Source organism: Indicator indicator, chromosome 1 (assembly GCF_027791375.1).
Source record: "Indicator indicator isolate 239-I01 chromosome 1, UM_Iind_1.1, whole genome shotgun sequence".
Taxonomy (NCBI): domain Eukaryota; kingdom Metazoa; phylum Chordata; class Aves; order Piciformes; family Indicatoridae; genus Indicator; species Indicator indicator.
In genome coordinates this window covers 69,462,019-69,595,069 of record NC_072010.1, presented here as the reverse complement: position 1 = coordinate 69,595,069, position 133,051 = coordinate 69,462,019, and the positions used below count along the sequence as shown (strand labels likewise).

At 41.1% G+C, this 133,051-nt stretch overlaps 3 protein-coding genes across 3 annotated transcripts; all 3 read left to right on the top strand.

Moving 5' to 3' along the window:
* Nucleotides 1-8,158: 8,158 nt before the first annotated feature.
* Nucleotides 8,159-24,299, top strand: LOC128966923 (interleukin-1 receptor type 1-like). The gene is given in 11 exon segments (XM_054380883.1): nt 8,159-8,206; nt 10,800-10,869; nt 13,879-14,122; nt 14,433-14,619; nt 15,416-15,578; nt 17,558-17,623; nt 18,205-18,325; nt 20,577-20,725; nt 21,023-21,166; nt 23,125-23,286; nt 23,731-24,299. Coding segments are annotated over 11 exon segments (1,743 nt in total). The 3' UTR covers nt 24,120-24,299.
* A 33,298-nt stretch (nt 24,300-57,597) lies between these two features.
* IL1RL1 (interleukin 1 receptor like 1) lies at nt 57,598-81,599 on the top strand. The gene is made up of 10 exons (XM_054387857.1): nt 57,598-57,661; nt 60,192-60,393; nt 60,676-60,844; nt 60,930-61,092; nt 62,797-62,865; nt 65,121-65,253; nt 65,339-65,496; nt 73,104-73,247; nt 76,854-77,012; nt 81,253-81,599. Exons 1-10 carry the CDS (start codon nt 57,598-57,600, stop codon nt 81,597-81,599), a joined length of 1,608 nt encoding a protein of 535 aa, XP_054243832.1.
* A 21,851-nt stretch (nt 81,600-103,450) lies between these two features.
* IL18R1 (interleukin 18 receptor 1) lies at nt 103,451-119,480 on the top strand. The gene is made up of 10 exons (XM_054387295.1): nt 103,451-103,496; nt 104,497-104,737; nt 109,007-109,184; nt 110,865-111,018; nt 111,518-111,580; nt 113,913-114,069; nt 114,246-114,379; nt 115,677-115,838; nt 117,284-117,442; nt 119,080-119,480. The coding sequence occupies exons 1-10, from the start codon at nt 103,451-103,453 to the stop codon at nt 119,478-119,480; spliced, it is 1,695 nt and encodes a 564-aa protein (XP_054243270.1).
* Nucleotides 119,481-133,051: the final 13,571 nt, after the last annotated feature.

Below are 133,051 nucleotides of genomic sequence, written 5' to 3'. Positions count from 1 at the left end.
TGAGTGTTCAAGCCTGGCACTTGGTGTGGAGGGTGAAGGAGACACCTGTGTCAGGTGTGACCAGGTGAATTGTCTCTTAAATTTGGTAGCTGAGCTGAAGGATGAAGTGGCTGAGCTGAAAGCAGAAGTAGCAAGGCTCAGGACCATACGAGAATGTGAAAGAGAGTTGGATATGTGGGAACAGGCTTTGAAACCCTCTTCAGTTGAGGGGAGCAGTGGAGGGTGGATACGGGTCCCTGTCAGGGGAAGCAAAGGGAATGCACCCCGACCCTCTTCCCCTCCCCCGCTGCCCTTGAGCAATAACTATGAGACTCTGCAGGCTGAGGGCAATGTGGACGAGAGTATTGTAGAGGAACCGAACAAGGAGATACCAAAGACGAAGCAGCCCCCCCAAACCTTAAGGACCAGTGCTACAAAGAAAAAGAGAAAGGCTATAGTTATTGGAGACTCTCTCTTGAGGGGAACAGAGGGACCCATATGCCGTCCTGACCCATCCCATAGGGAGGTGTGCTGCCTACCTGGGGCCTGGGTGAAGGACATCACCCAGAGGTTACCTAAACTAATCCAGCCCTCTGACTATTACCCATTGCTGGTAATTCAGGGTGGAAGTGAAGAAATTGAAAAGAGCAGCACCAGGAAGATTAAAAAGGAATTTAAGGCCCTTGGGAAATCGATTGACGGGGCAGGAGCTCAAGTGGTGTTCTGCTCAGTTCCCTCAGCAGCTGTGGTGTACACTGAGAGGAACAGGAAAACCCACACCATCAACAGTTGGCTTAGGAGATGGTGCCAGCAGCGGAATTTTGGCTTATTTGATCACGGGGCAACTCTTACTGCACCTGACCTGCTGGACCAAGATGGGTTGAATTTATCTAGAAAGGGTAAGAGGGTGCTGGCACTGGGGTTGGCAGGACTCATTGGGAGGGCTTTAAACTAGGTCTGAAGGGGGTGGGTGTGGAAACCAGTCTCCCTGGAAAGGAGGGAGGACCACACAAACTGGTGAAATCAACAGCCCAGCTGAAGTGCATGTACACCAATGCACGCAGTATGGGCAACAAACAAGAGGAACTGGAACTCTTGGTTCACCAGGAAGACTATGATGTGGTTGCCATCACAGAAACGTGGTGGGACGATTCTCACAATTGGAGTACTGCACTGGGGGGTTATAAGCTCTTTAGGAGAGACAGGCAAGGGAGAAGAGGAGGAGGGGTGGCCCTGTATATTAGGGAATCTTTTGATGCCTCAGAACTCGAGGTTGCAGATGAAAGGATTGAATGCTTATGGGTTAAAATCAGAGGGAGGCCACACAAAACTGACATCTTGGTTGGAGTCTGTTATAGACCACCCAACCAGGATGAGGAGGCCGATGAGATATTCTATAAGCAGCTGGAAGCTGTCTCAAGATCATCAGACCTTGTCCTTGTGGGGGACTTTAACCTACCAGACATCTGCTGGGAACTTAATTCAGCAGAGAGGAGACAGTCCAGAAGGTTCCTAGAGTGCATGGATGACAACTTCCTGATGCAGCTCTTAGGTGAACCTACCAGGGGCAAGGCTCTGCTTGATCTGCTGTTCTCAAATAGAGAAGGGCTGGTGGGAGATGTGATGGTTGGAGGCTGTCTAGGGTGCAGCGACCATGAGATAGTGGAGTTTTCAATATGCAGGGAAATAGGGAGGAGCAGTAACAGAACCCTCACTTTGGACTTTCGGAGGGCAAACTTCAGGTTGTTCAGGCAACTTATTCAGAAAGTTCCCTGGGTAACAGCCCTTAAGAAGAAAGGGGTCCAGGATGGTTGGACCTACTTCAAACAGGAGCTCTTAAAGGCACAGGAACTGGCAGTTCCCACATGCCGTAAGACGAGCCGGTGGGGAAGACGACCGGCCTGGATGAGCAAGCAGCTCCTGAAGGATTTAAGGGAAAAAAAGAAGGTTTATCGCCTTTGGAAAGGGGGGGAGGCAACTAGTGATATGTGTAAGGATGTTGTTAGATCATGTAGAAGAAAAATTAGAGAGGCAAAAGCACAGTTAGAAATTAAACTGGCCGCTTCTGTGAAAGACAACAAAAAGCATTTTTATAAATATATTAATGCTAAAAAGAGGGGCAAGAGGAGCCTCCACTCTTTATTGGACGTGGAGGGTAACATTGTACCTAAGGATGAGGAGAAGGCTGAGATTCTAAATACCTTCTTTGCCTCCATTTTCAACAGTAAGGCAGGAGGACTTCAGGATAACTGGCCTCCTGAGCTGGTTGATGGGGTCAAGGAGCAGTGTTGTACTCCTGAAATCCATGTGGAATTAGTTCGAGACTTGTTGAGTCACTTGGATATTCACAAGTCCATGGGACCTGATGGTATTCATCCTAGGGTGCTGAAAGAGCTGGCAGATGAGCTGGCCAAGCCTCTCTCCATCATTTTCCACCAGTCCTGGCTCACTGGAGAGGTCCCAGAAGACTGGAAACTGGCCAATGTGACGCCCATCCACAAGAAGGGACGAACAGAAGAACCTGGGAACTACAGGCCTGTCAGCCTGACCTCAGTGCCAGGGAAAATCATGGAGCAGATTGTCTTGGGGGCAATCACTGCATACCTGAAGGATAGCCAAGGAATCAGGCCCAGCCAACATGGATTTAGGAAGGGCAGGTCCTGCCTCACCAACCTGATCTCCTTCTATGATCAGGTGACCCGCCTGGTGGACGTGGGAAAGGCTGTGGATGTAGTCTACCTGGACTTCAGCAAGGCCTTTGACACTGTCCCCCACAGCAAACTCTTGGCCAAACTGGCAGCTTGTGGCTTGGACAGCAGCACTCTGCGCTGGGTTAGGAACTGGCTGGAGGGCCGAGCCCAGAGAGTGGTGGTGAATGGTGCCACATCCAGCTGGCAGCCTGTCACTAGTGGTGTCCTCCAGGGATCAGTGTTGGGCCCCATCCTGTTCAATATCTTTATTGATGATCTGGATGAGGGGATTGAGTCCATCATCAGTAAATTTGCAGATGACACCAAGCTGGGAGCAGGTGTTGATCTGTTAGAAGGTAGAAGGGCTCTGCAGAGGGACCTTGACAGGCTGGACAGATGGGCAGAGTCCAACATGATGGCATTCAACAAGTCCAAGTGCCAGGTGCTGCACTTCGGCCACAACAACCCCATGCAGAGCTACAGGCTGGGGTCAGAGTGGCTGGAGAGCAGCCAGGTGGAAAGGGACCTGGGGGTACTGGTTGACAGCCGCCTGAACATGAGCCAGCAGTGTGCCCAGGTGGCCAAGAGAGCCAATGGCATCCTGGCCTGCATCAGGCATAGTTTGGCCAGCAGGAGCAGGGAGGTCATTGTACCCCTGTACACAGCACTGGTTAGGCCACACCTTGAGTACTGTGTCCAGTTCTGGGCCCCTCAGTTTAGGAAAGATGTTGAATTGCTGGAGCATGTCCAGAGAAGGGCAACGAGGCTGGTGAGAGGCCTTGAGCACAAGCCCTATGAGGAGAGGCTGAGGGAGCTGGGACTGTTTAGCCTGGAGAAGAGGAGGCTCAGGGGAGACCTCATTGCTGTCTACAACTACCTGAAGGGAGGTTGTAGCCAGGAGGGGGTTGGTCTCTTCTCCCAGGCAACCAGCAGCAGAACAAGAGGACACAGTCTCAAGCTGCGCCAGGGGAGGTTTAGGCTGGAGGTGAGGAGAAAGTTCTTCACAGAGAGAGTGGTTGGCCATTGGAATGTGCTGCCCAGGGAGGTGGTGGAGTCACCATCCCTGGAGGTGTTCAAGAGGGGATTGGACGTGGCACTTGGTGCCATGGTTTAGATAGGCATGAGGTGTAGGGTGACAGGTTGGACTCGATGATCCTTGAGGTCTCTTCCAACCTTCTTGATTCTTGAGATGAATATAGGTGAAAAGGGAAAAGTTGTCAGTATTATAAATTGGGGAATATGGGTGATCACTACCGAAGGGTGCAGAAAACCCATTTTGTGGTAATGGAAAGTGACAGTCTCAATTCATTCCAGGCAAATTCCATCCTATCCCTACACAAGTGGACACTCAATCTGATTTCCTTCTAATTCAAAAAGGATTGAATTATTGTTGCAGGTATGTTTCTCCCTTCATTGGTTTTAAAACATTTATCAAATAAATAAATGATACTGGTGGGGCCATCCAATGGAAGAAGGGACTTCACAGAGATAGCAGTTTGGATGGGACTTTGAGCCTTTGATCTAGTGGAAGATGTCCCTGTCCACAGCATGGAAGTTGGAACTATATGGTCTTTAAGGTCCCTTCCAAGCTAAACTATGCTATGATTCTATGACACTTTATCCAGCAAATACAACAGTTTGGAAAAATGCAATATATCAAATGCTACACCCAAGTCCAGTCTTCGTTTGGACAGAAGTGGCATTCCTTCAACACCTCATCAGTTGCAGGAAAATAAGCCATGACCTGATCATTGTTCTGCTACAATCCATTTTGAAAGATGGCACTGTGGAGGTGAGTCAGAGCCCTCCCTGTGCTAATTACAACACATCTTTCTAGCTCGGAGCTTTTTGAGATACCACCCCCCCCACCCCAAAAAAAAAAAAAAAAAAAAAGAAAAAAGAAAAAAAGTAAACTCCTCTGCACACGTGATCAGGTGGATGTTTGGAAAACTCTTTGCTTAGCATCATCTTCACTGCTGGAGCTGGTGGTTCTCGGTCTGCTTTGAAGTGTTCCTGGCAACTACATCAAATATTCGTGCAGACTGTTGTCAATGTCTGCTTTCCTCAGACAACCCACTTCTCTGCTCTTCCCTGCAATTTCTGTCTTGTGACTGCCATGTTCTGTATATTTCTGTCTCATGAAATCCAGCCATTTCTATTATTTTTTTGAGCTTTACCATAATGTTTTTTTTCTGAATTATGATTCATATCAAACACCGAAGAGTTGAATGATTCTTATTTTACCTGTTCATTTTGACAATGTCTTTTATACCAGAAACATATTTACAAGAAACATTTTTTTCATCAATTGTGGTATTATAATGAATATATGAAGAAAAAAAAAAACCAAACTGTATACAGCAGAACATCCAGCAATGTATGTCTTAGAATTCTTCAAAAATGCTTTTTTAATATGAGTGCCTCTAGATAAATATTGCAAAGCAGATTAGGGAGCACCTTTATGATAACCAGATTTAACTCATGGATGTTTATTGGTGGTGCAACATAACTATACAGAAACTAGAAATCTTGCACAAAAATTATTTGACCCAAGGGACAGAACAAGAAACATTTCCAAAATGAGATATAGACATAATTGCCGATCAAAGAGAGACTGGATGACTGCATAAATCCTGCTGAGCCAGGCATGAATTCATTCTCTGTGTTCCTCCCAACAGCATAACATCTGGAGCTGTTACAACACGCTTTCAACCTGCACTACATACCCTGCATCGAAGGAGGACAACATGTGGAGGTATCAAGGGATGTAATCTCCCGTCTTTGCTTACCTGTGGCTACAACATAGGCAGGATGGTTTAACATGTTTCTGTTTGATAAATACAGTGCCAGAGAATGGAATGTATTTTGAGTACTGTAGAGGAATAGAGTATGAAAGTACTAGCAGAAGTAAATGACAAATCTAGGTGGAAGGAGTGGGACTTTTGGATTATTCTCCAAAGTTTTTGCAGAATATTTGTAATTTGCTTACCAAATATATTTATGATGTATTAAAAAAAACCTGCCTTGATAATTCTAAAAGATCCATATTACTGTCTGCTTTGAGAAGAACTTAAGAGCTCTCCCCCCTACTTTGTATCCATTTTAGGTGTTAGTCAACAAAACCGTGCAGCTTGTATTCATCATGATACATTTTAAGAGCTCCTGCTTTGAAGAACTCGACTCCAGCTGTGGCATCCTAGTGAAACAAAGAACTAAGAAACACCGGAATAAAGGGAACATACTGTTCCCAGAACAGCCACAAGCTAAATACCATCTAAACGATGTCAGGGATGCTTAGCAGCTGTTAGGCTTAGCTGTTGTAGGCAAAAACTTACGGGCTAAAGGGGACTAAACTTGTATGTTTAAGTTTCAGATCCAAATAGCTCAGTGACCTGTGGTAGTCCAGGGAATTTAGACCAAGCTATCAGAGTAGCCTGTTGAAGAAGCAAATAAAACGAGCGACATCCCTGAGCTGCTCCTGTCAGCGGTTTACAGTTGCACATGCTCCAAAACAGAAACCCCCGACCAACCAAACACACTCCCCCCCCAACAAAACAACAGAAACTCCACAAACAAACCCACAAAACAAGCAAACAAATCCACGCCCTCATTACGCCCCCCCTCCTCCCCTCCTCCCCCCACCCCAAAAAAAAAAAAAAAAAAAATCGCCAGTCACTCCAAATCATGCAATGTTTACTTGGAGGATTTCCGCTGTGCTGGGATGGCGGCTCCGGCAGCAGGGCCAGGCGGGGACTGCAGCGAGGCAGTCGCCTCGCCTGCCTTTTGCAGCAGCAAGTGGCTCTTGCCCAAACTCCGTATTGTTCACAGCTCGATTTAATCAGCACCGCCTGCCTGCGCCGGGGCGGGGAGGGAAGGTAAAGCAGCTCCGGCGGGCCCAGCCTTGACTCGGGTCTACTTCATTGCTGTGAGGGGCATCTAAGTTTGCGAGCGGTGGCCTGGGAAGAGCGGGCGCGAAGCCTGCTAGCCAGGAGCTGCCTCGCCGGCAGTGCCCTCCTCGCCCCACGGCCGGGCAGCAGTAGCACAGCAGGTACGTTCCGCCTGGCATTCCCGTGGACACTGGCCTGTCTGAGGGAAAGTCGCCTGTCCATGAAAGGGACAGTAGGGCTCAGCCCGCAGCGATGGGTCGGTAGTGCCGGCCGGGCAGGGAGGGGCCGCGCCTGCCCGTGATAGGCGCCGCTGGCCGACGGTGTCACAGCGAGTAAAGGGCGGTGGGGAACAGTCAGGTGTAGCGGGGCGAGCGATGTCAGCCAGTATAGAATAAGCTGGTGGGGGGAATCCGAAGAGATGCACCCTTGGTTGAACAGGAGCACATGGGAGATGGCTCAGCCCGAGGTGTTTGTTCCTGAGGAGGCTGAGGGCTAGGGACGGTTTAGGAGCGGGAATGAGATCTGGTAAGCATTTTAATCTGCGAGCCGAGCGTGCGGCTCGGTTTCTGAGAGAAAGCGTCAGATTTCACTTCTGAAAGTTAAGTCGTGCCGCCTGGGTCTGGTGGGTCCTCGAGGAGCACACAGCAAGCCCCAGCCTGCCGAAGGGCTCGTCAGAGCGCCCGGACCGGCGACTCGAACCCGGTCTCTGCGCTGCTAAGGAGATACAGCCCCTTCCTTTCTGGTTAATAATGCGAGGAAAACCTAAGAACTTACGTGAAGAATATTGACGGGTGATTTCCTGCCATACCTGGTGAGGGATGTCAGAAAAATAGCTATCGAGAGTCGCAGCGCTGTGACAACATGGTAACACGGGGGAAATACTCCCTGCCCCCGCTTTCAGCAGCAGTTTAGGGATGCCTCAGTATCGAAGGAATTCAAGCATTTGTTGTAATCTTTTTTCCTAGATCTGAAGTGAGACACTTCTATTGAAGAGCCATGGTGTGCCTTGCAGTTAATAGAAGCGTTTCAGGTAATATGATAATATATTGATATGATTTTAAATGTTTGTGGTCTAATGTAAAAAGGAATGGTGAGATGCTCTGACTTTTTGTCAGTTCTGTCAATTCTGGGAACGGGACCATTGCATGTTTTAATCTGTGTTTTTGAATAAGTCATTCAGAGAAAAAAATGCCACAAGCCTGCACAAATTAGTGAAAGCCATGATTCTTCAAAGTTCTTATGAGACATTTTTTATTTTTTGATTGAGTAGATCAACTTTGAAAGGACTAGAGAGCAGAGGAGAAAGTGGATGTGCCAATTTAATGTCAGATTTTAGTGAGAATTATGCTTTACTGTATGCTGTCATGGATGGTATAGTTGTAATTTAGGTGTATGCCACTGAAGTCCTTTCAGACGTTTGGTTTTTTGTTTGTTTGTTTGTTTGTTTGTTTTTTAATCTGAAATTGATACAAATATTTCCTTTCAGAGTGAAATATGGAGTGTTTTCCTCTCTGGAAAATTCAGGTGAAGATAACTCCAGCTGAATTCTGGCCTGAGTTGTAAGGCTCCATAGGCTGATTGCAGGCTCAAGACGTGGACAAAATGACTGCGAAAAGAGAGAAATTTAGCTGTTTGTGATGGTGGAATGTGGTAGGAAAAACATTGCACCTGACAACATTATTTTTATTTGCATCAGGACTTATGCAGGCACAGAGCAGGGATTGGTTTTACTGCTGGGTATACCTTCCACAGAAATGGAAGCTTCTTCATCATAGTGAAAAGTCAGAGACAAGAAGAAATATCCTCAGAGCAGTTCATGTGTAAGGTGTTACACACAGCTGCATATATCTGCAGGCCTTCCCTGTTGGCAAAAGATCCAGCTATAGATTTAAATAGAACATTGAATTTACAGAGAAGTAGGTTTCTGTTAAGACTTTCCTTCAGAATGTATCAAAATGCTACTACTGCATCTACTGAATCTGCTCCTGAGAGAGTATGTGTGACACAGAACTAGAAGCAGCACTGTAATAGAACAGGCTGTATGAAAAAACAGCAATTCAGAAAAGCCAGAAAGAATACACCTGGTTCTGAATGGAGTTTATTCAGTCCCATTTTATCTTTAAATGATTCCCATTATAATATTTTCATTTTCTTCAAAGTTAAAACCTAGAAATTTTAAGAGTTGCTGTCTGTCATAATTAGTGAAGAAAGCTGGAGCTTTTGTAGAAACACATAAACACCTTGTGTACTTCATATGCTTAGCATTCTTGCAGGGACTTGTTCCTTCTTAACAGCTAGACAAGAGATGGCCTGCCTGGTCATTTGAGCAGGAATTTGCATTGAAGGAGGAGGAGACAGAAGAGGAAGAAGGAGGAAAGCAGGCAGTGCAAGAAGCAGCGTGGATGACTCAATATATGTCACACTTCTGAGTCAGTTTGGTGAAGTAAGACCCAGCAACCGGAAGTGCCATCTTTGACTACTGTAGAAACTGGTGATCAGCTAAAGATTCTTCACAATAGGATGGGATACTCCTGCTTGTTCTTTAGTTTAAATAATTCCTTTTGTCCTTCCACAGTGCTGTAAAAACTGTGGTAGGTTGAACAGAAAGAAAGAAGTAAGGGAGCAGAAGTTTAAGAATAACTTGCTAGAGGCATGCAACAGATGATAGATCCTTCTCCAAACACGTTAGGGATAAGAAACATACCACAGAGTACTGACAGTCAATAGATCTTTCAGGTATAAAACCCCCTGTGAGATGGGCTGTGGGAAGATACAAACATAGCAAGAGAAAAAAAAAGTTTATTTTTGCATTTGTGGTCATCCTAAAAGAGCATGGATTTCAGTGCCAGTATCCTTTCTTATGATTGACCTTCTGTGGAAGGCTCTGTCTCAAATTGACAAGTCAGTAAAAGAGGCAGTTAAAGAACAAAATGATCCACAACTGGCTGATATGTTTTCTTTTGTTGTAATTGTCTCATTTGGGACCAAAAGACCAGAAAGTGATGAATGTTTCTTTTATCCTCCCTAGGAGATCAAAAGAAAGCCTAGAAGTAGAGACCAGTGAGCCTGGTATCTGCAGCAGGCAGCTGCATAGAAACTGCTTTTAAAAAATGGAGCAGCGAAAGATAAATTATGCAGGAAAAGAGCCAACAGTGACTTTTGTAAAGAGAAGTCATAGCTCTCAGATACTGGAAGTGTGCTAGAATTGCACATGTGTGTGCGAGCACCCTGGATACAGGAGACACAGTTGGATTCAATCTGCCTTAATTTCCAAAAGGCATTCAGCAGAGGCTGTTGATGAAGCCAATCTGCCATAATGTGTTTATTCTCACACGCGTAAGTAAATAGATAAAAGGTAAATGCTCAGTTTCTCAGGTGGAGGAAGATAGCTACTGGAGTCCCACACTGTTGTCTGCTTGGTGTGTGTGTGTGTGTATATATGTATCTGGACAGAGGGAAACAACAGTACAAAGCTATCCAGGCTAGAACACAGAGATGTTAATTGCAAAGAGTGGCAGAAGGATGTTGTGATAGTGAATGGCTGAATTACAATAAGAGTGGAAGAAATTTATGGTAGATAAATGTGAAGAAAAATTAAAATGAAAATGGTGTGTACTTGGTAGCTGACTGGGTTTACCTGAATTTTAACAATCAATGATGAGATCCTGGGATTTTACTGCATAGGTCTGGGGGAAATATCAGGTCAGTAGCACTCAAAGAACAAATAGATTATCAGAAATTAATAGGAAATTATTAACATGAAAAAAGAAATGTTTTAGTTTATAAATCTGTAGAGCACCTATATTTTGATAATTATATGTAAGTTCTGTTCTCCCCTCCCCACCTTATAAAGGCTGTAGGATAACTGGAGATAGTCAGAAATACAAAATCAAATTCCATCTAGGAGATGGTTAGAGTCACTAAGACTGTAGCTTGTGAAAGCAGGAACTGGGGAGGAGTGTGCTAGAGGTGTAAAAAATCCCTGGTGCTTGACAAACCAAATAGGAAATGTTCACTTGTTTTTTTTTTTTTTTTTTTCTTTTGGTATAATAATTAGGAACTGTCAGGTTAATCGAGCAGTTTACAGGCTCAGAACAAGCTAAAGACAATCCCTGTATTGCCTGTGTTCTGTATTAGCTGTGTAATTCCTATATTAACCAGTAACAAATGCAAATGATGACTTTAAATTATGGACACTTATACTGGAAACCACTAACAGAAGGTTTTGTTTTCACTTCTGCAGGGAAACACGACATCAAAAATGTTGGTTTTGTGTAATATCACAACAGCACTTCTGTTTTTAATTATTGTAGGTAAGTTCATTGGTGGCTATGAAAGGTCTTGTTTTGACACATTTTTTCACACAAGTAATACTAATTTTCTGTGACAGTGGTTATGAAAGTCAAATTTCTGTGCTTGCCAATGAATTCTTTTAAACAGTCCTAAAAGCAGGAACCTGTAAGACATACATTTGAACATGAGGAAAAATTTCTTTAGTGGAAGGATTGTCAAGCACTGGCAAAGGCTGCCCAAGGAAGTGGTTGAATCATAGAGGTTATTAAAAGAAGTGTAGCTGTGGTGCATAGGGTCATAGTTTAAGACAGGCTGGAAGAATTGGGGCTGTTTAGCCTGGAGAAGAGAAGGCTCTGAGGAGACCTTAGAGATATATCTCACTATCTGAGAGGGAGTAACAGGAAGGCTGGAGAAGGACTGTTTAGAAGGGCTTATAGTGATAGGATGAGGGGCAATGGTTTTAAACTAAAGCAGGGTAGATTAAGGTTGGACATAAAGAAGAAGCTCTTTACAATGAGAGTGGTAAAATACTGGAAGAGGTTGCTCAGGGATGTGATTGAGGCCCTGTTCCTGGAGACATTCAAGGTCAGACTAGATGTGTCCCTGAGCAGCCTGATCTCATTGGAGGTGTCTGTGCTCATTGCAGGGGATTTGGACAAAATGACCTTTGAGGGTCCCTTCCAACCCAATGCAATCTGTGAATCTGTGGTTTTGCAGTGGATTTGGTAGTGTTAGGTTAATGGTTGGGCTTCATTATCTTACAGGTCTTTTCCAGCCTAAACAATTCTATGAGTCTATATTTTATGTACTAACTTACCACAGAAGCATTTAGTTTGGAAGGCGACTCTTAAGATCATCTAATCTAGTCTCTATGACCTCAGTTGCTACTGCTTGTTTTTGCCTTTCAGCTGTCAACCAGCAATCCAGTTCATGTTTAAAACTTTTCATATGGCTCATATGAGTTGCTGTCATAATCTTGTCTTTCCACCTGGAATCTTGCAGCAGTGCCATGCTGTTAAAAGAAAAATTTAATGAATCTTCATTCATTGAATTTCTAGTAAGATCAAAAAATAATGAATTTGCTTGCATTTCTAGCAACCTTTTTGATTGGAAGTCATTTGGGTTTGGTTTGATTTAAGTTTTTGTGCCTGTGGACAAGCTGCAGGGTTCACCAATCCATTGCATGGTCTGGGTTTTGGCTAAGTAAATAATCATACAAAGAGATAATTATTTGACTGCCCATCTGCCTAGTAACAATTTTATTGTCTATTTAGTTATGTGTGTACCTTATAATGGAGGGCCTTGGGGGAGGGGATTTTAGAGAAAATGAGACGAGAAGTGTGTGGGGAAAACACCAAACAAACCAACCAAACAAAAGAAACCAAACCAACCAAACAAAACCCTTCAAAACCAAAACCCACACCAAAAAAAACCCAAAACCTGAAGGGAAAAGACACTATTTCAGAATATTAGCATTTAGTGGCAGAAAAAGGCTTATCAGTTCCTGTGATCATAGCATTTCATAACCATCAAAGATGTTATGGGGCAATCAGTACAAGTAGATAAGCAATTTAATGTTTTGATAAGTAATTTGTAAAAGGTGAAGCGGTGAGAACTGAATGATGCAAAATTATCCCTTGCTGGTTAAGGGATGCTCACTATGAAGAGGAGCAATAAATAAAATCAAATGGTTGTGGAAGAGCATGGAAAGGTAGTACACCTGTAGCAGAAACATGTCCATTGTGTGTGATGTTAGCATGAGGTTAGTTAATAGCCACTTGGGGAAAGTGCTACTTGGACATCTCTGAATGCTCTCTGGAAGCATTAGCCCTGTTACCAGCGGTGGTCAGAAAAGCAGAATCTTGGGAAAACAGTAAAGCAGAAAATGGAAAACTTCATTATATTACTCTGTGTCCTTTTGGTGAGTGTGCATCAATTGAACTCTGCAATTCTGGTCATTGCATCTCAGACTGTATCAGAAGAGGTAGAGAGATGAGTGACAGTGTTGCCTGATATAGGATGTCTTCCATATAAGAAGTTATTAAACGAATGAGGACTCTGAGGTAAAGGAAGGAGACAAGAGGCAAGATGCAATGGAGATCTATAAAATTGTGATTGCCATAGGCTAGGCAGATGAGGGAAGGTTTAGTTTGGTGTTTCTTGTAACAAGAAATACATGATACCCAAAGAAATGATAAAATCCTGTGAATGGTTTTTCATGCAGAACTTGAAAGAAAGGGACCAAAAGCAAAGTATTACTCTCTGTTATGCCCTACTCTCTTTTCTTACACATTTGCCACTGGTTGTTAACAGAGACAAAGTTTTAGGCTAGACAGACACATGACTCTGCAGCTGTTCTTATGTTCTAAGGAAATAGTAATCTGACCATAATACCCAGAGTTGGTGCCTTTTTGTCAAACTGAAGGAAAAAAAAAAGAAAAAAAAACCCATGGTGTTGCTATTTTCCTGTATGAATCTCCCTGGCTCAGGAGTAAAGAAAATGAGCTCATTGGTAAGTGCTTGTAATGATTCCTTTCTAAATGCTCATGAAATGATGGATGAATTGAAATTTCTGTGGCAAATTTAGTATTTGTGCAACAGCAACTTTCATTCAGTGTCCTCTTAGGATATTTGAGTACTGAAGGCATAGCCTGTCTTGAAGATTTGCTCTACCTACTCTTAAGTAAAGTTAGTGAATAGACATTAAATACAAAATTCGTCTGTGTTTGTGTACATGTGCATGAACCAGACTGGAGAAATACAAGTACTTTGGTGATTCTCTTCTGAACTAAAAAAGTGCAAATGACTGTCTGATGCAAGTGAAGAGATTCTACTGAATATAGTTTGCATTCAAAAAAACTCTTTTAGTGGCATGACTGCATCTGTATATCTCTAAGTAGTACTTTAGTAGATGACTTGAGAATGGAGGTGAAAATTCCAATGACTTTGTAAATGTAATCAAGAAATGAGCTTGGTATATCTTTTTACAGAGTTTGAGTTTTTCTTTAATGTTTATCTCTTTCGTTTAGAGAAATGTGAAGCTTATGATGTGATGTTGAGGCAAAGTCTTGTGCCTGATGGGCAGCCTCTGGCTATTAGATGTTCAGTGGAGAAGAACTTGAAAAACGGAGACTACAACATAACATGGTATAAAGTTGGTAACCAGACAGCTGTGCCTAGAGACAAACTTTCTAGAATTCATCAGCAGAAGAATTTAATTTGGTTTCTTCCTGCAATGTTAGAAGATTCTGGAGATTATGAATGTGTCATAAGGTGAAAGTTAAAAAAAGTTACATTGCTACAGAAATTAATTGCAAAGGGGAAAACCTTTATAAAGCAAGTAGACTTGGGGGGAGGTGAGGGGGGCAGTAAGAGAAATAAATGGAAGAGTGTGTTCACAAAACTAAGTTGAAATTGGGGAAAGTAAGTCTAGTTTTGTGGGGGGTTTTTTGTTGGTTTTTTTTTTCTAGTAGGCAAAAGAAAGCATTAGAGAAACTAAGCTTCTTCAAAAAAGAATGCAATATATTTTTCAGTTGGAAAATATGCCAAATAGGTTAATTTGATTATGTTATATTAATTGCAGGAATTTGACAACCTTCAGGAAAATGTGTACAAAAGTAACAGTCTTTGAGAGGATTGATGGTTTATGCTTAAATGAAAAATTTGCTGTAGAGGAAGTGATATTCACATCATCATCTGCAAAGGTTGTGTGTCCACATTTGGATTATTTCAGGAATGAGAAGCATATTCAGCCTGTTCAGTGGTATAAGGTGAGAATCCTGTGCTTTGTACTGTTGTAACTCCATTACTTAAAGTAATCACTGATGTTTGTGAACTGTAGTAGGAAAATGATTTGTTATAAATGAGAGAAAAATGCTTTTAAAACAAATTGGAATATGATTAAAACTTATCTTTTAAAAGTGCATACAGATGTTTTGATTAGTGGCATAGAAATTCATCTTCGAGGTAGGAGAGATGTTGATGCATGTATCCACCAGGTGGCATCTCCTTACCTGCTAGTGACATGCTGCTGTGTATTTTTTTCTGTGCAAAAACACTTAGTGTGTCATTTTTAAGAGATGACGTACCTATGGTGTGGTTTATTATTTAATTAATAAACACCACGTTGTGTTGCTCACACTTCCTTGAAGGCTCTTTCCTTTACAATAATGTAGTGTCTTCTACAGCATTCCTGCCTCATGGCCATGCAGTCCATATGGTACCAAGAGTATTAAAGTACTTAACATTAATTATTGAGTGATTATCCATAAATGAATGTTTTTATGAATCTTGACACTTGCATTTCAATTTCTTATTGAAAATTTCTACTTCAGTTTCTAATATTGAAAGTTGTTTTCTATAGGAAGTATATTGGAGTATCTTTGAATTAAAAGCCAAAGTAATGTATATTTTGCTCTTTATCCCACTACCCTCTCGATTCCTCAGCCTCTGCAAAATATCTGTTCTTATGCTGTATAATCCATTGAAAATTCAGATTGCATTAAAGAGAGACAAATTCTGGAGAGAGAGTGGTATGAATTAACAGAGTTCTCTGCACGTGTTTAGGAGTGCCAGCTGCTGGAAGGGAAGAGGTTTGCCTTCTCAGACAGTGACCTTATAATTTTCAATGTGACTGTACATGATCGAGGAAACTATACATGCGAAACAACATACACCTACAATGGAAAACAATACAACATTTCACGAGATGTCACTCTGACCGTAGAAGGTAAGCAGGTAATTTTACTGTGTTTGTGTTCATAACAACTCCAAATTTCTGTCCAAAGGCAAAAGCTAAAAGACCCAATTTGAGGATATACATGCTTAGGCCTCTTGCCTTTTACCTAAATATATAAGGAAAAGAAATACTGACTGAGAGTTTACATATTTTTTTCTCTGTTTTTGCCACTGTGTCAAAGATTCCTTCCCCTGGTCAAAGTTGCAGAATGTCAAAGTCTTGCTGCCAGACCATCTGCCCGGGTCCCTAAACAGGTGGCCTGTAAGGCTCGATAGGCACAATTACTTTCTGCTGTAGCTGCATCCTCTGTACTGCCTCTCTTGCTTCCCTCTCTTTTACATTGTCCTCTTGATGTAACAACAGTGATCTAAACAAGTCCAAGTTATTGCAGTATCTTGACTCTGTGTCCAATATGATTCCTTCAGACTTTTCTCTCTTATATTTTTGGTTTTAACCTCCTTAGTACAAGAACTGCTGATCTCTGTTATTCTATGTCTAGCTCAGTGGAACCTGGTTTATGTTGGGGGGCTACTAGTCCAACCAAAAAAAAAGAGAAGACCTAGCTGTAAAACTTGAACCCCTTTGTTAGCACAGCATTATGAGATTGATACTGGATCACTGAAAAAGCTGTGCTGTATTGAGTTATGAAATTGCCAATAATGCTTTTATGTTCCAGGTGATAAAAGACGTTTTCAGCTTTACTAATAGATTACATTACCATTTAATGGTCTTCTTTTGTGCTTGCCTGTTTTGCCTGTGTATGTATATATATCTCATGATTATGTATCATACTGATTAGATGTCATATGTATATGACATGGATAAGCAAAATATGAGGACCGTAAGGTCAGATCAGATTAAAGGCCATTCTGTCTCAAAATCTGTCCCTAGAACTTCCCTCGGTGTAAATTCAGCTCCTGCTACTCAGTAGAAGCAAAATCCATCACTCCTTTGCTGTAAATGACTGAAGGCAGCTTAGTTGTTTTAAAAGACTATAGCTGAGTAGGCTTGCACTAAAGTGGGGTCCCAACAGTAGCGCAGACCTAGTTTCTAGAAGAGGAAAGGAAGGATGTATATGAGACAATCCTATGTGCTCAGGTTAAGGGGCTCCAATGAGATGCATTATGACTTATTTCTGTTAACATGTGCTCTTGGAGAAACTTCCTTAAACTTTGATTTTGTGATAGGAAGTGTTCTAAAATGTCCTACAGCTACCTCAGACAGCTGGAAATGGTATGTGTGCTGGAAATGGTTTGTGTGTTTAGTGATGGATGTCCAAGTTGGGATTCATTTAGCTGTACTGAGATATTTCTAGTCTAAACATCTAAATCTCCCTCTATTCACTTTTTATAGTCTGTAGGAAGAAATACGCTTTCCTGCGTGTCGTATATCTAGCTATAATGTAAACATGTGAAAGGTGCCACTGGTGGTGTACTTCCTTATGGATAGTGCTGTGGGAAGAATTGTAGGGCCTTTACCTAGAGTACAGAAATTATATTTCCCCTTTATAATAGTAAGTCTGAAAAGTACTCTGAAAGTATAGTGGTGCCAGTTTGTATGTGTGGGCTTCTGGGTGACGGGTTATCCAGATTGGAGAGGAGTAATACTGTAGATATTTACCCATGTCCTTCTCAGCACCTGTGCATGCATGCAATATTAAAAGATTTATTTTTTTTTTATGCCATGGGACAGCCAGGCCACAGCAAGTATGTGGAAATTTGTGGTGCTAAATTTTGGAACAGGTGAGGAGAAGAATAGTTTAGTTTTAAATCAGAATTAATGACTGTCTGAGATATGTCACTTTCAGTATTGAGTGGTATCTTTTATAAAATCACTGATCACTTTGCCCACAGTTTGGTTGGTTGGTTGGTTACAGTTTGGGATGTTTAGGTTGTACTTGGGTTACAGGGCATAGAACAGGCTGCATCTGCCCTGTGTTTTCTGAAAAGCACTTTCTTTCTTTTGATTAGTGAGCCCACCAAAAAAACCACCAGAAATATCTTATCCAAGAAACAACTCCATTGAAGTGGAACTTGGTGAGTGGTTTTCTTCATAAAAACATGATTTTGTATCCCAGTGAAAATTTATACTTGCAGAGTGCCATATTTTGTTGGTTGTTCTGTTTTGTGTTTTTTACAAAAACTAGTTGAGTGACCAGCTCAATTTCTTTATGTTTATCTCAAGGAGTGTTGGGGAATGAGAGAGGGGAAGAAACAAGACATGTTGCTTACAAAGTCCTAGGGAAATTTCTATGGTGTGAAAAAAATTGTAGGGAACCCAAGTGATTCTCTGTCACATATGTTGCTTTCCATTCTGAAAAGAGATTTCCACTCTGAAAGAGATTCTAAGAATAGATCCATCTTTGAATCTGCAGGGAAAGTGATGCTCCATTGAGAAGAGTCTTCCATCCTACCAGTCTCTTTGTGAACCTGCAGATCACTGTGTACATAGACCCTTTGTTACAACAGCTTTTCTGAAAGGTTGTGGGACCATCCTTATCTGGTCTGTGTAGGAGTCTGTGAAGAGAATATATATAAACTAATATATTATATTATATATAATGTATAAACTAATTATATTATGGAAATTAACTTTTCACTTTAACACAATTTTATAGGCTCACAGGTTACAGTGGATTGCAATACAACAGGTGCTGATGGGTACGATGTGTTTTGGACAGGCAACAATGAGCATATTGATGTATTTTATGTGAGCAGAATTTTTGCAAGTCCTTATGCGTAAGTATGCTTTCAGATTAGAAAATGCCATTTTGGCAACCAAAGTGAAACTTTGATATTAAAATATTTAGCAACATATTTTTCACTTGATTAAATAGCTTTCCTTTTAAAAACTGTTGACACTTGCCTCCTATTTGCTTTCTGCTTTGAAGTAGAAACTTTGAACATAGTAGGCATGTGGACTTCACATGTGATTGTGCTTTTTTTGGTCATTGTGAAAAAAATCTATCTTAATTTCCAAGCTTGGGAAAAAAGCATTTTGTAGACTTACAACCTCATAATTTTGATTCAGGTTCTCTTGAGCATGAGCAGGCTTTGGCCTGGTAGAAACCTCTTTCAGTTGCATCAAACATGTCCAGGTACATGATCTTCAAACTGTCTCTTTCTTCTGCATTCTCTTTTTCCTTCAAATCTGCCTCTCTGAAAGGTTGTAGGAGGTCAGACATGTAAGAGGTCAGCTTTTATTTTGCATTTTAAGTGGTACTTAGAATATGTTTTCAGGAAAGAGTAGTGCTTAGCTAAGTAGAGTAGTTAGTTCATTTTGCACTGAGATCTGCTGTTAAAAAGGCAGAGGCATCCCTCCGTTTGCTGGTGGTTAAAATGTGTAGTTCACACATCAGTCACACATCACAATACACATGACTGAGTGTGCAACATGAAGACCATTTTTGTGCTCTTGTGCTAGGTGTGTGGGATGGTCTGTGTCTCTTTATGGTGCAGCCTGACACTTCAGCTGTTGTAAGTCTGTTCTGATCCCTTAGGTGAAACAGCAGTTGAGATGCCATTCCTTGAAGTGGAATCACACTGTGAGTTATAGAATCAAAGAATCGTAGAATTGTTTGGGTTGGAAAAGACCTCTAAGATCAAGTCCAACCGTCAACCTAACACCACCATTAAAACACATCCCAAAGTGCCATGTCCTCATGTTTCTTGAACACCTCCAGGAATGGTGACTCCATCATTTCCTTGGGCAACCTATTCCAGTGCCTGACCATTCCATAAAGAAATTTTTCCTGATATCCAATCTAAACCTCTACTGGCATAATTTCAGGCCATTTCCTCTTATTCTATTGCCTGATACTAGGGACTCACACCTCACTACAACCTCCTTTGAGGTAGTTGTGGAGAGTACTATGAGGTGTCCCTTCAGCTTTCAAGACTAAACAATCCCAGTTCCTTCAGCTGCTCCTCATAGGACTTGTTCTCTAGACCCTTCACCAGCCTTGTTGCCATTCTCTGGATGCACTGTAGGAATTCAGTGTCCTTCCTGTTGTGAGGGGTTCAAAACTGAACAGTATTTGAGGTGTGGCCTCATCAGGTACAGGTGTGCAATCACTTCCCTACTCCTGTTGGCCACAGTATTCCTGATACAGGCCAGGATGCTCTTGGCCTTCTTGGCAATCTGAGCATGCTGCTGGCTCATGTTCTTTTGCCTGTCAACCAGCACCCCCAGGTTCTTTTCTGATGGGCAGCTTCCCAGTCACTGTGCCCCAAGCCTGTAGTGCTGCATGGGGATTTTTTGGCCCAAGTGAAGCACCTGGCACTTGGTTTTGCTAAACCTCATACAATTGACCTTAGCCTGTCCAGACTCCTTTGCAGAGCAGATCAATACTCCCACCCAATATAGTGTAATCTGTGAACTTACTGAGGGTGTAGTCAATCCCCCTGTCCAGATCACTGATAAAAGTATTAAAGAAAACTCACCCCAATACTGATCCCTGGGGAACGTCACCAGTGACTGGCCACCAACTGGATTTAACTCCAGTTGATCTCTGCTGCAGATTATCACATGTGATGTCCTCTCTGTCCCAGACCTATTTACTGCAAGATGACACCCTTGTGCCAGGGCCTCTTTCTGTGTAATATCACACTGTGGAGTTTCTGTCTGTATGTCTGTCTCTCCCTCTTCCCACCTACTCTTAGAAGGGCTGGAAAGCCTGTAACGGGGGTTTGCTTAGATTTGTAAGGTGTATTTTTGTTCTTAAGCCTATACAAAAAGTTATGACTGCAGCTGTGTCTCCCCAAAGGAGTGAGATAATGGCATGATGTTTTCCATGTCTAATCTAAGTATCAGTAAGAGACCTGAACGTTGTTTAGTTTTCTTTCATATAAATCATTTGCTCATCTGTTCTGAAGAGTGGTTCACATTTGCAGATAAAAACAACCATTGCTATGCTGCAGCTGTAGGTGATGAAGCCATTCCAGGGAGGGCTGTGGTTTTTATGGCTCTATTTGTTGTCTTTTTGGACAGGGAGGAAAGTTCTTACGATGGACGCCCTATGTATTCTGTGAAGCTAATAATTTCAGAAGTGAATAGTGAAGATTTTGAACAACCGTTTGTCTGTCAAGCTTCAAATGCCTTTGGACAGGTTGCATCTTATATTATACTAAAACATAGAGGTAAGAAATGCTGTTGTTTTTCAGGCCTGTGTTTGATCTGACTTCCCCAGAAGGGATTTTGATAGCAAATGCTCATATATCATGTTGATAGAAGACAGATGGATTATATTTAGCACTGTGTATGCAGGTACCTGTTCATAGGAAAGGAGTCACTGTAGTAGTGCATTTATAATTGTAAGAAAATGGGTAGGTGGAAGTGAAAGTTACAATGCTCTAAATTTGTGTTGCATATTTGTGAAAGATCAGATGTGGATAAACTCAACACAAAGAACTCACTCTTCTTATATTTTTGTGCAGTTCCTGATATACAAAGATGGCTGACTGGAGGTCTTGTCTCTTTGTTAATGTTAACGTTTATTACTTTAATAATCTACAAAATTTTCAAGATTGACTTGGTGCTTTGGTACCGTGATTCTGTATGTGCCTTTGCAAGTGAGGAAGGTATGTGAGCGTGACCAGGTACGTTAGTGTAACTAGCTTATTGATTTTGGTTTTTTTATTTCAGTTGCCATTATTTCTAAGCGATAATGTGATTACTCAGTAGAATATGTGTGGAATTTCCTTGAGGAATTTTCAGATATATACAAAGACTTCTGCAGGGGATGGATTTTTTTCATACATACTGGTAAAATAGTTGAGGTAATAAACATTGCATGATACTGAAGGCAGCCATGGTGAGATAGGTCAGAAAGAACAACAGGTTATCCAAAAATTATCATCTTGCTTCTTGGTTTTCTGTAGTGTGTGTCTTTGCATGTAGATTTATGGTCACTTTGATGATGATCAATAGGTGTCAGCAGAGCTACATCCTGTAAACTGTTTAAAGATGTGTGTAACTGTGAGAGCTGAAATCCCTGTCCCACACCAACAATAACCAGGCTAGCTCAGTCTGGACGCAAATGAAAGCTGTATTTACAAGCAAATCTAAAATCTATGATAAAATGCAATGAATATGTACAAATATACACTATTCACAACATTTACAAATGTGTACAATCAACATAAAAGCACAACCAAGGCCTCTGTGCTTCCCCCAAGTGGCCTCCCCCCAACCAGAAGGAATTTCCGCCACCCCCCAGCAGAAGGTAGAGAGTCAAGAAGCAGAGAGGCTGTTAGACTTAGCTTGTCAAGGTCAGTGTGTTATCTTCAGCCAGAAAAGAAGAAGAAACTGGCAGACAGAAAACCGAGCGAGCAAACCGAGTCCCAGACTGCCCAAACTCCCCAACCTTGTTTTGAGTAGTAGTTCTTAAACGTTTCTCTCTCCAATGGAAGTGTTTAGAATAATCATTATTTCGCTTTCTTACACCCAATAGTGACTTATTTACATTCTTTCACTTTCTGTGCTTGAATTTTATGAAGAAAAATTAAAAAGACAGTCTTAAAACCATCACAATGTGCTTTAAATATTTATATTGATGATCAGATTCTCATTTTCTTGGAGATTAATTTAGTTGTTTTTCTTCTTTTGTTCTTCAACTTTTCTCTTTTACCCCACACTTTCCTTCTAAATCCTGTTATGATGTTTGCATGCCAGAGAGAAAAAACACTAATAGCTTTCTATTCTGTGATTCTTCTTATGCGTTTTGATTGCTGTGGTGTAGACAAATACATTGGACAGGTGTGAGAAAACTCAATTAAGTGCAACATTGTAGGTATTTTGCTTGGCAGTGCTCAGAATTACACTGCCTGAAGTTCCCCATAGCTTGAAAGTAAATAATTTACATGCATTGAGGTACTTAATGTTTACTTATGGCTGTTCTAAATGTTTTCACAGGAAACTAATTTTAACTTCTGCTTAAAAGTTCAGTTTTCCCAGAGCGCATCAATAGAGTTCTAACAACAACAACAAAAACCAACCCCCCCCAACCAAGTGAAGAAACCCCAACCAAACAACAACAAAAAAGTAATCAAAAAACCTGTTTTTTAGCTTGAGTCAAATCTGATCTTGGCTTGACTACTTCATTTGTGTTTATTATACAGTTTTATCTCTCAAAACCACAGCTGCCTTCTGCTCTTTCCTTCTACTTGCCTTTTCCCACAAAATGATTACAAGAAAGAACTGCCATTTGTCACCCTCCTTTGTGGTTAATCAGAAGTGGAGTTCAGTTTGTTTCAGGACAGGTGGTGGAGAGAGCACTGTGAGAGGACACTTTGTTAATGTCCTGGCAACTCTAGGGATGGGGGCTCCTTCCTGCAGTTCCCAGGAGCTGCATCCAGCTTTGTTTGTTCTCTATGGCTGATACATTTCTTTTGATTTGTAGAGAATTTTTGTATTTTGATATTGTTCTGTCAAGTGAATCAACTTCCCTTTATTATTTTTAAACAATCCAAACTTAAACCTTGCAATAAAGGCACGTCACTGATTTTTAGTTTAATACAGACGTTTGTGTTTGTTTTAGATGGGAAAGTCTATGATGCCTATGTCCTATACACAAAAAGCAGTGGAGACAGAAGCTTCTATCGTCTGGAAACCTTTGTTCATAGAATACTCCCTGATGTTTTAGAACAACAGTGTGGGTATAATCTCTTTATATTAGGAAGGAATGACTTACCAGGAGAAGGTATGTTTTAAATAATAGAGTTAATAGGTTGTCTTTTGACACATTTTTCTTGGGTTAGAAGATAATATAATACAATTTGTTTATTTTAATGGATATTTTTTCCAGTTGCCCAATAGACAATTAAAAATCCCCCCTGCCCACCGACAGAACAGAAAATTCTGTTCTGACATTATGAGGGTATGCATTTTCTTTTTAGTGATAAATAAATGAGGATTCAACAGCATTAATAATACTGTTGAGGTTTTTTTTTAATTATATTTGCTCTTGGGGACTGAAGAAAACTTTTATCTGTAGTTTTGTGCAATGGATCCTGAATAACAGTATGGAGATCTTAAACCTACCAGTCCTCTGAGCTAGCCACTGCTCCATATATATGCAATTTTGAAGTTTTATAATTTCTATTCAGACTCTGATTTTTTTTTTGTTGTTCTTCATTACTTGCAGCTGCAGTCAATGTTGCTGATGAAACCCTTAAGAAAAGCAGAAGACTGATGATTATTTTGGGGTCAGAAACCTCTTGTTGCCTCTTAGAAGACACCTCTGAACAGCAACTAGCTATGTATAATGCTCTCATCTGTGATGGGCTTCAAGTGATTCTTATAGAAATGGATGAAATACAAGACTACACAAGTCTGCCAGAATCTATCAGATACATTAAGCAAAAACATGGAGCTCTCCAGTGGAAAGGAGACTTCTCAGAGAAATCTTGTTCAGCAAATACAAGATTCTGGAAAAGCGTGCGCTATCGAATGCCATCTAGGAAAAAAGTATCTTTTTCTGAAGTGTATCTGTTGCCCCTAACTTTGAACAATTCTGCAGCAAAGGGAAGTTGAGGCACTTAACAAAATAACACTGAGGAGGTAATTCTGAAATATGTGGGTTTCACACATATTCTTCGTATTACAAGGAGTGTAATTTATATTAAAGGAGTGAAAACTACACATCCCTTCCCCATGCTACACACTAAAAGAAAAACTCAGTGCAACTTTATTTCTCTTCTGGGTTTTGAATAGTAATGCAGTTTGTTGTGTTAGTCTCACACAGATATGAGAAGTAAATGTGGCTGATGGTGGTAGACTATGTTTATGTGGACCACAACCATTTAATAATATCAATGATGAAGCTTCTTAAAGGGGTTGGGGAAATACATGATGTAGCAGGTGTATTTAAAACTCCTCACAACACTAAATGTGTTTCAGCTGAACAGTTGGTACTGAAAGTGGTCATTGAATGGACACATGGAGTGGGATCCATAGCTTTTGATACACTTGTTGAATAATTTTGTTATATCTGGTCTATGGGGTGTTTCTAAACTGATTTCAGATAACTTGCAAACTGGAAGCTTTCAGCTTTGTAAACTGTGCTGCTACTTTGGAAGAGAGAGGTTCTCATTCTGTGTCTCAGCTGTGCTAACTATAAGCATGGAAGTTCACTGAGAATTTATCAAGTAACTGTGCTTGGACTGGATATCCTGAAGAGAGCAGGAAATGGCCAATTCTGAAACATGGCCCAGTGCTAGTGGCAAGAAAGAGTATCTTGTCTACTTGTGAACAAGAAAATTGGAGGCTCAACCTGCCTTAGGGTAGTTTGGTATTTCTGGAGCCAAGTTCATTGTTCTGTGTGTATCACCATGAGAAAATTAGATGCTGCTTCCTTTTCAAGGTGGTCTGAAGTGGTAAGAGTTTTCATGTTTCAGCCTTGAAGGGCACCATCTGAATGCAAATGTGAATTCTGCATGCTTTTTTGTTTTGGTTTGGGTTTTTTTGTTTTGTTCTTACATTATGTTAATTAATAGAATTGCATCTACTGCTGAACTCCTTTCAGCTGGTTCTCAGAAGTGTGCATGTTGCAGAATATACTCTTCCTTGGGCTGTATTGATGGGAGAGAAAGCAACGTCCAGGAATTGAATACGTTTAAAGTAAAAGCTTTTTGGTAGCGCTTCATGGTACATTTTTCTTTCAGAAAAACTAGCAAATACTCCTTATGAGCAAGGTCTCATTATCCTGGCTGTGGGGCTCACAGCTGTGTAGTTTTCCATAGCCTTGTTGACTATAGACTTATAAGATGTCACCGTGAAAACTCAGAACAGGATAGGTCCATGGGATGAGCTACTGTTGTTCTAGCAGGTGTGGAATCAGTCTTCTTTGGAAATGCGTAACATTTGGACTGGAACCTTTTTGAAAAATAAATTTAGGATCTTAGAGAGTTTAGGTAATCACTCTTTTCAGATTTTTACATTGTGTTCAGACTTAGAAAATCTTTGAAGGAAGGAAAGGTTTGCTACAATATTCAAGACACATTTCCCTGCTAAATGAGATTCCCAAAGACTCTTATGAGTGAAGACAGGTGATTTTGAGCCAGCATTTCTCTACATGATGCTTTAAGCAACCATACTTACTATAATTATGCAGGCATTCTAGTATTCCTGTGTGAAAATGAGCGTGGGAGAAAGCTTTCATTTGTTGTGGTTAATTGTTAGTTAACCACTTAAATGTAGCATGACACAAAGTGGCTTATCCTTTTATCATGGGGCTTTGTTTTGAAACTGAATTTTGTCTCTGTGTTTATCCCTTTGAAAACTTTTTTTTTTTTGGGTGAATCACATGGGAAAAAAAATGCTATCTTTTATGGTACAATGGAATAAATCCCATAGAGACAGGTTTGCTGATTGCTCTTTATTAAAAACAAACTCTACAAGTGATTAGTTGGCTAGATATCTGCTTCTAGAAACTTGGTATTTTTGGAATGTAAGGGCAAATGTAATACAGTCTGTGAAAAAGTATTTGTTCATAGTAGACATATTTCAATGTGTTGTCTATCTGTGCTACAGAGAAAGCAGTCTGAATGGTAAGTCATGTAAGATGCATTGAAAGCATTCTCTGCACCATTTTTTACTTTCAACCATACAAATTCTTCTGTTGGCTTGTTCGTGTCAATTTGCTTGGCAGTACAGATTGCCCTTTCCTTTATTGCCCTGTGATTAACTTGTTTCAAGTCTTCTAGTTTCATGATGTCTGTCCATCCGTACTGTGAGGCTAGTTTTTTTTCTGGGAGACTTTTCTTCTTTCATAATTTTCCTGCTATATCTCACATTCTTACTTTTATGACAGCTAGTGCCAAGATATGGCCAGTTTCTTATCTTAATGTACACATTTGTGACTGTATTAATTCATGGATAGAGGCTTATGTGATGGGGAGGAGGAGCAAGTCCTCTGAACTCAAACCCAGAACAAGTTGCTACAACCTGGTGCAACCTCTGTCATGTCCCCAGATTGGCCCTGACAGACTTTTTTTTTTCGTCTTAATTTACCTCTGAATTTCATCGTAAAATGTGAAAGAGCACAAATATAGTTTTAAATTTCTGGGTTACCTAAGAGTCTTGAGATTCTCCTAGAGGCAGAAGCCCATTCTGCCTTTTGTTCAGAGGTTATAGGAGTTTAACTGCTATACCTCCTTCCATAGTTGTAGTTAGTTTGAAGATGAAGCAGGCAGAATACAACTAATGTTTGTAAAATCTGAGCTAAGGAGAAACTTTTTTTCCCCAGAAACACTTAAGGATGTGTTCCACTGTAGAGCTTCAGAATACAAGTAAAAAACAGTGGTAACCAGAACTTGGTGCATTTGTTGAGACAAATTGAACTTTAGTCACTAAAAGTGAGATAGAAAGTAGTACAAACCACTTGTTCCCTTGGCCCACTCTAAAATTGCCTCCCATGTTGAAACTGGTTGAATGAAGGAATCTGATGTCTGCTGGGCATTGGAGACAGTTAAAAACTACAGTGCATGTGTGACTTCTTCTGAGAGAGCACCTGGGTCACTGTGGCATTCTAGCTGGAGCTAAAGCTCTGATTGACAGTGATGGTGACAATCACAAGTTGGTATTTTACCCTGAAGAAAGATAGAAGGGTCACCAAATCATTAAGGTGGATTTTCTGCTCCTGAGAGGTTGATTTTTGAATTGGTGCTCCAGCTCAGGTGACTTAGGTGTGTAAATTCTTTTTCTGGTTCGTTTTTGCCCCCAGACACTCATTTTGTCTTGCCCTTCATGTTTTTTGAGCACAGCAGTAGCAGAAAGGAAATTTTGAACAGTCTCAGTAGATCTTTTTTTATTATTGTGTTTGTATTTTTTTTTTAATAAGCAGTTCCTTGATGGACTTTATTTCTGCTGGCAATTACTAAAATCCCTGTTCTCTTTCCCTTATCTCAGCAGCAATGTGAGAGTGCTTCCTTTTCATGCGTTGCCCATGGTAGCACACTCCAGTGCTACCTCCTCTTTCCTCCATTCTCTAATGACGATTTTGATCTTTAGTACTTTCTTCCTCAGTTTAAATACTGTGAATATAAACAAATTCTCTAAAAGATGGGAAGGGCCACATTTAAGTCCTTAAATGATTTTTTTCCTCTCTTTGGTCACATTGTTTCAATACCCCTGGTTGTGTTGGGTTGGAAATTCCCCCACAACATTAACTTTGCCAGACCAGCTCAGTGGAAGCAAATGAGAGCTGTATTTACAAGCAAAACTACAATGAAATGCAATGAATATATACAAATATACAGTATTTACAATATTTACAAGTATTTGAAATTAACAAACAGCACTAGGACCCCCCCACCCCGGTCAAAAACCAGGGGAACTGCAACAGCTTCTGTCTCCCTGCCTCCCCCTTACCCCTCTGTCACAAGGGAAGAGAGGGAGAAGCAGAGAAGTTAATACCAGACAGTACAATGCAGCCATGGTCAAGCAGAAGCCAGCAGAAGCACACAGTATCTCCCAGCCTGAAGTGAGAAGAGAGAGAAATTGTTTTGGGAACCAAATCTTATGGTAGATACCTCTCCAATGAAATTGTTTAGAATAATCATTATTTTCCTTTTTACACCCAATAGTGATTTGTTTACATTTTTAATACTTTCTGCTCAAGATCAGTGAAAAATTTTAAAGGCATAGTCTAAAACTACCACATTAAAGGCATAGTCTAAAACTACCACAATGCTGCTCTTTGTTTTTCTATTTTTCAAATATCATAGATTCATAGAATGCTTTGGGTTGGAAGGGACCTTTAAGGGTCACTTAGTCCAACATCCCTGAGTGAGCTGGGGCATCTTCAGCTAAATGAAGTTGCTCAGAGCCTCATCCAACCTGACCCTGCCTGTTTTGAGGGGCGAGGCATCCACCATGTCTCTAAGCAATCTGTTCCAGTGTTTCACCACCCTCAAAAAAATCTTTCCTTTTATCTACTCTAAATTTACCCTCCTTTAGTTTAAAACCATTACCACTTTTCCTATCACAACAGGTCCTGCTAAAAAGACTGTTTCTATCTTTCCTATAAGCCACCTTTAAGTACTGACAGGCCACAATCAGGTCTTCTCGGAGCTTTCTCTTCTCTAGGTTTAACAACTCCAACTGCCTCAATCTTTGTTCATAGGAGAGCTCTTCCATCACTCTGATCAGTTTTGTGGCCCTCCTCTGGAGCCACTCCAGTAGGTTTGTGTCCTTGTGCTGAGGGCTGCAGAGCTGGTTATGTCTCATCAGGGTAGAATAGAGCAGCTTAACCATTTCTTCTGTGCCCTGAAAGCATATGGCTTGAACAGTTAGATTTGGAAATTACCTCTTACCCTACCTCACACTCAGACTGTAATCAGCTCGGTCTGTACTTTCTAGGTGGGATGTGACGCAGCCATATCATTTCAAATAGATCATATTAGGGCTGGAACAATCCTCACTGTCTGTACAGAGTGGGGGATGAGGTGATAGAAAGCAGCCCTGCGGAAAAGGACTTGGGAGTGCTGATGGATGAGAAGCTGGACATGAGCAGGCAGTGTACACTTGCAGTCCAGAAGGCAAATCACATCCTGGGCTGCATCCAAGGATGAGCTGCCAGCAGATCAAGAGAGGTGATTCTGTCACTTTACTCTGGTGAGACCTCACCTGGAGTACTGTGTCCAGCTCTGGAGCCCTCAATACAGGAAGGACATGGACCTGATAGAGTGGGTCCAGAAGACGGCCACAAAAATGATCAGGGGGTTGGAGCACCTCTGCTACGAGGACAGGCTGAGGGAACGGGGATTGTTCAGCCTGGAGAAGAGGAGGCTTTGGGAAGACAATAGCAGCCTTCCAGTACCTGAAGGGTGCCTACAAGAAGGATGAAGAGAGAATGTTTACAAAGGCCTGTGGTGATAGGACAAGGGGCAATGGCATCAAACTAGAGAAGAGCAGATTTAGATTGGATGTTAGGAACAGGTTCTTTACCATGACAGTGGTGGAACATTGGAACAGGTTGCCCAGGGAGGTGGTTGGGGCTCCCTCCCTGGAGATATTCAAGGTGAGGCTTGACCAGGCTTGGGCAACCAGATGTAGATGAGAATGCCCCTGCTTACTGTAGAGGGAGTTGGGCTAGATGATCTTTGGAGGTCCTTTCTAATCCAGACTATTCTGTGATTCTATGATAAGAGGAGTGGCAGGACAAATGCATATTTGTAGGAATAAAAATCTACAGACAGGTAGAGAAGGCTATAAATTCTCTCATTTCTGAAATGGTGAGTAAGCATGGTATTTGAAAGCTACAAAAAATAGTATTTGTCTGTCCCTTTAAAACAAAAAATTGGCAGTTAACTCCCCTACTTATTCCCTACAGGAACAAACAGTGAAAAAGCTAAAGAGCTGTCTTGACAGGGACTCTCACAGTGGGAAATAACTAGTGTGCCATATGTCCTCCTACCATCTGTGTATGCTCTCTTCTGGGTTGTGGCATCTGGTTCTGCTTGATATCTGGCTCAGATTCCTGTATTTTTAGAGTAAATGGGGCTTGATCCTCCTCAGAGACCAAAGTGAATAGATCACATGCTGAATTCTGAAAGAAAAGCCAAGTTTCTTATAAAATTATGTCTCCTCAGCCTAGATCTGAATGGCTCAGTACACATACTTAAATGAGCCAAAGATGTGCCAGCACTGTCTGCTGCCACTTTTAAAAAAACTGGTAACTTTGGAGTGTTTGACATTTTGGGGGGGCTGGACTGTAATCTTGGTTGGATACCTAAGTTAGAGATGAACTGGCTTGTTACTGAGGAAAGGATTACATCCAAGAGAGCAAAGAACTGAGGATGGCAAAAGATCAGGGGCTCCCAGGGTGAAGGTTGAGTGAGGGAGTAGTAACATCTGCCCTGAGAAGTAGTTGTGAAGAGGCTGCATCAGTGAGCTGCATAGGCATTGCACTGTGCAATGCCTCCACCTAGTGATGTCTAAGACTAAAGTTGTCCCCTTTTACAAAAAGCCATTCTGTATACATATAAGATCATCACAAAAGTTCTGTTGCTAATAATGCCAAGCCACAACGCTAAAAAAAAAAACCCACCATACACCAAGAGGGAGTTAAAAAAAGATATTCTGACAATTGCTGCTCTGAATTATACTGTAATTATTATTTTTAGTGTTTTCCTCATCGTTTGTAGAAACTAGCAGGGAATTCAGTAGAAAAAGAGATTTTTAGCCTTTGACTCTGTACATCTGTTAATTCAGTGCTTCAGAATTGCCACCCTGGCAAACAGGGAGGAGTTGTCCTCTGAGCTGTGTTTCTTTATCAGCCTCCAGCATATGTTGGTTATATCTGACTGCTTTATGTTGAGCAACACTTCCCATTGATTATTCCAAGAAAAAGACTATGAATGGAGACCACTTCACTCTTAGAAATTTTGCAGACAACACCAAGCTGGGTGGAAGTGTTGATCTGCTTGAGGGTAGGAAGGCTCTGAAGAGGGATCTAGACTACCTAGTGTATGGGCCAAGACCGACTGTATGAATTTCAATGATGCCAAATGCTGGGTTCTGGACTTTGGCCACAGCAAACTTGGCAGTGCTACAGGCTTGGGGAGAAGTGGCTGGACAGCTGCTTAGCAGGGAGGGACCTGAGTGTTGATTGCTAGCTGTCTGAACATCAGCCATCAGTGTGCCCAAGTGGCCAAGAGCTCCAGTGGCATCCTGGCCTGTATTAGGAACAGTGTGGCCAGAGAAGTGGTGTTTTTTTTTTTTTTTTTTTTTTTTTTTTTTTTTTTTTTACCCCTATACTCAGCTCTTGTGAGGCTGCATCTCAACTATTGTGTTTAGTTCTGTGCCCCTCACTACATTGAGGTACTACAGTGCATCCAAAGAAAAGCAACAAAGCTGGTAAAGGGTCTGGAGAATGAGTCTTAGGAGGAGCAGTTGAGGGAACTGGAGCTGTTTAGTCTTCAGAAGTGGAGGCTGCTTTCTACATCCTGAAAGAAGATTGTAGAGAGGTGGGGGGTGGTTTGTTCAACCAAGTAACAAGTGACAGAACAAGAGGAAAGAAATGGCTTCAAGTTGCACAAAGGGAAGTTAAGATTGGATATTAGGAAGAATTTCTTTACTGAAGGTTATCAGACATTAGAACAGCTTACCTTGGGAAGTGTCAGAGTCCCCATCCCTGGAAATATTTGAGAGTCATATAGATGTAGTGCTTAGGGATATGGTTTAGTTGAGGACTTGTCAGGCTAATGATTGGATGTGATGGAAAAGACTTTTAGAATCAATCTGTGATCTGAGATTTGCATTCCAGCAGATCCAGGTATGCATGATGGCTGGAGAACCATTACCAGCCCTGTGCTCCTCAGGCAGTTAAGAGTCTCACAGCTCACTTGACATGGTGAAGTATGGAGAATTTTGTGCCTAATTGTTCCTAACTCACTGATCTGGAAACAGATGGATCCAATAGTCACATGGTGAGGAAACCTTGGACTCTGTGCTGATGAAGAGTTTGTAGGAGCCCAATCTCCAGGTGGACAGTAGGCAAGACAACTAGTCCTGGAGTCTTTGAAGAAGAACTGCCTTAGAGCTGCCATCAGAGAGGAGCAGTCAGGTGTGTGAAAACCATCCAAAACTGTCACAACTTTCCTGGGAGCAGGAAGCATTTGCCAGTACTCCTCATCTCTGATAATCTGGGAGCCCAATTGTACAGGCTACCTGAAACGATCAGTCCCCAGTTATTTCCTTGGATGGTGTGCCCAGGCCCCAGAGACCTTGAACACCCTGTTTTACATTGCTGGAAATGTTTTCCTTTCTCTTCTCTACACCCCCACCTCCACCCCCCCCACCCCCCCCACCCCATTTAATCTACAGCCACATGGTTTGTCAGTTAAAGAGAGTTTGTAAAAAGAGAAGTGATTGGATGGTTTCAAAGCCTATCTAGAACCTTTGCCAAAATCTGTGAGCAAAATTTTGTAATTTGATTACTGCCTGTCTTAAAATAACAATTTTATTAGTATTAATAATGCTAATATTATTTATGCTAATATTAGTAATAAAAGCAGCCGAGTATTAAATCTACCCTGGCTCAGGCAAAAGGATTCTGAATTCTGGAGCTAACAGACTTTGCAGACAATGATTAAAGCAATTAGCACATCATGCCTAGGGCAGAGTGGTTTGTAGCATTATCAATTCAAGAAAGTTTCAGTAGTAATTGGACTTTGAAGTGAGCACTCAGATGACAATTCTGAAGTTGTTATAGTAGTGTACTATTAGGATACATGAGGATTATCTGATGAATAAATGGTCTAAGAGCAGCCCCTGTCATGCTTTTATGTGGGCTCTCAAATGTACAGTGCAATCAAAGCTGAAATTTTCTACTCCGTCTGTGGTCAGGCTATGAGCAGCCACTGGTATCCTGGGCAAAACTGGGAGACAGGGAGGAGAGTGGCTCAGTGGGTTTGAGTGGGGCTCCAGGAATCCACAAGTCAGGCCATGCACTTGTTTCTCTGCTCTCTTTCTCTCTTCCTTGAGAGAGCAATCAAAAAAGGCTGCCTCCTCTTCACCTCATAGCCAGTGGCAAAGGTCTGCTTCTCACAAAACCCAAGAAACTCACTTATAGTTCTGCACTTGTGAGTTACAACAGGTCCAAGCCAGAACTGGGATAGAGGGCTTGAAAAGGGACTCACATTTCTCTCAAGGATGTGAATAATGCAAGGTACTGGTCGTTTTCATTTATGGAGTAGAGTCTTGGTGGATAGTATGAGATGGTCTTTGATGGGAAATAAAATGAGAATTCTTGTCCATATCATAATGGAGGTTAAATCAAAGTGCATATTTTGTCAAATAAAACAATTAAACACCCCCCACCCCCCCCCAAACTGTGTTTCATCTTCATTGGCAGGTAAATACCATCTCAAGTAAAAGGCTAACTGGGAAAAAACCCCAAACCTGTAGTGCTTTAAAAGTGTTTAGCTAATTTGACCTAGAACTGGCAACATTAAGAAGTCTTTGTGGCCTGGCCTGGGGGAGAACAAAAGAGGAGGTGAAGAGGAATAAAGCCATCAGCACTCTACCTAATTACTGATTAAGATCACCTGCAGTATTTTGAGCTATTTGTGGAACATGTGAAGCAGCAAAGTGCTGCTTTTATCTTTTTATGTTCCTCTCTCTAACCACAAATGTACTTACTAAGTACATTACTAAGGGTATATTTCACTGCTCTTGGCTTTTCTCTTTCAAGATAACTCCAATTAGCCTGATTGATCTTCTTTTGATTTCACAAGCAAGGCCACCTCCTGGATCATTATGTTCCTCTCACAGGACAGGGTGTTGTGGAAATGCCCTTGCCTGCAAATTATTTTTTTTGCCTCTAAAAGCTCCTGGTTTGTAGTCAGCAAAGCATTTCCAAGCACTGAGTGTAGAGCACTTTTGAAGGGGAGTTGTGGAAGCTTTTAAATTTCACCTGTATTTCATAAACCAATTGCAGGATGTATACACCTGCAGGTGATCTTATGTACTCGGGGAGGAAAGCAAGGCTTTTGACATGCAGTGAAGTTTAGTTACATATGCTGTGAGCCTGCATGTTACTCCAGCTAGGAGTTTGCAAAGGTTGGAAGGAGACATGCTGACTGCAGTAGCTCCAGCTGACCAAATCCTAGGGCTGAGTGCTGTCTCAAAGCCAAAGGACCAAGTTTACTTATGAGGGCTGCTGGGAAAGAAAAGAGAAACAATAAATACTTGAGCAGGAGTAATGTTCTGCAGAGTCAGGCCAGCAGCTGACTGAGCCAGGAGTCCTGTCTTCAACATCAGTGAAAGGAGCAGATGAAAATCCAGCTGATATCTCAACAGGTGCCCCAAGCCTCTGGACTGGCTCTCCAGTTGCTGAGGCAGCCAGGTAGGTCGCTACTACTTTCTCATCACACTGCCATCCTCAGTGCACTCCAGCTTCTGGCAGGATGCTCTGTTGTCATGGGAAAAAACTGACATTCTGATGGGTCAGGAGAGCATCTAAGCTGAAACTACCCTTGCTGTGATGGTGCACCTGCATGGACAGCCTGCCAAGGCAGCTGGTTCCAGCTGCACTTCTTGTTGCTCTCAGCTCAACCCAGCTTGGCTCCTGTGCCATGGCCATATCACTTCTATATTATGACCATGCTGTAGGCTGCTGCACTGTACATGCAGTGTCTAAGGTCTGATTTTGGGCCTGTCGTCTTTAGCACTTCCCCATAACCTCTCCCCAGGCCACAGAATGGAGCTAACAGCAGGCAGGCCCATAAAAAGAGCCCTTACTGGAAACCAGAAACGTTCCCATGTGAAGTCTCTTGCCTTGCATGATCTGGCTTTACAAAGCTGTGGCACTGGTTGTAGCGATGCCTTGTGCTGGCAAGCTAAAGGGCTTTCTCCCCACGAGCTGTTAGCTAAGACTAGCTGGTTTTTTCAGTGTCACAAGTTTCAGACTACAATGGTAGTTGAACAAAACCAAGTGAGATCTTGAGATGCTCTGAACTCTCAGTGTGCTTTAGTCTCCTCTCTGACTGTTTCCCTACAAATGTCAACAGGGGCTGTGCATGCTTGCAGCTGCTGGATCGTGGCTAGTGTTGAGTACATGGATTTTGTTTCAAGCATTAAAGATCATAGAATGGTTTGGGTTGGAAAAGACTTTAAAGATTATCTAGTCCTAACCCCACTGCCATGGGCAGGGAGTCCTTCCACTAGATCAGCTTGCTCAAAGCCCCATCCAACCTGGTTCTGAACACTTCCAAGAAGGAGGCATCCACAGCCTCTTTATGCAACTTAGATGCTGTCGTGCCTCACCACCTTCATTACATCTAATCTAAATGTGAACAACCTTTATTACATCTAACCTAAATCTACCTTCTTTCAGTTTAAGGCCATTACCTGTTGTCCTATCACTACTTGCCCTTATAAAAAGTCCCTCTACGTCTTTTCTGTCAACCCATTCTGGGTAGTGATACGCTGCTATAAGTGAAATTTCTCTGCTCCAGGCTGAGCAATGCCAACTCTTTCAGCCTTTCTTCACAGGAGAGGTGTTCCAGCCCTCTGGTCATCTTTGTGGCCCTCTTGCTCCCACAGACCAATGCCATTCTTAATGTCGGAGGCACCAGAGCTGAATGTAGTACTCCAAGTGGGGTCTCATGAGAGCGAAGGGGAAGAATCACCTCCCTGAGTGCTAGCCACACTTCTTTTAATGCAGCCCGAGATACCTTGGTGTTATGAACTGCAAATACAACTTGATGAGTCATGTTGAGCTTCTCATCAACCAGCAACTCCAAGTCCTTCTTAGGACTAGTCTCAATCTATTCTCTACTCAGCCTATATTTGTGCTTGGGATTATCCTGACCCATGTGCAAGACTTTCTTGCCTTTTTGAACTTCATGAGATTTGAAATATGAGCTCCACTGAAACCCTGGGATCAGAATAACATTCTGGTGTCTGACCCAGATAATTTTTTAATTATTTTGCTTCCTTTCCTCTTCTGCAGCAACAAACAAAAACCCACGTGAAGCCTGCTGGGTTTTGTATAGCTTGTTTAGCCTGTGTGGTTCGAGTATTTCATTAGCATTTTGGCACTGCTTGTAGCAACAGGTCTCAGATGAAGTTGTGTATTTACAGTGAGATGCTTTTATCATGCTTACTCAGAAAATATATTTAAATTCTGGCAGGCTTTCTCTCTTGATAGTGAAAAAGAGGTTTATGTGTTTGCTGTGAAGTCTGTTGCTGCTGGTGGGAATGAAAGTCCCTGGAGTGAAGTATCAGAACCCAAACACTCTTCTGTAAGCTTTGAAAGCCACACAGGGCAGTTTATTTCCATTCAGATATAATAATGCTGAATTGGTCTGTTGTTACTGCAGAACACAATCTCATCCTCTTCCAGAAAAACAAGAGAGCTGTCTTTCCTTATTAAGGTGACTTTGGAGTCAAATTTCTCCTGAAGAAAACAATGTTCTTCATTAGTTCTTGGTTAGCAAACACACTTACCACATGAAGCTACCAGAGAAATGTCTGCAGGCATCATGCTGATGTGGCCATCCAATGCAATTGGATATCAGGAGAGTTGTGATACTTTTTTTGCTGTTCTTCTGTCATGGTCTGACAGGTGCTTATTCCCTGTCCTGGTTAGTTCAGCCTGTCCTCTCTCTGTCTGCCTACGTCTACTCCAGGGCTACCCTTTCTGTTGTGCCAGCTCAGCTTCCTGTCTGTGAAACCTGCTCAAGAACTGAACCAGGTGAAATGTAACTGTGCTTTTGTTGTCTGTCTTGGTCAGTTGCGCTGGTCAAGTTGTTGAGCAGAAGAAGGTCTGCATGGTTGAAGATACTACCTCCTGATGAGGGATACTTTCTGCAACCAACACAAATTTTCTTGTGTTTTTATCCAATTGTTTATCAAGCTTCAGTGCTGGCTGTTCAGCACATTAAAGAAAAAATCATGAGAGATCTTCATGAAAGATGTGGCAGCTAGGGGACACTCCTAGAAAGACAGCAGTTTGGAAGAAATATCCAGTAGGATGCGAATAAACAGATAAAAATCAGGAAATTCCTGGTGCTAAGAGAAATTGGAGAGTAGGAGAGAACTGAGGTGGAGTTATGCTGAATGTTGGTACATGCTGGATGTGATGTTACTATTGCTACAGTCCTTACTATTGTCATGTTTTTATGACGTGAACTATAAAAGCAATACAAGGATGGAGCTATTTCATCAAAGTTTGCTACTAATACTGTTGACAAGCATTCTTTCAAATATTTTCTTCATGTCATTTATTAATGGCTTAATTCCCTAAATGGCAATTCTTGGAAAGAATCATCAGCTCTGAATTGTTTGAAGCAGGAACACCCCCAACTAGATCAGGTTGCTCAGAGTCCTATTCAGCCTGACCTTAAAATTTGTCTTCAGGGACAGATCCAGTGTTCCACCACCCTTACAGGAAAAAAATCCTTCCTAATGTCCAATCTAAATCTTCCTTCTCTAGTTTAAAACCACTGCCCCTTGTTCTATTGCTATGGGCCTTTGTAAACAGTTGCTCCTCACCTTTCTTCTAGGCCCCCTTCAGGTACTGGCAGGGTACTATAAAGTTGCACTGGAGCCTTCTCTTTTCCAAACTGAACAACCCCAACTCTCTCAGCCTGTCCTCATACGAGAGGTGCTCCAGCCCTCTGATCATCCTGGTGGCCCTTCTCTGGACATGTTCCAGCATGTCCATATCTTTCTTGTAGTAGGGGGCTCCAGAACTGGACACAGTACTCCAGGTGGGGTCTCACCAGAGTGGTGTAGAGGGGGAGAATCACCTCCCTTGACCTGCTGGCCACACTTCTCTTGATGCAGCCCAGGATCTGGTTGGCTTTCTGGGCTGCAAGTGCAAACTGGTGGCTCATCTTGAGCTTCTCATCGTCCAGTACTTCCAAGTCCTTTTCTTCACGGCTGCTCTCAAGCCAGTCACTGCCCAGCCTGTATCGGTGCCTGGGATTGCCCCGACCCAGATGCAGGGCCCTGCTCTTTGTCTTGTTGAACCTCATGATGTTGGCATGAACCCAGCTCTCCAGCCTGTCAAGGTCTCTCTGGGTGGCATCTCTTCCCTCCAGCATGTCTGCTGCACCACACAGCTTGGTGTCATCAGCAAACTTGCTGAGGGTGCACTCAATGTCACTGTCCATGTCACCAACAACGATGTTGAACAAGACTGGTCCCAGGACTGATCCCTGAGGGACTCCACTTGTCACTGGCCTCCACTTGGACATGGATTCATTGACAGCCACTCTTTGGGTGTGGCTGTCAAGCCAGTTCTTTATCCACCGAGTGGTCCATCCATCAAACCCATATTTTACCAGCTTGGAGACCAGGATGTTGTGCGGGACACTGTCGAAGGCGTTGCTCAGGTTGAGATAAATGATGTCAGTTGCTTTCCTCTTGTCTATTGATGTTGTGACCTTGTCATAGAAGGCCACCAGGTTTGTCAGGCAGGATTTTCCCTTCGTGAAGCTGTGTTGATTGTATGAAATAACCTCTTTGTTATTCTTAGAGAAGGATGTTGTGGGAGACTGTGCCAAAGGCCTTGCAGAAGTCCAGATAGATGACATCCATTGCCCTTCCTTGTTCACTGATGTAGTTGCTCTGTTGTAAAAGCAACACTTGCCCTTACCAAAGTCTGTTTTGAATCACCTCCTTGTCCACCATGTGCCTTATCAGACCTTCTAGGAGGATCTGTTCCATGATCTTCCCAAGCACAGGAGTGAGGCTGACAGGTTGGTAATTCCTTCTTAAAATGGGGGTAATGTTTTCCCACTTCCAGCCACCAGGGACTTCACCTGACTGCCCTGAATTTTAAAGTATCATGGACATTATCCAGTTCCCTTGTGACTCTGGGATGTATTTCCTCACGTCCCATAGACTTGCATGTGTTCATGTTCCTCAGTGGGTCACAAACCTTGTCTTCACTTAAAGTGGGAGGGGCTTTGTGCCCCTGGTCCCTGTCTTGTAGTCCTTCAGCTCAGGAGGTGTGAGAAGAGAGGTTGCCAGTGAAAACTGGGGTAAATAAGTTGTTGAGAACCTCAGCTGTATCCTTGTCTATTGGTGCTGTTTAGTCTTGAGAAGATTTAGAGGGGATCTCATCAATGTGTATAAATATCTGAGATCAATGAAGAAGGACTTCAGAGCCCTGGGATGAATGGTTAAGGGGTCAGGACCACAAGTAGTGTTTGCTTTTGTCCCCCCACTAGCTATGCCTAATGATGGACTAAACATGAAAATCCAGCAGATTAATGCCTGGCTGTGGGACTGGTGTCAACAGCAGGTTTTTGGGTTCTTTGTTCACAGGCTATTCCACCAGACTCCAGGCCTGCTGACTATAGAAAAAAACCTGCTTATCTCTAAGAGGAAAAAGAATCCCGGGACAAGAACTGGCAGGGCTGATTGATAGGTCTTTAAACTAATTTTGAAGGGGGAAAAGGGAAAAATGAGCCTCACTGAGGACATTCCTGGGACAATTGTGAGGCAGGGTACCAGCTCCACTGCTATCCCAGGGGCTGTAGGGGACAGTGGATTATGCAACACCCACAATGGTAACAGATACTCCTCTGCTAAGTCTCTGAAGTGTCTGCATACCAATGCAGGAAGCATGGGGAACAAGCAGGATGAACTGGAAATCTGAGTGCAGTCACAGGGTTATGATCTTGTTGCAATTACAGAGACAGGGTGGGACAGCTCCCATGACTGGAATGTGGTTAGGGACAGCTATGTCCTTTTCAGGAAGGACAGGCTGACAAGGCGAGGTGGTGGAGTTGCTCTCTATGTGAATAAGCAACTGGAATGTGTTGAGCTCAACCCAGGGGGAGTTGATAAAAGCACTGAAAGCTTATAGGTAAGAGTGAAAGGACATACAAACAAGGATGATACGGTTGTGGGTGTTTACTACAGACCACTGAACCAGGAAGAAGCTACTGACGAGGCCTTCTACAGGCAGCTGGAAGTAGCATCATGATCAAGTGCCCTGGTGCTTGTGGGGGACTTCAACCACTAGGATATTAGTTGGAAAGATCACACAGCCAAGCACAAACAGCCCAAAAGGTTCCTGCAGTGCATTGATGACAACTTTCTCCTGAGAGTAGTTGAAAAACCAACAAGGAGAAGTGCAATGCTAGATGTGATATTAACAAAGAAGGACTGGTTGTAGATGTCAAGGGTGGGGGTAATCTTGGTTGCAGTGACCACAACATGTTAGAGTTTAATATCAACAGACAAAGAAGCAGGGTGATAAGTAAAATTTCAACCCTGGACTTTAAAAGGGCCAACTTTCCCCTCTTCAAGACTCTACTTAGAAATATCCAGTGGACTAGGGCTCTGGAGGGAAGGGGGGCCCAAGAGAGCTGGTTGATGTTCAAACATTACCTCCTCCAAGCTCAAGAGAAATGTATTCCCTTGAAAAAAAAAATCAAGTAAGGCAAGCAGAAGACCTGCATGGATAAGCAAGGGACTCTTAGTAAAACTCAAAAACAAAAAGGAGGTTTACAATATGTGGAAAAAAGGACTAGTCAATTGGAAGGATTATAGAGATGTAGCCAGAGAATGTAGAAATGCAACAAGGAAAGCCAAGGCCCTCCTGGAACTGAATCTCACCAGAGGGGTGAAGGAGAACAAGAAGAGATTTTTCAAATACATCAATGATAAAAGGAAGATCAGGCAAAAGGTGGGCCCACTGCTGGATGAGAGGGGAGATACAGTAACTGATGATGCAGAGATGGCAGAGTTGCTGAGTGCCTTCTTTGCCTCAGTCTTCACTCCTAAGACCAGCCCTCAGGAACCTCAGTTTCTAGAAGCAAGGGAGCAGAACTGGAGAGATGTGGACATTCCACTGCTCAGTCAGGAAAGGGTTAGAGATATCTTATACCATCTGAAGACACACAAATCCGTGGGCCCTGATGGGATGCATCCACGAGTGCTGAGAGAGCTGGCTGAAACTGTTGCTGAACCTCTCTCCATCATCTTTGAAAAGTCATGGAGAACAGGAGAGGTGCCTGCTGACTGGAAGAAAGCAAATGTCACTCCAGTCTTCAAAAAAGGCAAGAAGGAGGATCCAGGCAACTACAGGCCAGTCAGCCTCACCTCCATCCCTGGAAAGGTGTTGGAGCAGCTCATCCTGGAGGTCATCTCTAACCACATGGAGGACAAGAAGGTTATCAGGAGTAACCAACATGGATTTACCAAGGAGAGATCCTGACTAATCTGATAGCCTTCTATGAAATTATGACCAAGTGGGTAGATGAGGGCAGAGCAGTGGATGTCATATATCTTGACTTCAGTAAAGCTTTTGATACAATCTCCCATAACATCCTCATAGAAAAGCTCAGGAGATGTGGCATAGATGGTTGGTCAGTGAGGTGGATTGAAAACTGGCTCCACAACAGAGTTCAGAGGGTTGTCATCAGTGGCACAGAGTCAACTTGGAGGCCTGTGGCCAGTGGTGTCCCCCAGGGGTCAGTACTGGGTCCAGTTTTGTTCAATATCTTTATCAACGACCTGGATGAGGGCATTGAGAGTACCCTCAGCAAGTTCATTGATGATACAAAACTGGGGGGGTTGGCTGACACCTGTCAGGCTGTGCAGCCATCCAACGTGACGTGGACAGGCTGGAGAGCTGGGTGCAGGCCAACCTCATGAAGTTTAATAAGGACAAGTGCAGGGTCCTGCATCTGGGGAGGAATAACAACAGGCACCAGTACAGGTTAGGGACTGCCCTGCTGGAAAGCAGCTCCACAGAGAAAGACCTTGGAGTGCTGGTGGACAGCAAGTTCTCCATGGAACAACAATGTTCTCTTGTGAGAAGAGAAGACTGAGAGGGGATCTGATCAATGTCTATAAATATTTGAGGGGTGAATGTCAAGTGGAGGGGGCCAGGTTCTTCTCAGTGGTTCACAGTGATAGGACAAGGAACAATGGGTTGAAACTTGAACATAGAAGATTTCACCTCAACATGAGGAGAAACTTCTTTACAGGGAGGGTGGCAAAGCACTGAATCAGGCTGCCCAGGGGGGTTGTGGAGCCTCCTTCTCTGGAAACTTTCAAAACCCACCTGGATGCATTCCTGTGCAGACTACTCTAGGTGATCTTGCTCTGGCAGAGGGGTTGGACTCAATGATCTCTTGAAGTCCCTTCCAACCTCTGATATACTGTGATACTGTGAAACTCCAGAAAAGCAACACAAACTGAACATAATATTTTTAATAAGGATAAAAAGTCAAGGACTTTAGTATCTCCCAGCTACTTTTCTAAGAGTATAGTGTAGCAATGGCTTTACAGACATGTTTCCTTCATTGGCTTATCAGCCATAGAGTTGCTGTTCTCGTTATGACTACTTCTAAACTGTCTTTCCATCTTTTGGCATACATATTCACAGAAAAAGAGTGCTTTTGCTAGTGATATGGAGAGAGATTAAACCAATTTGCTGTTTTTTTTTTTTTCAAGATAGATTGCCATTTCTGCTGAGCTCTTAAATTCAAACTTTGTGGCTACCCAAAAGTCAGATCTGACACCTGAAGTTTTGCTGGGCCAGAAAACCAGCCTGACAGAAACTTAACAATATTAATAAGCTTTCTGAGAGTAGCAAGAGGAAAGCCTGTGGAAAGGGTTCTCTATACAAGCACTGTTATTCAGAAAACTTCTGTTTGACTGAGAAAATGAGGGTAAAATAATTTACATGAACATAGTGTTGTTTCTGTGTTATCCTGCAGAGCTAGAAATGTCAGTGTCTCTGGGCAGTGTCTTTGCCCAAATTTAGATAAGCTCCCTGCCCCCCAAGAGGGAAAGGGATTGTCTAATCTGGCAAGTGGCATATGATGAGGACTTTTAAAATCTTCAGAAGGAGCTTTAATCCCTAAACGGTAATCTCGATGCTTACTGCTGACTAATAGGATATGCTTATTTCTGCTCACGGTCATGATGTAAGCTGGCTATCTGTCTTCTGAGAATAGATAACAGAGCAGAAACAGCTCTGATGATACAAAGAATCAGAATGCATGATATACCCCTGTTCAATTCTTCATCCTCATACTACCCTTGTGGGTAAAACAGTCATCAGGAAGCTGGTAGCTTGTCTTGTTTTGAAAGAGAACATGCTCCCTTAACTCTTCCTAAAACATTTTCTGCTTCTGAGGTACTTGGGCCAATTTGTGCCTCATAGTACAGTTTTGCATGTTGAAAGCAAATGTGAGGGAGCCCAATACACTTAGGAAGTCAGAGCCTCAGAATACAAATTTCCATTAGCATCCACCCCTCACATGGCTAGGTAAAATTCACTCGTGGCTATTCTGTGTCTTCCCCATGATTTATAAACCCCAACATATAGCAGCCCGGTTTTAATGCACAGCGTGGAGGGTTCTTGCCATGACACAGAAGCTTCCAGAGACCTTAGAAACTGGGTAAGTGTTCTGACTGAAAGCCTTGTCTGGGCATTGCAGATTGCTCTCATTCTGAGCTGTAAATGATTTTGTGTTGGGGAGAAATCCTTGTCCTTACACAGGCTAAGGTTCTGAGCGTTTAGAGACAATGAATGAGCTCAGGCTGTTTGGAACAGCAGATGTATGGAATTTTTTGTCTGAGGTGTGGGTCAGTCCTGTTTTCTAAATCTCAATTCAGGCAATATTTGGCTAAAAATACATGACAGCTGGAGCCCGAATGTTAGGCAATTTGTGTTCCTGTCTATGTTGTCTGGGCTTAAATGGCCTTTGGGAACAGTAAACTGACTCTGTCCTTTGTAACACGCCAAAATAACTTTTTTCCTGGGTAATGAAAATGAACACCAGGGAAAAATGCCTCCTGCCAGTCTGCAAGTTCTTTAAAGTAAGAAAATAGCAAATCTTCATACTATGTGGAAGTATAGTGTCTGACACAATCATTTCTGTGTCACCCACCTGTCCTATCCTATGCACAGCAGTCTGTACTGAGGCAATATGGAGCTGGCCAGGGAGCATCCTTTGCTCAGTGTGTACAAAGTGTGCAGTTACGTAAGGTCACTTGAAGATGTCAGACAATTCACTTAAGACACAAAGGCTTCAAGATCATTACTGAGCTAATGAGCAGTCTGGACGCAGACTGTAGTGCTCACTCACATGCAATTATCTGAACAAACTGTGTAGGGTGGCTGGCACTTAACTGGTAGTCCAGTACAGGGTGCAAGCTGGCTCTGAAATTAAGTGTACATGAGGGCTTGCATGATGTATCAGACTTTGCAGGAAAGACATTCAGTGAATTTGTATGCATTTTTAATTATTTTTAAACATTTTATTACTTCTTCTGCAAAGGAGAGGAAAGGCACAAATGGTATCAAAAACCACAACTTGAGACCTTACAGGAACAGGTCTCCAGGTTCTTCAGGAATTCCTCATTGCAGGGATGGCAAACTGCTTCTTTGACGCTTAGCAGAATTATTAATCACAGTGGTTTTGAGATTAAATGAAACAATTGACAAAAAACAACCTACCCCACAAAAAAAAACTCAAAAAACAAACAAAAGGGCCCAAACTCCCCAAAACCCACAACAAATCCAAAACCAAGCAACCAAACACAACAACAAAACAAACCCAAAAAACTCTTGAGTTACCTCTGCTTTTGTCTTTCTTCTGTTTCCCTATTGTACACAACCCCCCAATCCTCCATCCACAGGTCTTTATCCTCTTACTAACCAAAAGCACAAGCCATCAAACCCAGGCAATAGGGAGGAGGATGAACCCTGCCACTGTCAATTACATGCAATGGACATCCTCTGTTTAAAGTAGCTTTTCCAGTAATGTCTTACATGCTGATCAATGTATCTCTCCTTAAACCTGTCTTGCATTTTGAACCCAACAGTTAACATTCATGTGGCAATTAGTTTCTGGGTTTATTTATCTGAAGGAGTACTATTCTTTGGTTAAAATGTGCACCTAATGATTTAACTATTTCTTTGATCTTGAGAGGTACTGGCATAGCTCTCCCTGTGTAATTTTTCCTGGTGCTGTATGCCCACAGTTTTCTCAGCTGCAGAGTGACAGTCAGATTGGTTTGTCCTTGTAGCAAAAGCCTTCTGCTCTCTGTTATCCTTACTGCTCTTCTTTATAACTTTTAAAATCATATGCTTTTTATCACTTGTGACCAGAATTACACCCAGTGCTCAAGATAAGGATATGTTGCATCAGTATAATAACATTTCCTGTTTTGTTCTCTGTTCTTTTGCTAGTAACAACTGACAATCTGTTTGTCCTCTTGGCAGCTGCTAACAGATGGTTTTCAGAGAAAATCCACAATGACCCATTCCCAGGTAGTGAAAGCCGATCACTTTCTATGTGTTTGCAAGATTCTTCCTCTGAGAATAGAGCTTTGTGTAGATCAATACCTAACAATAACAAACCAATTAAAGCCAGAGGATGCCTGATCTCATGGGACTTCCAATGAAAATTTATCCACTGTCCAAAAGCAATCATTCTGCTGCAGAACTGACAGCTGGCCTTTGCATTTCAATTAGTTTCACAGGACCTAGGAAACTTCCAACTCTTGAATCTTGTACTAGAGCCTCAGTCCTCAGCTGGAGTATCTGGGGGCTACAGATAGTATGGCTGTTGGGCTGCAGCATATGAGGGTGTGATGTAGTGAGAGAAGGACAAAGAGCTGTACATGTTCACCTTGTACAATGCAGAGCATGCTCTTCACTGATGATGTGTGAGGTCTCCAACCAGCATGTTTCTGCAGGCTGTTAGCTGTGGTTTGGAAGAGTTTGGAACAGTTTGTTAGCTGTAGTTTGTAGGAAAAGTTTGGCCTGTTGTTACAACTCTGAGCAGTTGGGCAGGGGCGCTTGGAACCTGCATCTCTTGAAGGTACTGATGTCCACAAAAACTGGTAGGAGACTGTACAAACTCTGCTGATGGTCATAGAAATGAAGTAGAAGAGAGGTGTTTTTAATCAAACACTTTTAAATTAAAACCAGATATGAACTGACTTCCATTTTTTGCTGAATCCATGCTGAGGACTCATATGCCTAGTGTAGGTGCTGATTAGCTGTGGGTTACCCACCTCATAGGGTTCTGGGAGAGCTTCTCCTCCACTGCCTTCAAGAGCTGCCTCCCTGATGTCATCACTGGACCCCAAATCTAACTCTTCTTCTAAAAGCCTAGTCCATAACCTGTAGAATAAGTAAGACATTTTGTTAAATAGTGATATTATACAAAAAAATATAAATAACCTTTCCAACTAAAGCTCTGGTCTTGCACTCTGTCAGTATGTCACGACTGTCTTTTATCAGTTAAGCTTCCAGTAATTCATATACATTAAGGAACAAACAAGATTATTTAGTAAAAAGTCGTTATAAAGAGTATGCTTTGTCAACAAATTGTCTTCAATGACTTTCCAGAGAATACAAATGCATTTTAGTTGTGTAAATTAGTAAGTGTGTATTTTGCATCTATGATTTCCAAAATGCCATGTTTTTGTAGAAGATTCTTCCTAAGAAATTGTGTAGAAGACCATCCTTATTCTCAGGAAAAAGGTCAGATAGGAACAATGGTCATGTGCTGAATAATCATCTGTTTCCACAGAAGAAAGAGTGGGTGCTACACAGGAGGAGATTAGCATCTGGTGTACTCTGAGGGGACAGTTGGCTGTAAGGGCCTGAGGCTTCTGGAACTAGTCTATGTTTTTTACCAAGCAATGACCACCTTCTCCCCACCCGTTCCTTCTTCCCAGGCTCAGCTTCGCTCCCAACTCTTCTGCCTCCTTCTGCTGAGCAGCACAGGGTGATGGAGAATGGGGACTGTGGTCAGTTTATAACATTTTGGTTTTGCTGCTCCTTCTTCCTCACATTCTTCCCATGCTGCAGTGTGAGGTTCCTCCCATGGGAGATACTTCTTCACAAACCCTTCCAATGGGAACTTTTGTCGTGGGATGCAGTTCACAAACTGCTTTGGTTTGGGTCTATTCCATTGGGTGCAACCTTCAGGAATAGACTACGCCAGTTTGGGTCCCCCACATGCCAGATGTCCTGCCAGAAAACCTGCTCTTGCATGAGTTCCTCTCCACGGCCTCAGGTCCTGCCAGGAGCCTGCTTTAGCATGGGCTTTCCATGGGCTACAGCTTCCTTCAGGGCACTTCACCTGCTCCAGTGTAGGGTCCTTTATGGGCTGCAGAGGGATAAACTGCATCACCATGGTCTTCACCACAATCAGCAGGAGAATCTCTGCTCTGTTGCCTGGAGCACCTCCTCCTCCTCCTTTTTTGCTGACCTTCTTGGCTTCAGGGTTGTTTCTTTCACATTGTCTCACTCTCTCACAGTTACTATGCAGCAGTTTTTACTCTTTCTTAAGTATGTTACCACAGAGGTGCTACCAATGTCAGTGATGGGCTTAGCTTTGGCCAGTGGTGGGTCTTCCTTGGAGCCAGCTGAAACTGGCTCTATCCAGCATGAGGGCAGCTCCTGGTATCTTCTCATGGTAGCAACTCCTGGTACTCCACAAGTTTTGCCACACAAACTTGATACACTCTGGTTAGGTATGTACATGCCAACAGTGTATCTTGGGATAGCTGCCTCAAACTTCTCAGTGAAATGAGCTAGTAAAGCTATTTGGGCACTATTTCATTCATCTTTATCACAATATGGGTGGTAATAAGATAGCATAGTTAATTATAAATACTGGGGGCAATTCTTACTTTGGGGGAAGAGGAGTCCACCTCCATCAGAATATTATAACCCTTGAAAAAACTAATTTCTTTCTCCATGAAGCATGAGGTGTTTGTGCTAGCTGCAAGTAAGATACCACAACACAGAGGAACAGGAAGGATGCTGCACCCTCATTAGGGCAGATCACCACCAGCTGAAAAACATTAGAGTTATCATGGGTATGGACACACCCAACAACTGTTTCTGTTGACATCTGACCATTTTCTAACTTCACCACTGCTCCTTATGTTGACCTAAATAAATGCAGATAGTGAAATCTTGCCAGGGGCACTTCTGTCCAGGTGTCCCCTGCTGAGTGCAATGACAGTCTGCAAGCAGGGTGCAAAAAATACTAGAATCGTAGACTCACATGGGTTGGAAGGGACCTCTAAAGGTCATCTAGTCCAGCCTCCCTACAGTGAGCAGCAGCATCCTCAACCAGACCAGTCTGCTCAGAGCCCTGTCAAGCCTCACCTTGAATATTGCAGGAGTGGGACCTCAACCACCTCCCTGGGCAACCTATTCCAGTGCTCAACCACTGACATTGTAAAGAACTTTTTCCTAACATCCAATCTAAATCTACTCCTCTCTAATTTCAAACCATTGTCCCTCATCCTATCACTCCAGGCCTTTGTATACAATCCCTCTCCAGCCTCCTTGCAGGCCCCAGTCAGGGGCTAGAAGGTGTGCATAGCAATTTTTTCCTGGCTAATAGGGGTAGGTGTTACACTGCTAGCCTAAGCACTGTTTCTTGGAATAGATTGAACCCTGATGTTGCTGAGCTACTGTTTTCCTATCTCTGCTTTTTATTTCAGATTTTATCTTTCTTTGGAGACATAATTTTTCCTCTTGAATGTTTGAACCCTGTCTCTCATGATCTTAACACTTTATTTGGTCTACGTTTTCATTTTTTTTATCTGGTACATCTTCAACTACGTAGGTAAGCATGAGTCAGGAGTGATTTTGCCAAGACATCTGTTAAGTTCAGTTCATACAGCCATGTTCCACTAAACCCATCCTTTGAATCACAGACTGCTGAGTCGCTGGGCCATTTCCTTTTAGAGATGGTAAGGACCTGTGGGGTCAGCTCCAGCATCTTGATACAAGTACCAGATTTTAATTCATGATCTAACACCTAGTGGCACTAGGTTCCCAGCAACCTCTTCCAGTGCTTCACTACCTTTCCTGCTATTTCCCCCCCCCCCCCCGATATCTCACATAGCTATTCCATCCTTCAGTTTAAACCCATTACTTCTTGACCTCTTTGCTTGAAGGATGAATGATTCACTTGCTGAAGTGCTAAGCATACAGGCTGCCAATGGAGTATGATGCACCTAAGTCCTCAAAGAAGTTACCTGACAGGTTTTTCTAGGCACATTTTTTCATATACTTACCAAACAGGATTTTTTGGAGAAGCTGGACCGAAAGTTTCAAAGCTTTCAGTATTGATTGTAGGTTCTTAAGAAATCTGCAGAATGGCTTTTGCTCAGCTGGCCACTGTATCTTTTAGCCAGGAGATCAGTTTCCTACCTGCACCATCATTTGGAAACAACCTGGGCATTGGGAATGGACTACAACATGAAGGGGTCTTCTGAGGCATGGAGCAACAAAGTGAGCATCTCTGGTTTCATGTTTCAGTGGGCTTTATGATAGAATAGCTTATCCTGTACCCAGACAATGACAGTTAGTTTGTTCTGAATATACTTAACCTTTCTCTAAATCAACCTGACATGTTGTGGTGAGAGGATGCTGAATCTACCGCTGAATGCAGATAATTACTCCAGACTAAAAATTCTCTGTAGTCACAAAACGAGGAAGGCCTTGATTCCAATGAAACTGCATGAATCTGTGCAGAGAAGTGGTTTGTGAGTTTTTCAAGGCAGGGATCTGAGCTGACCTTGACCAGCTGACCAAAGCATTGTGAGATTGCTGAGGTTAAGACAGCCTACACCCTACATCAAACCTTAGTGGATGAGGGAAAGGCTGTGAATGTTGTTTACCTGGACTTTAGTAAAACATTTGATATTGCTTCCTGCAGCATTCTTCTGGAGAAACTCACTGTTCGTGGCTTGGATTAAAGTGTACACTGCGTGAAAAACTGCCTGGATGGCCAAGCCTTAAGAGTAGTGAATGGGGTTAAATCTGATTGGTGACTGGCCACAAGTAGTGTTTGCCAGGGCTCAGTCTCTTGAATGTCTTTATCAGTTACCTGGACAACAAGATCAAGTGTACCCTCAGTGAGTTTGCAGACTGCATCAAGTTGAGTGGGAGTGTTGATGCCTGAAGATTGAAATACTCTACAATGGGATCTGAACAGGCTGGATTGATGGGCTAAGGCAAATGGTATGAGGTTCAGCAAGGCCAAGTACTGAGTCCTGGCCTTGGTCACAGTAATCTCATGCAGTCCTAGAGGCCTGGGACAGAGAGGCTGGAAAGTTGCCCATTTGGAAATGACCTGGAGGTGCTGTTTGACAGCCAGACAAATGTGAGCCAGAAGTGTGCTCAGGTGGCCAAGAAAGCCAAGAGCATCCTGGCTTCTATCAGGAAGAGCATGGCCATCAAGACTACGGAAGTGATTGACCCTTGGACTCAGCAGTAATGAGGTTGTACCTCAAATACTGTTTCGTTCTGGGCCCCTCATTACTAGAAAGACACTGAGGTGCTGGAGTGTGTCCAAACGGTTCAGAGCATAAGTATTATGAGGAGCAGCTGAGGAAACTGGAGTTGTTTAGTCTGGAGAAAAGGAGGCTCAGAGGGACCTTATCACTCTCCACAACTGTCTGAAAGAAGGCTGATGTGTTGGTTGGTCTCTTCTCCCAAGTAACAAGCAATAGGATGAGAGGAAATGGCCTCAAGCTTCACCAGGGGAGATTTAGATTGGACATTAGGAAAACTTTTTTGCTGAAAGGATTGTCAAGCATTGGAATAGATTGCTCAGGGAAGTGGTGGAGTCACCCTTTAAAAGACATGCTGATGTGGTGTTTAGGGACATGGATTAGTGGTGGACTTGGCTAAAAAGATTCTAAGATTATATGATTTCCTTGTTCCAGGCTGGGGTTTTTTTTGGCTTTTTTGCATTAACCTCTAGACCACTTCAGAGAAAAGGCTATACCAAGAACTGGGAAAAATATGGATGTGACATCAGTAATGTTGATGTATGATTGTTATGTCTTTATGTATTGATGTGGAGTTGCTGTATGCTGAAATGAGAATCCCAGGAACACTGGAAATGATAAGTAGTATTTGTTACTCTGCCAGGAAAAATAAGAGCTTGACTGACCGTAGCTTAAAATCTTCCTGTTTGGTAAAAGAAAGAACAAACAGCTGATTCTCAAAACATCTTTAGTGGTTATCCTGCTAAGATGTACAGCCTGTTTTGCCCTAGGGAATTGGACTGATTTTGTACTGAAATTGCCCCCTTAGACTGGCTGCTACACAAGAAAAGGATAGTTTGGAATCTTTCATCTGCTAGGTTATTTCGAGTGCTGATGCTTAGAAGTTGGCTCAGCGCTCATGAACAATGCTCCCTAAAAATATGTTTCTAGTCTGCTGAGTACCTGCTTTCCTGCTCTTGTCAGTCTTGTCAGTCACTGTACACTGCGGTGACTTCTTCCTCTCCCTCATGCTCAGAGTTGCTTCTTGATTTCCTGTGGAACTGCTCTACCCCTCCAGCCTTTTTTCTCTCAGAGACTTAATTTAGCTGAAAATGTAGACAAATGGTTTTTCAGCAGCCTTCTTTTATCAGCTTAGTTTCGGCGAAGCAATTTCATTCACTAAAAGCTATTCCTGGCACTCCAAAGACTTCTAGAGCTGTTGTCTGGTAGCTGCTGCCTGACTAGAGCAGGTGAAGCTGTTACTTGGTTTCAGACAAAATCTGTTCCAAAGCACCCTCTGCCGGCTCAATATCTGTTCTTTTTTTCATCCCAGATGTGAGAAATCCCATAACCATCTGCCAGATTTATTGCAACATAGTCATACTGAAATAGAATAATCTGTGATTAATGGAAAGCCTATACTGTTGGCAAAAGGTATCTGATTAACTGTAACTGTGAGATATCATCTCTGATAGGCACTTAAGACTGCTACAGTAATTTCCATGTTCTGCTCTGTTTGGTGGGAGGTGTCTCATAATGAAGCTACATATCTTGCTCCTAGAGAAATGAACTGCAAAAGCCAGTTAAACAGAGTTCCAGCAGTATCTGGTACAAGCTACAGCAAGAAAATCAGTGTAAAGGATTCAGCCACAGAGAGCAAGCCACTTTTCTGTTTTCTGAGTATTCCAGAAGGTAAGTAAAATTTTTATATTATCATTTATCCAAAAATAACTGAAGTATTTTATAAGAAAGTTTATTTCAGTTCACTTATGTGCTTCTTTATCCCAAGAAAAAAGATTCAAATAGTAGATATGTTTGTTACAGACAAATAATTTTAAGAGCCACAAAGATTTGCCTTATAAAGAAATGGATTTGCCCTCAGATATTTTTACTAACTATTCATAGACACAGAAAACATTCACTGTGCGATGGATTTTTTCCAGAGTTTAGTATTTATGTACTTTATTGCCTCAATATGTTTTGTAAGAACAGCATCCATATCAACTCTAGTGTTTCTATACTTCACTATAGAAATTACTACGTTTTACACTTACAGCTGTAACTAGTATAGGTGTGACCTGCTGGATGCTAGTTCTGGAATAAGTTCACTGTTATTGCTGTTTGAATCTAACAACCTATTTTTCAATCAGAATAGATTTTCTGGTTTAATAAAAGAATGAAAATAACTTTCAAAAGGTGAATTAAATAATTTTATGTCTTAGTAAACAAATCTCATGCAACTGCCGTTTCACAGTATATTTATGTTGTAAAGTCTGTTAAGCTTTTAAAAGTGAACATTTCAATAACCTTTCCAATTTTTGTCAATATGCAAGTTGGGGTTCTTTTATAATGCTTGTTCACTTACGTAAATGGTAATATAAACAGCTTGTTGCCAAATACAATTGAAAAAAAATCACAGATATGGTACTAACACAGATCCAGTGCTTTTTCAGCATTATACTGAAACTTTCATTCACAGAGCTTAGACTTAAGTTCATAACATGCCCTCATTATGAGCTATAGTAAGAAGGAGATTTATGGAAGAGATCTCATCTTTTTTTCCCCTGAATATTAAGAATCTACATTTATGGTATACTGAGGACCCCAAAATCTACTGTGCAGGTTTTACACCAGACAAATGTAACAAAACATAAGTTCTAAATAAATATGCAAAATCAGAAAGAAAACTCATAACTACTTCTAGTAATTATGGCCTATGTCTCTCAGTGCTTCAACCTACAGCAATTTCTTCCTTTTGACTTTGGGATGTGAGGTGTCTTAGGGCCTTTGTCTTGTGCTTCATAATACTCTTTTTATCAGACCTAAGTATCACGGTTGTGTGGATGCTTTCATTGTGCTTTGTGCAGATTAACACCACAAGCTGTAAGGCAGTGAACCAGTTCTTCTCTTGCTTTTTGCTCTGTAGAACTGCTACCTCTGCCCCAGTTTTTATTTTGAGATAATAATGGCAGTTTGCCGCGAACTTTGGAAACTGCAAACAAAAATCACATTGTTCTTTTAATTGCCTGAGCTCTTTGTATTTTCAGGGAACATTCCTCTTTAATTAGAGCCCCGTATACTGCATATATTTGCACACACAAACCACAAACTCTACTTAAACTGCTGTCAACCGTTACATGGCAACTTGAAAATGAGGGAGAAGTCAATAAAGCAATCATCAAAGTTAGATGGGAAGAATCTGTCCACTGTTTTGGTGCAAGGTGGCAGCCATTACGGTAAGGTCTCTTGAAGACATTCTTTTTCAAGAAACAGAAGGCTAAATAAAACAACTGGCAAGAATGATGATAGGTAAAAGCAAATTTCTCACTCCTGGCACTTGCTGGAATAGTTGATGAGTGTAACTAACCAGCTAACTCCATTCCTGGACAAAGCTGTGTCTCAAAACCAGAGAAAGCACAGCTCCTTTCTATCAATCACCAGCCTTCTATTTCTAGGCCTGCAGCAGCACTGGAGATAAGGGACTCATGAGTATCTCCAATAGTGGTGTCAGTGGTGACCAAATACAAAACCAGACACATGCATTAAAATGGCAAATGGGAAAGAACCTCACTTCAGACAGTCTACAAATCAGAGAACCAGAGAGACTGTTTCAAGTCTATGAAACCAATTTTCCTCTAAAAATCAACAGTTTTACTTTTTGTCATCTTGCTGAAGTATCTGCTTGCTTAAGCAAAATAAGTAGGACTGCTGGTGTAACTGCTGATATACCTTGCTGGGGCCAAATAAGCTTGTGGGACAGAACCAAACACTTGGAGAGAAAAGCCTCCCAGAACAGAAGAAATATTTGGAATATTTTTAATGTCTATTTAATTACTCGTTCTAATTTATTAAATTCTACTTGTTATTCAGTCAGAGTCAGTCAGTCAGTTGACTCTTAGGGCCTGTTTGTAGATTTCTCTGAAGAGACTCAGTTGATAGTCATGCATCTAATCTCATTTGTATTTACAAGCACTGCTGCAGCCCAGTATTTGGCTTATGTGTATTTGGCATGCTGTAGGTATTCAGCATCTGGTGGCAGAGTGCTCCTTTGGAGGCATTCACCTTCCCTTGTTACGTTGCTGATTCTGATTATCTACGTACCCAAGTCCAAGCTGTGTCAGTCAGTCCCCTGGAACAAGCAAACCATTCTAAATGTACTCACACGTGTACCAAATAGTTTAAAGACAGCCTGCAAAACTGGTCACCTGGCTGTTCAGCAGGACCTTTGAGGAAGAAGAAGTCTCCTCCACATAGGCCAATGCTCAGTAGCAAATCCAGAAGAATATGGAGACAGCAAATTATCTGGAATGATCAGTGATGGCTCTTGTGAACTACAAGTGAAAGATATCATTTCTGTGAGAAAAAACAGGTAAGAGGTAGGTTAACCAAAGCTGATTTCAGCCAGTAAGATTAACTACAGTAACAGGTAGTGAAAGACCGTTAACTAGAGTGGAAATTAATGCAGAGAATGAAGTGAACATTGCTTCTAGGAGCTCTCAGCTGCTCACTTCCTGTAAAAGGCATGGCATCAGCCTTGCCATGATATTAATGCTGGGATGCTGCTTTTTCAGCCTAAACCTCGTCCTTTTTTTGTGATTTGCAAGTATCCCTGCAAAATATGTATGCTGAAATTCTCACGCCATTATCTTCCACCACTGTTTTGTTACTAGTTTTAAGAGTTTAAGAATAAGCCTCTGGATGTTATGAAACCTTTTAAAAGAAGAAACTTTCCATATCAACACAAACCCCATGATGTTTCTGAAAGCTCAAAATTGAGTTTGCTCTGAATTTCAGACTTGGCAAAAACATGGGCCTTGATAAGGTCTGTCAATGTTTGTTTAGTCTGGAAATCTTTGGCACTGAAATAAAAAATTCCTTGCAGTAAGTGTGGTGACAGTACTTACCCTGCCTGTACATGTCTTGCCTATTTTTCACTACTTCTCTTGTACACAGTATCTGCAAGATGAGCTATAGTCTGCTTCTAACTTGGTTTTTCTTGAAAACTTATCTGCTTCTTCCTCATACATGATAACAGAGCCTACCACTCTGTGATCTGCAGTGAAAGACAGCATTCAAACAAAGGGTTTATTAATGGTAAGTAGAATGGTTTCAGTTGCATAGTATAGCTGGATTGCATGTGTGCTGTCTCCTGATATACTCCTAGATTAGGTCAATTTAATATCCACAAATAAATAGCCAATTTCTTTAATAACATAGTTTGCTGGAGTTCTGAGAAGAGAAGGCTGAGAGGGGACCTGATCAATACTTACAAATACCTTAAAGATGGATGGCAAGAAGATAGGGCCAGTCTTTTTTCACTGGTGCTCGTCAATAGGATGAGTGGCAATGGATAGTAACTGGAACACAGCAAATTTTGCCTCAACATGAGGAAAAGCTTCTTTACTGTAAGGTGATGGAGCACTGGAACAGGCTTCCCAGAGAGGCTGTAGAGTCTCCTTCTCTGAAGACTTTCAAAATGTGCCTGAATGTGTTCCTATGTGGTGTGCCCTATGTGATCTTGCTTTGGCAGGGGGTTTGGACTAGATGATCTTGAAGACCCTTCCACCTCCTGTATTTCTATGGTTCTGCTGGAGAGTGCCTGAGCTACACCACCAGGTGTGAATTACAGCTGGTGCATATCAGTTAGACATGAATGAAAATGTCAGTGAAATATGGGATCTGCCCTACTGCTGTTACAAGATGTGGTGGGTTGAAATTCCCCCTCAACATAAAATTGCCAGGCCAGCTCAGTTGAAAGCAAATGAAGCTATATTTACAAGCAAAACTACAATCTAAAATATGGAATGTGATGAATAGGTACAAAATATACAATATTTACATATACTTACAATTTATAAACAACACAAGAACCCCCCTGGACAAAACCAGGGGGTTTCCAACAGCTTCCTCCTTTTCCTCCCCTCCCCCCTGTACACAGAGAAGAAAGGAGAAAAGCAGAGAGTAGGCTGTTAGTACTTAGGCACAATAAAAATGCATTCAAGGTCAGCAAGGCCAGCAGAAGCACCAGCTAGAGTGAAAAGCCAAAAACAGAGAGTTAGTGTACACAACTATATGTTAGTAATCAGACCAATGGGATTATTTAGACCTTATTATTGTTTTCCTTTTTGCATCCAGTGGTAATTTATTCACATTTTATCACTTTCTGTGCAAGATCTGTGGAAAATCATCTAGGCACAGCCTAAAACTGCCACACAAGAGTATAATATACTTTATCTAGCTTTCCAGTCCATTTCTTCAGTTCCCCTTCAAGTTATCTCTGCTGCTGACACTCACTTGGTTTTGTTCTTACTGCTAAACACTTCACCTGGAGAAGATACCAGAAGATACCTCCCCTTTCATAGAAAACAAAACAAAAAAAAAGTTGTACACCTAAGCAGTTGGTTGGATGTAAGCTTAAATCAAATTCAGGATCTTTCCTTTTCTAAATCAGTGTATAAATCTTCTGCACTTAACTATGAAGAGAATGCCACAGTACATTTAACTTCCTTTAAAAAGAAAGCAACTGAGTAAAAAACAGGCTTCTTCCTGAGGCCCACTATGGCACAATACTTCCCCTTCCCAAATTACAGAATCGCAGAAGTCACAGAATCACAGAAACATTCAGGTTGGAAAGGACCCTCAGGATCACCAACTCCAACTGATAACCCCACTCTACAAATTCACCCCCTAAACCATATCCCCAAGCATTACATTCAAACGACTTTTAAACACATCCAGGGTTGGTGACTCGACCACCTCCCTGGGCAGCCCATTGCAATGCCTGACCACTCTTTCTGTGAAAACATTTTTCCTAATGTCCAGGCTAAACCTACCCAATTGCATCTGGAGGTCGTTCCCTCTTGTTCTATCACTAATTACCTGTGAGATGAGATCATCACCAGCCTCTCTACAATGTCTTTTCAGGTAGTTGTAGAGTGATGAGGTCTCCCCGCTGTCTCCTCTTTTTCAAACTAAACAGCCCCAGCTCCTTCAGTAACTCTTCATAAGATTTATTCTCCAGGCCCGTCACCACCTTCATTGCCCTCATTGGAACTTCAACTATTGCATTGATTATAGAACAAAGAGCGTAACATCAGAGCTTCAAAAGCACTGCTACACACAGAGAGACTGTGCAAAGCAGCTCGCATGACACAGCTTATTTCTTATGATAGTGCAATCTGTTAGTAGTTGTACCTCAGTGCCATAATATTAGAACACTGATTCGGAGCATGTTCTGAGAATGCATTGTTTTTTGTTTTCATTTAGAAATATGATGGGGTATGCACATTTGATCTTCCTATCTATCTTCTCAATTCCTGTGACATCTGAAATGTGTAAGTCACATTTTAAAAAATACTTTCTGTTGAGATTTATTCTGTAGAAATGTTCAGGCTGTTCCCAAAGGGGTATTTGTAATATGTTTCTCCTTCAGTAGAACAGTGTCACCTTTCCTTTCCTGACACCTCTGTCACATCCTTCTGTCTTTGCAAGGCTCATCGGAATGCTGTTAAAAGGACAAGGTTGGGGGTATTTCTACCTGATGTGGCTAATTTAGGTACCTGAATTAGTTAGTGAGAAGGTATGTCTGTGCAGATGGACCACTGCCTGATAAACAGCCAGAGCAGAAGCAAAGTGTTCACCATATAGAGAGATTTATCACCTGATTTGTGCACCTGTGTGTCTAAAGCCAGGCAGTGGTGATACTCCCACAAAGTGTAATTTTTGATAGATATTAATTATTTTGGTTAGTTATTTGGTTATCTACTCTCACTTTCATGCAACCTCTGCCAATCTCCATCTTTGTCCAGTCTTCATTCTTGTTTATTTTCTCACCTTTCACTTCTCCAAAATGCAATTTAACTTTCAGATTAGCCTTTCTGCTTTGAACAGCCAATTATCTATTCAAGACCTTGGGAATTTTTAATGGTTATTAATATTTAATAATTGGCAGAACAATTAATAAAAATATTGATAACTTTATAAATCCCAAAATCCTGCAAAAAATATTAACAAAACCTATATACTGATTTGAAATACTTGATTTTGGAAAGGTATCTCACAAGCAGGAACATGTAACAATATAAACAATATTAGCAAAAACCAGAAATGGCAAACAGTAATTTAAACTGTAAAGAAGGACTTCGGCAACATGTCGGCTTTGCCTACAAAGGGGAGCTCCAGAATTTGTCCAATAGAACGGCTAGGGCAACAGAACCTTTTAACAGATGCCTATAAAAGTCAGATTTGCTGGGTTACTCACTGCAAATCACTTTAGTCCAGTATATTCGGTTACTGCGCTTATAATCCCAAGAATATGTGGCACATTTGAATTCACACAGGTTGAACAAAACAGCAATGGTGTCTGCACGTGGATGCTGCTGTGCTGGGGAAAGACTTCTCTCTGAAGGATGCATCCCTGGCATGTTGTAGGCAGGCAGATGATGTGGCTGTGATTGGGTTATCTTCTAGGACTTTTGAGCCCTCTCGTCCCTGCAGCTCTGGGCTTGGCAGCTTTTGCAGCTTTGCCTGCTATGGAGAGGTTCTTTAGCTGCAACCTTTGCTGCGGTGTTTGTTGCTGCTTCCAGTAAAACAAGGCAAATTGCTCACCCTTTGGGCTAAGCATTTAGAGATTTCCTGTGACAATGATGGCCAGTGGCAACAAAGATTAAGAGATAGAAACCTGATACTTTTATCTATAGAATCATTTTTTTTCCAAACATGGCCAAAGGCACACACACCTGGCCTACTTGGACCCCAGGGTATGTTTGGACAAGCCTGGGCAACACGGGCAATGTCCTGGAAAACCAGACCTCCTGGTTCCTGTTCACTGTCTGGTTAAGGACATATTTGAGATTTATCCCTTCAGGACGGAATTGAAATATATATCCGAATTGCTTGATTCATGTGTCAGCTATGTATTATAGTTTCAGTTTGGAAAAGTAGAAATACACCCAGTGAAAAACCTATCAAAAAACAGTATCCTACTTCCATCTTGGTTGTCTTTCTTCTTATGTGTGAGCACATTTGATTTATTTACCTAAGCTTCTTATTCCTTTCTGGCATCTCTTCACCTTTCCATAAGATTCTTCCTTTCAGTTGGTTCCGTTTCTTTATTTTTTTTTTTTCACAATTTCATGAGATTTGGAAAGAAGCTCCTCTGCATTTTGTTGCTTCCTCCTTCTACTACTTTTCCTCCAGGAAGGCAGAGGGACATGAATGGCTGTTGTGGGTTTGATTGCACCCCAACAAATTGGAAATTTACACCCCCTCCTCCACCGCCCTGAGTAATTTTGCCACACCCACTCAGAATTTGGAAGAAAAATGAAATTATATTTACAAAAGTAGATTAAATATAAAAATATAAAATGCAATAAACATGTACAAGGTGTATTTGCATGTATTTTACAGCTCAACAACAGCACAAAACCACCTCACTGGGAGGGAGGTGTACTGACAGCCAGCCTGATCTCCCTCCCTCTTCCTCCCCCCCCGTACCTTACACGGCCAAAACAGAAGACAGTTCAGCCTGCATGCAAGGTCAGAGATAAAGGAGCCAGAACCAAAGCAAGAGGCAGCCCAGAGACAAGAGGCCAAACAAGTTTGTACTGCAAATATGAGAAATTCTGCAGACCAATTGAATGAGAGAAATTTATCTTTTATTATTCTGTCCAGCCTCTAAAAGCTGGCCAGCTCTAGACTTTAAACCTCTGGAAATTAAAAAAAAAAAAAAAAACCCAAAACAACAAAAAACCAGCCTTAAAACTGTAACACTGGCCTACTGACCCAAGAATTCAAAGTTCTCCACTGTCTCAGAGGGGTTAAGGTTTAATTCATCTGGGATTTTTATCTTTTGTTCATTTGCAGTTGATACAATGGAAGGTGAGGCTTTCGTTATAAAATGCCCCCTGTGGAGGTCAGCAGTGAAGGTCAGCTGGTATCACACAGATACTAACAAAATGATTCCTGCAGAAGAAAGAGGATCACGAATATTTTCCTTGCAACAATTTCTTTGGTTTCTGCCAACTTCTAGAGAGGATTCTGGAAACTACACCTGTGTTAGACATTTGTAAGTGTAACATCGAAAAGTGTAACACTTACCCACTTACATGTTTTAATAATACATTCCAATTGTTAGTTGTGGAAGTGATGCATCTTTTTTCATGATATGTACCAATTCACGTAAGTATTCCTTCTGCAATTGTTATTTCTAGGTAATTAAAATCTGTGACTGAACTACAATAATCATCCATATGTTCATATAAAAAGACTTCAAATATTTTGTTAAAAATATTTAGCATACTCCATATAAAAATATTATCGTTGACATATCTTTATTCTATTTTTCAAGTCCAGATAATCGCACAAGTTCATTCAACACGAATGTGCAGGTGCACCCATTCAAGCAAGGAGTGTGCTTCCCAAGTCAGATTCGTTATGCAAATGACACTGGAATTGGAAAAATCGTTTGTCCTACAATTGATAATTATAAGAATGCTACTATCATCCAATGGTACAAGGTAAATAAAGCCATGACAGTGCCAGCTGTAGATGAGATCACTGTGAAAAGCTATTTGCAGCCGAATGATTTTTTTTCTTTTACAGGACTGCAAACCTCTTCAGGGACAGAAATACTCCAAGAGAGGAAAATATATTTTTTTTAACAACCCAGGAAAGGAGGACGATGGTTATTATACTTGTCAATTTATCTACACTCATAAAGGAAATGTGTTTAATGTATCAGCAACAAGGATTTTCATAAGTAAGGGTAAGATTGTTGTTTTGTAGCTTGTTAAGATCAAAGAGACTGATGTTTGCTTGAAGCAAAGGAAGCTGCATTTGTACATTAAAAAGAAAAAGGGTTTCTGTTGGTTTGTATTATTTACATAATGAAACTTCAGATCAGCTTTCTTTTAGGTGAATTTTGTGGGTTGAGATCCAATTGGAGCAAGATGGGGTAAATTCATACCTGGCCACATTCAGCTTATTGCTAAAAGTGTCTAACAACTCTGGTTATATACTGTGCTTGGTAGAGCTGTCTGGTAGCACTTGTTTGTGAAATGAAGGGTTTCCTCAATGGGATGCCATAAAGCTTTACTTTCTATTTGTTCAAATGGAAAAGAATTTGTAGCTCGTTAGGTCATTGAATGTGTTCATGGCCTACAACTCAGCATCTTCTGGTCTATCCTGATTGCCTAGCATTGATTTGATAGTAGGAGTGAAAAAACTTTTAGATTTCTTTTGACATGTCTGCTCCAGTTTTTACTGCATTTAAAGTATTTAATGACAGCTTCTTTGAGTTTTCATCAGCCCTTAAAACTAGTATGCTGATGAATGGAGATGTTATTTCTTTTGTAATATTGTCTTATGATCTATATTCCTGTTTCCTTGCTGATCCACGCTGATTCAGAGGACCTTCTGTCTCTGAATGCTGACAGCTAAGAACTTAGCATAGTCAGATAGTTAGGAAGTTACTGACTTTGGCCTGACTTATTTCTTACTAGATCCAGCTAATGAAAATTAGAAACAGAATGGGTAAATAGAATTGCTTTTCTGGTAGCTCGGGTAGTAGGAGTTTCTGCAGATTTCTTTTTAGGGAAATAAAGATTTCACAGAGGTGTTTTCAAATGGAAAAAAAATCAGTGACAGAAAGGCTTGCAAGCAACGTGTTTGGAGTGGGAAATATGAGACAGTATAAAGGGCATGAAAAGAAGAAACATGCATGAAGGGAAAGAAATCCAAAAGATCTGATTGACTAATTCAAATCAAGCAGATGAATATAGTTTGGACCCATCTATAACAATTATTATTGAGGATGGAAAATAAATACATCAAAGAAAAAAATAGTATTCCTTCTAGAATATAAGGATAAGAGATGCCAAATGTCATGGCAGACTGATGTAGTGGGAAGTAGTTGCGTGCAGCAGTTGTGTGCTGACAGCAGAGAGAATCTTTCGAAGCAGATGTGCTTGGTTATCAGCCTGCAGAGAAGCGGGGAAACAGAGGGGAACACAGGCAGGCAACTGTGGGATAGAGGGTACACAGCTGAGATACTGCACAAAAGTGTAAACTATCTATTTCATATCATTGATGTGAATAATTTCTCAAACGCTGGAAGGATTCACCTTATCTCTGTCTCTCTTTTTTCTTTTTTTTAACTTGGATTTTTTCCCCCAACTCAATAATTGAAACAATACTTGACAAACAAAACCTTTTCCTTGCTCTTTATGTACAAAGGTAAAAACTGAAATTAACAGAGAGAAAAACTTAAACTATTAATGGGTACAGACTCCCCCCAAATACTTTATTATAATAATAAACCCAGGTAACCATAGCAGACATGTGAAATGCTGTTTGAAAATATACTTTGAGGTCTTAAAATGTTAACCTTACAGGTGATAATAATTATCTTACAAAATGCATTTTCACAGCTTTCTAACATGTGCTTTCTTTCCCTTCTTAATTTCTAAAGAAAAACCCTCACCTTTACCTCTTCAAATTTTATTTCCAAAGGATAAAGATGTAGTAAAAGTGGAGCTTGGTAAGTATAGGCTTTAGATTGTTTTTAAATTAACATGGTCCTGCTCTGGCAGGGGGGTTGGACTCTATGATCTTTTGACCCCTTCCAACACCTGATGTTCTTCCAAACTCTGATGATCTTCCAATCCCTAATATTCTGTGATTCTGTAATGTTGTGATGGCCTAGTGAACATGGGGATCATCAAGATTTAACAATGGAATTTTCTATTACGGTTTTGCACCATAATATTTACCAGAGCTAATTCACCCCAGCAACAGTGATGTGAAGATAGATATAATAATGGGGATCCGATCAATGTCTATAAATATCTGAGGGGTGGGTGTCAAGTGGAGGGGGCCAGGCTCTCTTTGGTGGTTCACAGTGATAAGATAAGGAACAGTGGGTTCAAACTTGAACACAGAAGATTTCACCTCAACATGAGGAGAAACTTCTTTACTTTAGTGAGGGCGATGGAGCACTGGAACAGGCTGCCCAGAGGGGTTGTGGAGTCTCCTCTGGAGACTTTCAAAACCCACCTGGATGCATTCCTGTGTGGACTATCCTAAGTGATCCTGCTCTGGCAGGGGGGTTGGACCTGATGATCTCTTGAGGTCCCTTCCAACCTCTGATATACTGTGATACTGTGATAACTGATGGGTTATTTAGCCATTAAACAGCAATTTAAGGGTATTTAAATAACCCTTTCTACTCTCACTGGGATAGACTAGGATTACTCACAGTCAATGTTAATCTCAGCTGTTGGAATGACAGCTGACATCCACTTCATATCACCTGAAATTGCTTAGTAATACCCATAAGAGAGAAGGATGGACTATCTTTGAAACTAGAGGTACTCCTTGCTACTCACAGTCCCCATGTGGAGACAGTATCACTGTTCATGAATGAATGAGAGCAAAGGGCTGGTTGCTGGTCCTGAGGTCTGAGGGCACTGCATGGCTCATGTCTGTGTTGACTAGCATTTAGCAGATCTGTCTGGTTGGAACATACTGGGAGGGCTGCAAGACAGGACTGGGAAGCGAACTTAGAAACACCAGGTTGGAGAGCCTGTGATGCAGAGCTTGTTCCCTGGCTTCCTTTCTTTTATAACCATAGACGTTCTCAGTCATTTAGATTCACTCTGAGAAGCTTACAGCATCAGAGCAAGATGCTTGTGGTAAGAGCGAAAGTCATGTGGGGTTTTTGCACAGTCAACAGAGAAAGGTGGAACTCCAGAAAGAGACTGAGCCCATCTGAAACATAAATAAGTAGTCCATGGTGCCTGTGTCCCAGGGCAAGAGAGGTGAATCTGGGCCCCTGGAACAAGGGATCTCAGTTACCACTCTGCTGCTTCTGTTCTACAGCAGTGCTGCTCAGGTGGCAGGTACTGCAGGGCCAGAGGTTCCAGTATGAGTTGCCCTGTACTGTGGTTCAGAGGCTTATGCAGGACCACCTTTCTCTAATAAGATGGTGGGTCTCTAGTACTTTGTGGTCTCTTCATGCTCCCTTCCTCTTCCCTTTCCCCCAGCACTGGTTGCGTGGAGTAAATTCACTTTACATTTAAAAAACATTTACTGTGCTGGTTCTCTTGTCTCAGTTTGAAAACATCAAGGGGTTTTCCCATGCTTCATAATACCAATTAATAAAGTAAATAATAAAATTTGTTAGTCTTATCTAAGCCCTGCTAGATGCAGATTTACATAGAAATAATTTTAAAAGTTTTAATTATCTCTTCTTCCAGTAAGATGACTCTTACTTTGGAATAAATATTACCCAGTGACAAATACTTGTTAAGTAATTTCCTGCTTTAGCTCTGCTTGGACTGATTAACTTTATTTTTGTCCATCTTGAATAAAATCCAAGATAAGGCTCTGCACACTAGACTTACTCAAAATAATATATATGGAAATTTAATTCTGTGATTTCAATGTACATTCGTGTGTAAACCAGCATTTGCTTTCCATGTCCCTCAATAGCTGATTACATGGGTTAAGCATCACAAGTAAAGTCTACATTGCCTTCATCATAACAAATATAAGTGCTTTCTTTTATAATCGTTGGTGTGGTATTAGGTTATTTGTTTGAAATTTCATTTTACTATTTCTTTTGAAGTCCCCTCTTGTCAACATTTTGTCACCAGTAGTTCAGAAAAATATGTCAAAATCATTAAGATAAAACTCACAGGTAGTATGAAGATTTGTGGGAAAAATGTTACAAGGAAAAAAACGATGCTTGTTTTTCATCAAGGAGAATTTACATGTCTCTATTATCTTGATTAGGTGATGCTTTGTCTCTGAAATGTAAGGCCCGCCTGGGGATTAAGAAACAGCCAATAGCTTTTGTCGCATGGGATATAGATAACAACCCAGTGAAGCATTTAAATTTGTCAAGATTTCATGAAAAAACTCATTTGTAAGTACATAAAACACAGAATAACTTTTCTTCTATGCAAGCTGTACCAGCCATTAAAGCCAACAGCACAAGCTCTTTCTGTTAGTTTTGAAGGACTTGATCAGGTACATTATGGAGAGACAACTTTGGATATCACTGAAGTAAAAAAGGAGGATCTGCAGGCAAATTTCACATGTGTAGTGGTGAATGAAATGCACAACACAAAAGCCACAGTGACATTAGAACTCAAAGCACAGTGTGAAGGTAGGATTTTTCATTTTGTTTTCTTACAGTTTGAACTTTGTTTGAAATACATTTGTGATTGTATTTTATTATTGGTTTCTGTTAATAATAAGATAAAACCAGAGTGTTTCCTCCCTAAAAATTCAAGCCAGTGGCAAGATTCTCTTGGATTCATTGGGTTATGAAAGTCCTTGGGGTACTTCTGCTGGCAGGGGTGTGGTGGGTAGAAGGCAAGGCTTGGGAGGGAGGAAGGGGGGATTACTCAAATGGTATCAGCAAGAGATTAAGTATACAGAGCATGACTGTATCAGCCCTGTGATAAGAATATCCTGTTTCCAGAATATTTCTGCTTGGTGAAAATTCCTCATGTTTTGAAAGCAGGCAATGCACTTGGATTTGAAGCACACTGGTATAGTGCAGTTTTCTCTGCAAAATATTCAGGCTGTAGAGAAGCCTCAGCAGATGAGAGCTGGCCAAGGAATTCACCTCTTCTTTGGTCATTAGTGTTATAATGCATTGTGAGAAACTGCTGCTTCTAGTGTGGAACCCTGGCAGAAAATAGGCAAACTTTACGAACAAGAATTTCATCTGCCAGTTTGCTCACCTTTCTTCCCATTCCGTGATAACTGGCACATCTAACTTCCGTAGTGTTTGGCTTTATCCTTCCTTGCTCTGAGTGTCACTGTGTTCAAAGGTTTTCCCTTTTCTCTGCCAGAGAAGGAAAATCCAAGGTAGTGAATGGTGGAGACTGGGATGGTCTATAACCCCTATAGGAATTATTTTTTAAAAGGGATAGCCATATCCCTAAGCACTGTTTCCAGAACTATTGAGTTAGATTCATGTGGCAGAAAATGCTTTTGTGTCTGTGAAGAAACAAAAAGAAGCTGCAGTCAATGGTTTCCTTTTTTATCTGTTCAGATATGCTGAACCACAGAGGACCTTAAGAAGAAATCCCAAGGTCTTTGATAGGCCCTTAACAAGGGTTAATTTTCTGTAAGAGAATGATGGGAAGAATAAAGTCAAGTGCATTGTGTCAAGTGTAGTGTGCAGAGCTCCACGTCCCACAATATTCTTGACTGTTCATAATTTCCTGCAAAAATCATGGCTTCAAAGCATAGACATATTTCCTTGTTGTAACCTAGACTAGAAAGGATGTGGGTAAACTGTACCAGAGAATATGGCATCATCCACCAGAATACCACCAATTACTGCCAAGAGGAAGGTAGCAGGTGATGTTTTGGTTGAATATTGAGTGAGTGCAAGCACAGCATCATTGATGAAGCTGGAAGCACATCAGCTCTGCTCTGCACATCTACTCTGAAGTATCTGAGTGTGGGAGTGTACTTGTAGTGGAGTGAAGGAAGCTAACAGTTCCTGCTTGCTCTAGGTCATGCAATGCCCCTTCATTTGCCCCATATTACAAATTAGGTGAAGGAAGAAGGATATTTTACATTCTGCATTCATTAAGTGATTCATTGAATCTGATTTCTGTTATAGACAAATCTTTTTTTTTTTTATCTTTTTTATCCATAGGTCTTCAGTAAATGTTCACGAAAGCTCTTGGTAGTGACCCCCTCTTTGCTGCTGCCTGCTTTGTGTGGATACCTGTCCCCTTCTCCTTGTTGCCTCTATTGTCAAGATGCCTGCTTCTGCTCCTCAGCATTGTTGGTGTAAGCAGTGTTATGTCCAGAAATGGTTGTGCTGTGCTTTAGTTTTCTTCACTCTCTCCTCACACAGCTGAGCAATATTTATGCTAAACAGAAGAGAGCTTGCCACTGAGTACAATAAAAATGCTTTAGGTTATGCTTGTGCCTCTTGTCTTGTAAATGTGTAATAAAAACATGTACTCTCCTTCTTTTTCGTGTTTGATTTGTTTGCGTGTTTATTTTTAATATGGGAAAAAAAAGTTTTTTGTTTGTTTGTTTGTTTTTAAATATGTCATTGCTCCTTAGTGTTTCCCACAGCACAAGGTGTGTCTCCTAGCTATTTTCTTGTTAATGTTCTTTTTGCACAAGTTCTTGCTCTGCATTCTGATTAATTTCTTTATTTTCAGGACATTCAGTATGAGTTACATTATCATTATTTGTAGCACAGATTTGTGGTAGGAAGTAAGACATGAATAGAGGTTGTGTCACTTACTCAGATTAGTGCATTTTGAAGACATTTAATGAAGTAGAGAAAAAGTGTTTAGCAGTGCAAGTGGAAGACTGAGGAAGCAAAGGTGCTATAACCAGTTGCATTAGAAGTCTTCTGTGTTAATAACTGTTCAGTCTCACAGCAATAGTCTCTGCCTTCAAAAACCTGCTGAATGAATGATTTGGCTTGCCACATGGAAATTTTCTGTGGGAACCAGGAATTAAATCTATTTTTCTGAGTCATAATCAAGTACTTAGAGTACTAGTTCACTGTTAACAATATCACTATAATTAACCCTAGCAATTTACTTCGGTAACAATTGTAATGAGCATGAGAACAGAAAAAATTGCCAGAGAGGAGTGATAAGAAAAGGAGGAGTTTCTTTCACAGTCAAGACTTGTGAGAAATGTTTGGGTTTGTCTCTGTGGAAAATAAAAATACTCAATACTGCCAAGAATGGATGTCAGTGTCAAAGCTGCCTGACATGTCATGGGGCAAAAAGGATATTTTCCAGTCTAGGATATACGCAGTGCACAGGTGCATGCATTCATGCAAATGTACGAAGAAAATACTGTATTGTGAAAAAAGTGTCTCAATTGTCTGTCCCAAATGTCTATCCATCCCAAGTGTCTTTGCACTTAGATTTTTTAAATAGGAAATAAATGCTGCTAACAGAACCTGATCAGCTCTTTAGAGATAAGCTATATGACCTAAGTTCCTCTGTTATCATGAGTAATGCAGTGCAGTCAGCCCCTTTTGATATGATTTGGAGGTATCCAGACTACACATGCTATGGCTTGTAGACACAGAGAAACTGAGCAAATTCTTTCTTTGCTTTAGTAGAAGGATTTAATGAGGATTTGGCTTTGAAACCGGACAGATTCTGCAGCTATTTTCTTGCCTCCATTAGGAGGGACTAATGTCACTGGATCGTTCAGCTGCTGGTGCTGCTACATAGCTGCTTCTCCTTCTGAGGAAGATCTTTCTCTATTTATTTCTTACCCATCCTGCACCTGGACTTTGATCATCGCCAGTCATTAGGGAACTCATCCTTCCACACTATTTCCCATTCTTTGTCTCCCCTTTTTGCCTCAAGCTATTTGATATTTTCTGACTCCTTTACCAACACTTCTTCATAAAAACATTCTTCATGACTCATAATAACTTTTTTAACTCTAATTTCCTCCAGATTTTTCAATCCTATATCTCCCTTTTCAATTCCAGAGATGGAGATCATCCCAGATTTTACATTCCCTTTCTGCCACAAACATGTCTTCTCATGTGCTCTGAGATCATCTATGTAACTTGATCTGTAGTATGTCTTGGGTCACAGCAAGGCTAAGGAATTTGCAAGAACTTCTTTTAATTACCTTTTCCTCCACCTTTCATGACAAAGATGTAGCTAGTCCTACTGGACACCTGGCAAGAGGTAACAACTCTGCCTGCATGACTACTCGTTAGTTGCCCTCCACAGCTGTTTGATATCTCTCATGCCGGAAAACGCACGTCTCAAGAATCAGAAAGCTAATCAGTTACACTGGTCATGCCAGTTCAGTCCACTGATAACTGTGAATCAGTGCTCACAAAAGCAGTGGGAGGGAAGCTGTTAGCTCCTGAGACAAAGGCAATGACAAGTAATCAAAGAAACACTGCAAGTGTTAAATCCTTCTACCATCAGAGCTGTACCAAGTCAGAAATATCCCTTTAGCATTCCTGCTAGGGAATACATATGCTGTCTGAATAATTTCCAAGTCCTTCTCTTTTTATTAGTATAAAAGCTGCCATTGGCTTCTAGTTCCTCACTTTGATACAGAATTGGTTACATAACTGGAGGTGGCTTTTCATGTGTCTGACCCACAAGTATCATCTTATTTCTCCCTGATCGTTCCTCAATTCTTAATCACAAGGAAGTGTAAAATAGCCAGAGGACCACAAATCTTTCTGGCTTAAACCCTCTTCTCTGTTGAATGCTAGAAATTCCAGCCATTTGGAGCAGAGATGAGTTTGGCCCAGAATATCAGCTCTGGTCTTCCTCAAAGATACTTAGTGCTGAACCTAACCTTCTGGCTCATCTTTGGTAAACAGATGTGGACAGAAATTCCATACCAGAACTCTGCATTTACTGTCTGGTTACAAACCCCCTGTCTGTTCTTCCAGAGTTTGCCAGGAAATCCTTCAAACTTTAACTTCTAACTTGTTTGGTCTGGCTTTTCCAATATAGTTTCTTGTGAGCTGATAGTTCAGTATTCCCATTGCTCTTGAGTATAAATAAATAGTGTAGAAGACAGGCGACTCATGAACTCTGCTGCTAAATTATACAGCAAAGTCAAACTGAACAACAGGATTTGTTGTTCAAGGCCTCCAGAAGTGACTTCTGGCCCTTGTCCCCATTGTGCTGAAGATAGCTAATTTATTCCAGAGAAATGACAGGCTGATTCAGCCTTACTAGGAACTGAACCTGGTCTTCCTGGAAGACCCATGTGGAGTTCTTTTACTGATGCTTTACAAACACAGGAAATGGATTACTTCTTACTTACAGCCTTGGTCTAATCTGTGCAAAACCAATTGCAAACAGTGGGAATTTTTTGGCTCATAATTGCAGGAACTGTTGTTGGAACCTGTTTCTTGTCTAGAAGCTTTATAGATACTTTCTCAATGCATTGCAAAAGTATTTGTAATGTTGTGGTGAGTGCACTGCCATTAAATGAAGCAATAAGAAGCACTGAGTGTTCTCTGATGCTTGGGTTGTCCTCACCCCATAGTGGTTTCCAGATTTTGTCTCTGTGTATGTGTATTGACCAGGAAATTCAATCAAATCATAAAATTTGAAGGGGTCCACAAGGACAAAGTTCCTTCATAGGAATAATAAGACACTGCTAAAACTAAAAAATGGCTAGACTTCACTATAAAATGAACAGATTGTTTTCTTGCCCACTCCAGTCTTATGGAAGTGATTTCCTCAAAACTCCTAGTTCTGGTGAGTTCTGCTTCATCACATGCCTGATGTTTCTTTCTCCTTCCCTTTAAATGGCAAAGAAAGAAACATCAGGAATGTGAAAATCATGTCAAATTTACCTCACATCCTACTAGAGGAAAGGGAAAATATATCTGTAAACTATTGATACCTTTTCAGTGGAATTTCTCAGGCTCTAATATTTTTAGGATTCCTTCATAAGTACTACTTAAAACACTGCTTTATTCAACATCTCCTGCAGAAGCCAGGGAACCTGTAAATTTCAATATAAGAGACTCTTCTTTGCTAAATATTTTACCTTATTTCATTCACTCAGTGCCAAGTCCAAGCAAAAGCTCTAAAATTGCTCCTTGGTAATGATCAGTGCCTTCACCTTGTAGCATAATTAGTGGCTGCATACAATGTGTAGCATTTTACAATCTGTTTTGCTGCCTCTTCTGTATAGGCAATTTGGACTGGTTCCTCATCCTGCTGTAAGATGCACCTCCTTAAGCACTGGTGAAGGGCTTGCTGCTGCATCCATGCCTGCAGTGTATTTCTTTGGGAACAAAAGTTCATCACCCAGTCCAACACATCTGGAGGTGTATTTTTAAATCCAAATAATTTCAGTTATCTGCATTACAGAAAAGTGCTAAAATGCTTACATTATTACAACTTTAGGATGACGAGTTGTCATGCTGGGCAGGAATAATTGAGTAAAGAAGTTTAGAACGGCATGTAGCGATAGGATGAGGGACAAAGGTTTTAAATTGGAGCAGGGTAGATTTAGATTAGACATAAAGAAATCTTTACAAGGAGACTGGTAAAATACTGGAAGAGGTTGCCCAGAGATATGATTGAGGCCCCATCCCTGGATACATTCAAGATCGGACTTGATGTGGTCCTGGGCAGTCTGATCTAGTTAGAGGTGTCCTTGCTCACTGCAGGGGAGTTGGAGATGATATTTGAGGGTCCCTTCCAATCCAATGCAATCTGTGAAGCTGTAAAGAAGGTGGATCGAGAATGGAAATGTCTTAATGAGTTTAGCTGTCAAAGAAAAAAATGTACATGGAACCGCTCTGAGTCTACGTGTTAAAGCCAATTGTAGTAGATTTCGGTATCTTTCTAAGGAGCAGATTTCTTCTATGAGACAATTGCCATTATTCTTCTCTCCACAGGAATAATGAATTCTCTTTGTATAACTGCTCTATGAAGCTTTTGATATTTTAATTTCAAACTTGGCTATCTGAAACTCATACTATTTTAAATACTAAATCCTAGGTGAATTCAACATGTCCAGCATAGAGGTCAAAAGTGTCTTCTTTAGCATTGTGGCTGTGGATTAAGCTTCGATGTTTCTACTTTGGAAGGAGTACAAAATGACCTTGCTTTTTTTCCTCTCATTATCTCTTGCTGTAGCAGAACTAGATGACATCTAGGATGCACATATCTAGAATAACTTCTGCTCTGCGAGTCACAGTGGAAGAAGAATGGGCTGTTACAGAAAAACAGCTGTATGAATTGTGATAGAAACATGGCTCCCCCCTAGAAGACTGATAATTACGTCTTGTCCTAGACTCTCTGTGTACATATGATAGCAGAGAGTTGGTGATTGACATCCTTATAGAATTACAGAATCACAAAACAGGTTGGGTTGGAACAGACATTTAAAGGTCATCTAGTCAATCCCCCTGCAATTAGTAGGGACACCTTCAACTAGATCATGTTGTTCAGAGCCCTGTCCAAACTGGACCTTGAATGTTTCCAGGGATGGGGCATCTACCACCTCTCTAGGCAACCTATACTAGTGTTTCACCATCCTCATTGTAAGAAATTTGTTATATCTAGTCTGAATCTATCCTTGATAAATCTTAATCTCTGATGTGGATATGGGCAGATTCAAAAGCTGTCCCACGAGGGAAACTGAAACAAAAGTGAGTGGCACCTTTATTTCCCATTTTTCCTTACTTGTCATTGATATTTTCTGATCCTTGGTCATCTTCAAAGGAACAGGCAGGAGAGAACATCATCTGCTTCTAACAGAATTTATATTATTTTTGTGACCAGGGCATGTTCTGTTTTCCTGCTTGTTCTGTGTACTTTGTTCTCATCTTGCAGATTTATTATTTGCACATGTTCCTCTATACCCTATTTGGGCAGCTTTGCCAGAAGCCTCAGCTTGTCCTTTTATGGACACTTACAGTTGTCACGCATAGTCTTAGATGCCTTTAAAAGTGCTTGAACATAGTGGCTGGTTGTGTTATTAACAGTTTTGCAATGTTACAAAAACACTTCAACATTGTCGTCAGCTGCGGTATTTAGCGTAGGTAGGTCTGGATTCAATGGAAATATTAATTATGTACTGCTTAGTATGCTTATATTTTAAGGTTCTCTGTGTTGGCTACACTATCGGGGGAATGAAAAAGTTTTGTTGTCGTTGTGAGCTCCTTAAAGATACAACAGAAGTAAGGATAAAAGAGACTGTGGCTTCATGGGTTAACTTCTCTAATGGCTAACAATATATTTTTCTTCTTTGCAGTGGGTCTCCCTAACATCCTCTTGATCACAGGATCTCTAGTTCTACTACTTGCAATAGCAGTGTCTGTTATACTTTATCAGTCCTTCCAAGTTGATATCGTCCTGTTGTATCGAGAGATATTTCAGCCTTATTCTGTCAAGGATGGTGAGTAAGGACTGAGCAAGAAAGTTGAAAAAAGGAAAAAAGCAAATCATATGAAAATAGAATTTTTTGATAGTTACTTACTGATTCATATGACACATGATCCTGATCCTTCACTTTCTTGTGTCTTCTGAAATCATTTAAATAAGAGGAGACATATATAATATGGGTGTGCTTAACATTTCCTTGTTTCCTGGGTTCTGTAGTGATTCATGATGTAAAAGGGGATTCAGTCCTGGTTTCATATTTTTTAAACAAAAATATTTGCCATGATACATATAATGCCAGTGAGAATCCAATTTACAATGCTACTAAATGTACTTCTTATGTGCTCCCTGAAGCAAAGGAACCTGTCTGTTGGATAATGTTTTAACAGGCATGTTAGAGCAATACAATATTCGTAAGTCAATACAAAAGGTATTAAGATTGTAGAAGACACTTTTGGAGGAAATACAACTTCAGGAATGGACTTCAGCTCAAGATTAAGACATCTAAATTTAATTGTATGCAACTGAGGTGCACACATGCAAGTTCTCGTCATAGACATAGAACTTGGAGATCTGGAACTGGGTTCAGCCATATAACTGTAGGCTGCTGCTACGATTTAGTATTTAGGAGAGAACTGAACCCCTTTACAGTGGCAGCTGAAGGGCAGGCAGTGCCTAATGATGCATGTTCTTAGGTGACCAAATCCAGCTTCTCACTAATAAAATCAACTGAGCTAACCAGGCACCAGGACCTTGAGTAAGTAATCTGAACATGGGCATCTGGAGTCATTTGGGATGGCCAAAAGACTGAACGCTGTAACACAGATCTGCCAGATGCTGCAGATTGCTGGAGAAGGATCTGGACATCAGGCAGGTGTGATTAAGAGGTTATTAATTTAAGAATTTTGAAATATTAATTATGAAAATTAATTTTTATTAAATATTAAAACCTATTAATAACAGATTAATCACTATTTTATATATTGATTCTAGTGCACAGTGGTGAAAACATATTCCATAACTGGTTTAGTATATACAATTTGACCCAATTAGAATACTTACAGAATTAATTTCTAATTAAGGGAATGAAGGGGGCAGTTCTGCTGCTTGTCCATCAGATGGCGACTTGACAAGACACTTGGCATCTGTGACTATATACAGAGAAATATTTACAATGCTATCAAGAGGCAGTTTAAGATGGAATATCACGCAGCTAGGCATGGGTACTTTGAACTGAACGTGAGTGCTGTACACGTGAAAAGATACACTGTGTCTTTGCAGCGAACCAAGTTGCTGGATTGCGCTAGTTGGCTGCTGCCTGCTTACTGTCTGCCCAGGGCTGTGGCTGGTCTGCTTCAGGCGGGGGAAGGCTCCCGGGGCTGAGGCTGTGGCTGAGTCACTGGCAGGCTGTGGAGGGCTTTCCTCTGAATGGTGACTTTCTTTCTCCTCCTGCCTCCGTGGGAGGAGTGAGGCTTTCCGCTGATTGGTGGCTTCCCTTGGCAGGGTGGTCCCACGGCGCAACTGCGGCAGCTGGAGGCTGGCAGGGCCGGTGCTGGGAAGTGGTCCTGTGTGGCGGAGACAGGTCCTTTGGGGTCGGCCCTTGCAGGATCGGCTTGCACAATGGGGCGGGGCGATGGTTCCCGGTGGGCAGGGTTGGACATCCTGATCCCAGCGACGGGCTTTGGGGACAGGGTGTGGCTATGTGGAGTGGTGACTTCCTCTTGCTTGACTCGGATTAACTGGCAATGCCGATGCGATTGCTTCCCATTTAAGGTTACAATGAAGTCCTTTGCTTGAACTCAAAGGAGAGGGTGTGTCTCTCCCTCTCTCAGGAAGTCCAGAGTTATATTACCCTGATGACACAGGGCTGTGGAGCAGTGACAGTGGGGCTCTGTTTGTCTCCCATGAACGGTGGGGTCACGCAGGATGAGCCTGAACACTGTCCTGCTTTCCAAACCAGTACACACAAAGTCGTGGCTGTTCAGTCTGCTGCTTATAGCTGTAGCAGATGTTGGACTGCCCGGCTTGGGCTAGTCCCTCCCCCTCTGGCCTAAAGCTTACTCTGGGGAGTACAGTCCTCTTTAAGATGCAACTGGGCTTACGATGATGGCTTTTGTAGCTTCAGTGAAGGGACCTCCTTTGCAGGTTCCTTGGGCAGCTTGAGGTGCTGGCTTCTTCTCTGTGTTGCAGAGGCCACTAGTGTGCTTGCATGTGGGAGTGAGAAGACTTACAGACAATGAGCTTAAGCGCTGTGAGCTTAAACAGCTCGAGCAAAGTGAAAGAACAAAAGGAGAGAGCAACTAGTAAACAAGTGAGGTAATACTTACAAGTTTCTTGAGGTTGGATCTGGCCAATGGGCACGCTTGTCAACAACCTGCTTTAGCCTATAGAAAGCGTGAAGCTAGAATTATGCCTTTAAATGGAAGGAGCATGAACATGCCATGTGATGGGTGCATGTAGTTGTTTACCCCTTAGGAGACAGGTTGGCGCCTGGGCCTTTGTCCCCCACTCCAGAAAGGAGGGTGAAAGAGGGGACTTGCCCAAACGTGTTGGGACAAGTTTTCTGGTATTTGGGGCCGTAATTCTGGGCATATGGTGCCTTCACCACAGCAGGGTACCAGAGGAAGGCTCAGATGGCACCAGATACCTATGCTTAGGCAACTCATCTGGGCCCCTGGCATTTACATGAGAGTAAACTGAATCACTATAGAATTCACCAGCTGCAATGGTCAGTTCTCTACTGACTGTGGCAGGACTTTAGACACCTAGCTTTCATGTAGACATCTAAATTTACATCTTTTAAATCTGAATCCTACCATCGATGTCTGAGTGTCTACAATTGAGCTAATTACTTATGTTCTCTTTAAAGAGGAAAGAAGTGTGCTTTTTAGGGCATTTTCCATTTAAGTGTATTTTGTGATTGAATGAATCAGATCTTGGAAGTGGCTGTTTGGTTGTTTTGTTTGTTCGTTTGTTTTCTGGGTTTTAAAAAATTATTTTATTGTAAGAACAGTCTGAACAAGAACCTTAGATAGCAACATTGGACAGAAATAAATGTCATATTTGTTAAAGTACCATAACGGAAAACATATTTGAGAAAAATTAAGAAAAGAGCAAAAGAAATATTTGCATTTGTACTTGTACTTGGTTCTGATTGCAAGACTGCTTATTTAGTAACAGAGCTTTTCACTCAGTGGTATGATATGTTGTGGGAATGATGAGCAATTTCTTTAAGGCATGAGATTTTAAGTGGAGCATCTTCTCCTGAAAGACTGAGGCTGTTAACATCTCAGCTTCATCTGAGCTTCATCTCTATTTCATGCTAACATGCTTCAACCAATTGAATTCTTACTCCATACACTTTAAGATAAAGCCTTCATAATCTAAAGGCTGGTTTCTCCAAAGTTTCAAAAAACAATGTAATAATTGAGCATGAAAAATGGCAAACATGCACCGTCTTGAATTTCGAAACACACATCCAATGCTACAAATTACTCAGATTAACATGAATTTCTACTTTGATGTATTTGAAAGACTGATACTTTTATTTCTCTTCTATTTCTTGCAATAGACAGGTCTAATTCATGTTAATGCAACACTTTTGTCTTGTTTTGCCTTACAGATGGGAAGCTATATGATGCATATGTTATCTATCCCAAAAACCACACCAATGAAGCTGATTTTGTGGAATATTTTGTTTACCAAATCATGCCAGATATTCTAGAAAATAAATGTGGATATAAACTGTGTATTTATGGGAGAGATATATATCCTGGAGAAGGTAAGTTTCAAACCAGAAAATGCACTGAATGAGTTGGCAAACTTGGGCAGATCATGGTTCTAGTCCCTTTTAGCAGTATAGGACATCCCTTTACATTCCAGAGCTTGCTGCTCATCTCCTCAGAAGCTGTATCTGCTCTTTGGGACAGGGTGACCCAATGGCTTTCTGTGTTTGCTGGTGTGCTAGGGCAAGCAAGCTACAAGCAGGGTCATGGATTGCTTACCATCTTATTGAATCATACAGGAAATGTGACCTCAAGTGTAACTCTTTTAAACATATATGTGCTTTTTGAGTAGTGTGACTGCACTGCCATTATCTGGGCAAAGCCACATCCAAACCATGCATGAGAAGGTCTACAAGGCACAAGAGAGAAAACCCACAAACTAAATTAATGAATTAACCTTGTTGTTATCACTCAGGGTCTTTCAACCTGTTATGAGGGTGTTAGAGTCACAGGAAGTTCAGCTTCTGTTCACTAACGTGACCTGCTTTCATTTCACACAATTCCCTGCACTAATTCAGGAGAGACCTGATGTTCTTTAATTCTGTTTCCTTGCTTACAGAACAGAATTATATTAATTAATCTGTGCTAATTTCCATATGAACACCTTCACACTGTCTCTTATGATTGCTGGCATCAGGGTACTGCTTTCCTTCAGAGCTGACTTGTCTTTGTATCTTGTGCTCTTGTTATTCTGTGGACCAGATTGTCTCTCCCTGTTAGTAAGCAGGCACAAAGCCAAAGGTGGCACATTATCAGTTACACATTTCAGAAATCATCTGCATTGGGCCAGGTGTCATTCATCTGCCCAGACTTGGGGCTGAGATCTTTGATGCACTACTCTTCTGGAGAGTAGTAAAAGTGCTGCTTGGCCTTGGGAAAAGCCACTGCAACAAGAATATGAAAAAATAACTGCAATTGTTGCTGACTCACACCATTCACATGTAGAAGAAGGAACTAACAGTAGTTCACAAAACTGTCAATGACTAAAACATATGCCACCTCTTCAGGTGATTAGAGACAGCACAGTATTTTGTTATGGGCCAATACTCCTAAATTGTGGTTTATGGATGGCAGTCCTAAAGAAAACTGAGCATGGCATGCAACTGAGGCAAAGTCTGTAGGGCTAGCAATGGCTCTAATAAGCTGGATGAAAACAAAGACATTTTGACCTTATAAAGGCATGAATAGATGCCTGTAGCCCAGGAGTGGCAGACAGAGGGCTCACCAAGCCAGCTTTGGACAGTGAGTACGTTTTATTTGACTTGTTCAATCTGATTTAGTTAAAAATCTAAAAATGTCTTGAGCGTTGACATTGTCTTTCTTTTTCTCTTCTTGCCTACTTCTCTAGACTTTCGCTTTTCTCTTCCCTGACCATTTTCATGCTTCAGAATGCTCTCACTTGGATGGAAAATTTATTCCAAATCTACTTACCACTGGGAACAATTAAAAGTTCTCTGCTTCCAGGCAGATGAACTTTATACACATGCTTCCCACACTTGTTTATCTTCTGATCTTGAGCCTTTAATTACCAACTTTCAAATCCCAAACCTTACAATTAAAATATACTAAGCAGAGTAAAACAGGAAATGCCACTCTGAGCTATTGTAATCCTTCCTGAACATGTACCATAGCATTTGATGATTCATATTTTTCACTGTAAAATTCCATGTGTTTATAGAAAAAAAATTGCAGTGAGGATATAAAGAGGAATTATTATTTCAAGATATGCTTTTGACTCCTGGTTCCACAGCAAAGCTTTGTTACTTGAAACTTGTGTTATTCCAGTAAAAATGAAATTTAAACAGAATGATTCAAGTGGAAAATAGCACTTCATTGATGTTGGACTCCCACTATGCTTCTCTAAACTAGCATTCTGTTGCGTGGTATTACTAACTAATGGCATTTCCTGAAACCTAACGTTGCCTGAAGAGGTGCAAATGCAACTATTACCCAGAAAACCAAAAGCTTTCACCATCGCCTTCTACTCCATTCTTCTCTTGGTCTCCTTGTCCTGCCAGCGGCATTTCTTGCTGCAAAATCTAAACAAACACTGCTGGAGCTACTGTCTGTAATACACAAATCCATGAGCAAATAACAGAGGAGTGATCATGCTTTGCTGGAGCAATGTTCTGTGTGGCAAATGTCCTATCTTCAGCAGTTTCCAAGGGCAAAAGTCTGGAAAAGACTTAAAGAACAGGGCAAGCTTATATTACACTTCCACTAAGGTGCTCTCCAAGCAGTATGTGGATTTCAGATGCTGGAATTTTTGTGTGTAATTGTTGATGGTTTTTGTTTCACAATGTTTTCTGTCACTTTCTGAACTAATATAAACTTCTAACAGTCACAAATCAGATTGCAATGAATCCCTCAGGTAAAGTATTTGCATCATGCAGCCCCATCTTTCCTCTTGCCACAAGTATGGCATCAGAAATCCAGATGCAGAAGTGAATACCTCCCTAGGTCCATGGTCTTTCAGTCCTGAGCACAAGGGACTGCACCTCAAAATCAATAAAGAATTTAAAAAAAAAAAATTGTTATTTTGGGAACTAAACGTAAGACAATAGCTGCTTACCTTAATTTTCTCACCTTCCAAAGGATCTATTTTTCTAACATCAGCAAAATCTAATGAAAAAGAAGAAGAAAATGAAAGGAGTTATAACTGGTGAACAAGAAGAAAAAGGCAAATTGTTTTCACAGACTACTGTCAGAGCCAAGAAATAGGACACAGAAGTCATTAAAAGGGTTCTCTGCCTGACACAGGAGCTGAAAAACAGTGAGGTCCGAGGAGACCTTATTGTGGCTTTCCAATATCTGAGGGGGTGAAGGTGGTGAAGCTGGTGAAGGACTTTTTAGAGTCTCAGGTAGTGATAGGAGGAGGAGGAATGGATTTAATCTAGAGGAGGATGGATTTAGATTAGGCGTCAGGAAGAAGTTCTTCACCATGAGGGTGGTTAGACACTGGAACAGGTTGCCCAGGGAGGTGGTGGAAGCCCCATCCCTGGATGTTTTGAAGGCCAGGCTGGATGTGGCTCTGGGCAACCAGATCTAGTGGAGGGTGTCCCTGCCTATGGCAGGGGGGTTGGAACTAGATGATCCTTGGGGTCCCTTCCCCCAACCCTGAAAATTCTGTGAAAAGTCTGGACCTCTCTGAAAATGAGAAGACTCCTGCAATGTGGTGGCAGCCCCCAGCAAAGGAAAACAGGATGCACACATGCAGCTGGCTGACTATATATGCAAATCAGTGACTTTGTTAAATAATTGTTACATTGAATTTCTATTGCCTGACTCCAACCTCCTTCCTTTTGACTTAGCATCATCTGCTTCCACATAAACAACTCCAGCTTTCATTCTACAGACCACAGGAATCTCTTCTAACTGGGACAGCCATTTGACTGTATAGGCATTCATCTGCACAGACATCACAGAATCACAGAATTTTAGAGGTTGAAAGGGACCTCTAGAAATCATCTTGTCCAACCCCCCTGCCAAAGCAGACCACACTGGAACACATCCAGATGTGTTTTGAAAGTCTCCAGAGAAGGAAACTCCACAACCTCTCTGGGCAGCTTGGTCATTGAGAAAAGCAGCTCCTGGAGACTTGATGTGGAGATTTCCAAGGTGGTCCAGAAGTTTCTCCCATAGCATGGTGGGTCTTGAGTTTCCTGGATTCAACACCTTTGACATCACAGTCTCAGTTGTGGCTGATTTGCTTTCCCTAACACATCAGTGTGAAAGAAATAGAACTTTAGTCATGCTGATGTGCAAGTGTCCTGCAAGTCTGGATTCACCCCAGCAGGGCAGATGCCAACCCAACATGCAGGTCAGAGTGTAAATTAGCATGCTGTAACTCAGGACAATTAACCATCCTTCTGACAATAAGAAAACCTCTTAGAAGCAAGTCACTCAAAAGCCTGCACATGTCCAGTTTTCCTGGGTAAGTATTGCAGGATCAGTCTGTATAGCACTACACTTGATACAAGATGATTACTTACATGGAGACTATTGATCGAGCACAGATTTTTAATGCAATCCAGATATACTAAAGCTGACTCTAGGTTGTTGAATTAGAAATTCTTAACAATTCTTAATATCAGTGAAATTATGAATCTTTCCACCAAAGAAACCAGGCTGAAGTGTTACAGAAGTTATTTCTGGTTAAAAGTCAATGAAAATAAAGTGCCTAAACATGAAAGAAAGCCACAGAAAGGGTCTCATCATTTGCTTGCACATTGCTAGATACAGCCAGCGCAATTGAGAAGAGGATGCAGAAGAGCAGACGGCTAATCATCCTTCTAACACACCAGTTGATTAATTGTAAAGAACATGCTTATGATCAACACATTGCTTTATACAATGCCCTCATTCAAAATGATACAAAGGTGATCCTGCTGGAAATGGAAGCAATTGGGACTTATGATAAGCTTCAGGAATCTCTTAGGTTTATTATCAAGCAGCAAGGTACCATCAAATGGAAAGAGCAGCACACTGCACAACCACAGTCATCCAATTCTAAGTTCTGGAAACAGGTGAGGTATCATATGCCACTGAGACTCAAGTCCTCACACTCAACTCATACTGGGTGAAATCATCTATGAAAATGCCATTACATTATCTGGATGGACTACATGCCTGCAGCTCTTTTTCCTTTCACTAGGTACACAATTTTGCAGTCTGGAATTCTGGCTGCATTTTTGAACTATCTTCAGTCCTTCAATTAAGTAACAATAAGATGAACTAAATTAAGAGGTCTGGGGAAATAAGAGTAGTTTTTATGGTATGGTAGTTCAGGAAATAAATTATTCTAGGCTGTGTGCAGAATTTTGCATGTCAAAGGAAAGAAAATGTAACCACACACTTCCTGTATGTAACTGCACATATAACTGAAAGTTATGATTCTGTAGAGCTTAGGGCCCTTGTTTTACATTTCTAATGCCATTGATAAAACATAAATGCTTTCCCTACTATTTGACTAAAAAGTATAATGTGCATTAGGAAGCTACAAAGTATAATGTTGTGCTTTTGTTCGTTTTTGATTCAACTAACTCCATGAAAAATTTATTTTTCCTTAGCATGGATGTCTCAGTAAAGATTCTTCTGAGACTGATGTGAATACAGTATTAAAAAAAAAAAGCAGTGTTGAGGGAAATAAATATACTGATAATATTTATATGCATTTCCCCCTCTTTTTATACATACATACATATATGTACGTATACTGGTGAAACATGGGTTTGATGGGTGGACCACGAGATGGATAAAGAAGTGGCTTGATGGCCGCACCCAAAGAGTGGCTGTCAATGGCTCCATGTCCCAGTGGAGGCCAGTGACAAGCAGAGTCCCTCAGGGATCAGTACTGGGACAAGTCTTGTTCAACAGCTTTGTTGGGGACATGGATAGTGGCATTGAGTGCACCCTCAGCAAGTTTGCTGATGACACCAAGCTGTGTGGTGCAGCAGACATGCTGGAGGGAAGGGATGGCATCCAGAGGGACCTTGACAGGCTGGAGAGGTGGGCACAAGCCAACATCATGAGGTTTAACAAGACCAAGTGCAGGGTTCTGCATCTGGGTCGAGGCAATCCCAAGCACAAGTACAGGCTGGGCAGTGACTGGGTGGAAAGCAGCCCTGAGGAGAAGGACTTGGGGGTGCTGGTGGATGAGAAGCTCAACATGAGCCAGCAGTGTGCACTTGCAGCCCAGAAAGCCAACCAGATCCTGGGCTGCATCAAGAGAAGTGTGGCCAGCAGGTCAAGGGAGGTGATTCTCCCCCTCTACTCAGCTCTGGTGAGACCCCACCTGGAGTATTGCATCCAGTTCTGGAGCCCCTGTTACAAGAGGGATATGGACATGCTGGAAGGTGACCAGAGAAGGGCCACCAGGATGATCAGAGGGCTGGAGCACCTCTCCTATGAGGACAGACTGAAAGAGTTGGGGCTGTTCAGTCTGGAGAAGAGAAGGCTCTGAGGTGACCTTCTTGTGGCCTTCCAGTATCTAAAGGAGGCCTACAAGAAAGCTGAGGAGGGACTTTTTAGGATATCAGGTAGTGATAGGACTAGGGGGAATGGAATAAAGCTGGAATTGGGGCGATTCAGGCTGGATGTGAGGAGGAAGTTCTTCACCATGGTAGTGGTGAGAGCCTGGAATGGGTTGTCCAGGGAGGTGGTTGAAGCCCTGTCCCCGGAGGTGTTTAAGGCCATGCTGGATGAGGCTCTGGCCAGCCTGATGTAGTGTGAGGTGTCCCTGCCCATGGCAGCGGGATTGGAACTAGATGATCCTTGTGGTCCCTTCCAACCCTGACCGATTCTATGATTCTATGATATATATATATATATTCTATGATATATATATATATATATATATATATATATATATATATATATATATATATATATATATATATATATATTGTAGTGAAGGCATCACATGCCCAGAATTATGCCCCCAGATACCAGCTAACTTGTCCCAACATGTTCTGGTAAGTCCCCCCTTCCACCCTCCTTTCAGGAGAGGAGGACAAAAGGCCCAGGCGCCAACCTGTCTCCTAAGGAGTAAACAACTACATGCACCCATCACATGGCATGCTCATGCTCCTTCCATTTAAGGGCATAATTCTAGCTTCATGCTTTCTATAGGCTAAAGCAGGTTGTTGGCAAGTGTGCCCATTGGTAGCTTCAGCCTCGAGAATCTATAAGTATTGCTCCATTTGTTACTATTTTGCTCTCTCCTTTTGCCTTCACTCGCTATGTAGCTCACACTGCACAAGCTGTAAGTCTTCTCACACACAAGCATACTGGAAGCCTCTGCGAACATGGAAGCCAGCCCACCGACCTTGCTTTGAGGAATCAGCAAATAGGATGACCCCTTTGCCAAAAGCGTTGTAGTCCCAGTCAAAAGGACTGAAGGAAGCTTCAAGAGAGGGTAAGCTAAAACCCATAAGGGGAAGGACCTAGCCTGAACCAGGCAGTCCAGAATCTGCTGTGGCAAATAGGCAGCCAAGTAAGCAGAAATGCATCTTGCGTAGCCCCTGCCATCCGCGGGAGAGAAAGGGAGCCGCTCACTGTAGCCACTCCGCAGCCCATACAGGGTGAAGCACCTGGGATTTCCCCGAGGGAAAGAGAGAGCAAAAGATAGCCTCTCCGTTGAAGTCAAAGGCAACGACTGTACCATTATAATTTAAATGGAAAGCAGTCACCGAGAGAATCGGCAGTCAGCTCACAGCTCGAGCCGAGCCGAGGGGGAAGCATCGCTTCACCGCACCCCCCACTGAAACCCGCCTAAGGGAACTGCCCTCGATAGCGAGGACCGACCACCAAAAGGACCTGGCCCTGCTGAGCCGACCCTCTGGTCAGGGAGCCACTTCAGCCCTGCAGACCGCGGGAGGACAAAGAAGCCAACCGCCCCTTCCCACAGACCGCGAGAGGAGAAAGCAAACCTTGCTCCCCCCCCACAGGGCCAGGAGGGAGAAAGAAAGTCTCCGCCTGAACAGGACCAACCTCGGGCAGATAAGCAGCGAGCCAGCATAACCCAGCAACTTGCCTCGCTACACAGAGAGGCAGAATGTATCTTTCATGTGTATAACATTCAGTAACATTCTATTCAAAGCGCCTGTGCGTAGCCGCATGATATTTCCAGTTTAACTTGCCTCGTGAAAACATTATAAATATCTCTATACATAACTAGCAGCCGCAAGTGTCTTGTCGAGTCTCCATCTAGTGGACAAGTGGCGGAACTGCACCCTTTCGTTCCCTTAATTAGAAATTGATTGTAAATATTATAACTGGGTATAATTGTAAATACTAAATCAGTTATGGTCTATATTATTACAACCGTGCATCTGAAACAATATATATAAAGCATTAATTGAATATTCATAATAATAAATAATAATTTTCATAATTCATATTTTCATAATTCATAATTAATAATCACCATCCTCCAACCCTAACCCCCCTCTCCACAACATACATATATATATATATATATATATATATATATATATATATATACACACACATATATATTTATATATATATATATATATATATATGTCACACAAAGGGGAATTTTAAATCTTTCAGGTACAACAGACCATGTTGTTATTCTTGTAATTATTTCCAGGAAGGTATAATAGTTTAAAATTTAGGGTGGTTTGATTTTTTCTTTGTACAGGTAGTATTCCTTTAAGCTACTGAAAAAAGTGATTACATTTTTATAACATGCAGTATCCACTTTTTTTTCTTGTCCCCTTGCTCTGATTGGATCCTTATTTAGACTTCTCATGGGGAATACCCTCACATGCAAAGATCAGAGCCAAAACTTCTCCTAGGTCAGAGGAATATGAACAAAATATATTCTAGTAAAGACATCAGTGCAAACTTTCATTTTTTAGCTTCTTAAGTCCAGGAATTTACTTTCTGTCAGAGAAGACCTGGTTTTGAGCTTCAGACTTGCTACAGAATGGACTTAAAGTGTGAAAATTAGATGCAGAATATCTAATGTTATCAAATCCAGGCTACAGAATAAGCAAGTACTTTGCTGTAAGTTTTTGTTGAATGTGGATATTCAGACTATGGATAGCAATCTGAAGCAGGAAAGTATGTATATATATTTATAGAAAATTTTCAACGTTAAAAGATCTCTGGCAAATTAAACAGCTTTTCATTGATGAATTATGTTTCCAAGTGCTCATACACTCATTGCTCTCTTCACCACAACTGTAAAAGTTCAATGTTATATTTTATTATTGACTCATTAGATTGTGTGCAGTGTTGGATCCTGTTCCTAAAGAACCTTCTAGATTAACCTCACTGTCTCTGTGGAAGCTCCACAAAATGAATTTGTGCCAATGTAAGAGGCTTGGTTTATTCCTCCATTACCCTTTCTTCCCACAGAAAGAATTCTCATACAAAAGGCATGTGTAAAGGTAGAAAAGCCTGTTGCTTCACACTATGACAATTTTTCCCAACAGCTTCTGAGAAAGACAGAATATTCACTTCCAAGATTATTAAAAGATCAATTTTTAATAGAGTTTGAATCTGGGCATGTAACAAGGAAGAAAGAATGATAACTGAGTATCTTGGAAACAAAAAGTCTAGTATGAATTTTCATGTGGTGTCCCTGTTGACTGCTGTGGGGGTTGGAGGCCCCTTCTAACCCAAACCATTCTATGATTCTGTGCCAGAAAGGTATAAGAGGGGAAGGTACAATGAGGATGTGCATGGGGTCAGCAGTGAGGCAAATTGTTCCGAAACACACCAATATCTCACTGACTTCTGTTAGATACACATGTAGTTATGATGGTGAAAAACAAATGCACTAAATGGGTCTTGTGTTGCCACTCTGGTTTGCTGAGTGGACAGATTGCTGTATTGCTCCAAAGCGGGGCAAAGGAATAACACTCACACAAATAGATTTGATAGTGAGGGAACATTTAAAAGGAAAAGCTCTTTACAAACTACAATGATACAGTTACATAGTGGTGAGCATAGCATAGCATATAAAATACAAAGAAATGCACAGTCTAGGCTTAACACACAAACTCATTAGGCCCAAGCTTTACAGAATGCCTCCACCAAATCAGGTGAAAATCCCACTTGGGGTTTACCATAAGCACCAGGGCTCTTTCTTCCCCTACCTTGTTAGGCTGGTTTCAGGTTGGCGAGGCCCAAAGTGCCCCCCTTTATTTCTCTCTCCCAAGGCCCATCAGAGCTACCCCCATGCCTAGGCCATAACTATGCATTAAAAAAAAAATAGCAGAAGATAAGAGAGGTGCCTCCCATAGGAGCAGAAAGGGAAGAAAAAGAAAGAAAACAACTTTGCAGCCAGCTTTATAGGGATGTAGGATTTGTGGGAAGAAATATAAAGATTACACCTTCTGGTACACCTCCTGGACACTTTATACCTTCTGGAGGTCTGCTTTTTGTGGTCCTCTTAAAGGCACCTAGGCTCAAACGGCCACACACTCCTTGTTTCAAACCTCAGGGACAACCAAGAAAACAAGAGGAAAACAATATAAGGCAAAACCTGACAACTCTTAGTGTGGTTTACCAATAGTGAAGAGTATGGCCCTGACAAAAAGAAAAGGGGCAAATTCTGAGAGTGGCAAAGCACTTTTATCGAACCATGGGGTGAGTATGAAACTGTAATAATGACAATAAAAATGCTGCATTTGACACTCTGTATTCCTTGATGGTTACTAAATAAGCCTAAGATATGCATTAAAACTGATGTCTTTCTACAGACATTACCACATTTGTAGTGTCAAAGAGAAAGCATGAAAAGTACTGTGGAATACTTTCACAAAACCATTATAGCATCGGAACTGGTGAGTCCACACCCAAAGTCCTGTGTACAGTTCTGGGATCCTCACTAGGCAAGAGACACAGACGTATCGGAGTGAGTTCAACAAAGGGCCCTGAAGTGAGTGAAGGGACTGGAGCATCTCTCCTACGAAGAAAAGCTGCAAGATGGGACTCTTCAGCCTGGAAAAGGGAGGATATAAAGAGGAAGGAGTCAGGCTCTTTTCTGTGGTGTCCAGTGACAATATCAGAGATAACAGACACAAACTGAAACACAGAAAGTTCTCTCTGAACATCAGGAAACACTTTTTTTATGGTGAGGCAGACCCAGCACTGGCATGGGTTGGCCAGGGAAGTTACATGCATCCTTGGAGATGGGCAAAAGCCACCTGGATGTGGTTCTGGGCAACAAGCTCTAGATTGTCCTGTTTGAGAATGAATGTTGGACTAGATGACTTCCAGAGGGGCCTTTCAACCTCAGCCATTCTTTGATATGTAACTTACAAAGAATATAAATGTTCTAAAACGTGTTTTAGCAACTTATTACACCCATCAGTCTGTCTTAGTGGAATAACAGAGCAGTCCGGCCTGTTCAAAAAAGATCTCTCACCATAGAAAGGTCGTATAAGAATCAGTTTGGATGTTTAAAGCTTAAAGTGCACAGGGCAAAGGTAATTTTGTGCTGAATCAGAACTTCCATTTAGATATTTAGTACCCTTTAATTTCTACCCTGTGCTTCCCTGGTTTGTGTCCCTTAAGGGACTGAGGAGAGCCGATTACCTCTCAATTGTTACTGGATCAGAGTCATCGCTCCATCTAGTGGACATATTGGCGTTAAGCGATTTCGACAAGCTGGAAATCGCTCTGGCAGCATCAGAAATAAAGACTGATGGTCTTTCAGGGTGTGCATACTGCTGTAATTTCCTGAAACCCATACAGTATTACCTGTAAACAGCAGCTTAGGGTTTGGCATTGAGAATAAAGTGCTTACTCCTTTATAATAACATATAATGACATCCTGCACATGCTCCTGAAGAAACTTAGATGGGGGGACAGTTCACTGGGTAAAACAGCTGTCTGGGCGGCCAGGTCCAAAGAGTAGTGATAAATGGATTTAAACCTAGTTACAGATCAGTCCAAGGTGGTACTCCCCAGGGCTCAGTTCTCTTTAATATCTTTATCAGTGATCTGGATGGGATCCATGTGGTATCAGTTGGTTGTGATCAGCATGCTATCCTGAGCTTGCAGGAAATTCATAGATTCATAGAATGGTTTGGATTGGAAGGGCTCTTAGTCATCCCTTCCCCCCAGCCCACTCCACCCGTCATTGGCTTGGACACCTTCCACTAGATCATATTGCTCAAGGCTTCATCCAACCTGGCCTTCAACATCTTCAGGGAGAAGGCATCCACGACATTCCTGAGCAACCTGTTCCAATGTCTCACCACCCTCACTGTGAAGTGCTGCATCTAGGATGGAATAAACCAATTAAAAAAACCAGCTTGGAGGTAACACAACACAATGCAAATTTGCAGAAAGAGAGCAGATGTCCTGGTTGACACTAAGAGGAACGAAAGTCAACAGTATGTCTTTGTGACAAAGAAAGCCAACTGCTCCCTGCACCTTATTAGCAAAGTATTCATACATTAGGAAAGTATTCATGCTGCTGTATGCAGTATTTGCAAGATCGCATCTGGAGTGCCATGTCAGATTTTGGGCTCCTCAGTAAAAGGGAGGCACTAGTTCACTGGAATGAGTCCAGGGAGAGACCACCAAGAGCATGGTACCTAGAGGGAGAAGACAAGGGGTCCTGTTCATGTCTACAAGAATCTAATGGAATGACAGAAAGAACGGATGGAGCCAGGCTCTTATCAAAGGAGTGAGTGATGGGACAAGAAGCAAATGGCACAAATCAGAAATCATATTAGGAAAAAAAATACCATATGCATGATCAAATGCTGGAAAATATACCCAGAGAAGCTGTGAGATCTACATCCTTGGTGGTGTTCAGGTTCTAGCTGTACACACATTAAGCAGGTGCTGGACTTTAGGACCTCCAGAGGTCCCTTCCAAATTAAATGAAACATCCCATGATGCTGTAACGTAGAGGAAAGACTGAAAATGTGCAACTTGTATGTGTTAAAAACTCTGAGAAACATATGAGGCTCTAACAGACATGGTAATAGTCCAGAATCTGCCTTTTGACATCACAGATAGAAAATACTGAAAAAAATTAAACCCAAAACAGAATATAATTTAACCTCTGCTAGGAATTAATGTAACTGTTATACAGAGGTGATGGAAGCAGATTAAAAAGGACTATACAAGCTAGAAGCAAACAAGCTTAAGCTGTGGTTACCAGAGTTGCTATTTATGATGGAAATATTTTCATTTTAGGTTTTCAATTAGCACCTCTGTGTAGTGTATGGAAAGGAAGACCTGAAAACTGTGAGAAGTAACTGGTCTTCCTTAGTTGATTGGTCAAGTGATAAGAGCTTCTTACAAAATTCTTGGTTTTGATACTAGGGCAAACTTTCACTTTCATTGTGGCATTTTCTTGTGAAAACCTGAGCTGTAGTTGAGTTTATTCTCTGAGGCTATGAATTCTCCATTAAAATTTTATTGGTATGAGGATTAACAAGTCCAAACTTTATTCTCCTTTCAAACACATTCACACGTCTCAGGGCTTGCTATGACACCAGTTTCTACCACACAGCAGAAAGTTCAGAAACTTGAGAGTGTTTCAGAACAATAAGAAAGCAAATGAATGGGAGAATATCTCAGGGAAGATACAGTTGTAAAAAGCACATTAAAAATAGTTTCCAAACCATCACAATCGTGACCTAGCCAGGTGAAGTTACGTTTAGCTACAGAGCCAGGTACATTTTACTTTAATATTTCATTTCCTAGATTCACAGATTCATAGAGTGGTTTGGACTGGAAGGGACCTTAAAGATCATCCAGTTCCAACTCTCCCTGCCTGGCCAGGGACACCTTCCATTGACCAGATTGCTCAAAGCCTCATCCAGCCTGGCCCTCCCGGGGTGGGGGCATCCATGACTTCCCCGGGCAACCTGTTTCAGTGTCTACCCACCCTTACTGTAAAGGCTTTCTTTCTAATATCCTGTCTAATTCTACCCTACTCAAGCTTGTCTATTGCCTCTTGTCCTATCACAACAAGCCCTTGTAAAAAGTCTCTTCCTAGCTTTTTTATAGGCCCCCTTCAGGTACTGGAAGGCTGCTATAAAATCTCCCTGTAGCTTTCTTTTCCCCAGTTTGAACAGCCCCAACTCTTGTATCCTGTCCCCATAAGGGAAATGCTCCAGCCTTCTGATCATCTTCATAGCCCTCCTATGGATCAAATCCAGCAATTTGATATCCTTCTTACACTGGGGTAAATAGAACTGGATTCAGTACTCCAGGTGGGGGCTCACAAGACCAGAGTAGAGGTGGAAAATCACCTCCCTTACCCTGTGCTGGTCACTCTTCTTTTAATGTAGCCTAGGACACAATTGGCCTTCTGGGCTGCAAGTGCGCATTGTTGGCTGATGTTGAGCTCTTCATTGACTGACATCCCCAAGTCCTTCTCCTCAAGACCACTCTCGAGCATTCCTCACCCAGCCTACATCTGTGCTTGAGATTGCCCTGATGCAGCTGTAAGACTTTGCACTTGGCCTTCTTTAAATTCATGAGGTTGGCTTGGGCCCACCTCTCAAGCCACCTCAAGTCCTTCTGGATGCCATCTCTTCCTTCCAGTGTGCAAACCACACCACATAGCTTGGTGTCATCCACAGACTTTCTGAGGTGCACTCAATCCCACTGTCTATATTCATGACAAAAATGTTAAATAGCACTGGTGCCAGCTTCCCTGAAGGACACCATTTGTCACTGGTTTCCATTCAGACATTGAGCACAACCTTGAGTGTAGCCATCCAGCCAATTCCTTATGCAGCGAGTGGTCCACCCATCAAGTCCATGCTTTTCCAATTTGGTGACCAGGATGTGATGTGGGACAATGTCAAATGCTTTACACAAGTGCTCTTCCCTTATCCACTGATGCTGTAACCTTGTCACAGAAAGTTAGTCAGGCATGATTTGCCCTTGGTGAAGTCATGTTGTTTACCACCAATGACTTCTTCTTTTCCTGTATGCCTCAGCAAAGCCTTCAGGAGGATCTGCTCCATGATCTTGCCAAGCACAGAGGTCGGACTGACTGGCTTATAGGTCTGGGGTCTTCCTTTTTTTCCTTTTTATGAAAATGGAGGTTATGGTTCCCCTTTTCCAGTCACCAGGAGCTTCACCAGATTGCCTTGACTTTTTAAATATGATGGACAGTGGTTAGGCAACTTCATCTGTCAGTTCCCTCAGGACCCATGGATGGATCTTGTTGGGCCCCATGGACTTGTACACCTTCAGGTGTTTTAGATGGTCTTGAATCTGATTTTCAATTATAGTGGGCGGATCTTCTTTTTTCTACTCCCTACCTTTGTCTTCTGGCACTTGGGCAGTACAGCTAGAGCTAATGCCACTGAACACTGAGGCATAGCAGTCATTGAGCACCTCAGCTTCTCCATATTCCTCATGAACTGGTCTCCATTTTCTCTTTGAAGAGGCCCCACATTTTCCCAGGCCTTCTTCTTGTCACTGATGTACCTGAAGAAATTCTTCTTATTCCCTTTTATGTCCCCAGACAAATTTAATTCTATGTGTGCTTTTGGTTTCCTGACCTGTTCCCTGGCTGCTCGGACAACTTCTTTGTAGTCCTCCCACATGGCCCGTTCTTGCTTCCATTGCTTATAGACTCTCCCTTTTCAGCCAAGTAAGTCCAGAAGAACCTTATTCATCCATGCCAGTCTCCTGGCACTCTTGCTTGCCTTCTTCCTTCTTGGGATGCACTGCTTCTGGGCTTGGAGGAGATAGTCCTTGAATACTGAGCAGCTTTCATGGGGTCTTCTTCCCTTCAGGGCTTTATCCCATGACACTCTGCCAAGCAGCCCCTCCTTGTTGGTGAGTACCAGCATAGCACCTTTTCTTGTGGGTTCCTTTATCACTTGGAGGAGTAAACTGTCATCAGTTCACTCCAGGAACCTCTTAGATTGCTGGTGTAATCAGTTACACGTGTGGTGGAAATCTGCCATGATGACCAGGACTTGAGAATGTGAACCTGCTCCTATCTGCTCACAGAGGGCTTCATCTACTCGGTCTTCTTGGTCAGGTGGCCTGTAGCAGACCCTCACTGCAGTGTCACTTTCCCTTTCCTTCCCTTTAATCCACACCCATAAACTCTCTGTCACCTCTTTTTCTAGCCCCAGGTGGAGCTCCATGGAGATCCAGTTGGTCTTTGATGTAGAGGGCAACAGCCCCTCCCCTTCTCCCCTTCCAATCTTTCCTGAAAGAGTTTATACCCCTCTAATCCTGTGCTCCAGTCCTGAGAGCCACTCCATCATGTCTCAGTAATGCAAATGACATCATAACCCTGCAGGCTTGTGCAGGGCTCTTTTTGATTGTGGGTTAGTGTAGAGGCATTTAAGTTGGGCCTCTATTGAAGCTGATTTACTGACTGGGGTTCCCTTATCCTGCACTTTAGGTGCTCTCTTCCCAGCCTGCGGTCCACTTCCAGGACCAGGTTGTCTACTAGTATCATCGGCTTAGATATGGGATGGATTGAGGACTCCTCCCCCCAGAAACTCTAGTTGAAAGCCCTCCTTTTGCTAAACTGTATCTGCGCTCTTGTAGAATCCCCTTTATATTATATGCTTTCTTTTGGGTTTTGAAATTGGAAATTGGATTGTAAACACAAAACCTACTGCAAAGTATCTTGTATGCTTTTTAAAAGTGGCTACACTGGGCCATCTTATTAGTTGGCTTTCCTGAAGTTGTGCTGATTTACATTAACTAATAGTCTGACTGTTTTTTTATGCAATTTTTGATGAGGAAAACAAATGAGGCGAGACAGTAAAATTCTATAGGGCTTCTTTGCTTCACCTCAGTAGTAAAATAAACAAAAATCTGGGTCCTTTCATAATGTAACCTGCTTATTTTAGCTCTGAAGAGACACCTTCTGTTGCTGTGGGGATCTTCTACATCCCCAGCTGTCCTGGATAAAAAACCAAAAGGGTAGCAGTTACAAAACAAGTTTCTGAACATGAAAAGTATTGCATAAAAAATCCTGAGGGGATGATTTCTTTTTTACCTGCTGCTATCAAAAGAACTTTACTTAGAAGAACAGCAAATCATTGCACAGCATGTATTGAATAAACAATTCCTGTGAAAGAATCAGTGACAACCTGTCATTTACTTAGGAACAGCACTTAAATAGGAAATATGGTTGTCAGAAATCCTTAATGGAACTACAATTCCAATACATCCACACTTGGCTAAAAAGCAGGCTCAGCTACTGGCATGATGGCTTATGTGCAGCAACGGAGCTGCAAAATATTTCACATCTTGAAAGCTTGCCTTGCTCTCCCCACAAAGGGACTACTATTACAGAAAAATACCATTTAAATTGGGACATTTCTGATCAAAGTGTGGTAGGTTGTGTGTCTTTATCTCCTTTCCTGCAGATCATGTTATGTAATGCTTTTTAAATTTTTTTTTCCTTTTGAGATCTTTGTAGAACATCACTTTTTCTGGAGACAGTTTATCTCTTTGCACATCCCCATTGTTAAAACAGCCAGCGAGGGGAGTGGGAAGCTGTAGAAGAGACAAAAGTTGCTGTGTTTAGTTTAATAGACACGTTCCTAAATCTCCACCCTTCTTCCACCACACTTCATGGGAAAAGAGTCCTGCAATGGGCAATCAGGAGAAAAGCAGAGGAGCAGGCATTTCAACTAAAGACAACCGAAGACATCACCTCCTTACGTGGTGTTGTTTGTTGTTTCACACACCCCCCCCCCCCTCCCTTTTTTTTTTTTCTTCCCCTCGGAAAGTTTTGAGAGGGAACCTAAAAAAAGTCACTCTTCACTCCTTTTGCTAGAGGGAGGCACTCGTGCCACCCACGACCAGGTGGCAGTCCAGCACCCTTGGTAAACCCTGGTACTACCTCACACTGCCTCCTCCGCTCTGCTGTTCCGCCTCAGCCCGGGCACCGGACCCTGCACTCGGGCCAGGTAGAGCCTAAGAGGAGTGGGGAAGCGGGGCGGCCGGGAGGGGAAGGAGGAGGAGGGTAGAGGGAAGGTAGACGGGCTTGAGGAGGACACAGCCGGTCCCAGGCAGTTCCGTCTTCCTTCTCCTGGAGGAGCCGAGCTCCTGTCTTCTCATGTTTGTGTGTGGGGCCCCCGCCTTGCCGCGCCAGCCCTGTCCCTCTGGAGCCCTGCTCTGGCAGCGGGCTGAGGCGGCAGTCGCTGCTCGGGACGGGCTGCGGCTCCATCTCCGAGAGATCCTGACCGTCCCCCCACGCCTGATAGTCTCCCTAAACTTTCCTGCCCTCCCAAGGCTGCCTGACCCCCAAGTCGTGCCTTCCCTGCCATGCTCCCCTTAGCGGACTCTGGTACCTTTCTTTGACTCTTTCCTGGGCCCAAAATATGCTTTTATTTTTGCCTTTCCACGCCCCCCCCCACACCTCTTTTTTCCCGCTTCCTTATTACAGAGATGTCACTAATAGTTTAGCAGTAAAGAGGACTTATGTCAACACACAGCCCCTCACTGGCACTGCAAAGTTGCCCCTGTCCCTGTCCTGCACATCTAGGTGGCTTTGGAGCAGGGTGGAGTCCTTAAGTGCTACTGTTGATAATGCCAGTGAAAGATGATGCTTAAAACATTTGTTTCATTTGGAAAAGTTATTATTCGTAATTTGCTATTGCATTTCCATTAATGCTACCACAAATGTATTTATCACATCTACCTTTTCTGTTTTCCTTCCTTCAGTCAGCAGTTCACAAATTAAGAAATTCCACTTTTCCTCTTTCAGGATGTTTTTCAGACTGTGCTAGGTATTGACTCACATATTGGAAGAGAATGCTTTCTGTTTCAGTGACAAATGAGGATCAGAAGTGTTGTAAGTACAAGTCGTAACTTTCTGGAGTTTGGAAGACTGTCTCTGTGTCAGCTTTCCACTTGGCAAAATTTTCCTAGTAAGTAAACCAATTATGTTGTTTGAATTTAAGATGGATTTTCACTTTTGTCAATACATTGTAGTCCTGGCAGAATGGTGCTTCAGTCCAGTATGGTTGAGGCAACTCTTTGCTAGATTCTTTCGTTTTATTCCACAAATTCTGGCACTGTGTGGTGCTATTTAAAAACACCCACATTTCACAAGAAGCCATTCTTAAAGGGGTAAGATTAGTACTTTCCTCCTTTGGCCCCAAAATGTTTGTTTAAACAGTATGACATTCATAACTATCTGTTGATTTTACAAAAAATAAGTCACAACCCTTTGGGATAAAAATCTGATTTCCAAAAGTGTTGATCAAAATTATTTACTTGACAAAAACTGAGGTTTGCTTTGATGTATCCAGCACCCTTTCATTCCAAAATCTGATAATTCTACAAGAATGAAGAATAATTATAATGATGCTGAAATACACAAAATTTTCTAGGTTGTAAGGTGTTATTAATGTATTTTACATAACTTATAGCTTCAGTTTGTTTAAAAGGTGTTTGTGTGGTGGGTTTGTTTTTTTTTTGTTTGTGGGTTTTTTGGTTGGTTGGTTGGTTGATTTTGCTTCACAATGGCACATTTTAAGCACCCTCTTTTCCTATTGTTAGAATCCAATCAGTGGCTTTAAGCATGTATGAAATTTTAAAAGCATGCTGGGGGTTTTTAGTACTTTTTTTTCATTGAAACTGTCATCCTCAGCTATCACTTTAGCTTTTCACCCATTGAGTATTTTTGTACTCCTTTATCAGAGAGAGAATCCTTGCTTTTACTTTAACTCTCTTTTCTTTTTGAAAATTAAAAATCTTATTCTGTTCCTTGAAGAATCTCCTCATATTAGCTTTCACCAAAAGCATGTCTGTCTTTCTGCTCTTCCCCCTCCCCCACCCCCTAGTGTTTCATTGAAGAGTACTGCAAACCATACTGCTCAAATGCAAATACTGTTAGCTCAGAGTAGAACACTTTCAGACAAGCTGATCAGGTACAACAAAAAAGTTACTGTAAGATTAAGGACCCATGTTTTGCTTGTCAATAGTAACTGCTGATCTCAAACCTGATTATTCCCAAGTATCTGGCATTATAGTGTGTTTTTAAATCCCTGTTAAAAGAATGAAGGGCTCTATCCTTCATTCAACAGAACTTCCACTGTATGCTGATATGATATGCCAAGAGGCATATGATATGCCAACAGGGATTTAGAATTAAAAATCCGGTGATAAATGATTTTCTCTTTATGTAGTGGATCATAGTTACATGGTCTGTGACAACTGTATTTCTTGTGGATGTGATGGGGTAAAAAATTAAAAGACAAGAAATGAAAAGCCCTTCTTTCCTTTGAAAGTGTGGCAATTTGAATCTCCATATATAAATTGGAACTGAAACCAGGTCTGATCAGTTTACTATATGGCTTATTAAAGATGCTTGTTGCAGTACTTAGCGTCCAACTTCCTTTAGATGCTGTGGTGATTTTAAGGCTATGCCTTTAATTTACTTTTCACAGACTTTGAGCAGAAAAGTAAAAGACTGTAAATAAATCACAACTGGATGTAAGAAGGAAAAATGATGATTATTCTAAACATGTCCATTGGAGAGATAGAAACCTTTAAGATTCAGTTCTCAAAATAAAAATTCAGTGTTGTGTCTGCAGCATTCTAGCATGGGTGTTTCTGCTCTTCTCTTCTGGCTTTGCTTCAGAGATAACACACCTGCAAACTGACCTTGGCTAAGTTATAACAATATCTCTGCTTCTCTTCTCTCTTTCTTCTGGACAAAAAACGTGGGGGGGAAGAGGGTAAGAGGCAGGGAACCAGTCTCCTGGTCTTCTTTCAGGGTGGGGGTAGGGGGTTTTGTGCTGTTTCTGTTAATTGTACATATTTGTAAATATTGTAAATAGTGTATATTTGTACATATTCGTTATATTTCATTGTAGATTGTAGTTTTTGCTTGTAAAATACAGCCTCATTTGCTTCCAGGCTGAGCTAGTCTGGTGTTGTTAATGTGGGGAGGAGCTTTCAACCCACCACATCACAATAAATAAATTGGCTCCTTTCCAACTTGGGGCAATTGTGTGATTAGGAAGCAAAATGAAGATGCTTTGGATTTTATGGCATTTGATATATTCTGTTCTGACTATAATAATTTATAAATGGGCTGTTTCGGCTATGATAGATAAGATTGGAAGATCTGTAGCATGTAAGTTATTTCTTTGGTTTAAATACAAGTTGAAGAGATTTGGTGATTACTGTCTTAGTTTTATTGGAGTAGGAAATTATGGTAACTCGACTGTAAATCTGCCAGCAGAAAGATGTGAATTCACCATTCCTATTACAGAGAATTATGTGAGCAAATGGGACTCCAAAATGATCTATTTGCTATGCTTGAATCTGCTGTTTGTAATGGTATGTCTGCTGGTGGCACTGTACTGAGAGATGCATGGAGCTGCTTGCTTTAGACATAGAAGAAGGCACAAGAGGACTCAGACGAACACCGAGGCAGATACAGAATCTGATTATAGCGTGGAGGAGGTCACAATCAAGTGCAGACAGGCAAGAGCTAATGGGACAGCTGCTTTAAATGGTAAAAGCGGAATCTCTACCACTATGCCAGCAGAGGAGCAGACACAGCCCAGAGCAGCTGCGGGAACTCTTCCAGGACCTAAGATGGCAATGGTGACTACACAGTCAGTGGCTGTTAACAAGGCACAGTCTCCTCCGCCGTGGAAGCAGCAGCAGCTACAGGGTCCCAAAGAACACCTGCCATTTCTGTGCAAAATCCATCTGCTTCTGCCTATCCTGCTGTGAATTTAAAAGTGAAACCAGTGAATTGCTGCTTTGACTAGGAAACACAAGGGACCTGCAGAAGGAGGTGCAGAAGGAGGTTCAGAAGGAGGTCAGAATCTGCTGTTCAGGGACCCTCTGTTAAAAAAGATGCTTCTGATAAGGAAGAAAAGGTTAGCCTTAAAAATCTGGCTGATTTCATGAGGCCACCCATGGATGGTGAAGATGTAGGACAGGATATGAGTCTTGGTAAATTAGGAACTATTGGAGGTGCCTCTGAACTTAAGGAAATTGCACGGAGGCTTGCAGTAGGAGCATGGGGACAGCAGGTTCAAGAAGAAGAGGGAGATGATGATGATGATAAGGATGACATATAGTCAGCTAATGCACCCAGACAGGAAATCAGGCATGTAAGGAAAGATTACATTAGAGGAGATACTGAGCCAATCCTGAACTGGTTAGGGAGATGTTACATGGGAACTCCTGCTTTTGTGGTAAGTGACAAGTCAGCATCCCACCTTGGAACTCTCTCAAAAGATACAGAAATAGACAGGCATAGGCAGGTGCCTTGGTAAGGTTTTTCTGTGGCCACGCCTCCTACAGGCAGTCCTTATGAGGTACCCTTCCAGAGATGACCTTCTATGGAAACATAAGCCTTGGAACATGATGGATGAGGGAATTAAGCATTTGAGAGAATTTGCTGTGAGAGAAGTAATGTATAGAGATCATAATACACTGAATCCTGATGAAATTCCTGTGGGAACAGGCCTTGCCAAAAAGCTCATTAAGCTTGCTCCTCCTAATTACGCTACCATGCTGGCAAGCAGACTTGTGGCAAGAAATTATGGTGGAGTGTCTCCTACTGTTGGCCATTTCACTGACCAAATGAGGCAATTGGAGGATAGTCTCACATGTGTTTCTTTGGTTTTAGCCATTGAAACTCTGTATGGAGAGATAAAGAATTGCAAGAAAGAGCTGAAGGAGGAACTTAAAACCTCCATATCCCAATTGGCGAAGGAGGAGGCCATTTCAAAAAGGTCAAACCAAAACAGACAACAGAGGCAATCACATGGGAGTATCTGGATAACTCTACGTGATCAGTTTGGTGAGAACATGAACAGATGGGATGGTCAACCAACTTCTGACCTTTTCAGGAGATTACAGGAGCTGCAGGGTGGCAGAGCCCGAGGTAACAATACCAGGAGGGTAGCTGTCACTTCCTCGGCTTCCCAGAACAACTCTAATAACTCCAACAGTGATTCTAATTCTGGCACCAGACGTTGTGCCAGCTGTACATGTGGATGTAATTCCCATAATTAGGGGTGCCCTACCTTCTGCTAGGGGGAGGTAAGGGATAGTGGAGATAACAGAATCTATTGGGATGTGTACATTCAATGGCCTGGCACTTCAAAATTTCAGAAGTGCAGGGCCTTGGTAACACAGGAGCTCAGTGCATCATAATACCATCCAATTATCAAGGGGCAGAACCTATAACTATTCTGAGAGTCACTGCTGGATCTCAAGAGTTGTCTAAGAAAGAGGTTGATATAAATTTAACTGGGAAACAGTGGAAGAAACATACTATTGTAACAGGACCTAATGCACCTTGTATTTTGGGAACTGATTTTCTGAGAGAAGGGCGTTTCAAAGACCCTAAGGATTACAAATGGGCTTTTGGAATAGCAACTGTGGAAACTGATGGAGGAAAATTGAAGTTATCTATTAGACCTGAGCTTTAAGATGAATCTGCAGTGCTGGGACATCGTGAGATAGAGGATGTGAAGTTGCCAGTTGCTTCTCAAACTGTGCATCACAGACAATACAGAACCAACCGTGACTCTCTGGTGCCCATCCAAAACTTGATTCGTCAGTTGGAGAGTCAGAAGGTCATCAGCAAAACTCATTCACCTTTCAACAGTCCAATCTGGCCTGTGAGAAAGCAGAATGGAGAGTGACGTCTGACAGTTGATTTCCGTGCCTTGAATGAAGTAACTCCACCCATGAGTGCAGCTGTGCCAGACATGATGGAACTCCAATATGAGCTGGAATCCAAGCAGGCCAAATGGTATGTTACCATAGACATTGCTAATGCTTTCTTCTCTATTCCCATAGCAGAGGAATGCAGGCCTCAGTTTGCCTTTAACTGGAGAGGGATCCAATATACTTTTAAACTTTTACCACAGGGGTGGGTCCGCAGTTCAAGCATCTGCCATGCAGTGATCCATGATGCTTTGGAGAAAGGTGGAGCTCCAGAACACATTCCGTTCGTCGATAATATCATTGTCTGGGGTAAAATTGCTGAAGAAGTCTTCGAGAAAGGTAACAAAATCATTGACATTCTCTTGCAAGCTGGTTTTACTATAAAGCAAGACAAGGTGAAAGGACCTGCCAGAGAAATCCAGTTTCTGGGAGTGCGGTGGCAAGATGGTCGCCGTCACATCCCAATGGATGTGATAAACAGAGTCTCCACCATGGCAAATCCCATCAAAAAGAAAGAAACTCTACTTTTCTTAGGTACAGTGGGATTTTGGAGACTGCACAATCTTGAATACGGTCAGATTGTGAAGCCTCTTTATGATGTGACTCAAAAGAGAAACAGTTTCCAGTGGGGTCCTGAGCAACAAGCAGCCTTTGACAAGATAAAGCGAGAAGTAGTCCATGCCATGGGTTTGGGACCTGTCCGAGCTGGTCCAGACATTAAGAACATTCTATACACAGCTAACAGTCCAACCTGGTGCTTATGGCAAAGAGCTCCAGGGGAGACACGAGGACGTCCTCTTGGTTTCTGGGGTCATGGTTACAGAGGCTCAGAGGCAAATTACATTCCAACATAGAAAGAGATTTTAGCTGCTTATGAAGGAGTAAAAGCTGCTTCTGAAGTGATTGGAACTGAGTCACAACTTCTTCTAGCTCCTAGATTGCCAGTTTTGAATTGGATGTTCAAAGGCAAAGGTTCTTCACCACATCATGCAACAGATGCTACCTGGTCTAAGTGGATGGCTCTGATAACACAGAGAGCTCGAATGAGAAATCTTGAGAGACCTGGTCTGGTGGAAGTGATCACAAACTGGCCAGAAGGCACAAGCTGTCCAAAACCTCCAGAGGAGAAAGTAACTCATGCTGAGGAAGCTCCTCCTTACAGTGATCTTTCTGATGATGAAAAGAGGTATGCTTTGTTCACAGATGGTTCGTGTCATCTTGTTGAAAACAAGCGAAGGTGGAAGTCTGCAGTGTGGAGTCCAATATGCAGAGTCGCAGAGACAAAAGATGGAGAAGGACAATCCAGTCAATTTGCAGTGGTAAAAGCTGTCCAACTAGCTCTTGATGTAGCTGAATGTGAGAGAGAGCCAAAACTTTATCTCTTTACACCAACGCATGGGTGGTAGCCAATGCCTTGTGGAGTTGGCTAAAGGACTGGAAAAAGAATGGATGGCAGAGAAAAGGAAAGCCTATTTGAGCTGCAGATCTGTGGCAAGACATTGCTGCTTGCATTGAGAGAATCCCAGTGAAAGTGAGACACATTGATGCTCACATTCCTAAGAGCAAAGCTGCTGAGGAACAACACCACAACTATCAGGCAGATCCAGCTGCAAGAGTTTCTCAAGTAGACACGCACTCTGATCTTGATCTTGACTGGAAACATCGAGGTGAGCTGTTCTTAGCTCAGTGGGCCCATGATTCATCAGGATGTCAAGGCAGAGATACAATGGGCTCATGACAGATCCATTGACATTTCCATGGATGGTATCATGCAAGTCATCCATGACTGTGACATTTGTGCTGCTACTAAGCAGGCAAAGCGAATCAAGCCCTTGTGGTATGGTGACTGATGGTGGTACAGTGACCGATGGTCCAAGTACAAGTATGGTGAAGCCTGGCAGATTGACTACATCACTCTACCTCGTTCTGGATCTGGTAAGCAATATGTGACGACTATGGTAAAGACGAGTACTGGATGGTTGGAAATTTATCCAGTTCCTCATGTAACTGCACGTAACACCATTCTTGGTCTGGAAAGACCCACCACAGATGCTTTCTAAATCTGGATCTGCCTACCAGGCAGTCTGAAAAAAAGGGATGTGAAATACTTCTTCTGTCTCCTTTCAGTGATTTGTGGGATGACAGCATACTTGTAAAGATCAAGAGAGAATAATCAGAGAGGGAGAGCAGCTACGTACTTGAAGTCGTTCTGGAATATTGCTGGAAATGTAGTAGCCTCCTGCCTCCAGCTACTTCACATACTGGGAAATTTCTAATTATAAATCTCAGATCTCAGGGCAGCATCTTACAACAGTAAGTGTATGTTTCCTGAAACTACAAAAGGTTTAAGTAATAAACCCAAACAAATGAAATGCTAACAAGATTTCTGGTGGCAGCTCTCTGTGAAATATGTTGCATGCTTGTGTCATTTTTCCATGCATGTTTGGGTCAGTGACTAAGCAATGCTGTCTGTCTTGGTTGCAGATGTTGAACTGAGCTGATGATGCTCCTAATCTGTCTGGTTTGTAAGCAAAGGACTGGCTCTGCCTTTGGTTGTTAGTTAACCTGGTGTTCTGAGGAATCTCAGAGAAGGTACTCCACATAGGTATTATTTAGAGGTGTTTTCCATTGCTGTTGAAAGCACAGTTGACTACATATGAAGCAGTTGAGTATGAGCTGTTCCTTCTTCTCCTCCTCCGTGGGAATGCTAGCATTCTCAGCTAATGCTTATTGGTTATATAGACAAAACTGTAGATCACATCTTTTTCCAGCAGGCTCAAACTTAGCTATTAAAATATGTCCAATGTATCAGCATTGTGCTGTTCTCATTGAAAGGAAGAGATGGTGCTGCTAGCTGTTTCTACAAGATCCAGTCTTGCAAAGTTTATATTCTTTGTGGAAGAAAAAAGCACTGCCTTGTCCTGTGGAGTCAGCTGGCTTGGCATCTAAGTTTGAGCACTTCTATGAGAATGTCAGTTTAATCAGAAATGTAAAATTTCTCTAGTTAACAAGAAAATGGAAGAAGGAATTGCTTTCTGAATTTAAAATAAACATACCAAGACAAATCTAGATACCTTTTCTGATACATGTTGTGATAAAACTGTATAACATTGAATTTGGAACACCCTCTTCAGTATCAGGCAATAGTTACACTGCTGACATGTTCAAAGTAATGTGTTTCTCTGCACTTGTGATGAAATGGAAATCTATTTTTCTTAGGCTTTCAGAACAAGAAAGAACAACAGTTTCATTCCTCTGGAGAAGTGAGAAGTAGCTCAAGAAAATGTCTCTAATATTTTTTTTAATGTTTGTCATTGAAGCTGCCACTGGTAAGTATAAATCTTCATTTCACTAGTAGAACCATCAAAACATCTGCTGAATATGTGGCATTTTCTGATAGTTGCTTAGAATGGGATAAGTTTCGTGCTTTGCAGTTTGGAACAAAATCTTAAAGGTTTTGGCAATTTTAGCCCAGTTCCAGACTTAGAAAATTTGGTCCAAAATACAAAAGTCATAAAAAGAGTAAAGATGCTACCTGAAGACACCCAATGATGTTGTATGGGGACATGTTTGTATAAAGAGCCACCACTAGGAAGAGGATGAGTCTGCTTATTTTTCTGTCAGTCAACAGTGTGATCACAATAGCTGGTACACAGCAAAAGTCTCTCAGAACCTCAGGAGAAACAGAAACTGAAGGCTTATTTTATTCTTGACTAGTTATGCTAGACCATGGTCCTTTTTCTGTATTTTTAATGACTACTCTATGCAAAGGTACATTTGGGAAATTTGACTGGAAAAGCAGACTTTGAGACTAAATTTTATGCACATAGTCTATATCTAGAGTTTTAAAGAAACTTAGTTTTGAGAAGAAAATGCAAATGTTAATTCATAGGATCTCTATTTTTGTGGCAGCTGAACGGTTCCAAGGATGAACCATACTTGTCAAGTCAAACCATATGCAAATAATTTTTCCTTTCCTCTTCCATTTGTGGTAGCTGCTTTACTGTAAATTGAGGTCAGATTCTTCTATTTGTGCCCATTTGATTCTGATACTGTTGGACCCACAAGAAATAATCTTAGGGCAATGTCTTTTTTATTACCTTTCTTTTCCTGCTGGTTTTCCATGGGTGAAATAAAATAAAAACTTGGAAAACTGAGTCTCCAGTGGGTATTACTGGAATGAATAAACACTGCTAAACCACTCTGCTGAAAGAAAGTTGCTTTATAAAAGACCTATGGTGCAGCAAATCACTTTAAAGTCAGACTAATGTAATTTTCTGAAAGTAGTACCTGTCTTCCTAATGTATCTTTTCCCTTCATTTTCTCAAGAAAAGCTGTGTCCCCTTCGTGCCTCCATTGATGTACTAGAAGGGGAATATTTTTTCCTTTGTTATTTTGAGTCAATGCAAGAACACTTTCAAGAAGAAGCATACACAATAAACTGGTACAAAGAAAATGCTGGAAAGCAGCAACTGATAAAGGAAACACACAGAATTGTTTCCCAAAGGAATTTGCTGGAGTTTTGGCCAGCTGAACTCAGTGACTCTGGGAATTACTCTGCCATTCACAGGTGGGTACAGAAGCTGGTGGGTGAACCTCTTGCCCTGGCAATTGTCTGTGAAGAAGCTAATTTCTTTGTCTTGCTTTGTATTGCTTGTGGCATCTCTACAAAGGAGGTGCAGGGAACTGCATTAACTGTGGTGTCCCTTTCCATTTCATTTCACTGTAACCATGCAGCAGACCTATGATATTTACAATTACCAATCAGCAGTTTCAGCCTTTTAAAGGTTCTGTAAACTCTTTGGTAAGGCAGGTAGTGTTTCTGCTGCTTTGTGATTAGTTACCTAAGCAAAATGGGAGATAGGCAATTGCCCTGTCCGCTGGTAAGTAAAAGGAAACATTTGCTTGTCTCTTCCACCAGACTTGCTCCTCCTTACTGTGTTGAGTGGCTCTTATGCTGTGAAGCCTGTCAAGCTGTGACATATCTTAACTCTGGTTTCTGTGTAAACCCTTGCATGCTTGAAGACATTGAAAGAACAAGTGAAATAATTGATTTGTTTCTTACTGTTGTAGAACATCATGAGTCAAAAGGATAAATAAGGGTTTGCCTCAATTATTTGGTTATAATCTCCATTAGATCACCATGAAAGACTAGAGGACTAAATCAAAGGTTTTCTGCGTTGAGTTCTGATGAGTAACTTGCATCAAAACTGAAACCCAGCATTTAAAATTGAAGCAATCATTAATCTGAAGCAGCAAAAATACAGTAAATTACAAGAACTCTATAAAACTAATATAAAAAATTATGCAAGCTTCATACGAGAGAAACAGCCTTATACATAGAAGGAGACGACAGAAAAAGACTAAGTAAAACTGTTAGGATGGAGTTTGTTAAGTATTTACTGGAAAGCACAAATGTCTGAACCCTTTGTGAAATGTTTTGATTTGCTGATTTGCTTAAGCAAGAAACTCAGAAAAAAAGTTTTGGATTAGCCTTCATTAGGAATTCAAAGTTTTAATTTTGTGTCTTTTTTGTTTGTTTCATTTTCTAGGACTTTATTATACTGCTACATTTTAAAACTCAGTTTACAAAGAAAACATTTTTGTTTTGGAAAAAGAGAAAGTTTCTTCATTAAAAACATATTTTAGCCATTGAAATAACTTTAATTCTATTTTTTCCCCTAAATACTTAATTTTGTTAGGATCAGAGTGAAAACACATATCAGAATTCCTAATGCAGGAACTTTTCACAGGTCTTATCACTGGAACAATAGGAATAAGGCAATTAATATGGGATTCTAAATGGGATATTTGGCTTAGTTTATATGATGGTTCTCACTATTGACAAGCATGTTAAAGGAGTTACATTTCTGCAAATACAAAAGATTATTTACAGATACAGTTTTCTTCAGATAAAAGAGTTTATCAATCTCTGCAGATAGGGAAAAATCGTGAGTGATTTTGGACTACTGAACTAGTTTTGTATTTAATGACAATGGCAATTAGGATGGAATTAGTTTCAGTCCAAACTATCTATAATAGATTAAAATTTGGAGGGTTGAAAGCAGACACTCCAAGTATATTTTTATTTAACATTCTTATTTTCACCTGTTTAGAGATAAGTATTTGTAAGCTGTATGGGAAATAATGTGCTTGTAACTGTTTGGGCAGTTTTAGTGAGCATAATGACAAATATTTTTGAGACAAGTAAGAGAACACGTATTAACAGATTCTGCAAACTAACTAAATTTAGAATTTTTTCCCTCATGTTACAACTAACAATATGCAAGCAGCAAGAGGTGAAAATGCTGTAACAATGTATGTGTAGTGTATTACCTACATATATTTGATTTAAGAATCAGAAGTTTTCCAGTTAATGTAGAAGTGTCCTTCTGAGACACAGCACAGATAACTAGGGTGTGTGTTTGTGTATGTGTTATGTGTTCATGTGTGTTTGTTAGTATAGTAGACTTAGGATTTAAATTCACAGACATCATCTGTAAGCCTTTGTGTGTCCAACTTCAGCAACACTTCTTGAAAATGAAAGGTTTCATATACACTTGTAGGGGCAGTGGTAAGCAGAAGAACTTATCACACATCTCTGGCAGGATTTCTAATCTGTGTGTTTTTCTCATAGCCTATATCCTGTGGTTATCAAAGGAAAAAATAGAATGCATAAAAAAAAGCAGGTTGGTTGGTTGCTCTGTATTAGTGACCTTGAAACTAGGGGAATTTGTAGGTTCCTGAAAAAAAAAAAAATCTTCTAAGGGCTTTCACTTCCTGAGCCAAGATAGTTTCAGTTTTTCCTACTTGGTGTGTTTGGTGGGGGAAGTTGAAAGGCTGTTAAGCCAGAAATGGCTTTGTTCCCAAGAAATTATCAGTAAAGACTCAGGCAAGTGAAACCCAAATAGAAATGTAACAGTTCATATGCTAAGCAGCTTAAACAATACAATTTGAGGCATATTTGTTGTTGTTGAAAATCATGTATATAACAGACAACAAAAAATTATGTAAGCCAAACTAATCTTAGAGTGCATAGGTATGGGAATGTTTTTGTTACCTTCCAGGGAGTTGTTCCTTGCCAGATTTTGGCTCACCAGGTAGAAGAATATCTTCATCCAGTTTAGCTGAAATACTCCTATTTGTTGAAGTGATTTCACTAAATATGATCAGAGAAGAAAGCCTCTGTGGAGTCACAGTGTCGAGAACATGTGGCTTTACTGATCCTTCTCTTCTGTCTGCTGAATCTTGATAGTAAAATCATTTGGATTTCATTATTAGATCTGTAATTGCCTAAAGAGACACACAGAACTGGTGGAATTAATCAGAACTAATATTTATGTCTACAATTAAAATTATTTTAGGTATCTTTATTGTTAGGGACAGAGAGAGGCCTTTCTGGGGCCATCTCTGATGGGAAAGTATTGATAAGCTTTTTCTTGTTTAAGACACCATAGTTAACTGATTGAGAAACCAAACCACTATGTTTTGATTTAGTCAATTGCAATTGTGAGTAAAGAATAAATCAAGTAAGTAAGGAAAATAAGAAGAATCTGTGAAGGCTGAAAAAAAGGCTACAACCAGTGATCTTAAACAGGTGATCTTAAAAAGGGGCAGGGAGAAAACAAACCAAAACCAACTCAAAACTTGGGGTAAATTCATCATATAAATGATCATCTAATCAGAATGCATTGAGTTGCAAGGGACTATTAAAGGTCATCTAGTCCAAACTCCCTACAGCTGCAGGGACATCTTTAGCTGGATCATGTTGCTCAGAGCCCCACCAAGCCTGTCCTAATAGTTTTTCTGAATCTTCTACATTAAAAGACATGCCAGTCAAGAACAGTACTCAAGCTGATACATTTTGCAAGGCTTTACTTTCCCATTTCAACTGCTTTGTACCGTTAGCTCTTCTCAACAAAATAGTTCTTGACTTGGTTTCTGTTCTCTTAGGAATGATTCTTCTTTTATATTTGACATACCTAGCAGTGAAATAACTCACAGCTATAATCTGATTCTTTAGAGAAATAAGCGGATAGAACATAGTAAATACCTGAAGAACAACAGCTAGTTTCTAGATATTCAAGAGAGGCAATTTTGGAGCATATTCTCCTGATTTTTTGTCAATACTGCATGGGACATGATAATCTGCTTTAGAAGTGTAGTTCCTGTCTTTACCAGTCAAGCTGGGGAGGCGAGGTATCATAGATCTATGATCAGTGCAGACTGAAAGACAAAGAGGTGAATCCTTTCCAAAATGTCTTGTTTTGCAAACATGTTTGAGTCCAGAAGAGATTCAGTAATTCAGGAGACTTGCATAATTTTTAAATATTTCCAAAGTATCCATGACTATCTGCATGGTTTCAAACAACGAATAATGTTGCTTTGTGAACAATAATGGAGTTGTCCATCTTATTTTTTATCTATTTTACAAATACATTTTTCGGTGATTCCTCTAAACCTTAGCAATGCTTAGGAGATTAAACCTGCAAAACCACTAGCTGGGTCAAGGCCCTAAAATGCTCATGCTCCCTTGTAATTACACATGATACCATAGACTGATGCATCCTTGCTTGATACAGCATATAGTGTCATATTCCACTACTACAATTTTATTGTCAAATGTTTTGTGATGGATATTTAGTTATGTAAGCTCTCTTAATATGGGAAATTACACGTATTTGGGAGTGGAAATGTAATAAAGAGGAATACAAATAACTAGGTCACTCTTGCCTAACAATACATTAAAGAAATTATTTGTATTTTATTGTGTAACTTCCTAAGATGTGTTCCTTTAAAAAGTTCCTAAACCTGATTTTGTTATTTCTTTTTTTCATAGCAATGGAAAACAAAATTTCACAATTCAAAAGTGGACTTTAAGTGTACTTGAAAGAAATAAAAGCAGCTGTTTCAACAAAAATCATTTAACTACAGAAATTAAAAATGCTGGAACTGGCCACTTGCTGAAATGCAGTGACTTGTCTGTCAATGAAAATGACATCATAGCATGGTACAAGGTAATTCCTGAAACAGTGTCACCCAAATCATTGGCTATAGAAGAAAAACGTGATTACAGGAAAAATTAATTGCAAAAAACATTTTAAAAGCATCTACAAATCTCGTAAAGCTTTAGTTTCTCAGGTTATTTGGGGAAAAATAAGCAACCCCCTTTAGACAGATACAGTTTTTCTCTGCTCTCTGCTCTTTTAGAAAAATGTGCCTGCAATCAGAAGTCATTAATAAACTAGTGTTTTGGAGTGGTAAAAGATCTGATGCACATGCCTGTTTGCTGATTTAACCAGCTACTACTTTGCTGATATACACATTATCCTGAAACTAAATGAGGTGCCAAGATACTTGCTTTACAGTTGACATGTGCTTGTAAAAAAAAAATTGTGAACATTTCAGTTTTGCTGGTTTTAAACACTTTTTACAACGTGTGACAGATACTGTTCTGCTCATTTTAGTCAAAGTCTTCTGTCTAGCTTTTGCAAGAGCATAGATGATAATTTTGTAAAATACCTGTAAATACTGGATGCTGTGCTCATCTACTGGATGAAGCACTCCAAATAGATCCCTTATACCCTGTTGATATGTATTGCCTTGACCAGTGCTCTTTTTCCTCTCAGGGGTCCTGGTTAGAGTAACAGACCTTTTTCACTCCACTGTCATTCAGGGCCTGGGAGGATAGGACCATTGATGAGCAGGGCAGTAAGTGGATATGTTGTCCTTAGTGAAGGACCATACCCCAAAATTTCTCATAGTTATTCTAATTATATAAACATAATGTAAAACCCAGTACTGTGTGAGACAGATAATGCACCTATCCTTGCATCTAAATAGTCTTTGATGTTTAACTCTGTGAAAGTTTTCAATGCCTTCTTGTTTGAGATAAAACAGGGGAGGTCATATATGCTTTTTTGTGTAGTAGCCTGTTAGTAAGTGTTTGCATTGAGGAAATGCCCATTTGCTGGACAATTTCCAGCAGTGACCATTTCTCTTCCCAGACCAGAAACAAATATTGCTACATTTTCACCAGACATTGAATTTAGCATGTGCTATGAATTAAAACAATATATTCAGGAGAATTTAAAGGATTAATTAAAAGGAGATATTCAAGGTTCAGCTTGACATGACCCTGGGCAACCTGATCTGGTTGAGGATGCCCCTGCTTATTGCAGAGGGGGTTGGGCTAGATGACCTTTGGAGGTCCCTTCAAACCCAGACCATTCTGAGATTCAACTCAAAACCAGAATTTGTTTTGTGGCATAGGGACAGTAAACAAGCTTGAGTGCCCTGAGATGGTCGCTTTCCCTAGTGTTGAGGCATTTCGCTTTAACCTGAATACTCCTCAGAAGTCTAGACAATTTTTGGCCACAAGCAAGTGACACATACAAACCCAAGCCATCATTCTGAAGAAAAAAAAAAATGAGTGCATTTAAATTCTCAATACAATATTTTCATACTCAGATGATTGCTCATAATTGCAGCAGGTTCAACTTCTAAAGGTTTAATTGTTCAAACATTGCATTTAAGTGACAATGACTGAAAATTGGTCTTGCACCTCTTTTGGGTCAGGTAAATGTAACTGAGATAGTGACAAAGTCATGGGGACAGTATAAAATTTTTTTTTACTTCTTTAAAGTTTTGAATGCATGTTTGTTATAGAATGATATTTTCTGTCTCTATTTATGAAGGACTGTAAGAACTACAAAAATGAAACAGAGCGGGAACTGGATTTTAAAACCTTAACAGTGGAGCACTCAGGGATATATACCTGTAAAATTTTAATTCATCGTGAAGGGAAGACATACTACAGCACAAATACAATTAAGCTGATAGTAAAAGAAGGTAAGAAAGCTTTCTAAAATTTTGAAGCATGCTTTTTAGTTCTCTTTACTATGTAACAATTTAACTACAGTTCTCATTTGCTAAGTATATACAAGAGAGATCAGCTCTGCTAATCTAAACTATTTCACAGTAATTTCAAAACTGAGAAAGCGGCAGCAGAAGCTTGTATGACATATCACCAAACTTGAAAAATTTGGTTTTCCCTAGTTTTACTTTTTCAAAATTAGCTGTTCTAAATAAGTCATAAAAGCCTAGTCAGAGTTTTAGGGAAAAGTCTTTCCAACCATTGTAAACTGTGCATTGTGTGTATGTGCATGTGAAAAAATACCAACAGGGCATACTGTGTTTTAAATTACTCAGTAATGCAAGGCCCCAGATATTGCTCTTTGAAATAAATGGAATGTATATGACTAGTTGTAGAAATAAAGCAAATCTGTAATTTTTACTGTGGTAGAATGTGAGCAAACTCTTACTTCAATAGCAGTACTTTGTATTTTAGATGCACCAGAGGCTACAACTTTGGAGATAGTTGGACGCAATGAAGAAATTCAAACAGAAATAGGTATGAAATTAGTGCAAAAATCTTTGTGGTAGTTACTGCATATGCATACTTTTGTTCTGTTTGTTCTGTTGTTTGTTCTGTTGTTCTACCTGGTCATGTGTAATCAACTAAGAATTTCATCCTTCAAGGTCTGATCCATCCTCACATTTGGTTATGATTCACATAGCGTATTCCATGACTGATATACAAGTACACTAAATGTACCCTTTTATAGATGCAGAAGTGGAAACTGCTATGACCAGAAAACAAAAGTGGTGTCAGTGATAAACCATGGAACCATAGAGTCATAGAATTGCACAGGTTGTAAAGGACCTTTAGATCATGGGGTTGGAAAAATAATTGTTTATGTTTAATAAATCATATTCATATTTTATCATATTTCTGGCTTATAATTTTGATCAGAAACTATAACAGGGGTCCAACCATTAACCTACACTGCCAAAACCATCTGCTTATGGCTCGTCTTTGTAGATAGGCAACCCTATGGAGTAGTGTGTGAAGGACACCTGGTATGTCCAGTGAACAGCAGTAATGATTAACCACTTTAGTACCTGATGCAGATGAGGATGTTATTCTGCAGGGAAATGAGAAATGTGAGAACTGACAGCCCTGGCAAAGTGATCATGAAGGTCTGTTGCTGCTACAAAGAATTAGTTGCATTATTAAAAGCCAAGACCTTAACTGTGCTTCTAGCACAGTGCATCTCCCATCTGATTACTTAGTCTTTCCTTTTCAGGTCTCAAAATTTGTATTTAACTCCTTTGCTTAGCCAGGACCTTCAGATGCTAATTTTATTTCATGCTACAAATACCAATTTGGAGGTTCTTTTTCCAGTGTTTGTGCCACGATCCTATGATACACTCAGCCTCCCAGAACACTCTTACTTCCTACTTACTATGCTTGTCCCACCCCTTAGAAGGTAGCAGGATTCAGCATCAGGTGATTATGAACTCCCTGTCTTCCATTCCTTATCTACCTTGACAAGACTGTTTGATAAGGTCATTGAACTACCTGCTAAGTGATGAGACACATGACATGGTGGAGACTGAAGGGGAGTTTGGATGAGCTAGGACCATGGTCTTTCAAACATGTCATTTTTTAGATGGTGTTCTATAACATTTCCCTGAAATAGCTGTTGTGTATGGTGAAAAAGCTGCAGCTGTGAGGTAGATGATACTAGAAGCTTATGCGTCATCTGTGCAACTATGATTTGAATTTCCAAAATTGGACAGATATTCAGCTGGATCCTGCTTTAAAGGTTCTTAAACAGCTCCACTAGAAGCATCCACACTGAGAAATCTTAAAGTCAGCTTATAATGTGTGCCTTTATAGGAAGCAAGGAAGACCTTGCTTACTGAACAGCATCTGTGCATGATGGTCGGAACAACATGTCTTCTGTGGCTTAATAAAAAACATTCTAGATGTGTTCCCTGGAAATGATGCTGGCATAGCCTAGAAATGGTGGTGTAAAAGTTGCAGCTAAGCTCAGGTCACGCTTCCCATGACAATGTTTAAAATAAAATGCCTTGTGAATCAGCAAATCTCACACTCCTGAGCTGCAGTCTTCTGCCCTTCCCCCCTCCCCCCCCCCCAAATGTACAGCTGTCTTTTTAGTTTTACTCTTTCTGCATTCTGTATACTGGTTCCCTATAGAGAAACTGGGTTCTACTCTTTAACTGGACTCTCTCACTTCTATTTAGTGCTTTGAAGCTGTCTGATGCAGCTGACTGATTAAGTGACTTCACATATTTGGTATTATGCTGAATTCCAGAAGCAGTGCTGGGATGGGAATTTCCTCTGTGAGACTTTCGCAGAGGCTCTAACAGTCTTTGATTTTACTGAGTCAGAGTATATAGTTTAGGTATTGTAATCAGTTGGTTGTAATTCCCCTTACCAGGTACTTACTTTTACCTTCTTCTGGGGCACTGGTGATGAGTCATCCTCTCCTGTTCTCTGCCTGCAGAATGCAGTCTAGATCATAGAATCATGGAATGTCTTGAGTTGGAAGGGACATACAAAGATCATCCGTTCCAACTCCCTTTAGTTCTCTAAAGCCTGAAATTCTCTCATCTATTTAAATTCTTCTGACTGTGACATTTTATTTGAGACAAAGCAGTGGATGACTGTCATTTGGCAACAGGGCATAACAGAGACCTGTGCATGGTTGCCAAAGTCACTACCCGAGCAGGTAGAACACCTGTGAAATGTTGTGCAGGGGCTGAAAAGTCCAGAAAGGAGCACAGTTCACATTGCTTGGAAAACAACTGTTTTACTGCACTGTAAATATAAATGCTATTTCTGACTAAATCTTCTCATGTTGTGCTTTGTTTAGGTAAAGAAGAGATACTAAACTGCACAGGTTTCTTGGGTTATTGTATGCAAGAAGATGCCAGCCTCTACTGGTTAATTAATCAAACATTTCCAGAAAAATGCACAGGTATCCCTGAGAAGGAACCTTCAATATGTGAAGAAGAGTCAAAAATATTACAGTAAGTTTCCCCAAAATACTACACTTTTGTTTCTATGTGATAATGTCCTGCATTTTGTGGAACTGCAAATTCAGTAAAACTTTAGCCTCTTCTAGAGCCTTTTCCACAAAATCTTCCTCTTAGCCAGTTGTAGGTTTCTGTACAGACAGTGTTGCTAACACCATTCCATGTTGCAGGCTGGGAAACAAGGTCTATGTCACAAGGTTGCTACGGATTAAAAAAGTGACAGATGAGGACATGAATCGTAATTTTACCTGCATGTTTCAAATGGATGAACAAACACAAACAAAAATAGTGAAACTGAAGAAAGGTATGGTGTAATCTATGAATCATACTTCTCATATGTAATTCTTAATCATGCCAACCTCCTCAATCCTGAGAACAGGATACTTATTTCACAACATGTCTCCAGATACGTCTGTCTGCTTCTGAAGGCCCTAGTGCTGGATCTAACAATCCCCTGGGTGGTTATTCCTCCTGCAGAGGGGAGCAGGGTTTGCTGCTACATCTGCTAGAGCAGATATGTGAAGACTATAGTTCAGTCTCTGCTCTCGACGCATCTCTGGCTGACAAATCTTTGGGTGGCAATTTGTTAGATCACATGACAGAGTATTCCTTGTCCTCTCTTGATCATCAAATCAGTGGGATGACAGAGGGTAACTACCCAAAGCTTCATGCAGTCCAGTGTCTGTTATTTGGATAGCATTGTTTATTAAGCAGCTCTTCCTAAAATTAAAATCTGATGTTTTCATTGATTGTTTTGGTTTTGGTTGGTTTCTTGATTTCCACTCCCTGCCCTGCCCCAGAATGGTTTCTCCCTTGTCAGGGACCCTATCCTTCTAGCTATAAAATACTAACCTCTACTCTATAGTCATGCTTCACAATTATGGCCTGGAGATTCATAGCAAATGGGCATTCCTTTCTCATTTTCCATCTCTCTCAGACCTTTACAAGTTTTGCTAAAAGAAAATATGTGAAATTAGACTAGTCCAACAATGATGCATGTAATAAAGCATATGAAATATAGACTACAACGAGCATGACTTGACAGTACCTTCACGAAGACTTTGCAGAGATTCAAGGGTTGAAAATATATATTTGGAACGAAAAAGACAAAGATAAGGGAACTAAGGGATCAAAAAAAACCCCAACCAAACAGAAAACCTGAAAGAGACTAGAGGTAGAAAGAAAAAAGAAAATCTTGACGGAGAGCTTAAAGGGTACTGTTATGAATGAATTGAGAGAGGGGTGAGAATAGGAGGAAAGAACCTGAAGAAAACTGGTCATAAAAGTGAGTGACCTCCAGTTTGGGATGCTGTGTAACTATGAAGATTTGTAGTCTCAGTCTTAGTCCCACTAATAGTGATTTATATGTGTAAAGGGTTCATGAATGTGTTTCACTGGTTTTTAGAGCAATCCATGTTCTGTAGTTCTCCATCTCAGGACAAATGACATGCATATATGCTTCAAGTATTAGCAGAAAAGAATTCACATCACCAGTGTGATTTTTTGGGTGTGATTTTATGATGCCATCAGTATTGAACACAGTAATCTTGCCATATAATACTCTCTGTTAAGGCTGTAATTTCCTGGTTTCTCTTTTACAGGGAAGACCCATGATCTGCCTGTGCACATATTTACAACTGCGATGGTCCTTGCTGTGCTGTTTCCATGTGTTGCTGTAGCTGTGATATTTTTCTGTGCGATGTTTAGAATCGACTTAGTTCTATTTTACAGGAACGTATGCAGAAGAGATGACACTGCTGGAGGTACGACTTGGTGAATACCGACATTGAAATAAGTGTATTGATTAAAAAATTCTTTCTGATCAGTTCTATAAAACAGTCATCCTTGAGAAAGAGACAAAATAAATCCAGGAGTTTTGTGAATAGAAATAACAAAGAATACATAAAAGAGAACTTGTTGGTCAGGTTCTAAAGTGAGTTTGTTACACACTTGAGGCAATAACAGGAGATAAACATAGTGAAAAAGCTGTCTCTGGAGCAGGTAGTAGAAGGGACATGGTTAGATGCTATTTGAATGTGCTTTCTTCTGATATATTCTTCATCACAAAAGCTGACAGAAGTGAAGAAGTTTATAATGATCTATCTGTAAAGAATATGAGCGCTCTTGGAGCTGTCAGGCAGGCAAATAGAAATTTGTTTTCACATCACTTGATACTCCTTGGTGAGGCGAAGGTTAAAATACTTCCTTGACTGTAGAGGCCATTGCAGTGTTTGCAGGTATGTCATGAAATGCACTTAAGGAGAGCAGAAGAGCGTGCTACCAGTATCTTACCAAGCAGCATTGCTGTGATCTTCGCCAAAGGAGCAAGTCTGACAGTTACCCAATCCTGGGTATGATTTTTCTGAAATTCGTATTGGAAAACTAGTCTTTTAGCCTTCCTTAGTTGCTAAATCAGCTTGAATATAGCTTAAATAAACTGCGTTGCTTGGAGTATTCCCAGTAATGGGTGGATGCCATTTATGCCAGGCACTGTTATTTAGCTATCTGTTGATGTTTGCTATCACTGTGTGCACCACTGGCTTACAGAGAGGATTTCTGAGAACCTGGACTAGGTCAACCTGGGGACCTGATTTTCTGATACTAGGCTATGGGTTTCCTACTCATGGAGTTCTTGTATATGTAGGTTTTCATGTGCTTTAGTTTGTTCTCTCTTATTAACCACATGTAGTAAAGCATCCAGAAAAGGGGAAAAAAAGAGTACAGTGTAAGACACAATGCTTTGTGCCCCACTATATCAACCCAGCTAGCTGTTCTGTGGTGAAGTTCAGTTAGATATCACTCTTTGTAGTAAACCTGGCCTCTGGATTGGTCTTTGATTTTGTGTTTGTAACTTGCTGTCCAAAGCATGAGCACACATGGTATACTTTCATAATTAAAATAATAAATTGCTTTATTTTCTGTAGCCAGTACTCATTCTACAGAGCTACCTGATAGTTTTGATACAGAGTAAAGTAAATGTGAAAATCCATTGTCAAATTCAATCACAATTTTTTGTATCAAATTTAAATTGATTCAGGGTTTTTCTTTTTTTTGTTTTGTTTGAAGACTGTTCTAAGTATCAAAGGACAGAGTAGGAGTGTCTAGGTGCTTTGTTACTGACACAATAACTTTGAAAACCAGAATGGTGGATCAGATATTGTATTTCTAATGGTTATCAACAAGGAAGCAATTGGTGATTTCTTTCCAGATGGAAAAGAGTATGATGCATTTGTATCTTACCTGAAAGACTGTGTTTCTTCTACTGAAGAAGAGAGAGAATTTGCTTTGAAGATATTACCCATGATATTAGAAGAAAACTTTGGGTACAAATTATGTATATTTGAGAGGGATATATGCCCTGGAGGAGGTAAGTATTTTGAGTGTTCTTGTCACTAAATAGGTGCATCTTCACACAAAGTTAGAATTCTGTAATTAGAAGGAATTGTATCAAATGTGTTGTGCATTAAAATACTACATTTTTCATATAATCTAGACCATGTGCATGCTGAGTTTGCATGCATACATTTTACATATTTTATAGATTTATTTATGAATTCATGTGTACCTACACATACATACACGTTTGACTACCCAGAATCAAGATGAACAGATTTAAAAGCTAGCATGGAGAAAGTTAAAGTGAAAACACAGAATATGTCAGATGTTCCACAGTCACAGTGATCTTGCTCTGCTTTTACTGTGAGCAGTCACCTATGAATGAACTTACATTTACTGCACAAAGCAGATTGTGTCTCTGGTACTCTGAGTTATTCTCAGGTAACTTGTATGTTTACTTTATCTTCACTATGGTGGTTGAAACCATTTTGTGAATGTAACAGTGTGATAACAAAATAGAAATGAGAACATGGGATGATTTTTTCTCTAAATGGCCTATGGATAGATGGCCTTTTGCAAATGCTTGGAAAAACAGATAATGTATGATTCAATTTAGTCCGAAGCTGAGGAATGAGATTTAATTGTTCAAAACATTGAACAATAAGGTCAGTCAACCTCCTTCACAAGGCAGGATCTTGTTTCCTTGTATCCGTTCCTGACCTTTTTTTCTAACCTGAGAGTTGCCACAGCTCCCCTAAGCCAGTTTTTTCCAGTTATTCTCTCTGTAAGTATTAGAAAAAAGCTTTTTGGAGTGATCAGTCTGATTCTTTCACCAGTTTTAGCTCATTTCCTTGCAATATTGCAAAATTTCCTTGTTACAGTGTGTTTCCTTTTATTTGCAGAAGAATTTGGTGTGTTGTAATATCCTTGTCAGCCTCCTTCTCCCCTTAGTTTTCTCTTCTTTAGGCTGTTCGTAAAGTTTGCTTTGCCTTTCCCTACAAGGCATGCTCTCTAGAGCTGTGCTCTTTCTAGACCTTGTTCCATGTTGCTGAAGGAATTGCAGGAAGTTGTGCACGACAATTCAGTTCGGGGCATAGGTATTTGAAGGGCATCATCATTTGATTTCATTCATTACTTGTCATGACAAAAGCTGAGGACCTAAAATACACCTGGAACTCATTCTGTCATCACTTGCTAGTCTTCTCAGCCCTGGATTACTGGCAATGGATTTGGTTGCTCAGCGATACAAAGGAAGGAGTAACCTTGAGGGTTACCGTGTATTTGGAGAGAGATTGATGTTGATAACTTGCTGTGGAACCACTCCAATAGTATCTATCATGAAAGAGCAAATAAATATCTGGATGGAGTAAAAATGAAATTTGCTCTCACCTTCCAGCCATGTCACCACTGCTGTACAGCCTATGGCAGCTGGAGATTGTATGGAAGTTTTTGTCTGCTCCAGAGAATAAGCTTTGTCCATACCTAAGCTCATTTTTGCAGATTCTTAATCTATAATGCATGTTATCTCTTCTTAGGGACAGGATGCTTATGAGTTGTCATTTTATAAAGAGAAGATTTTTGGTACATATATGATAGTTAAAGGATTAAGTCGGTTCAGTGCCTGTCCTTTCAATTTAGTTTAACAACACATTTATCTTCAATTTGCAGCAGTTGTTGATGATATCCATTCATTCATTGACAAAAGCCGAAGATTAATCATTATACTGAGCCAAAACTACGTTTCTGACAGAGCCATATATGAACTTGAGAGTGGACTGCATAAAGCTCTAGTTGAAAGAAAAACTAAGATCATACTAATTGAATACAAGCCTATAAGTGACTACAGTTTCTTTCCAGAATCACTCTCTCTTTTACCATCAAAGAGGGTTGTGAAGTGGAAAAAGGATAACTCTCTTTCTGTGAATTCAAGATTTTGGAAGAACCTTCGGTACCTGATGCCAGCCAAACCTACCAAAATAAACACCAAAGAGCACTATAATAACCTTGACCTAGGCTCAGAAGGGGCTAAACAATGGACTGAGGGCTGTGACTTTGATGCACCTGTATAACAATTCTGGAGATAAAAGATGCTGTGGAAAACTGTGTGTTTGGCTAACTAATAGACAACACAAAATGCACACTTACTTTGGGAAGAAAGCGTTCTATTGAGGCCAAGTCAGAGATCTGAGATGAATGTAGAAATCGTTACAGTGATTAAGATGATGTTAAGCCCAGTGATAAATTATATCCCAGATAGCTTCCTCAGCAATCTGCAAAAGGAACAGAAATTTTCTTCTGCTTAGGACTTACCCCATGGCATGAAGCACAATGAAAAACAGTTTGATTTCACATTTTCCAATAGTGTAGAATATTAGTTATACTTGTATACATTGTGAGGCTCCTCAATATATGTTTCAATGTTTGCAAAAACTTGTTATTTAGATGCTCTTGGTTTTGTGTTTTGATATTTGCTAAGGATCCTTCTTGAGAATACACCCAAATGGCTCAAGCCCTAGAGAGCTCGGCATGCAGGTTTTGGGCAATGTCAAGAAGAAAAATCAAGTGAAAAGAGAGAAAAGGGATGTTAGGAAGAGTAGGACGGACATGCTTGAGTTAACAACATTAGCTACTGAGTTGTTTGTGGTCTAGCCAAGCCAAGCGGGAGTGATTTGGAGTGATGGTAAAGACTTTTTACATCCCCCTATTTCACTGAGAATACTGTAAATGCTCTTTTTGGCAGGTAGAAGAGGGGGCTGGGAGAGAGGCAGAGATAATACTGTTCTTTTTCATGGACCCTGCTATCTGCATTATACCCTGAGCTACCTTCAGCTGAAGGATGTAGGGGATTTGTGTGCAAATGAGATTTTTGGCATGTATACTCCTAACCTTTTGAAACACTTCTGCTTTGTATTATTTTTTAAAACAAACTTAGTAATGCCATTCGAAACTGTGGTAGTCCTCCCTTATTATTAGTTGCCTGGCAGAAGATACCAATCTGACAAAATCTCCTGGATAAAACAGAACCATATATTCTCCTAGTACCAATGGACAAAAATCAATGAAGAATCATTTTGGAAGAATCATTTTATCAGTGTCCTAAGAAACCATCAAGGCTCAGCCTATGCTCGTGTTTTTCTTGCATTCAATTGATGTTAGTTCAGAGGAGATATCTCTTTGACACTGACACTTAATTCACACAGTGGTAGTGGAGAGGCTCTGTTACCTTCTCAGTGCACTTGAGAAGACAGTTGGAGTGCTGGATGTCATGGCAGTGTCTCAAGATGCAAAAAAATGAAATGCTTTATTGTTTGTCAAATATCCTGTAATCTAGCATAGTTTCTGACAGTTGTTTAAGTGCAAGTAAAGGCTGGATGTGGATTTAAAAAATAGAAACAATACAATTGCTAGGTTAACGCTCAGATGAAAAGGGACAAAGGAATAAGGTACACATCTGTGGTGTCCTTCAGATCAGCCTTCAGATCAGTCTCCCTCTTTCTATCAGGCAGCTAGAGAGATAATGAAATGTGGTACTTAGGCAAAAGCTGTTCCCTGGCTTAAAGTTTTACTGAAGAGTATTTCTGCTCTGTAGATGTGTCTTTATATTTGCAAATCTGTCCTGAGGTTCAGTTCTCTACTAGCGTGTCCTGAGGTTGGTAATCATGGATCAGTTTTAACATTCTCCTGCAGGACTAACAGTTGCTCCTACTTCAGAAATTCCATCAGAATAAATTTGCCATGAATGCCCCTCACTTCAGCCAGGAGAGCTGATGTGACCACGTATGCCTGCTATATATCATGAAGTTGTACCTTGAAGACTGTGAGACCATCCACACTTTGGCTGCATGGAGGTTTTACAGAAATATAGAGGACTATGTATAAGCAAGGTTGAAAGCTATATGGCATTAACCTCAAATTTGTTGAATGCCAGCAAAGCAGACATCCAGATATAAATGAAAAAATGAATTATTTAATACCTATAAAAGACCAAGTATTTTTACACAGAGTGGTATAGTGATGGTCCTTTAATCTCCATACCTGATCCTCGCTTGGCCATGCAGTGGTGGAGGGAGGCAAGGGAAGTTAAGAGTAGGAGTTCACATGCTTATGAGTACAAGACACAACCAACATAATAAAAAGAACAATAGATACTATTCTCATTACTCCTCTGAATTATTGGCTTTCGTCAGGTCTTGGAAATGCCTGCTTTCTGTTTACCAGCCTCTAGAGAAAAAGAGAAAAGGTCTAATATGATTTTACAGCATGTACTTGTGTTGTTTTGTCTGATCATGCTTAAGTTAATTTGTAAGTGATTTCACATGATAGCTGGTTTGAGATAATGGGTAAATTCAATTATTTATATTGCATTTTTTGCTTAATTTTTGTGCTTCACAAAACTTTATTTTCTCCTTACACATCTGTGGCTTCCATTTTTCATGCAGTTAGCAGTAAGTTTCAAAAATCAAAATTACAGGAAGAAGAAAAGAATGCAAGAAAAAGTAAGAATGTGGTTAGGCTTGGTGTCCACAAGCAATAAACGTCTGTTTGGTACTGTAGAACAACTTAAACAAAGCCAAATCCAGACAAGTGATTGTAATACACAAATTCCCAGAAGACAATGCAGATGGGATGAATAGGAGACAGCTATTACAAGTTGCCAGTCCTGAAGATACTTGTCACTCTTCACATACTACAACATAATACTGACTGTGACAGCACAGTCTGTGTATGCATTTTTTTAGTGTTCCTGTTTTACCACTTTCTATTACACAAAATGCAAGCTGGAAGAGAAAGAATACCAAAGAAAAAGTACCAAAGACGTCTTCTTAACTATGAACAAGTTGAACATAAATGTTGGCAAGAATTGGGACTATTGCATATAGTATCAGTACTAGCAGTGTAGTACCATATAAAAGCCTGAAAATGTAGAAGGTTTGTGAATTATTGTTGTCCATGTGTCCTGTCCTGTGTCCACCTTGAGTGCCTGCACCAATTCTGGAGAGGCTATTTGAATGAATCACAGAATCAATCACAGAATTGCAGAGCATTAGAGGTTGGAAGGGACCATTAAATCCTATATGTGTTTAATTAAGAGTTTGAAATGTTGCCTTTCCTAGTGAGATGCTTGTGTTAAAAATAGTTGAAATAGTTGAAACCATCCAGTGTTTTGAAAAAGAAAATGTGGTTTCATTTTTGTGAAACAATTTTCTGATTTAGTAGCTGTGATTGGACAACATGCCTGGGCAAAACAGTAGTTATAAAGCTTTCTGCAATAACCACAAGTTACGTGAAACACAAAAGGAAAAAAAAGGCTCCACAAGAATCTATTCCAGTTTTGACCAGTTAACAGCCTCCTGTGGTTCAGCAATCCAAATTTCCTGAACTTCAATGAAAGCAGCTGCAGATAGATGACAATAGTCTGATTGGTTTATTTTCATTGTCAGTTAAGTATAGAAATGACTCATCACAAGGATTTGCCTCTATTGGTGAGATATAGTATGTACATCAACAAGATATATCATGCTCCAGTGTAATAAATTTGTTGCTTACTACCTATCAAGTACAAAAATAACAGAGTTGATGACTTAAGGTATTTGTGAAAAACAATCAAATGGATTCACAAATCTAATTCTTTTGACCACTAAGTCAATTTCAGTCATGCTGCAGACCTCATTTCAATGTGCAGTTAGAAAACTGCAGGAAAATTGTAGCTGTTTGAGACTTTTTGACTATGGTGAAGGAATTCTGTTACATAAGAGGTTCTACTACGATTTGTAACACTGTATGAACTGGGCAAATTTACAAGTGAGTGTGTCTGCTTGTGAAGTGCTGTCAGTACATACTAGGAATAATCTGAAAATCCCTAGCAAAGAGACCTCTTGAATGACTCATTTCTGAGTTCAGGCATTCAGTTGGTGACTCAAGAATAAATAGTCAGCTCAGTTGTGGTAGCAATGCCTCTATCTGTGTATAGTGGCTTAATACGCAGTATATTAAAGATTTATTTAAGTAGTGCTTAAGGGAGATACTGCCTTTGGGGACTAGCAGCAAAAATTCATCTACAAGGAAGGAGCTCATACCTTGGAAATGAAAACTTATGAGAACCTCAGGATTGTTGTCAGCGAGAAGGAGTAAAGTCAAACAATGCAATTCTCCTGGTGAAGTGAGACCTTGAGATGTGTAAGGCAGGGCCACGAGGATCACCAGAAGAACCATGTGAAGGAACCTTAGAAGTGTTTAAATTGTTTAGGCTGGTAAAATGAAGACAAAGGAATTGTTGACAAATGCTTACAGGAGAAGAAAACTCTGGAGAAAGAAGAGCTGACTAAGCTAAGGAACAATATTCACACAAGGACACGTGGCCATGAATAAATTTCTGATGGACATTAAAGCCATTAGAACAGTAAGATCTCATATGGGAGTGTTGGGGAAACTATTCTGGCCTACTTTTGTGTTGGAGCACAGCAAGTTTCTGAAAGAAAACCTATAATACAGCAATGATAAGTCTTGTCAATTTTATGTTTCTTGGCTTGTAGTAAACAGGCTAGGTCAATTTTATGTTTCTTGGCTTGTAGTAAACAGGCTAGACTATCAAGAAATGCAGGAAGGTATTTCCAAGGAATTTGAGGTTCTAGACAACCTTTTCTAATTAACTGCTAAAGATCATAAGAGTGAAGAGATATTAAAGGTCTTGGTCATGAATATTTATTTTGCTCTTTCTCTGTCAAGAAGCCATTTCTTCAATTATTAGTGCATATTTGTACTTCTGTAGCACTAGCCCCATTACACTCAAGGTAGAATGCACTGTAGTGCAGCAAATTTGTACTGAATCTTCCCTCATTTCACAGAGAAGGTGTGGGTGAGTTACCCCACTGCTCCATAAGCAGCCCTTAACTATATGCCGTTTCACTGACCGTGTAACCTCGTACTAAACAGACAGAGGTTTGTGTTTACATCTTTTTCAGACGCCTCATGTAACAGCAGAACCAACACCACTGACTCAGTGTAGAAGATAACTGAAGCAGAGAATTTCTTACCCACTTGGTGTTAACCACAGCTGGGCTAAGGAAGAGGCTATGTGTAAATGTGTCAAGCTAAAATAGGATTAGAATACTAAAGAGACATAAACCTCCCAGCACTATAAACCCACACTATATACACACTGAGGTGGTGCATTCCCCGCCCTGCTTCTTGGCTGACAAAATTCTCGAGCAAAAGTGAGATGGACACAGTAAGATATGGACCCCCATTTAGACTTTCCACGGGGGTGAGGAGGCAGTTTCCTGGAGTAAATATACAGTAAATGTGTAAGTGAGAGGGTGAGGGAGAGGAGAGCAAGGGAAGAGAGGGGAAGCAGGGGCTATGTTCTGGTATCGTTTGCCTTCTCTTTTGTAAACTTGCTCTGGCAGCAAAGGGTAAACACAAACCTGGAAAGTACAGGTGTGCAAGGCTGTTTTTTTGGTATGTAGATTACTTAGGTGAAAGAGGTGAATGGGAGAGGAGGCAGAACCAAGTACCTGGTTTTATTTGACAAGATTTTCATCCAGTGTGGTAATCAGTGTGACTTACCACTCAGTATTCTGGCAGCATAGCATGAAACTGTGAGTTTCTTCTGCAGCTTCTGTGGCAGGAAACTGTGACTGTTTCTCTTGCTAAGATCTACTCTAGCTGCTGGACTGCTGCACATAATTCTTTGGATGTAACAAACCTGTTACATGGAGAGTATGACAATTAATACATAAAACAAATAGAGTATATTTTGTGTCTGTAAGATGTGCCTTTGTTAAAGAATCCTATTTCTGATTGTAAGAACAATGGCTTGAAAGCAGCATGGGCTTGACTTAGACTCTGTTGTATTCTAATTCCCTAAAGGGAAGAGGAAAGTAAAGTGTTTTTTGTTTTGTTTTGTTCTGTTTTTCTCCTTTTCTTTTTAATCAGAAACGTTAACTTCAAAAAGATTAACTCTTTATACTGAAGTCTACAGAGATGCATTGGAGCCTTTTGTAACTTACAAGGCAAACAGGTATTTTGTATTGGGGCAAAGCACTGAAAATATTTTAGGAGATAATCACCAAGCTTGATTGTCAATGGGCTCTGTTCTAGAAAGAGCAGAGAGCTAAACACATGGTGGAAACTGATAGTACAAATTCTGTGTCTCCAAATACTCAGAGCCCAGCAGAATAGTGTTAATACAGGTCATTGCACAAAGAAATGTGTATATAGAGAGATGCAACATTGAAATGACCTGTTACACAGCAAAACCTCCATTTTTTTTAGCTTCTTGTTATGGAAATAGGATAATTGACCCAATCTGCAGTACAGAGAGTGAACTTCTCCCAGGAAAAAAGGAAACGAATCCTTTTGTTCCTGAAATATATCTGATGCAAACTGATGGACCTATATATTTACAGAACCTGTATTGAAATAGGGAGTGCTGAGGTCTAAATTGATGACAAGGTGCTCTCAGATGTACGTAGTTTGTGTCACCATGCAGCCTGTCTTTTATGGTTTTTGCATCCATACTGAAAGCCTAGGAGAGGCGCTGGTCTGTGTGGGACTGCATAGGGTGAAGTACTCTGCCTGCCTAACAGGTCCAAGGTGCAAGTCATAGATAACTCAGGATCATCAGGGATTGTTTTTTCCTTTTCTGCCAAAGTTGCATTTGAGTAAGCAAGGTTTAACCAGGAGACAGAAAGTAAGTGTGTCACATCCCTTTTATAGTCCTCCAGGTGACGAGACAAAAGATAAGGAGAACTTGGCTCTTATAGTGAATATTATTCAGTACTGAACAGAAGTGTGGTTCTGTAGATTTCAGATCTTGTGGATTTCTGATATTGCATACTTTCAATAATCATCTAGCAACATTTGGGCCAAAAAGAAATAAACTTTTACCCTTCATCCTGTTTAATGAAGCAAATGCGGATTTAGAAGGGGCAGGTCCTGCCTGACCAACCTGATCTCCTTTTATGACCAGGTGACCGCCTGGTGGATGTGGGGCAGGCTGTGGTTGTAGTCTGCCTGGACTTCAGCAAGGCCTTTGACACTGTCCCCCACAGCAAACTCCTGGCCAAGCTGTCAGCCCAGGGCTTGGACATGTGCCCTCTGTGCTGGGTTAAGAACAGGTTGGGGTCAGAGTGCCTGGAGAGCAGCCAGGCAGAAAGGGACCTGGAGGTACTGGTCGACAGCTGCCTGAACATGAGCCAGCAGTGTGCCCAGGTGGCCAAGAGAGCCAATGGCATCCTGGCCTGCATCAGAAAAAGTGTGGCCAGCAGGAGCAGGGAGGTCATTGTGCCCCTGTACTCAGCACTGGTTAGACCACACCTCGAGTATTGTGTCCAGTTCTGGGCTCCTCAATTTAAGAAGGACATTGAGATACTTGAACATGTCCAGAGAAGGACCACAAGGCTGGTGAGAGGGCTTGAACACAAGCCCTACGAGGAGAGGCTGAGGGAGCTGGGGTTGTTTAGCCTGGAGAAGAGGAGGCTCAGAAGAGACCTTATTGCTCTCTACAACTACCTGAAAGGAGGCTGTAGCCAGGTGGGGGTTGGTCTCTTCTCCCAGGCAACCAGCACCAGAACAAGAAGACATAGTCTCAGGTTGCACCAGGAGAAGTTTAGGCTCAAGGTGAGGAGAAAGTTCTTCACAGAAAGAGCAATTGGCCAGTGGAATTGGCTGCCTGGGGAGGTGGCGGAGTCACCATCCCTGGAGGTGTTCAAAAAAAGATTGGATGTGGCACTTGGATCCATGGTTTAGTTGTCATGGGGTGTTAGGTTATAGGTTGGACTTGATGATCTCTGAGGACTTTTCCAACCTGGTTGACTCTGGGGTTCTGTGAAACTAAAAGTACAATGCATTTTTGCACACAATGCAAATGGAATATTTTAAAACCACCAAAGGCTTTGATCTTTCACTTTTTCCTGTGTTCTATTTTACAAGAAAATTACCCAGAAATTTTGAACCTAATGCAGATAAACTGAGAACGGAAGGGATGATGACAGTGAGGTAGAGGAAATTCCTGTAAAGGAAACAGACTGAACCATGTGCACAGTTAGAACTAACCACAGTTCTTACCGTGTAGCGTAGGATGTGTGGGTAAGATTTTCAGGTAATTTAAATTTGTTTTTAATTATAGTTTTTATCTTCAGATTTTAGCCCTCCCTACCTCATCTGCTTGACAGGTGAGTTGGTTTTGTTGTCTTTGAATGTGCATTTTGAAATAAATTAGTTTCAATTGTTTGGTCAGATGAAACAGTGGTGTCTTAGTAAGTAGCTTCCTTATTTTTTGTTTGGTCGGGTTTTCTTGTTTTGTTTTGTTTCTTTATAAGTATGGTGAAGTTTTTTCTTCTCCTTTATGATGATTACTAATCTTACTCCTAGAATCAGATTGTGTTTGCCTTTTCATTGATGCTAGTCCAACACAAGATACAAGAATTGATAGCTCTGACACTGAAATGATTTTCACCAAAAGCAGAAGAGTGGATTATAAGATTGTAGCATGCCACTCTAATAGACTTCAGAGATACCATGAAACTTGGAGCAGCTCTCAAGAAATTTACATTAATTTCCTTTGCTTAAATTTTATGTAAATACACAGAAAATTTTATGAAACAGGTATTTACTGTTTTCTTGTGAGAGTCCTTTAGGAGGTGACACCTAGGTGAAATAATGCAGCCTTTGTTCTTCTCTCTTACATTTTTTGCTACAGGAGATTATGTAAAGCCCACATTAGTTTCCTTTATATATGAGTTAATTGCCAATTACATGGCATCCTAAATCCCTAAAGTAAGGATATGATGATATGGGTGTGTACAGTGCACAGGTGGAGAGACTCAATATGTTACCCAGAGTAGAGTGCTTTTTTTCTGGTAGATACTGATCAAGATAAAATGAGTCACTGAATATATTGAGGCACTGAATCATCTTGATTCCACCTGCAGTACAAATACACCTGAATGATCAGCTTAAGATTGTCTTGTTTCAGGTCCCCCCTCCTTTGGTAATTGCTGTCTGCTTCTGCTGTGAATTTCTGCCTTCCTCTCAAGCACACTTGCAAGAAAAACTTCTTAATGTTATACTCTACAACGCTTTGTAATCACTGTGAAAATGCAGTCTCCAAAGTTCTCCAATAAAAGGATTATCTATAAGAAAAAAACCTGACAGTGATGTGTTTTTCCGTGGCTAGAAAAAGACAACAAAACCCAAAAAGCTGTAATATTTATTAGTTAACTCTCCCTTTCAAATATCTTCTAAATTTGTTGTGACCTTTTGAGCTTGAAGAGGGTGTTGGTAGCATGGCAGTAAACTGGAGAGCAGAGAGATTATGCATCGCTGATATTATGAAATACTTTGCAAATAGTCAGTTGATGTGATTTCACTATTCATAGTCTGCATGTCCCCAGTTACGGACAAATGGGCAACTAGGAAATAAATGATTCCACTCCTTATCTTGTGGCAGGACAGGCACTCCTCAGATGATACCTTCTGATGGCTTAATGGAGTCACCATAAAGGACCCAAACCAACACAAGCTGTCACAGAAGAGGGACTGAATCAAGGGAGGGGAGAGGAAAGTGGGTTTGATGAAGAAATAAATAAGGCCTTTCCCCTTTTGACAGAAGTGACACATTGCATCAGCTCACCTGACCAAGGGACTGCAGCACTGAATCACACACAAGGGTCTTGGGTCCAGATTGCAACTGACTCCAGTTATGCCTTTGCTATGGGTGCTGTCAGGTGATGTAACTCAAAACATTATCCTTTGGTTTATAGAGTATTAATAGAATTAGAGGTGCAGCCCTAATGAAGTGCTGGATAAAGGAACCCCAGTCAGTAAATCAGCTTCAATGGAGGCCCAGCGTAAATGCCTCTACACTAACCAAGAGCATGGGGAACAAGCAGGAAAAGCTACAGATGTGCACATGCCTGCAGGAATGTGATGTCCTAGCAGGAGGGCTCTCAGGACTGGAGCACAGGATTAGATGGGTGTAAGCTCTTCAGGAAAGACAGGCAGGGGAGAAGGGGAGGGGCTGTTGCACTCTACATCAAAGACCAGCTGGATCCCCATGGAGCTCCAGCTGGGGCTAGAAAAAGAGGTGCCAGAGAGCTTATGGGTGTGGATTAAAGGGAAGGCAAGGGAAAGTGACACTGTAGTGAGGGTCTGCTACAGGCCGTCTGTGGTGGGTTGAAAGTTTTCTGCCCTCTGCAACATAAAATTGCCAGACCAGCTCAGTTAGAAAGCAAATGAGGCTATATTTAAAGCAAAACTACAATCTAGGAATGAAATGCAACAGTCTCAAGCTGTGCCAGGGGAGGTTTAGGCTGGAGGTGAGGAGAAAGTTCTTCACAGAGAGAGTGGTTGGCCAGTGGAATGGGATGCCCAGGGAGGTGGTGGAGTCACCATCCCTGGAGGTGTTCAAGAGGGGATTGGATGTGGCACTTGGTGCCATGGTTTAGATAGTCATGAGGTGTAGGGTGACAGGTTGGACTCGATGATCTTTGAGGTCTCTTCCAGCCTTCTTGATTCTATGATTCTATGAATATGTACAAAATATACAATATTTACGTATATATGCAATTTATAAACAACACAAGAACCCCCCTTGATAAACCAGGGGGCTACTAAATAACTTCCCCTTCCCTGCTCCCTTCCCTACCCGCCTGTACTTGGGATAAGAGAAAGAGCAGAGAATTGCTGTTTTGTTAATACTTAGCCACAACAAGAACGCATTCAAGGTCAGCAAAGCCAGCACAAGCGCAAGTTAGTATCTGCTAGAGGGAGGAAGCTGAAAAGAGAGAAAGTTAGTTTACCAGACTAACTTTTATGGTAGATATCTGTCCAATGGGATTATTTAGAATTTATCATTATTTTCCTTTTTACATCCAATGGTAATTTATTTACATTCTACTACTTTCTGTTCAAGATTTGTGGAAAATTTTCAAGGTACAGCCTAAAACTACCACACCATCTGACCCAGAAAACCGAGTGGATGAAGTCCTCAATAAACAAATAGGAGTATCTTTGCATTCACAAGCCCTGGTCCTCATGGGAGGTTTCAACCACATAGATATCTGTTGGAAGGGCAACACAGCAAGGCACCAGCAATCTAAGAGGTTCCTGGAGTTCATTGATGACAATTTCCCCCTTCAAGGGTAAAGGAATCCATAACAAAAGGTGCTGTGCTGGACCTTGTCCTCACCAACAAGTAGGGGCTGATGAGTGATGTGAAGCTTGAGGGCAGCCTTGGCTCCAGTGACCGTGAAATGGTAGAGTTTAAGATCCTCAAGACATCGAAGAGTTTGTGAAGCAAGATCACTACTCTGGATTTCAAGAGAGCAGAGTTCATCTTCCTAGGAACCTGCTTGGCAGAGTGTCATGGGATAAAGCCCTGGAGGGAAGAGGGGCCCAAGAAAGCTGGTCAGTATTCAAGGACCATCTCCTCCAAGCCCAGGAGCAGTGCATCCCAAGAAGGAAGAAGGCAAGCAAGAGTGCCAGGAGACTGGCATGAACAAGGTGCTCCTGGACTTAATTGGCTGAAAAAGAAAAGTCTATAAGCAATAGAAGCAAGAATGGGCCATGTGGGAGGACTACAAAAAAATGTTTGAGCAGCCAGGGATCAAGTTAGGAAATCAAGAGCACAGATAAATTAAAATTGGCTAGGGACATAGAGGGGAATAAGAATTTCTCCAGGTATATGAGTGACAAAAAGAAGGCTAGGGAAGATGTGGGGCCTCTCCAAACGGAAAATGGAGACCTAATCATGAGGAATATGGAGAAGGGTGTGGTGCTCAATGACTACTTCAGTGTTCACTGGCAAGGGCTCTAGCTGAACCACCCAAGCTACAGAAAACAAAGGTAGGAAGTGGGAAGCCCACTACCAGTGAAGATCAGGGTCAAAACCACTTAAAGAAAGAACCTGAAGTTGCACAACTGGCAGATGAAGTTGCCAAACCACTGTCCATCATATTTGAAAAATGAAGGCAATCTGGTGAAGTCTCTGCTGACTGGGAGAGGTAAAATATAACCCCCATCTTCAAAAAGGGAAAAAAGGAAGATCCCAGAACCATAGGCCAGTCAGTCTGACCTCTGTGCTTGACAAGATCATGGAGCAGATCCTCTTAAAGGCTTTGCTAAGACATATGGACAATGAAGAAGAGGTGATTGGTGGTAAACAACATGGCTTCACTGAGGGCAAATCATGCCTGTTGAATTTGGTGGCTTTTTAAGATGGAGTTACAGCCTCAGTGGATAAGGGAAGGGCAACTGGTGTCACCTACCCGGACTCCTGGATTTGTGTAAAATGTTTCACACTGTGCCATGTGACAAATTGAAAAAACATGGACTCAAGGGCAGACCATTTGCTGGATAAGCAATTGGCTGGATGGCTGCACTCAGAGTTACAGTCAACGGCTCAGTGTACAAATGGAGACAAGTGGCTTGCCTCGGGCAAACTGGGACCAGTGCTACATAACATCTTTGTCATGAATATGGACAGGGCTGAGTGCACCTCAGAAAGTCTGTGGATGACAGCAAGCTGTGTGCTGTGGCTGACACACTGGAGGGAAGAGATGGCATACAAAGGGACTTGGAGTGGCTTGAGAGGTGGGCCCAAGCCAACTTCACAAAGTTAAACTAGGACAAGCACAAGGTTCTACACCTGTGTCAGGGCAATCTCAAGCAGAGGTATAGGCTGGGTGACGAGAGGCTCAAGAGAGATCTTGAGGAGAAGGACTTGGGGGTGTCAGTTGATGATAAACTCACCATGAGCCAGCAATGTGCACTTGCATTCCAGAAGATCGACTGTGTCCTGGGCTGCATCAAAAGAACTGTGACCAGCAGGGTGAGGGAGGTGATTTTCCACCTCTACTCTGCTCTCTTGAGACCCTACCTGGAGTACTGCATCCATTTCTGGTGTCCCCAGCATGGGGGAACTGCTGAAGTGAGTTTGGAGGAGGACCGCAAAGATGGTCATAGGCTGGAGCATTTCCCTTATGGGAACAGGCTATGAGAATTGGGGCTGTTCAGCCTGGAGAAGAGAAAGTTACAGGGAGACCTTATAGCAGCCTTCTAATACCTGCAGTACCATACAAGAAAGCTGGGAAGGGGCTTTTTACAAGGGCTTGTCATGATAGAATGAGAGGGAATGAATTGAAGCTTGAGGAGAGTAGATTTAGAATGGATATTGGAAAGAAATTCTTTACAGTTAGGGTGGTGAGACACTGGAACAGGTTGCCCAGGCAAGTCATGGATGTCCCCTCCCTGGAGGTGTTCAAGGCCAGGTTGGATGAGGATTTAAGCAATCTGGTCTAGTGGAAGGTGCCTCTGTCGATGGCAGTGGGCTTGGAGCTGGATGATCCTTAAGGTCCCTTCCAATCCAAACCATTCTATGAATCTATGAATCCTGACGAAGGTCCGTATGATTGGCAGAAACCCACATTCAAGAGTCAGGATGCATTGATCCATTTTCAGAAGGTAAGACAGTCTTTTATAGTTCAGGAGGGTTTCAGCCCAGCACTGGTAGGAAAATCTTTATTTAGACCTATGTATTGACTTGGGGTTTCAGGATCATTTTAAAAGGTGTGTGGTGCAATGACAGTTGGCAACAGTCAATCTATAACAAAGCACCAGAATGAGTAAAGACAAATGA

Coding starts and splice junctions, on each gene's coding strand:
- IL1RL1 (XM_054387857.1), top strand. CDS start 57,598: ATGATGGGGTATGCACATTTGATCTTCCTATCTATCTTCTCAATTCCT. Junction 60,845..60,929: donor CTATCATCCAATGGTACAAG/GTAAATAAAGCC, acceptor TTTCTTTTACAG/GACTGCAAACCTCTTCAGGG. Junction 65,497..73,103: donor ACTCAAAGCACAGTGTGAAG/GTAGGATTTTTC, acceptor TCTTCTTTGCAG/TGGGTCTCCCTAACATCCTC.
- IL18R1 (XM_054387295.1), top strand. CDS start 103,451: ATGTCTCTAATATTTTTTTTAATGTTTGTCATTGAAGCTGCCACTG. Junction 111,581..113,912: donor AGAAATTCAAACAGAAATAG/GTATGAAATTAG, acceptor TGCTTTGTTTAG/GTAAAGAAGAGATACTAAAC. Junction 114,380..115,676: donor AATAGTGAAACTGAAGAAAG/GTATGGTGTAAT, acceptor TCTCTTTTACAG/GGAAGACCCATGATCTGCCT.